Below are 144,179 nucleotides of genomic sequence, written 5' to 3' on the forward strand. Positions count from 1 at the left end.
GATTGGTGGCCAGAACCCCATTGATCAGATGGGTCTTATGTTCCCTGTCTGAATGGATCAATGGTTACACATTTGATGCATCTCAGGTCTAACTATATGAAAGTAACATAGAGAGTAAAGTGCTGTACTCGGTTATCTCTATTGTCCCAAAGACTTTAAACTGTACCTCCATTTATAAAACAATTAGTCATAGTTAGTAGAGATGAGTGAACACTGTTCGGATCAGCCAATTCGAACAGCACGTTCCCATAGAAATGAATGGAAGCACATGTGATGCTGACTTTGCCGGCGGCCGGCCGGCGTCACAGGTGCTTCCATTTATTTCTATGGGAGCATGCTGTTCGGATCGGCTGATCCGAACAGTGTTCGCTCATCTCTAATAGTTAGAGATGAGCGAGTAGTACTCGATCGAGTAGATATTCGATCGAATACTACGGTATTTGAAGTACTCGTACTCGATCGAGTACCACTCGCTATTCGAATGTAAAAGTTCGATGCAGAATCAGCAATGATTGGCCGAATACTATACAGTCGGCCAATCAACGCTGGTTCTTCTCCTACCTTTAGAAGTCTTCTCCGTGCAGCTTCCCCGCGGCGTCTTCCAGCTCTTCATTCACTCTGCCAGGCATCGGGCCTGGGCAGAGCCGTCTGCGCATGTCCGCTTGTAGTGCGGGCATGCGCAGTCGACTCTGCCCAGGCCCGATGCCTGGCAGAGTGAATGATGAGCCGGAAGACGCCACGGGGAAGCTGCAAGGAGAAGACTGCTCGGAGGATCCAGCCCGACCCTCACTCGTGGATTTGGTAAGTATAATTTGATCGAATGTTGCCTACTCCTGAAACGAGCATTTCCCCCCCATAGACTATAATAGGATTCGATATTCGATTTGAGTAGTCGAATATTGAGGGGCTACTCGAAACGAATATCGAACCTCGAACATTTTACTGTTCAGTCATCTCTCATCATAGTAAATTTGATTATAAGAACCTTTGGACAACCTGGGGCCCAATCAAGGTTCCCATGTCCAAAAATATAACATCCTGCAAAAAACAATCCGTTACAGCTACATTGTCATCAAAATAAAAAGCTATAGCTTTCTGAATTCTTCCAGGAAAAAAGTGGCAGTGTCCTTAAGCCATTGAAGTGTGACTAAAAATTTCAACAGCTTTTGATTTTGTGGCAACGTTTGTGACACTAATAAATGTTGTAATATACTCTACCAATGGATTTGGCTGTTTTTTTCCTGTGCTGAACTCTACTTTTGTCTCTTGCGTACTTTTTACCTTGTTTCTCTCACTGGTTTCTTTGTAGATGCCACTTCTGGGCAGTCCATGTGCAAAGCCATGTTTAACAGGATCACCGTCCCTGAGATATGGGGGCAGCGTCCTGTATCCATGACAGTCAGAAGCCTGTCAGAAACCTATTGAAGGCTCCTAGGCCTGTGTTTTCTATGGCAGCCTAAAATAGAAGCGTATAGAAGCCCTAGGGATATCTATAGGGACTGTCAGACTCGCTCCTGGTTCCTGAACATTGGCCCTGTCTGAAACATCTATCTCGTAAGATTGAACCATTATATTTGTTTATTGTGGTGGTATTATGTGTACGCTTTTGTGTATTGGGGTAATTAGTGGTTGATACTTACCCCTTGCATCCGTGCTCTTGGTGGCATATGCTGGTATGTACATTTTAATGTTTGTATTTTAGGGGCAAATTATTAAAAGCTATGTTTTATGGATTTTCATCAGTGCTTTGTTAACAAGAATTTTATTTATCGAAGTTTTGGATTTTTGTTAAGGTGTTAAAACATAAAACTATATACATTTGGTATTGTCATAATCGTAATAACCTGCAGAATATTGGAAACTTGTCATTTTTTTCTAAATCCTCCTATTCTGAATTATGTTGCCCAGCTTCCCAGTGCATCATATGACATATTACCACTATAGTACCACTGTGTACTCCATTATTGCAAATTTGGATTCTGCTTTTTGGCTATGTTTTTTTCCTTATATATCCCTACTTACAATCCCCTCACAGAAGTTTTGTATACTTACTTCGGTGACAGCAGTTTCTAAGTATCCTTGTAAGGTTAGAATCGTGTGTGATTTTCTAAAGCCATTAGGATTAGAGAGGTTTTTAAGGATGGAAAAAGCCTGTATCCATTAAAGGGTATAATATCACGCTATGTGTATTTTGGGATTAAAATCAGCCATGCTAACCTTGAGTCTCTGTGTTAAATGAAACACTGGCTAGTTAGTGTCGAAATACATTTTTGTATTTTTGTAACTTTTCTGTAAATTTGGGTGCTTTGCAAGGGGGCAGAGTAGAAAAACAGTCAAATGAACATATCATGGTTGTCAATGCCAGGAAAGGAGTAAGAGTTGAGCAGCAAAAGCAAAGAATAATTGGGTCAAAATGGGTCAAGATTAGAGATGAGCGAACAGTGAAATGTTCGCTATTCGATATTCGTTTCGGGTAGCCCCTAAATATTCGACTACTCGAATCGAAAATCGAATCCTATTATAGTCTATGGGGGAAAATGCTTGTTTCAGGGGTAGGCAACATTCGATCAAATTGTACTTACCAGGTCCACGAGTGAGGGTTGGGCTGGACTGTCCGAGAAGTCTTCTCCGCGCAGCGTCCCCGCGGCGTCTTCCGGCTCTTCATTCACTCTGCCAGGCATTGGGCCTGGGCAGAGCCAACTGCGCATGCCCGCACTACAAGAAAATGACCGCTTACAGTCAAAACGGCCATTTTCTTGTAGCGTGGGCATGCACAGTCAGCTCTGCCCAGGCCCGATGCCTGGCAGAGTGAATTCAGAGCCGGAAGATGCCGCGGGGAAGCTGCACGGAGAAGACTTCTAAAGGTAGGAGAAGAACCAGCGTTGATTGGCCGACTGTATAGCATTCGGCCAATCAATGCTGGTTCTGCATCGAATCTTTCCATTCAAATAGAGAGTGGTACTCGATCGAGTACGAGTATTTCGAATACCATAGTATTCGATCGAATACCTATTCGATCGACTACTACTCGTTCATCTCTAGTCAAGATCAGATAGCCTGCAAATAAAGCACCAATCCTAAGTATCATTGCAAGGGTCAAGGTTAGGTCAAGGTTAGGATGTAGTAAAATGCACTGGATTTTTTTCTGTTTTCCATAGTAATCAGGGAAAAACATATTTGGAATCTAATGTTTTTCTTTCTATTTTTATCTTCTGTACACCGGTCAGCAATTCTATGAAGAGTGGAGCACATGCTTAAATAACTAACCAAATATTCTGTAAACAATAATAAAATATGAATAATTTATAAAATGGAACAATTTAAGGTTTATTGTTAGTAGGTGGTCTATCTGTGACAGCAATAACCTTGTTCAATTCATACAAATAATTGTATGGGTAATAACTGTGTAAATGTAATACGCTTTATCATCTCACACTGATATAAACGCTACATTTTATTTAGCAATTGTTCACTACGCTTACAATAAAATCGGAAGCAAAACAGCTTCTGTAATAAAAACCAAGAGCGTGATACAAAAGGATGCATAGTAAACAGTTACGGTAGAGAGGATTGTAATTAATCCCTATACCCTTCTCTTTAATTTCCCTGTGCTTGACTATGAGAATGCTCATATTGGTATAATTTAACATAATACATGGTCTTTTAATATCCTGTTAAAGTAGGTTTCCAATTATGTAATCCAATCTCATTCTTAAAACTGTTATGAAAATTCATTCCAATTCCACTGTGGTTACCTGTTTTATCAATGGGATGATTATACATATGGTGATATTAAAGGCTCAATATAGACTAATTATAAAGCTACAAGTCCGGGACATATATTAACGGCTCATATAGACCTAACCGAGAGAACTGGACGTACATTTTTTCAGGACACCTCTTAGGATTGGTGGATGGCACAAAATTGTAATAAAAGCCCAAACCCAACTCCCTCTATGTCCCCCGATAGCACCACCAATTACATGGACCATACAAATGCAGCATCTAGTTGTAATACAAAGTACAACTGGAGACTTATACAACCTCATCCAAATAGCAATACCAATGGAGAGGACAGATACGGTAGATAGCACTGAGTGAACATCAATGCTCCATCCAAATTATATAACATAGAATAGCACTCAGTCAATTGGTTTGGGGCAGTAGTACTACTGCCCCAAACCACTTGACTGAGTGCTGCACTATGTTATATGTTGTAGCATCGAAAATCGGCTAAGAGGAAAACCCTGCAAAGTATAATATACTGAAACCAGTGGAAACCCAACACTCCCTGAACAGCAGAGAGCCTAGTGCTAGTGTGAACCTAGCCTTAGTGGCATTTCATTTTCAAGGTATCACCTTGTAGAACAGTACCCTTGAGGTGCAGCTGCCTATCAGATACTTGCAGTGCAGAATCCCTGGGTACAGGAATGTAACAATAACTTCCGAAGTGAATTCCAAGAAACAGAATAGAAAGACTTGCTTATGTACTGTATTCATTAATACTAGAGATGAGCGAACAGTGTTCTATCGAACTCATGTTCGATCGGATATTAGGCTGTTCGGCATGTTCGAATCGAATCGAACACCGCGTGGTAAAGTGCGCCATTACTCGATTCCCCTCCCACCTTCCCTGGCGCCTTTTTTGCTCCAATAACAGCGCAGGGTAGGTGGGACAGGAACTACGACACCGGTGACGTTGAAAAAAGTAGGCAAAACCCATTGGCTGCCGAAAACATGTGACCTCTAATTTAAAAGAACAGCGACGCCCAGCTTCGCGTCATTCTGAGCTTGCAATTCACCGAGGACGGAGGTTTCCGTCCAGCTAGCTAGGGCTTAGATTCTGGGTAGGCAGGGACAGGCTAGGATAGGAAGGAGAAGACAACCAACAGCTCTTGTAAGAGCTAAATTCCAGGGAGAAGCTTGTCAGTGTAACGTGGCACTGACGGGCTCAATCGCCGCAACCCAGCTTTCCCAGGATCCTGAATGGAATACACTGTCAGTGTATTCCCGTATACCCGATATATACCCTGATACCCGTTCCAACGGTGTGCCCCCCCACCTTCACCCCAGAAATACCCTGCAAGTCCCCTAGCAATAGAATTGGGGCTATATACACCCACAATTTTTACTACTGGTATACAGTGCCATTGTCTGACTGGGAATTCAAAGAATATATTGGGGTTACAAATACCCTCATTTCTTGCTACTGCCATATAGTGCCAGTGTCTGACTGGGAATTCAAAGAATATATTGGGGTTACGTGCACCCACAATTTTTACTACTGGTATACAGTGCCATTGTCTGACTGGGAATTCAAAGAATATATTGGGAATACAAATACCCTCATTTCTTGCTACTGCCATATAGTGCCAGTGTCTGACTGGGAATTCAAAGAATATATTGGGGTTACGTGCACCCACAATTTTTACTACTGGTATACAGTGCCATTGTCTGACTGGGAATTCAAAGAATATATTGGGAATACAAATACCCTCATTTCTTGCTACTGCCATATAGTGCCAGTGTCTGACTGGGAATTCAAAGAATATATTGGGGTTACGTGCACCCACAATTTTTACTACTGGTATACAGTGCCATTGTCTGACTGGGAATTCAAAGAATATATTGGGGTTATAAATACCCTCATTTCTTGCTACTGCCATATAGTGCCAGTTTCTGACTGGTAATTCAAAGAATATATTGGGGTTACGTGCACCCACAATTTTTACTACTGGTATACAGTGCCATTGTCTGACTGGGAATTCAAAGAATATATTGGGGTTATAAATACCCTCATTTCTTGCTACTGCCATATAGTGCCAGTTTCTGACTGGTAATTCAAAGAATATATTGGGGTTACGTGCACCCACAATTTTTACTACTGGTATACAGTGCCATTGTCTGACTGGGAATTCAAAGAATATATTGGGGTTATAAATACCCTCATTTCTTGCTACTGCCATATAGTGCCAGTTTCTGACTGGTAATTCAAAGAATATATTGGGGTTACGTGCACCCACAATTTTTACTACTGGTATACAGTGCCATTGTCTGACTGGGAATTCAAAGAGTATATTGGGAATACAAATACCCTCATTTCTTGCTACTGCCATATAGTGCCAGTTTCTGACTGGGAATTCAAAGAATATATTGGGGTTACGTGCACCCACAATTTTTACTACTGGTATACAGTGCCATTGTCTGACTGGGAATTCAAAGAATATATTGGGGTTATAAATACCCTCATTTCTTGCTACTGCCATATAGTGCCAGTTTCTGACTGGTAATTCAAAGAATATATTGGGGTTACGTGCACCCACAATTTTTACTACTGGTATACAGTGCCATTGTCTGACTGGGAATTCAAAGAGTATATTGGGAATACAAATACCCTCATTTCTTGCTACTGCCATATAGTGCCAGTTTCTGACTGGTAATTCAAAGAATATATTGGGGTTACGTGCACCCACAATTTTTACTACTGGTATACAGTGCCATTGTCTGACTGGGAATTCAAAGAATATATTGGGGTTATAAATACCCTCATTTCTTGCTACTGCCATATAGTGCCAGTTTCTGACTGGTAATTCAAAGAATATATTGGGGTTACGTGCACCCACAATTTTTACTACTGGTATACAGTGCCATTGTCTGACTGGGAATTCAAAGAGTATATTGGGAATACAAATACCCTCATTTCTTGCTACTGCCATATAGTGCCAGTTTCTGACTGGGAATTCAAAGAATATATTGGGGTTACGTGCACCCACAATTTTTACTACTGGTATACAGTGCCATTGTCTGACTGGGAATTCAAAGAGTATATTGGGAATACAAATACCCTCATTTCTTGCTACTGCCATATAGTGCCAGTTTCTGACTGGGAATTCAAAGAATATATTGGGGTTACGTGCACCCACAATTTTTACTACTGGTATACAGTGCCATTGTCTGACTGGGAATTCAAAGAATATATTGGGGTTACGTGCACCCACAATTTTTACTACTGGTATACAGTGCCATTGTCTGACTGGGAATTCAAAGAGTATATTGGGAATACAAATACCCTCATTTCTTGCTACTGCCATATAGTGCCAGTTTCTGACTGGTAATTCAAAGAATATATTGGGGTTACGTGCACCCACAATTTTTACTACTGGTATACAGTGCCATTGTCTGACTGGGAATTCAAAGAATATATTGGGGTTATAAATACCCTCATTTCTTGCTACTGCCATATAGTGCCAGTTTCTGACTGGTAATTCAAAGAATATATTGGGGTTACGTGCACCCACAATTTTTACTACTGGTATACAGTGCCATTGTCTGACTGGGAATTCAAAGAATATATTGGGGTTATAAATACCCTCATTTCTTGCTACTGCCATATAGTGCCAGTTTCTGACTGGTAATTCAAAGAATATATTGGGGTTACGTGCACCCACAATTTTTACTACTGGTATACAGTGCCATTGTCTGACTGGGAATTCAAAGAATATATTGGGGTTATAAATACCCTCATTTCTTGCTACTGCCATATAGTGCCAGTTTCTGACTGGTAATTCAAAGAATATATTGGGGTTACGTGCACCCACAATTTTTACTACTGGTATACAGTGCCATTGTCTGACTGGGAATTCAAAGAGTATATTGGGAATACAAATACCCTCATTTCTTGCTACTGCCATATAGTGCCAGTTTCTGACTGGGAATTCAAAGAATATATTGGGGTTACGTGCACCCACAATTTTTACTACTGGTATACAGTGCCATTGTCTGACTGGGAATTCAAAGAGTATATTGGGAATACAAATACCCTCATTTCTTGCTACTGCCATATAGTGCCAGTTTCTGACTGGTAATTCAAAGAATATATTGGGGTTACGTGCACCCACAATTTTTACTACTGGTATACAGTGCCATTGTCTGACTGGGAATTCAAAGAATATATTGGGGTTATAAATACCCTCATTTCTTGCTACTGCCATATAGTGCCAGTTTCTGACTGGTAATTCAAAGAATATATTGGGGTTACGTGCACCCACAATTTTTACTACTGGTATACAGTGCCATTGTCTGACTGGGAATTCAAAGAGTATATTGGGAATACAAATACCCTCATTTCTTGCTACTGCCATATAGTGCCAGTTTCTGACTGGTAATTCAAAGAATATATTGGGGTTACGTGCACCCACAATTTTTACTACTGGTATACAGTGCCATTGTCTGACTGGGAATTCAAAGAGTATATTGGGAATACAAATACCCTCATTTCTTGCTACTGCCATATAGTGCCAGTTTCTGACTGGTAATTCAAAGAATATATTGGGGTTACGTGCACCCACAATTTTTACTACTGGTATACAGTGCCATTGTCTGACTGGGAATTCAAAGAGTATATTGGGAATACAAATACCCTCATTTCTTGCTACTGCCATATAGTGCCAGTTTCTGACTGGGAATTCAAAGAATATATTGGGGTTACGTGCACCCACAATTTTTACTACTGGTATACAGTGCCATTGTCTGACTGGGAATTCAAAGAATATATTGGGGTTATAAATACCCTCATTTCTTGCTACTGACATATAGTGCCAGTTTCTGACTGGTAATTCAAAGAATATATTGGGGTTACGTGCACCCACAATTTTTACTACTGGTATACAGTGCCATTGTCTGACTGGGAATTCAAAGAATATATTGGGGTTATAAATACCCTCATTTCTTGCTACTGCCATATAGTGCCAGTTTCTGACTGGTAATTCAAAGAATATATTGGGGTTACGTGCACCCACAATTTTTACTACTGGTATACAGTGCCATTGTCTGACTGGGAATTCAAAGAGTATATTGGGAATACAAATACCCTCATTTCTTGCTACTGCCATATAGTGCCAGTTTCTGACTGGGAATTCAAAGAATATATTGGGGTTACGTGCACCCACAATTTTTACTACTGGTATACAGTGCCATTGTCTGACTGGGAATTCAAAGAGTATATTGGGAATACAAATACCCTCATTTCTTGCTACTGCCATATAGTGCCAGTGTCTGACTGGGAATTCAAAGAATATATTGGGGTTACGTGCACCCACAATTTTTACTACTGGTATACAGTGCCATTGTCTGACTGGGAATTCAAAGAGTATATTGGGAATACAAATACCCTCATTTCTTGCTACTGCCATATAGTGCCAGTGTCTGACTGGGAATTCAAAGAATATATTGGGGTTACGTGCACCCGCAATTTTTACTACTGGTATACAGTGCCAATTTTTAACTAGGAATTCAAAATGCGCAAGGCTCCCGGAAAGGGACGTGGACGAGGCCGTGGGCGAGGTCGGGGGAATGGTTCTGGGGAGCAAGGTAGCAGTGAAGCCACAGGGCGTCCCGTGCCTACTCCTGTGGGGCAGCAAGCATTGCGCCACTCCACAGTGCCAGGGTTGCTTGCCACATTAACTAAACTGCAGGGTACAAACCTTAGTAGGCCCGAGAACCAGGAACAGGTCTTGCAATGGCTGTCAGAGAACGCTTACAGCACATTGTCCAGCAGCCAGTCAGACTCTGCCTCCTCTCCTCCTATTACCCAACAGTCTTGTCTTCCTTCCTCCCAAAATTCCGAAGCTTTACAGAACAATAACCCAAACTGTCCCTGCTCCCCAGAGCTGTTCTCCGCTCCTTTCATTGTCCCTCAACCTGCCTCTCCACGTCACGATTCCACGAACCTAACAGAGGAGCATCTGTGTCCAGATGCTCAAACACTAGAGTCTCCTCCATCTCCGTTCGATTTGGTGGTGGATGACCAGCAACCCACCCTCATCGACGATGATGTGACGCAGTTGCCGTCAGGGCATCCAGTTGACCGGCGCATTGTGCGGGAGGAGGAGATGAGACAGGAGTTGGAAGAGGAAGTGGTGGATGATGAGGACACTGACCCGACCTGGACAGGGGGGATGTCAAGCGGGGAAAGCAGTGTGGATGTTGAGGCAGGTGCAGCACCAAAAAGGGTAGCTAGAGGCAGAGGCAGAGGTCAGCAGCTTAGGCGAAGCCAGGCCACACCCGGAATCTCCCAAGATGTTCCAGTTCGTACCCAGCCCCGAAAAACTCCCACCTCGAGGGCACGTTTCTCGAAGGTGTGGAGTTTTTTCAAGGAATGCGCCGAGGACAGATATAGTGTTGTCTGCACAATTTGCCTCTCGAAATTGATTAGGGGCTCTGAGAAGAGCAACCTGTCCACCACTTCAATGCGCCGTCATTTGGAATCCAAGCACTGGAATCAGTGGCAGGCAGCAACGGCAGGACAAAGGCCGCCTGCCGTTCACGCCACTGCCACTGCCTCTGCCACTGCCTCTGCCACTGCCACTGCTGACTGTGCTGGCAATGCACTCCAGAGGACGAGCCAGGACACCACTTCATCTGCCTCCGCCACTTTGTTGACTTCTACCTCATCCTCCCCTGGTCCTGTCTTATCTCCTTCTCCTGCACCATCAAAGGCACCATCAGGCGTTTCTTTACAACAACCCACCATCTCTCAGACATTGGAGCGGCGGCAGAAATACACTGCTAACCACCCACACGCGCAAGCCTTGAACGCCAACATCGCTAAACTGCTGGCCCAGGAGATGTTGGCGTTCCGGCTTGTTGAAACTCCCGCCTTCCTGGACCTGATGGCAACTGCGGCACCTCGCTATGCCGTCCCTAGCCGTCAGTACTTCTCCCGGTGTGCCGTCCCCGCCTTGCACCAGCACGTGTCACTCAACATCAGGCGGGCCCTTAGTTCCGCGCTTTGCACAAAGGTCCACTTGACCACCGACGCGTGGACAAGTGCATGCGGACAGGGACGCTACATTTCACTGACGGCACACTGGGTGAATGTAGTTGAGGCTGGGACTGCTTCCCAAACTGGCCCGGTGTACCTCGTCTCCCCGCCTAACATTCCTGGCAGGGACACGAGAAGAACACCCCCCTCCTCCTCCTCCTCTACCGCCTCCTCCTCCGCCACCGCCTCCTCCTCCGCCACCGCCTCCTCCTCCGCTGTTAGATTGACCCCAGCTACGAGTTGGAAACGTTGCAGCACTGGCGTTGGTAGACGTCAGCAGGCTGTGCTGAAGCTGATCAGCTTGGGGGACAGACAGCACACTGCCTCCGAGGTGAGGGATGCCCTCCTCGATGAGACGGCAATATGGTTTGAGCCGCTGCACCTGGGCCCAGGCATGGTCGTTTGTGATAACGGCCGGAACCTGGTAGCAGCTCTGGAGCTTGCCGGACTCCAACATGTTCCATGCCTGGCCCATGTCTTCAACCTAGTGGTGCAACGTTTCCTAAAGAGCTACCCCAATGTTCCAGAGCTACTGGTGAAAGTGCGGCGCATGTGCGCCCACTTTCGCAAGTCGACAGTAGCCGCTGCTAGCTTAAAATCTCTCCAGCAACGCCTGCATGTGCCACAACACCGGCTTTTGTGCGACGTCCCCACACGCTGGAACTCAACGTTTCAGATGTTGAATAGAGTGGTTGAGCAGCAGAGACCTTTGATGGAATACCAGCTACAAAACCCTAGGGTGCCACAAAGTCAGCTGCCTCAGTTTCACATCCATGAGTGGCCATGGATGAGAGACCTTTGTGACATCCTACGGGTCTTTGAGGAGTCCACAAGGAGGGTGAGCTCTGAGGATGCGATGGTGAGCCTTACAATCCCGCTCTTGTGTGTTCTGAGAGAATCCCTGATTGACATCAGGGATAACTCAGATCACACAGAGGAGTTAGGGATAGCATCCGATCCGTCACAGCTGGAGAGTAGGTCCACACATCTGTCCGCTTCACTGCGTTTAATGGAGGAGGAGGAGGAGGAGGAGGAGGAAGAAGAGTTGTCCGATGATGTGATGGTGATACAGGAGGCTTCCGGGCAACTTCGAATCGTCCCATTGTTGCAGCGCGGATGGGTAGACATGGAGGATGAGGAGGAAATGGAGATTGAACTTTCCGGTGGGGCCAGAGGAGTCATGCCAACTAACACTGTGGCAGACATGGCTGAGTTCATGTTGGGGTGCTTTACAACCGACAAGCGTATTGTCAAAATCATGGAGGACAACCAGTACTGGATCTTTGCTATCCTTGACCCCCGGTATAAAAACAACATCTCGTCTTTTATTCCGGTAGAGGGGAGGGCCAATCGCATCAATGCTTGCCACAGGCAATTGGTGCAGAATATGATGGAGATGTTTCCAGCATGTGACGTTGGCGGCAGGGAGGGCAGTTCCTCCAGTAGGCAACCAAGTTCTCACCGGTCCACACAAACGAGGGGCACACTGTCTAAGGTCTGGGACACCTTGATGGCACCCCCTCGCCAAAGTGCCGCCACGGAGGGTCCTAGTGTCACCAGGCGTGAGAAGTATAGGCGCATGTTGCGGGAATACCTTTCCGACCACAGCCCTGTCCTCTCCGACCCCTCTGCGCCCTACACGTATTGGGTGTCGAAGTTGGACCTGTGGCTTGAACTTGCCCTATATGCCTTGGAGGTGCTGTCCTGTCCTGCCGCCAGCGTCCTATCTGAGAGGGTGTTCAGTGCAGCCGGTGGCATCATCACTGACAAGCGCACCCGTCTGTCAGCTGAGAGTGCCGACCGGCTCACTTTGATAAAAATGAACCACCACTGGGTAGAGCCGTCATTTTTGTGCCCACCTGTGTAAAGCACCCCAACATGAAACTCCATGTCTGTACTCAACCTCTCCAATTCCTCCGCATCCTCATACTCATCCACCATAAGCGTTGCACAATTCTGCTAATACTAGGCTCCCTCCACCCTGATTTCCCCCAACTCTGCTGGTTAGAGGCTCCCTCCACCCTGATTTCCACCAACTCTGCTGGTTAGAGGCTCCCTCCACCATGAATTTGCCCAAACTGGGCTGTTTAGAGGCTCCCTCCACCATGAATTTGCCCAAACTGGGCTGTTTAGAGGCTCCCTCCACCATGAATTGGTCCAAACTGGGTTTTTTAGAGGCTCCCTCCACCATGAATTGGTCCAAACTGGGCTGGTTAGAGGCTCCCTCCACCATGAATTTGCCCAAACTGGGCTGTTTAGAGGCTCCCTCCACCATGAATTGGTCCAAACTGGGCTGGTTAGAGGCTCCCTCCACCATTAATTGGTCCAAACTGGGCTGGTTAGAGGCTCCCTCCACCATTAATTGGTCCAAACTGGGCTGGTTAGAGGCTCCCTCCACCATGAATTGGTCCAAACTGGGTTTTTTAGAGGCTCCCTCCACCATGAATTGGTCCAAACTTGGCTGTTTAGAGGCTCCCTCCACCATGAATTGGTCCAAACTGGGCTGGTTAGAGGCTCCCTCCACCATTAATTGGTCCAAACTGGGCTGGTTAGAGGCTCCCTCCACCATGAATTTGCCCAAACTGGGCTGTTTAGAGGCTCCCTCCACCATGAATTTGCCCAAACTGGGCTGTTTAGAGGCTCCCTCCACCATGAATTGGTCCAAACTGGGTTTTTTAGAGGCTCCCTCCACCATGAATTGGTCCAAACTGGGCTGGTTAGAGGCTCCCTCCACCATTAATTGGTCCAAACTGGGCTGGTTAGAGGCTCCCTCCACCATTAATTGGTCCAAACTGGGCTGGTTAGAGGCTCCCTCCACCATTAATTGGTCCAAACTGGGCTGGTTAGAGGCTCCCTCCACCATTAATTGGTCCAAACTGGGCTGTTTAGAGGCTCCCTCCACCATTAATTGGTCCAAACTGGGCTGGTTAGAGGCTCCCTCCACCATGAATTTGCCCAAACTGGGCTGTTTAGAGGCTCCCTCCACCATGAATTGGTCCAAACTGGGTTTTTTAGAGGCTCCCTCCACCATGAATTTGCCCAAACTGGGCTGGTTAGAGGCTCCCTCCACCATGAATTGGTCCAAGCTGGGTTTTTTAGAGGCTCCCTCCACCATGAATTGGTCCAAACTGGGCTGGTTAGAGGCTCCCTCCACCATTAATTGGTCCAAACTGGGCTGGTTAGAGGCTCCCTCCACCATGAATTTGCCCAAACTGGGCTGTTTAGAGGCTCCCTCCACCATGAATTTGCCCAAACTGGGCTGTTTAGAGGCTCCCTCCACCATGAATTGGTCCAAACTGGGTTTTTTAGAGGCTCCCTCCACCATGAATTGGTCCAAACTGGGCTGGTTAGAGGCTCCCTCCACCATTAATTGGTCCAAACTGGGGTGGTTAGAGGCTCCCTCCACCATTAATTGGTCCAAACTGGGCTGGTTAGAGGCTCCCTCCACCATTAATTGGTCCAAACTGGGCTGGTTAGAGGCTCCCTCCACCATTAATTGGTCCAAACTGGGCTGTTTAGAGGCTCCCTCCACCATTAATTGGTCCAAACTGGGCTGGTTAGAGGCTCCCTCCACCATGAATTTGCCCAAACTGGGCTGTTTAGAGGCTCCCTCCACCATGAATTGGTCCAAACTGGGTTTTTTAGAGGCTCCCTCCACCATGAATTTGCCCAAACTGGGCTGGTTAGAGGCTCCCTCCACCATGAATTGGTCCAAGCTGGGTTTTTTAGAGGCTCCCTCCACCATGAATTTGCCCAAACTGGGCTGGTTAGAGGCTCCCTCCACCATGAATTGGTCCAAACTGGGCTGGTTAGAGGCTCCCTCCACCATGAATTTGCCCAAACTGGGCTGTTTAGAGGCTCCCTCCACCATTAATTGGTCCAAACTGGGCTGGTTAGAGGCTTCCTCCACCATGAATTTGCCCAAACTGGGCTGTTTAGAGGCTCCCTCCACCATGAATTGGTCCAAACTGGGTTTTTTAGAGGCTCCCTCCACCATGAATTGGTCCAAACTGGGTTTTTTAGAGGCTCCCTCCACCATGAATTGGTCCAAACTGGGCTGGTTAGAGGCTCCCTCCACCATGAATTTCCCAAAACTTGGCTGTTTAGAGGCTCCCTCCACCATGAATTGGTCCAAACTGGGCTGGTTAGAGGCTCCCTCCACCATGAATTTCCCAAAACTTGGCTGTTTAGAGGCTCCCTCCACCATGAATTGGTCCAAACTGGGCTGGTTAGAGGCTCCCTCCACCATTAATTGGTCCAAACTGGGCTGGTTAGAGGCTCCCTCCACCATGAATTGGTCCAAACTGGGTTTTTTAGAGGCTCCCTCCACCATGAATTTGCCCAAACTGGGCTGTTTAGAGGCTCCCTCCACCATGAATTGGTCCAAACTGGGCTGGTTAGAGGCTCCCTCCACCATGAATTGGTCCAAACTGGGCTGGTTAGAGGCTCCCTCCACCATTAATTGGTCCAAACTGGGCTGGTTAGAGGCTCCCTCCACCATGAATTGGTCCAAACTGGGCTGGTTAGAGGCTCCCTCCACCATGAATTTGCCCAAACTGGGCTGTTTAGAGGCTCCCTCCACCATTAATTGGTCCAAACTGGGCTGGTTAGAGGCTCCCTCCACCATGAATTTGCCCAAACTGGGCTGTTTAGAGGCTCCCTCCACCATGAATTGGTCCAAACTGGGTTTTTTAGAGGCTCCCTCCACCATGAATTGGTCCAAACTGGGCTGGTTAGAGGCTCCCTCCACCATGAATTTCCCAAAACTTGGCTGTTTAGAGGCTCCCTCCACCATGAATTGGTCCAAACTGGGCTGGTTAGAGGCTCCCTCCACCATGAATTTCCCAAAACTTGGCTGTTTAGAGGCTCCCTCCACCATGAATTGGTCCAAACTGGGCTGGTTAGAGGCTCCCTCCACCATTAATTGGTCCAAACTGGGCTGGTTAGAGGCTCCCTCCACCATGAATTGGTCCAAACTGGGTTTTTTAGAGGCTCCCTCCACCATGAATTTGCCCAAACTGGGCTGTTTAGAGGCTCCCTCCACCATGAATTGGTCCAAACTGGGCTGGTTAGAGGCTCCCTCCACCATTAATTGGTCCAAACTGGGCTGGTTAGAGGCTCCCTCCACCATTAATTGGTCCAAACTGGGCTGGTTAGAGGCTCCCTCCACCATGAATTTCCCAAAACTTGGCTGTTTAGAGGCTCCCTCCACCATGAATTGGTCCAAACTGGGCTGGTTAGAGGCTCCCTCCACCATGAATTTCCCAAAACTTGGCTGTTTAGAGGCTCCCTCCACCATGAATTGGTCCAAACTGGGCTGGTTAGAGGCTCCCTCCACCATTAATTGGTCCAAACTGGGCTGGTTAGAGGCTCCCTCCACCATGAATTGGTCCAAACTGGGTTTTTTAGAGGCTCCCTCCACCATGAATTTGCCCAAACTGGGCTGTTTAGAGGCTCCCTCCACCATGAATTGGTCCAAACTGGGCTGGTTAGAGGCTCCCTCCACCATTAATTGGTCCAAACTGGGCTGGTTAGAGGCTCCCTCCACCATTAATTGGTCCAAACTGGGCTGGTTAGAGGCTCCCTCCACCATGAATTTGCCCAAACTGGGCTGGTTAGAGGCTCCCTCCACCATGAATTGGTCCAAACTGGGTTTTTTAGAGGCTCCCTCCACCATGAATTTGCCCAAACTGGGCTGGTTAGAGGCTCCCTCCACCATGAATTGGTCCAAACTGGGGTTTTTAGAGGCTCCCTCCACCATGAATTTGCCCAAACTGGGGTGTTTAGAGGCTCCCTCCACCATGAATTTGCCCAAACTCTGCTGGTTAGAGGCTCAATCCACCCTGATTTTCAAAACAAATGTTGGTGCCAACCTCAACTTACTACAAGGGCCAAATTCACTGCTGGTGACAAGCTCTCCTCACTGCAAGTGCCAAATACACATGTTTCAAGGTGTTTTCCTACTGTCAGAGAGGTGGTATTGAGTGTGTAAAGTGTGTAGTTGTTAGGCTGTGATGTTGGGGTAATAGAGGGTCTTTGGTGTGTTAGATGCCCCCAGACATGCTTCCCCTGCTGTCCCAGTGTCATTCCAGAGGTGTTGGCATCATTTCCTGGGGTGTCATAGTGGACTTGGTGACCCTCCAGACACGGATTTGGGTTTCCCCCTTAACGAGTATCTGTTCCCCATAGACTATAATGGGGTTCGAAACCCGTTCGAACACACGAACATTGAGCGGCTGTTCGAATCGAATTTCGAACCTCGAACATTTTAGTGTTCGCTCATCTCTAATTAATACTATTGACCTTCATGTCATTGGGGGAAGAATACTTTGTAACTGCTTCTCTTGGTCTTATTACGGAAGGTATTTTGTATTTTGTAGCTGTAGACTTTTGTTGGAAAGCTGAAAAAAAACTAAATTTATTCCTGATCAAAACTGTCATGATTATTTAGAATCCATGAAAACATTGGGTGATACTCAATTATTTATATATCACAAGCTGCAGTAATCTGATGAGATATCATACTTTTCATTCAATATGCACCATTATTATCCTGTAAATGTTTAATTTTGCGCAGAGATAAGTATCTGTCCCCTTTAAGAGAGAATACATTGTAGCCAGGATTGATTAATAGGCTGAGATTGCACTGATGGTATATACACTGCATGCATTCATTATACTGATTTCGGGTTTTGCAGAGATCATAGCACTAGTCATTATTAGTCCTTGTTCGTGCATAGAATATAATAACTCATATTTATAGATTCCATATATCTGGTAGAGAAACTATGTAACACTATATTTTATTCTTTTTAATGTACACTGTATGTCACGTAAAGCAACTAAATGTCATATCATCTTTTAACTGTTTAACTGCGGGTCATTTGCTTTGGAAAATGTCATGTAGCGGTGTTAGCGATGAGCCCGAATCTAATGGGTTAATTATCTGATAGCAAGATGACAATTTCATGTTTCATATGCAAACCTTTTTAAGCTAAGGTCCCACCCTGGGGGAATGCAGTGGAAAAAATGCTGTGTTATACAGAATCGGCAAAGTGAATGAGATTTTGATGAATTTCCTCTACACATTGCGGGAAAAAAAGAGCTGCAGAAAAGCTGTTGTGGAGTCTTTGAAATATGTAGCATGTTATTAACTGTAGAATTGCAAGCGTATTCCCTATAAGGGATTGAAAAAAAAACTGAGAAAAACACACCAAAAAAGAAATTAACCCTTTCCCTTGTCTCTGCCAATTTTCCTTTTTGCATTTCTGTTTCTCCTTCTCCCCATTGCAAGAGCCATACTTTTTTCATTATTCAGTTGACAGAGTCACATGATAGACAATTTGTGGGACAAGTTGTACTTTTCAATAGCACCATTCACTATCCTGTAATCCAATGTACCGCAAAGCTGGAAAAAATTCGGAATAAGGTGGAATTAGAAGACAATGCATTTGAGCCAATTTCTTATAAGTTTAATTTTTACAGCATTCACAATGTGGTAAAAGTGACATGTTACCTGTATTCTGTGTGTCAGTTCGATCACAGCGATACTAAATTTATATAGTATTTGTAATGATCTTATACCTTTAAAAAATTTTAAACTTTGGAAAATAGAAAAAAAAATTGTGTCGCCATGTTGTAACTTTTTTATAATTATATGTATGGAACTGGGTATGGCGTCTTTTTATGCGGGCCAATATGGCATTTTATTGGGGAAGTTCTGATGGTTTGATCTCTTTTTATTCCATTTTTATAGAAGGCAAAGTGTTGAAAAAACAGCTATTTGGCCATTTTGATTTTTTTTCCAGCCCTCTCCATACACCCCATTACGCAAAATCGGGAAGGGGTTAAAATTACTGAATAAAAAAAAACTGCATTCTTTTCTGTAGTGTTTTTTTAGCGTTTTGCTGGAAGCAGAATCAAATCTGGAGTCTAGCAGATGCTCGTTCATTATTATACAAATTCGATACATCCTTGTAAGCTATTAAGAGTCATTCGCAATGTTTCCATAAGCATTAGGCTGGAGCTAGAAGTCATCTGCAATGTGCTGCAAATCCACTGATATAACTTGACCCATTGAAATGTGTTGAGTCTACAGCAACTGAAGTGGATAAAGTCAGTAAATACATGAAGAGAACCACTTCTGGAATAGAGGTCAGCTTCTTCAATGCACAGTAATTGGTTGCTATTCTTGAGAAACCTCTGGACTGATATGTTTATTGCAGTGGCTGCTACTTGGGAAATGTAGCATTAATGGGTACACATCTAAATGAATTAGGTCCACCATTGGACCAGTGACGCAACTTTCCATTCTCACTCATAGAGGAGCCCTGAGCTAGAGAATTCCCTTTATGATGTAATGGATCACAATTGGCCTTTTGAGCAGTGGTTGCCTTTATGAGACAACCCCTTTAATAATCTATATTATAAAAATGAATTTCTGTCTGTCTGTCTGTCTGTCTGTCTGTGCTCTAATGCGAACCAAACAGCTGGACCGATCTTCACCAAATTTGGTACAGAGATACTTCAGGTATCCGGGAAGGTTTAAGACGAGACTCCAACTCACTCGGACGTACTGTTGCTGAGATACAGCATTCCAAACACAGTGCCCCCCCCCCCTTAGCCAATACAAACCTGCAAGTCTTTCACTCATATTCCAACTGCAATACACACGGTCACTCCACATGCACAATACAACACTGATATCCAAACTGAGATACACGCATCAGAGGATTAGATACACAGATCAGCACACAGTGTCACACTCCAGAAGATTAGATACACGCGTCTGCACACAGTCCCACAAACCAGAGGATTACATACGCGCTTCTGCACACAGTTCCACACACTGAAGGATTTGATACGTGCGTCTGCACACAGTTCCACATGCCGAAGGATTAGATACACGCGTCTGCACAAAGTACCACACCCCGGGGGATTGGATACATGCGTCTGCACACAGTACCACATGCCAAAGGATTGGATACACGCATCTGCACACAGTTCCACACACCAGAGCATAAGATATGCATGTCTGCACACAGTACCACATGTCGTCGGATTAGATACGCGCATCTACACACAGTTCCACACTCCAGAGGATTAGATACGCACGTCTGCAGACAGTTGTACATGTCATTGGATTAGATACATGTGTCTACACACAGTTCCACACACCAGAGCATAAGATATGCACATCTGCACACAGTACCACATGCCGCAGGATTAGATATGTGTGTCTACACACAGTTCCCCACACCGTAGGATTAGATACGCGCCTCTTCACACAATACCACACAGGGGAGGATTAGATACGTGTGTCTTCACACAGTACCACACTTTGGAGGATTAGATACATGCCTCTGCACACAGTACCACAATTCAGAGAATTAGATGTGCGTCTCAGCACACAGTACCACACGGGGGAGGATTAGATACGCTCATCTGCACATAGTACCACATGCCAGAGGATTAGATACGTGCATCTGCACACAGTACCACACAGGAGAGGATTAGATACGCACATCTGCACACAGTACCACATGCCAGAGGATTAGATATACACACATCTGCACACAGTACCACACGCCAGAGGATTAGATACGCGCGTCTGCACACAGTACCACATGCCGTAGGATTAGATACGCGCGTCTACACACAGTTCCACATGCAATAGGATTAGATACACGCCTCTTCACACAATACCACACAGGGAAGGATTAGATACGTGTGCCTGAATACAGTACCACACTTTGGAGGATTAGATACATGCCTCTGCACACAGTACCACAAGCCAGAGAATTATATACGCATCTCAGCACACAGTACCACACAGGGAGGATTAGATACGTGCGTCTGCACACAGTACCCCACGCCAGAGGATTAGATATACGCGTCTGCACACAGTAACACATGCCGTAGGATTAGATACACGCGTCTACACACAGTTCCACATGCCGCAGGATTAGATATGTGCCTCTTAACACAATACCACACAGGGGAGGATTAGATACGTGTGTCTGCACACAGTACCACAAGCCAGAGAATTAGATACGTGTCTAAGCACACAGTACAACATGGGGAGGATTAGATACGCACGTCTGCACAAAGTACCACATGCCTCAGGATTAGATATGTGCCTCTTAACACAATACCACACAGGGCAGGATTAGATATGTGTGTCTGCACACAGTACCACACTTTGGAGGATTAGATATATGCCTCTTCACACAGTACCACAAGCCAGAGAATTAGATACGCGTCTCAGCACTCAGTACCACACGCCAGAGGATTAGATACACGCATCTGCACACAGTACCACATGCCGTAGGATTAGATACACGCGTCTACACACAGTTGCACACGCCGTAGGATTAGATACGCGCCTTTTCACACAATACCACACAAGGGAGGATTAGATACGCACATCTGCACACAGTTCCACACACCAGAGGATTAGATAAGCACGTCTGCACACAGTACCACATGCCGTAGGATTAGATACACGCGTCTGCTTACAGTTCCACATGCCAGACGATGAGATACGCACGTCTTCAGACAGTTGTACACGCTATAGGATTAGATACATGCGTCTGCATACAGTACCACATGCTGTAGGATTAGATACGCGTGTCTACACACAGTTCCACACGCCGTAGGATTAGATACGCGCCTCTTCACACAGTACCACACTTTGGAGGATTAGATACATGCCTCTGCACACAGCACCACATGCCAGATAATTAGATACACGTCTCAGCACACAGTACCACACTGGGGAGGATTAGATACGCGCATCTGCACACAGTACCTCACGCCAGAGGATTAGATACACCTGTCTGCACACGGTACCACAACGCCAGAAGATTAGATACACGCATCTGCACATAGTACCACATGCCATAAGATTAGATATGCACGTCTGCACACAGTTTCACTTACCGGAGGATTAGATACGTGCCTCTTCACACAATGCCACACAGGAGAGGATTAGATACACACATCTGCACACAGTACCACACGCCGGAGGATTAGATATGTGCATCTGCAAACAGTACCACACCAACAAGGATTAGATACTTGAGTCTAAACACAGTACTACACGGGGAAGGATTAGATACAGCTTTACTCCAGGTATCCATAACAACTGATCATAGGTTTTTCACTGATATCCAAAATGAGATACACACAATCACATGACGCTTATGGACATACACACAAACAACATACAAAATACACCAGTGCAAAATTGGACATTTCTTATGGGGCTACTACACAAACATAAAATGTAATATACCCGTGCGAAGCCGGGTCCTCCCTCTAGTAGAATTATAAATTTGCTGAAATAAATGCAGAAAAAATTCAAGGTAGGCCTCCTGTGCAGTGTACTGGTCAGTAAAAACGTCATGGATGACACATGGATTGGTATTCAAGTGTTATCCATGCTTTTCACTGATCCATACATTGAATTGGATGGACTGTGCCACAAATACAGATAGGTTTAGGACCTGCTCCATATTTGTGGCTCTTCACTATGGCCTGGACATACAGCCGCATACACTACAGCTTTGTATATGGGCCCATAGAAAGTCATGGATCCACAATTGCAGATCAAATGTATTAATGTTTCCTTGAATGAGAAAGACATTGCTATCAATCCTTCAAATGTTCATGTGAGAATCTTTAGTAACCTAAGTAGAATAGGGTACTTTAGGACTTTGCATATTAGTAATATTGAAGAAATGTGTGCAGTTATACAGCATGAAACAAAACCCTCACCATACACATGTAAATTTGTGTATTCTTGGACAAACCTAGTCTATATTTTTTTAGTTTCTTGAATTTCTAATAAACTACGAGTATACTGTTGATTGTTCTTTACAGCAGTTAATATCAAGATGACATAAAAGTACAATACAACCAAATTTCTTTATCAGAGGATTTTAAAACTCCTAACACAACTTTTTGTGGTAAGTCCTTTAGCTTTCAAGGCCTAGAATCAGCATTTTACATCATGAATAGAGATGAGCGAACAGTGTTCTATCGAACTCATGTTCGATCGGATATTAGGCTGTTCGGCATGTTCGAATCGAATCGAACACCGCGTGGTAAAGTGCGCCATTACTCGATTCCCCTCCCACCTTCCCTGGCGCCTTTTTTGCTCCAATAACAGCGCAGGGTAGGTGGGACAGGAACTACGACACCGGTGACGTTGAAAAAAGTAGGCAAAACCCATTGGCTGCCGAAAACATGTGACCTCTAATTTAAAAGAACAGCGACGCCCAGCTTCGCGTCATTCTGAGCTTGCAATTCACCGAGGACGGAGGTTTCCGTCCAGCTAGCTAGGGCTTAGATTCTGGGTAGGCAGGGACAGGCTAGGATAGGAAGGAGAAGACAACCAACAGCTCTTGTAAGAGCTAAATTCCAGGGAGAAGCTTGTCAGTGTAACGTGGCACTGACGGGCTCAATCGCCGCAACCCAGCTTTCCCAGGATCCTGAATGGAATACACTGTCAGTGTATTCCCGTATACCCGATATATACCCCGATACCCGTTCCAACGGTGTGCCCCCCCACCTTCACCCCAGAAATACCCTGCAAGTCCCCTAGCAATAGAATTGGGGCTATATACACCCACAATTTTTACTACTGGTATACAGTGCCATTGTCTGACTGGGAATTCAAAGAATATATTGGGAATACAAATACCCTCATTTCTTGCTACTGCCATATAGTGCCAGTTTCTGACTGGTAATTCAAAGAATATATTGGGGTTACGTGCACCCACAATTTTTACTACTGGTATACAGTGCCATTGTCTGACTGGGAATTCAAAGAATATATTGGGAATACAAATACCCTCATTTCTTGCTACTGCCATATAGTGCCAGTGTCTGACTGGTAATTCAAAGAATATATTGGGGTTACGTGCACCCACAATTTTTACTACTGGTATACAGTGCCATTGTCTGACTGGGAATTCAAAGAATATATTGGGAATACAAATACCCTCATTTCTTGCTACTGCCATATAGTGCCAGTTTCTGACTTGGAATTCAAAGAATATATTGGGGTTACGTGCACCCACAATTTTTACTACTGGTATACAGTGCCATTGTCTGACTGGGAATTCAAAGAATATATTGGGGTTATAAATACCCTCATTTCTTGCTACTGCCATATAGTGCCAGTTTCTGACTGGTAATTCAAAGAATATATTGGGGTTACGTGCACCCACAATTTTTACTACTGGTATACAGTGCCATTGTCTGACTGGGAATTCAAAGAATATATTGGGAATACAAATACCCTCATTTCTTGCTACTGCCATATAGTGCCAGTGTCTGACTGGTAATTCAAAGAATATATTGGGGTTACGTGCACCCACAATTTTTACTACTGGTATACAGTGCCATTGTCTGACTGGGAATTCAAAGAATATATTGGGAATACAAATACCCTCATTTCTTGCTACTGCCATATAGTGCCAGTTTCTGACTTGGAATTCAAAGAATATATTGGGGTTACGTGCACCCACAATTTTTACTACTGGTATACAGTGCCATTGTCTGACTGGGAATTCAAAGAATATATTGGGGTTATAAATACCCTCATTTCTTGCTACTGCCATATAGTGCCAGTTTCTGACTGGTAATTCAAAGAATATATTGGGGTTACGTGCACCCACAATTTTTACTACTGGTATACAGTGCCATTGTCTGACTGGGAATTCAAAGAATATATTGGGAATACAAATACCCTCATTTCTTGCTACTGCCATATAGTGCCAGTTTCTGACTGGGAATTCAAAGAATATATTGGGGTTACGTGCACCCACAATTTTTACTACTGGTATACAGTGCCATTGTCTGACTGGGAATTCAAAGAATATATTGGGAATACAAATACCCTCATTTCTTGCTACTGCCATATAGTGCCAGTTTCTGACTGGGAATTCAAAGAATATATTGGGGTTACGTGCACCCACAATTTTTACTACTGGTATACAGTGCCATTGTCTGACTGGGAATTCAAAGAATATATTGGGAATACAAATACCCTCATTTCTTGCTACTGCCATATAGTGCCAGTGTCTGACTGGGAATTCAAAGAATATATTGGGGTTACGTGCACCCACAATTTTTACTACTGGTATACAGTGCCATTGTCTGACTGGGAATTCAAAGAATATATTGGGAATACAAATACCCTCATTTCTTGCTACTGCCATATAGTGCCAGTGTCTGACTGGGAATTCAAAGAATATATTGGGGTTACGTGCACCCACAATTTTTACTACTGGTATACAGTGCCATTGTCTGACTGGGAATTCAAAGAATATATTGGGAATACAAATACCCTCATTTCTTGCTACTGCCATATAGTGCCAGTTTCTGACTGGGAATTCAAAGAATATATTGGGGTTACGTGCACCCACAATTTTTACTACTGGTATACAGTGCCATTGTCTGACTGGGAATTCAAAGAGTATATTGGGAATACAAATACCCTCATTTCTTGCTACTGCCATATAGTGCCAGTTTCTGACTGGTAATTCAAAGAATATATTGGGGTTACGTGCACCCACAATTTTTACTACTGGTATACAGTGCCATTGTCTGACTGGGAATTCAAAGAATATATTGGGGTTATAAATACCCTCATTTCTTGCTACTGCCATATAGTGCCAGTTTCTGACTGGTAATTCAAAGAATATATTGGGGTTACGTGCACCCACAATTTTTACTACTGGTATACAGTGCCATTGTCTGACTGGGAATTCAAAGAATATATTGGGAATACAAATACCCTCATTTCTTGCTACTGCCATATAGTGCCAGTTTCTGACTGGGAATTCAAAGAATATATTGGGGTTACGTGCACCCACAATTTTTACTACTGGTATACAGTGCCATTGTCTGACTGGGAATTCAAAGAATATATTGGGAATACAAATACCCTCATTTCTTGCTACTGCCATATAGTGCCAGTGTCTGACTGGGAATTCAAAGAATATATTGGGGTTACGTGCACCCACAATTTTTACTACTGGTATACAGTGCCATTGTCTGACTGGGAATTCAAAGAATATATTGGGGTTATAAATACCCTCATTTCTTGCTACTGCCATATAGTGCCAGTTTCTGACTGGTAATTCAAAGAATATATTGGGGTTACGTGCACCCACAATTTTTACTACTGGTATACAGTGCCATTGTCTGACTGGGAATTCAAAGAATATATTGGGAATACAAATACCCTCATTTCTTGCTACTGCCATATAGTGCCAGTTTCTGACTGGGAATTCAAAGAATATATTGGGGTTACGTGCACCCACAATTTTTACTACTGGTATACAGTGCCATTGTCTGACTGGGAATTCAAAGAGTATATTGGGAATACAAATACCCTCATTTCTTGCTACTGCCATATAGTGCCAGTTTCTGACTGGTAATTCAAAGAATATATTGGGGTTACGTGCACCCACAATTTTTACTACTGGTATACAGTGCCATTGTCTGACTGGGAATTCAAAGAATATATTGGGGTTATAAATACCCTCATTTCTTGCTACTGCCATATAGTGCCAGTTTCTGACTGGTAATTCAAAGAATATATTGGGGTTACGTGCACCCACAATTTTTACTACTGGTATACAGTGCCATTGTCTGACTGGGAATTCAAAGAGTATATTGGGGTTATAAATACCCTCATTTCTTGCTACTGCCATATAGTGCCAGTTTCTGACTGGTAATTCAAAGAATATATTGGGGTTACGTGCACCCACAATTTTTACTACTGGTATACAGTGCCATTGTCTGACTGGGAATTCAAAGAATATATTGGGAATACAAATACCCTCATTTCTTGCTACTGCCATATAGTGCCAGTGTCTGACTGGGAATTCAAAGAATATATTGGGGTTATAAATACCCTCATTTCTTGCTACTGCCATATAGTGCCAGTTTCTGACTGGTAATTCAAAGAATATATTGGGGTTACGTGCACCCACAATTTTTACTACTGGTATACAGTGCCATTGTCTGACTGGGAATTCAAAGAGTATATTGGGAATACAAATACCCTCATTTCTTGCTACTGCCATATAGTGCCAGTGTCTGACTGGGAATTCAAAGAATATATTGGGGTTACGTGCACCCACAATTTTTACTACTGGTATACAGTGCCATTGTCTGACTGGGAATTCAAAGAATATATTGGGAATACAAATACCCTCATTTCTTGCTACTGCCATATAGTGCCAGTGTCTGACTGGTAATTCAAAGAATATATTGGGGTTACGTGCACCCACAATTTTTACTACTGGTATACAGTGCCATTGTCTGACTGGGAATTCAAAGAATATATTGGGGTTATAAATACCCTCATTTCTTGCTACTGCCATATAGTGCCAGTTTCTGACTGGTAATTCAAAGAATATATTGGGGTTACGTGCACCCACAATTTTTACTACTGGTATACAGTGCCATTGTCTGACTGGGAATTCAAAGAATATATTGGGAATACAAATACCCTCATTTCTTGCTACTGCCATATAGTGCCAGTTTCTGACTGGGAATTCAAAGAATATATTGGGGTTACGTGCACCCACAATTTTTACTACTGGTATACAGTGCCATTGTCTGACTGGGAATTCAAAGAATATATTGGGAATACAAATACCCTCATTTCTTGCTACTGCCATATAGTGCCAGTGTCTGACTGGGAATTCAAAGAATATATTGGGGTTACGTGCACCCACAATTTTTACTACTGGTATACAGTGCCATTGTCTGACTGGGAATTCAAAGAATATATTGGGAATACAAATACCCTCATTTCTTGCTACTGCCATATAGTGCCAGTGTCTGACTGGTAATTCAAAGAATATATTGGGGTTACGTGCACCCACAATTTTTACTACTGGTATACAGTGCCATTGTCTGACTGGGAATTCAAAGAATATATTGGGAATACAAATACCCTCATTTCTTGCTACTGCCATATAGTGCCAGTTTCTGACTGGGAATTCAAAGAATATATTGGGGTTACGTGCACCCACAATTTTTACTACTGGTATACAGTGCCATTGTCTGACTGGGAATTCAAAGAGTATATTGGGAATACAAATACCCTCATTTCTTGCTACTGCCATATAGTGCCAGTTTCTGACTGGTAATTCAAAGAATATATTGGGGTTACGTGCACCCACAATTTTTACTACTGGTATACAGTGCCATTGTCTGACTGGGAATTCAAAGAATATATTGGGGTTATAAATACCCTCATTTCTTGCTACTGCCATATAGTGCCAGTTTCTGACTGGTAATTCAAAGAATATATTGGGGTTACGTGCACCCACAATTTTTACTACTGGTATACAGTGCCATTGTCTGACTGGGAATTCAAAGAATATATTGGGAATACAAATACCCTCATTTCTTGCTACTGCCATATAGTGCCAGTGTCTGACTGGGAATTCAAAGAATATATTGGGGTTACGTGCACCCACAATTTTTACTACTGGTATACAGTGCCATTGTCTGACTGGGAATTCAAAGAATATATTGGGGTTATAAATACCCTCATTTCTTGCTACTGCCATATAGTGCCAGTTTCTGACTGGTAATTCAAAGAATATATTGGGGTTACGTGCACCCACAATTTTTACTACTGGTATACAGTGCCATTGTCTGACTGGGAATTCAAAGAGTATATTGGGAATACAAATACCCTCATTTCTTGCTACTGCCATATAGTGCCAGTGTCTGACTGGGAATTCAAAGAATATATTGGGGTTACGTGCACCCACAATTTTTACTACTGGTATACAGTGCCATTGTCTGACTGGGAATTCAAAGAATATATTGGGAATACAAATACCCTCATTTCTTGCTACTGCCATATAGTGCCAGTGTCTGACTGGTAATTCAAAGAATATATTGGGGTTACGTGCACCCACAATTTTTACTACTGGTATACAGTGCCATTGTCTGACTGGGAATTCAAAGAATATATTGGGAATACAAATACCCTCATTTCTTGCTACTGCCATATAGTGCCAGTTTCTGACTGGGAATTCAAAGAATATATTGGGGTTACGTGCACCCACAATTTTTACTACTGGTATACAGTGCCATTGTCTGACTGGGAATTCAAAGAATATATTGGGAATACAAATACCCTCATTTCTTGCTACTGCCATATAGTGCCAGTGTCTGACTGGGAATTCAAAGAATATATTGGGGTTACGTGCACCCACAATTTTTACTACTGGTATACAGTGCCATTGTCTGACTGGGAATTCAAAGAATATATTGGGGTTATAAATACCCTCATTTCTTGCTACTGCCATATAGTGCCAGTTTCTGACTGGTAATTCAAAGAATATATTGGGGTTACGTGCACCCACAATTTTTACTACTGGTATACAGTGCCATTGTCTGACTGGGAATTCAAAGAATATATTGGGAATACAAATACCCTCATTTCTTGCTACTGCCATATAGTGCCAGTTTCTGACTGGGAATTCAAAGAATATATTGGGGTTACGTGCACCCACAATTTTTACTACTGGTATACAGTGCCATTGTCTGACTGGGAATTCAAAGAGTATATTGGGAATACAAATACCCTCATTTCTTGCTACTGCCATATAGTGCCAGTTTCTGACTGGTAATTCAAAGAATATATTGGGGTTACGTGCACCCACAATTTTTACTACTGGTATACAGTGCCATTGTCTGACTGGGAATTCAAAGAATATATTGGGGTTATAAATACCCTCATTTCTTGCTACTGCCATATAGTGCCAGTTTCTGACTGGTAATTCAAAGAATATATTGGGGTTAATACGTGCACCCACAATTTTTACTACTGGTATACAGTGCCATTGTCTGACTGGGAATTCAAAGAATATATTGGGAATACAAATACCCTCATTTCTTGCTACTGCCATATAGTGCCAGTTTCTGACTGGGAATTCAAAGAATATATTGGGGTTACGTGCACCCACAATTTTTACTACTGGTATACAGTGCCATTGTCTGACTGGGAATTCAAAGAATATATTGGGAATACAAATACCCTCATTTCTTGCTACTGCCATATAGTGCCAGTGTCTGACTGGGAATTCAAAGAATATATTGGGGTTACGTGCACCCACAATTTTTACTACTGGTATACAGTGCCATTGTCTGACTGGGAATTCAAAGAATATATTGGGAATACAAATACCCTCATTTCTTGCTACTGCCATATAGTGCCAGTGTCTGACTGGGTAATTCAAAGAATATATTGGGGTTACGTGCACCCACAATTTTTTACTACTGGTATACAGTGCCATTGTCTGACTGGGAATTCAAAGAATATATTGGGAATACAAATACCCTCATTTCTTGCTACTGCCATATAGTGCCAGTTTTCTGACTGGGAATTCAAAGAATATATTGGGGGTTACGTGCACCCACAATTTTTACTACTGGTATACAGTGCCATTGTCTGACTGGGAATTCAAAGAGTATATTGGGAATACAAATACCCTCATTTCTTGCTACTGCCATATAGTGCCAGTTTCTGACTGGTAATTCAAAGAATATATTGGGGTTACGTGCACCCACAATTTTTACTACTGGTATACAGTGCCATTGTCTGACTGGGAATTCAAAGAATATATTGGGGTTATAAATACCCTCATTTCTTGCTACTGCCATATAGTGCCAGTTTCTGACTGGTAATTCAAAGAATATATTGGGGTTACGTGCACCCACAATTTTTACTACTGGTATACAGTGCCATTGTCTGACTGGGAATTCAAAGAATATATTGGGAATACAAATACCCTCATTTCTTGCTACTGCCATATAGTGCCAGTGTCTGACTGGGAATTCAAAGAATATATTGGGGTTACGTGCACCCACAATTTTTACTACTGGTATACAGTGCCATTGTCTGACTGGGAATTCAAAGAATATATTGGGGTTATAAATACCCTCATTTCTTGCTACTGCCATATAGTGCCAGTTTCTGACTGGTAATTCAAAGAATATATTGGGGTTACGTGCACCCACAATTTTTACTACTGGTATACAGTGCCATTGTCTGACTGGGAATTCAAAGAATATATTGGGAATACAAATACCCTCATTTCTTGCTACTGCCATATAGTGCCAGTTTCTGACTGGGAATTCAAAGAATATATTGGGGTTACGTGCACCCACAATTTTTACTACTGGTATACAGTGCCATTGTCTGACTGGGAATTCAAAGAGTATATTGGGAATACAAATACCCTCATTTCTTGCTACTGCCATATAGTGCCAGTTTCTGACTGGTAATTCAAAGAATATATTGGGGTTACGTGCACCCACAATTTTTACTACTGGTATACAGTGCCATTGTCTGACTGGGAATTCAAAGAATATATTGGGGTTATAAATACCCTCATTTCTTGCTACTGCCATATAGTGCCAGTTTCTGACTGGTAATTCAAAGAATATATTGGGGTTACGTGCACCCACAATTTTTACTACTGGTATACAGTGCCATTGTCTGACTGGGAATTCAAAGAATATATTGGGAATACAAATACCCTCATTTCTTGCTACTGCCATATAGTGCCAGTTTCTGACTGGGAATTCAAAGAATATATTGGGGTTACGTGCACCCACAATTTTTACTACTGGTATACAGTGCCATTGTCTGACTGGGAATTCAAAGAATATATTGGGAATACAAATACCCTCATTTCTTGCTACTGCCATATAGTGCCAGTGTCTGACTGGGAATTCAAAGAATATATTGGGGTTACGTGCACCCACAATTTTTACTACTGGTATACAGTGCCATTGTCTGACTGGGAATTCAAAGAATATATTGGGAATACAAATACCCTCATTTCTTGCTACTGCCATATAGTGCCAGTGTCTGACTGGTAATTCAAAGAATATATTGGGGTTACGTGCACCCACAATTTTTACTACTGTTATACAGTGCCATTGTCTGACTGGGAATTCAAAGAATATATTGGGAATACAAATACCCTCATTTCTTGCTACTGCCATATAGTGCCAGTTTCTGACTGGGAATTCAAAGAATATATTGGGGTTACGTGCACCCACAATTTTTACTACTGGTATACAGTGCCATTGTCTGACTGGGAATTCAAAGAGTATATTGGGAATACAAATACCCTCATTTCTTGCTACTGCCATATAGTGCCAGTTTCTGACTGGTAATTCAAAGAATATATTGGGGTTACGTGCACCCACAATTTTTACTACTGGTATACAGTGCCATTGTCTGACTGGGAATTCAAAGAATATATTGGGGTTATAAATACCCTCATTTCTTGCTACTGCCATATAGTGCCAGTTTCTGACTGGTAATTCAAAGAATATATTGGGGTTACGTGCACCCACAATTTTTACTACTGGTATACAGTGCCATTGTCTGACTGGGAATTCAAAGAATATATTGGGAATACAAATACCCTCATTTCTTGCTACTGCCATATAGTGCCAGTGTCTGACTGGGAATTCAAAGAATATATTGGGGTTACGTGCACCCACAATTTTTACTACTGGTATACAGTGCCATTGTCTGACTGGGAATTCAAAGAATATATTGGGGTTATAAATACCCTCATTTCTTGCTACTGCCATATAGTGCCAGTTTCTGACTGGTAATTCAAAGAATATATTGGGGTTACGTGCACCCACAATTTTTACTACTGGTATACAGTGCCATTGTCTGACTGGGAATTCAAAGAGTATATTGGGAATACAAATACCCTCATTTCTTGCTACTGCCATATAGTGCCAGTGTCTGACTGGGAATTCAAAGAATATATTGGGGTTACGTGCACCCACAATTTTTACTACTGGTATACAGTGCCATTGTCTGACTGGGAATTCAAAGAATATATTGGGAATACAAATACCCTCATTTCTTGCTACTGCCATATAGTGCCAGTGTCTGACTGGTAATTCAAAGAATATATTGGGGTTACGTGCACCCACAATTTTTACTACTGGTATACAGTGCCATTGTCTGACTGGGAATTCAAAGAATATATTGGGAATACAAATACCCTCATTTCTTGCTACTGCCATATAGTGCCAGTTTCTGACTGGGAATTCAAAGAATATATTGGGGTTACGTGCACCCACAATTTTTACTACTGGTATACAGTGCCATTGTCTGACTGGGAATTCAAAGAGTATATTGGGAATACAAATACCCTCATTTCTTGCTACTGCCATATAGTGCCAGTTTCTGACTGGTAATTCAAAGAATATATTGGGGTTACGTGCACCCACAATTTTTACTACTGGTATACAGTGCCATTGTCTGACTGGGAATTCAAAGAATATATTGGGGTTATAAATACCCTCATTTCTTGCTACTGCCATATAGTGCCAGTTTCTGACTGGTAATTCAAAGAATATATTGGGGTTACGTGCACCCACAATTTTTACTACTGGTATACAGTGCCATTGTCTGACTGGGAATTCAAAGAGTATATTGGGAATACAAATACCCTCATTTCTTGCTACTGCCATATAGTGCCAGTGTCTGACTGGGAATTCAAAGAATATATTGGGGTTACGTGCACCCACAATTTTTACTACTGGTATACAGTGCCAATTTCTAACTAGGAATTCAAAATGCGCAAGGCTCCCGGAAAGGGACGTGGACGAGGCCGTGGGCGAGGTCGGGGGAATGGTTCTGGGGAGCAAGGTAGCAGTGAAGCCACAGGGCGTCCCGTGCCTACTCCTGTGGGGCAGCAAGCATTGCGCCACTCCACAGTGCCAGGGTTGCTTGCCACATTAACTAAACTGCAGGGTACAAACCTTAGTAGGCCCGAGAACCAGGAACAGGTCTTGCAATGGCTGTCAGAGAACGCTTACAGCACATTGTCCAGCAGCCAGTCAGACTCTGCCTCCTCTCCTCCTATTACCCAACAGTCTTGTCTTCCTTCCTCCCAAAATTCCGAAGCTTTACAGAACAATAACCCAAACTGTCCCTGCTCCCCAGAGCTGTTCTCCGCTCCTTTCATTGTCCCTCAACCTGCCTCTCCACGTCACGATTCCACGAACCTAACAGAGGAGCATCTGTGTCCAGATGCTCAAACACTAGAGTCTCCTCCATCTCCGTTCGATTTGGTGGTGGATGACCAGCAACCCACCCTCATCGACGATGATGTGACGCAGTTGCCGTCAGGGCATCCAGTTGACTGGCGCATTGTGCGGGAGGAGGAGATGAGACAGGAGTTGGAAGAGGAAGTGGTGGATGATGAGGACACTGACCCGACCTGGACAGGGGGGATGTCAAGCGGGGAAAGTAGTGTGGATGTTGAGGCAGGTGCAGCACCAAAAAGGGTAGCTAGAGGCAGAGGCAGAGGTCAGCAGCTTAGGCGAAGCCAGGCCACACCCGGAATCTCCCAAGATGTTCCAGTTCGTACCCAGCCCCGAAAAACTCCCACCTCGAGGGCACGTTTCTCGAAGGTGTGGAGTTTTTTCAAGGAATGCACCGAGGACAGATATAGTGTTGTCTGCACAATTTGCCTCTCGAAATTGATTAGGGGCTCTGAGAAGAGCAACCTGTCCACCACTTCAATGCGCCGTCATTTGGAATCCAAGCACTGGAATCAGTGGCAGGCAGCAACGGCAGGACAAAGGCCGCCTGCCGTTCACGCCACTGCCACTGCCTCTGCCTCTGCCTCTGCCACTGCCACTGCTGACTGTGCTGGCGATGCACTCCAGAGGACGAGCCAGGACACCACTTCATCTGCCTCCGCCACTTTGTTGACTTCTACCTCATCCTCCCCTGGTCCTGTCTTATCTCCTTCTCCTGCACCATCAAAGGCACCATCAGGCGTTTCTTTACAACAACCCACCATCTCTCAGACATTGGAGCGGCGGCAGAAATACACTGCTAACCACCCACACGCGCAAGCCTTGAACGCCAACATCGCTAAACTGCTGGCCCAGGAGATGTTGGCGTTCCGGCTTGTTGAAACTCCCGCCTTCCTGGACCTGATGGCAACTGCGGCACCTCGCTATGCCGTCCCTAGCCGTCACTACTTCTCCCGGTGTGCCGTCCCCGCCTTGCACCAGCACGTGTCACTCAACATCAGGCGGGCCCTTAGTTCCGCGCTTTGCACAAAGGTCCACTTGACCACCGACGCGTGGACAAGTGCATGCGGACAGGGACGCTACATTTCACTGACGGCACACTGGGTGAATGTAGTTGAGGCTGGGACTGCTTCCCAAACTGGCCCGGTGTACCTCGTCTCCCCGCCTAACATTCCTGGCAGGGACACGAGAAGAACACCCCCCTCCTCCTCCTCCTCTACCGCCTCCTCCTCCGCCACCGCCTCCTCCTCCGCCACCGCCTCCTCCTCCGCTGTTAGATTGACCCCAGCTACGAGTTGGAAACGTTGCAGCACTGGCGTTGGTAGACGTCAGCAGGCTGTGCTGAAGCTGATCAGCTTGGGGGACAGACAGCACACTGCCTCCGAGGTGAGGGATGCCCTCCTCGATGAGACGGCAATATGGTTTGAGCCGCTGCACCTGGGCCCAGGCATGGTCGTTTGTGATAACGGCCGGAACCTGGTAGCAGCTCTGGAGCTTGCCGGACTCCAACATGTTCCATGCCTGGCCCACGTCTTCAACCTAGTGGTGCAACGTTTCCTAAAGAGCTACCCCAATGTTCCAGAGCTACTGGTGAAAGTGCGGCGCATGTGCGCCCACTTTCGCAAGTCGACAGTAGCCGCTGCTAGCTTAAAATCTCTCCAGCAACGCCTGCATGTGCCACAACACCGGCTTTTGTGCGACGTCCCCACACGCTGGAACTCAACGTTTCAGATGTTGAATAGAGTGGTTGAGCAGCAGAGACCTTTGATGGAATACCAGCTACAAAACCCTAGGGTGCCACAAAGTCAGCTGCCTCAGTTTCACATCCATGAGTGGCCATGGATGAGAGACCTTTGTGACATCCTACGGGTCTTTGAGGAGTCCACAAGGAGGGTGAGCTCTGAGGATGCGATGGTGAGCCTTACAATCCCGCTCTTGTGTGTTCTGAGAGAATCCCTGATTGACATCAGGGATAACTCAGATCACACAGAGGAGTTAGGGATAGCATCCGATCCGTCACAGCTGGAGAGTAGGTCCACACATCTGTCCGCTTCACTGCGTTTAATGGAGGAGGAGGAGGAGGAGGAGGAGGAAGAAGAGTTGTCCGATGATGTGATGGTGATACAGGAGGCTTCCGGGCAACTTCGAATCGTCCCATTGTTGCAGCGCGGATGGGTAGACATGGAGGATGAGGAGGAAATGGAGATTGAACTTTCCGGTGGGGCCAGAGGAGTCATGCCAACTAACACTGTGGCAGACATGGCTGAGTTCATGTTGGGGTGCTTTACAACCGACAAGCGTATTGTCAAAATCATGGAGGACAACCAGTACTGGATCTTTGCTATCCTTGACCCCCGGTATAAAAACAACATCTCGTCTTTTATTCCGGTAGAGGGGAGGGCCAATCGCATCAATGCTTGCCACAGGCAATTGGTGCAGAATATGATGGAGATGTTTCCAGCATGTGACAGTGGCGGCAGGGAGGGCAGTTCCTCCAGTAGGCAACCAAGTTCTCACCGGTCCACACAAACGAGGGGCACACTGTCTAAGGTCTGGGACACCTTGATGGCACCCCCTCGCCAAAGTGCCGCCACGGAGGGTCCTAGTGTCACCAGGCGTGAGAAGTATAGGCGCATGTTGCGGGAATACCTTTCCGACCACAGCCCTGTCCTCTCCGACCCCTCTGCGCCCTACACGTATTGGGTGTCGAAGTTGGACCTGTGGCTTGAACTTGCCCTATATGCCTTGGAGGTGCTGTCCTGTCCTGCCGCCAGCGTCCTATCTGAGAGGGTGTTCAGTGCAGCCGGTGGCATCATCACTGACAAGCGCACCCGTCTGTCAGCTGAGAGTGCCGACCGGCTCACTTTGATAAAAATGAACCACCACTGGATAGAGCCTTCATTTTTGTGCCCACCTGTGTAAAGCACCCCAACATGAAACTCCATGTCTGTACTCAACCTCTCCAATTCCTCCGCATCCTCATACTCATCCACCATAAGCGTTGCACAATTCTGCTAATACTAGGCTCCCTCCAACATGATTTCCCCCAACTCTGCTGGTTAGAGGCTCCCTCCACCCTGATTTCCACCAACTCTGCTGGTTAGAGGTTCCCTCCACCCTGCTTTCCCACAACTCTGCTGGTTAGAGGCTCCTTCCACCATGAATTTGCCCAAACTGGGCTGTTTAGAGGCTCCCTCCACCATGAATTGGTCCAAACTGGGCTGGTTAGAGGCTCCCTCCACCATTAATTGGTCCAAACTGGGCTGGTTAGAGGCTCCCTCCACCATGAATTTGCCCAAACTGGGCTGTTTAGAGGCTCCCTCCACCATGAATTTGCCCAAACTGGGCTGTTTAGAGGCTCCCTCCACCATGAATTGGTCCAAACTGGGTTTTTTAGAGGCTCCCTCCACCATGAATTTGTCCAAACTGGGGTGGTTAGAGGCTCCCTCCACCATTAATTGGTCCAAACTGGGCTGGTTAGAGGCTCCCTCCACCATTAATTGGTCCAAACTGGGCTGGTTAGAGGCTCCCTCCACCATTAATTGGTCCAAACTGGGCTGGTTAGAGGCTCCCTCCACCATGAATTTGCCCAAACTGGGCTGTTTAGAGGCTCCCTCCACCATGAATTTGCCCAAACTGGGCTGGTTAGAGGCTCCCTCCACCATGAATTGGTCCAAACTGGGGTTTTTAGAGGCTCCCTCCACCATGAATTGGTCCAAACTTGGCTGTTTAGAGGCTCCCTCCACCATGAATTGGTCCAAACTGGGGTGGTTAGAGGCTCCCTCCACCATTAATTGGTCCAAACTGGGCTGGTTAGAGGCTCCCTCCACCATTAATTGGTCCAAACTGGGCTGGTTAGAGGCTCCCTCCACCATGAATTTGCCCAAACTGGGCTGTTTAGAGGCTCCCTCCACCATGAATTTGCCCAAACTGGGCTGGTTAGAGGCTCCCTCCACCATGAATTGGTCCAAACTGGGGTTTTTAGAGGCTCCCTCCACCATGAATTGGTCCAAACTGGGGTGGTTAGAGGCTCCCTCCACCATTAATTGGTCCAAACTGGGCTGGTTAGAGGCTCCCTCCACCATGAATTGGTCCAAACTGGGGTTTTTAGAGGCTCCCTCCACCATGAATTGGTCCAAACTTGGCTGTTTAGAGGCTCCCTCCACCATTAATTGGTCCAAACTGGGCTGGTTAGAGGCTCCCTCCACCATGAATTGGTCCAAACTGGGTTTTTTAGAGGCTCCCTCCACCATGAATTGGTCCAAACTTGGCTGTTTAGAGGCTCCCTCCACCATTAATTGGTCCAAACTGGGCTGGTTAGAGGCTCCCTCCACCATGAATTGGTCCAAACTGGGTTTTTTAGAGGCTCCCTCCACCATGAATTTGCCCAAACTGGGCTGTTTAGAGGCTCCCTCCACCATGAATTGGTCCAAACTGGGTTTTTTAGAGGCTCCCTCCACCATGAATTGGTCCAAACTGGGCTGGTTAGAGGCTCCCTCCACCATGAATTGGTCCAAACTGGGGTGGTTAGAGGCTCCCTCCACCATTAATTGGTCCAAACTGGGCTGGTTAGAGGCTCCCTCCACCATTAATTGGTCCAAACTGGGCTGGTTAGAGGCTCCCTCCACCATGAATTTGCCCAAACTGGGCTGGTTAGAGGCTCCCTCCACCATGAATTGGTCCAAACTGGGTTTTTTAGAGGCTCCCTCCACCATGAATTTGCCCAAACTGGGCTGGTTAGAGGCTCCCTCCACCATGAATTGGTCCAAACTGGGGTTTTTAGAGGCTCCCTCCACCATGAATTTGCCCAAACTCTGCTGGTTAGAGGCTCAATCCACCCTGATTTTCAAAACAAATGTTGGTGCCAACCTCAACTTACTACAAGGGCCAAATTCACTGCTGGTGACAAGCTCTCCTCACTGCAAGTGCCAAATACACATGTTTCAAGGTGTTTTCCTACTGTCAGAGAGGTGGTATTGAGTGTGTAAAGTGTGTAGTTGTTAGGCTGTGATGTTGGGGTAATAGAGGGTCTTTGGTGTGTTAGATGCCCCCAGACATGCTTCCCCTGCTGTCCCAGTGTCATTCCAGAGGTGTTGGCATCATTTCCTGGGGTGTCATAGTGGACTTGGTGACCCTCCAGACACGGATTTGGGTTTCCCCCTTAACGAGTATCTGTTCCCCATAGACTATAATGGGGTTCGAAACCCGTTCGAACACACGAACATTGAGCGGCTGTTCGAATCGAATTTCGAACCTCGAACATTTTAGTGTTCGCTCATCTCTAATCATGAACACCTCACAAATGAATGTAACTAGATTTTTGTTTCCTATAGCACAAACTGAGCATATAACATTTAAGATAGTGCTATTTCTTCATGGTTTTGTCCATCATACAGTCATAGACTTAAATGAAAAAGCTATACCTACCTGCATCGCTAGCGTAACAATGATATATTCAATTCACACAACTCCGATTGAACTCACTGGGAGCTGTAGAAATCTATATGTAACAAGCTTCCCATAGATAAAAAGAATGTTGTCATAGATCTCTGATCTATACATCTATACGTGAAGCAGCAGGAGTAGCTTCTCTTCATGCTGGGCTTAATGGCAGTGGCATGGTCTGGCCCTTTGGTACAGATGTGTCTACGCTTACCATAGCTCTCTCAAAAAACCAATTCAATGTCACAGTATGCTAGAAAACTCTTGAATGACTTTAATTCACAAAACGATGACTGTATGGCCACAAATGAACATATATTAGATAGACATCTTGTGACAGAGTATCACAAAAACTGGTTGTCTCACGCTACTCGTATCTGCATATGTCCAGCCAAGAGGGAGGCTAAGAAAAGATATATCTGTGGGTAAACTACTGCCTACAGATACTCTAAATAGTTCTAAATTCACTAACTGGCTGTCACATCAGGTACAAGAAAAGCAAGAACAACTCTACATATGTTGATTCTACTATAACTCCCTGAATCCATAGGAATTGTTTCTTGGTTATAGAAAAATAGTTGCATTATCAAATGACCAACCGGTAGTTTTAATCTAAATTGTGTGAATTGGATTATTTTAACTTTTGCTGCCAACAAAAGGGACATAATATAACTAAGGCCCGGTTCACATCTGTGCATGGGTTTCTATTGGGGAGTCCGATTGGGGACCCCTGAATGGAAACTTAATCCGCATAAAAAAGCGGTTACTTTAGGAAACCCTTGGACCCCATAGACTATATTGGGGTCCGTATGGTTTTGCACAAAAAATGTGGAGGCAATAGTGCTGCTTGCAGGATTTTTCTCTTCGTATTTTTCATGTGAAGAGGGGAACAGGATGGCCTGAACGCAGATGTGAATCGGGCCTAACATAACTGAATAATCAGATTATTAATGTAATCATATAAGGGCTCAAATATAACACTGTAATGTATGCATGTAGCTAAGACACAGTAAATAAGTTCTGTTTTAAATAATTATTTTTAGATATTCCATTTAAAAGTATCCATCTAGAATAGAAACAATTTTCTTTTCTGTGCAACTCCTGGCAAATACCATATTACCAAGCTCCTAAGAGATATTATGTAGATAAATGACATCCTTACATATAAAGATGATCTCTTCTGCTTATCAAAAAAATCTCATTATTAAGTGCAGGACCCATATCTGTCTATGTAAGAAAGCAGAGGGATTTTAACCTCTAAACCGAGTGATCTGGAGAACATACTGTTCCTATTTAAAGTGCCTATGTACCTTCATACTATTCTGAATACTATGAATGTGACCTCTTCATTTAGAGACATTTTAACTCTTTTAACTCTGTATGTCTCATTTAATAAGGATATTATTTGTATCTTACATTATTCTAAAGAAATCAATGCTACATAAATGAAATATTATTCAATTTTCTTTTTGCATTGTGTTACAAGGTAAAGCTGACCACTCATGGTCACTCCTACAAATAGGCAAGTACTTTTTTCAATAAGATATCTATTAAACACATGTTCACCCTTTGCTTAGCTTGAATTTGGTCAAAGAAGCAGTCCAGCAAAAACACTTTTTTCCATCTCTGTCTCTTTACTTGATTGTCTTTTACAGTACAAGCTTCCGCCAGTCTACAAAAACCCCTTCCAAAAAAGTTAGGATGCTATGTAAAAACAACAAGAATGCAATGAATTGGAAATCTTATATAACCATATTTTACTTGCAATAGAACATGGAACACATATAACTTGGGTGTGGCTAACAACTGACGACATGTAAAAAATGAATGGCATATGGTCAGGACTAGAGATGAGTGAGTATTATTCGAAACTCCCATTTCGAATAGCACGTACCCATAGGAATGAATGGAAGCGGTCGGCACAAAGACTTTGCCGGCATCCAGCCACTTAACCCCCTCCGTGCCAGCTGCATCCATTTATTCCTATGGGAGAGTGCTATTCGAAACAGGAGTTTTGACTAGTACTCGCTCATCTCTAGTCAGGACCAGTAAGAAAGTGACTTTAAGACCAGTGCCCCACGTAAAGCATCATAAAAAAATGCTTTTACAGTCACTGCAAAGCAAATCTCATCAACATATTCGGAAAAAATATGCTGAGCGGAGAGGCGGCGACTTCCAAAACCATTGTGGTTTTGGAAATCATAGCTTTTCAAATTTACCAATGGAAACTCTGGCAGTTGCCCTATAGGCATAATGGAAGCAGAATGTCTGCAGAGGAAATGCCACCATGGTTTATCGCGCAACGCTTTTTTGCAGCGGCCCTTTACATGTGGCCGTATCCTAACATTTGCAAAACAGTAGGAAATTTTTATTTGGTTAGTAATATCGATTTTAGCACATTTTTTTCTACCTGTAAATATATAACGGAAAACTTCTTTAAACATAGTCAAAGAAATGGTTCTAATAATAAAAAATTTACTTTATTATTTACTAACATATTAAAAAAGAGCTATGTCATAGCAATATTTAGTAAATTATCCATTATTACTATTATTTTAGTAGTTTTTATATTAAACCAAAGTCGCATCCATTTCATGTGTTCTGACTTCAGTTACTAGCAACTATTTCACATATATCACCCATCCTGTTCTTGTTGGATGTAATGCTTTCCACAAAATGTATTCTCTATTCATAGAAAAATAATCTGGTCTTAAAGTTGAGCTTGCTTGACCACAGTGCAGACATAGAAGCTACGTGAGTTACAGCAACTTCTGTCACTGTGACATGTCATTTTCTAAAGCAATAGTGCCACTTATCTCTTATAAAAATGGAATGCTTACACAGGTACAGTCACAGAAAAATAACAAAAAAGTCGCTGTTAATCACCATTACATGCAGGCGCACTATTCATCCTCTAATTATTAAGATAAGACCTCTCTAATTATCTCTCTTAGAGAGAAAAAGTAGGCGCATAAGGGCCATTTCTATGGAATACACTTTTCTCCATCGCCATTGAAGTGCATAATATTGATTTAGGCCGGCTATATAAATAACCACAGCCAACAGAGTGTGAAAGTATAAGCTGCTCATTCTCAGGAGAATTACCAGAAGAAATATAGTGAGGCAAGATAGATAGATAGATAGATAGATAGATAGATAGATAGATAGATAGATGTTTTATTTAAATATTACAATTTTGCATGTGGCCCCTGACCCAATTTTAAGACTTATTTAAAAGGAGATATGAAAGATTTTTTTTGTTCACAGAAAGATAAAATGTGCTCAAATCAAAAATGTTCCATTCACTGCCTTTCTGTTCCTTACCATGTGACATTCATTGTACACATGACTTTAGTTGTTAGCCCTTCCCACCATGAACACGATGTCATTACTGATATGAAAGCAGCATTTGTCTAACTTTATTGCTTGCCAGAGCAGCCAGGAAGAGGTGGGGCCAGTCCTGATCACCAGACAAGCCAGGACTTGTTTCACACATCTAGATGATCACAGCAGTGATTAGAGAAAGCAACAACAACAAGCAGACAAATACATTTTATATTATGTTCTTAACTATTCAAACCTCTTCCCTCTCTCCATTGGGCAGACATTCATCTGTAAGTGGTTGGAGCACTGATGGGCAGGCAACATGGTAGATGTATAGGGGGAGTGAAGGGGATGAGCAACATGTGCAATATATGTAAATGCTTGATCATCAGTCCTTCTTAGGCTGTATTCACAATGTGCGTTTTTTCCCAAATATCAGAAAACTTGTGTTTTTGCAATGTATGCTGATTTTAAAAAGTCACGTGCAGGTTTGCAGTATGCAATTTTTTAAAAAATGTATGTGATTTTATGATAAAAACACATATTTTTTAGAACACAGCCTTACTGGGAAGTATTGTATTATGGAACCAGATTGTGTGATTGTGTGTTTTACAGATATTCTCAGTCAATATATACACAGATACATATAGATAGATATTCTTCTATAATATATAAATCCATACACTTGCATGTATATAGGTAAATATAGTTATGCGTATTTATATATACATGCATTTTTGCTCTACTCTCTTCTGCTCATTACACTACAATTCACACAAGGCACAAAAAGCAGCCTCATGTATAGTCTGAACCTGCCTTTAAAGCAGTTGTTGTGATATCACCCTCCATTATCTATACCTGTGACCTGAAACAGTGCAGCCCATGTGCTCACCTACAAAATAACAAATGTAATGTAATGAGGAATGAGTTGTTAATGCCACAAGCCTGGCACAGGAAAAGTGGTTAGAATCTGGAGTCTGTCTTTATCACACCAGTCCTAGTGCGTTGTAGGGGAAATTATTTTTAGAACCATCATATCATCCAATAGACCAAGCAAAAAAACAAGTTCTCACTGGTACCTCTAGGTTCAAGTGATCATATGGTAGCACTGAGTCAATATTTTAGAGATATTGGTGGTATACTACCATTACTTTTATAGTTTTCACAGTGATTTACTACCCACAATAACTGATTTAAATTTAGCTTGTCCTGATTTGAATTTCAATATTTTAATTCTTTTAATTTCTGCACAAATATAATTCATAGTGATGATATAGTATGCGCAGCATTTGTGGCTTTCCATGTCATTAATATTCTGATGCGTTTAACTTCTGTGCACAAGTGCCTCTTCAACTTGACCAATTTAAGATAATTATATCCAACTTTGTATTCCTTTTGTGATACTCTTTGCCCAGGAGAGTTGAGGCAAGGTGAGTATAAGTGTTTATCATTTTATTGCGCCTCCATTTATTATACTTTGGGGCCTGAAAAGACACCAGAATATAGTACTAGCATTTCTGGTTTGTGCTGAACAAGCTTGATCCAACATGAAATAGAGTAGACAAACCCACAAATATTAATCGAAACAAATCTTGTGATGTTTGATCATCTTTAAAAGGGATGTCCCATAACAAGGATCCTATCTATACTGCTAGTTTATGTGGATTTAAGACATTTACTAAATACATTGCTTTATCAATACTGCTTTGATTGGCTGCTATCTACTGCGTTTCTATGGCCACTGGGCTTATCTGCTCATTTCCCAAATGATGTAGCTGCCTGCTCTCAGGGGGGTGGGGGGGGAAGGGAGGGGCTGAGTGCTGCTTATGTCTGACAAGTAACGGAGTTCCTCAGATAGGGGAGGGGGGAGGTGAGAGTTCCAGGATTTCTGAATTCTATCTTCAGCTCTTCCACTTATCAGCTGGTTTAATTGAATTTGGCTGATAAGGGCTGAGATAGGGAGTGCCTCTGTATGCAATGCAAGTTGACTCAAATCCAGCACTACTACATCAGCCTCTATATCAGCTTCATACTGTGGTAATGCATTTACAACCAATCCCTCATTACTGACTGCAAACATAGCAGATATCAAAGCAAGTGAAACCCCGCCCACCAATGTGCCCAGAAAACCAGGAAGTGAACAGAGCACAGAGCCTGCAGGTTGGTGAACAAGGGTTATGTGAATACCTCTTTAAGCATGCTTTGAAATGTGTGCTCCCACCATGTCTTCTTGGGGGGGGGGGGGTAAACCATTTGAGGTGTATTTTCTCCTTTTACCCCTTGTACTGTATTTATGTAAATTTTAGAGCTAAAAATAGTCACAGCAGTGATGCTAGTAAGTATGGCTACTGAGCCCAAACCTGCCCAAAGGTTTACTTCATACTCTTGAATATCTTTTTTTTCCAATTCCAATTTTTATTGCAGTTTTATAATAATACAACAAGGTGTAATCAGACCAATAGTACAAAAAATACAAACGGTATTACAAACAAAATACAAAATACAAACGGTAATACAAACGGTAGCCACCCGAGGAGACCTCCATCTTGAATATATCTTTAATATACTGTATAAAATATTTTGTGGCTATTTTGAAGGTCATTTCACAATACAGATGTGTTCCTCTGGAGTGTTTAACTATTCTGAGATATCCTGAGTTATGTGTTGTGAGATGCCTAGCTTTAAAAAATGTTTCCTCTGGGAATTTCACACCACTTACTTCAGGGTATCTTGAAAAAGGCAAAAAGGTAAAAAGATGGCTCCTCTGCAACATCTGAGCTAGCCAGAAGTACAGTAGAAGTGAACAGAACTTGCCTCTAGGTTCATGTCTGCATTTGAGTTTTCGTTCTCCAGGTCCATTTGGGAACCAGAAAAATGTAAACCCAAACGGCTTAAAAAGCAGTTACCCAGGTGTAATGCAGTGGCTCAGTGGTTAGCCTTGCAGCGCTGGAGTCCTGGGTTCAAATCCCACCAGGAACAACATTGGCAATAAGTTTGTATGTTCTCCCAGTGTTTGCGTGGATTTCCTCCCATTCTACAAAGACATACTGATAGGCAAAAAAATGTACATTGTGATCCCTATATGGGGCTCACAATCTACATAAAAAAAATTATAAAAGAATAAAAAGCGGTTACCTGTGGAAACTAAACAATAATGGGGTCCACTTGAAAAAGGACTTTTTATCTCTGCATTTTTAAAGCGGAATGAGGAATTAAATCCCCGAGTGCTCACCCAGCGCAGATGTGAACCTAGCATTAATAAGTAGATAAATGGACAGGCAATTTCATATCAATATTAAGTGAATTAGTATTTTCTCTACTTCTGTTATCAGACATAAAACCGTATTATAGGTTTGTTAGGGGCTGGAAACACTTCTTATTGCCACTGACATTGCAGACATGGATATTACTGTAGTCTTACTATAGAAGGCACCACCATTGAACTACATTTTCCTGCACACCTTGGAATGTAGGTTCTCACCATTCATGAATACTGTATGATCTGTCTGTTTCTGCACAAGTTGTGCATGTCTTGTACCCAGCAGAAAGCAGAAAAGGTAAGACAGCAGGAGGGTATTCACACTGACTGACAGAGAGTTGAGGGAAGAGATGAGAAGAAAGAAAAGTCCAGTGAGTATATAGATATAATCCCATATGTCATGATCAAACTACAGCATTATCCCATATAAAATTACATACACAACTTCTGGTTTTGGACAAACAGTTACTGGTAAGTCTATAAAAAAATACTGCCAATTTCTGAAAAAAATTACTTTACTCACTTACAGTATTATGTATGTGGATTCTAAAGTAATCTGATTTTTTTTTTTCAACTGGAGATATGCTTTTCCATATTATTGATTAGAGCTGCTTACAACAAGTGTATATGCATAAAGTGTACCTTCAATTATATACCAACTTTCATAATTAAAGGGGCTCTATCAGCAAAATTATGCTAATAGAGTCCCACATATGCGTGAATAGCCTTTAAAAAGGCTATTCAGGCATCGTAAATGTTATATTAAATCCCGGTCCCATTTTTAAATAAAAGCATTAAAACATATATGCTAATCGTACCTGAACGTGCACCATGGGCGGGGATGCACGGTGTAACGTCTGCTTCGGGCATGCCTGCCTCTTTTGTCTTCTTGTAGTTACGCCCTCTGGTTCCGTGTCTTCTTCTGTCTTCTTGTCTTCAAATCCTGTGCCTGCGTAGTAGCGCTTCCCTCCTGGCTCACTTGCCAGTCCCAGTAGAACTACATGAGCATACTGCACGCTCGCAAACTGCCATTAAGTAAAACGGCAAGTGAGCCTGCGCAGTAGCACTCCGGAGGGAAGCGCTACTACGCAGGCGTGAGATTTGAAGACCTCAAGCCGGAAGAAGACTAATAGGAAGCCGGCAGAAGAGACGGAACCTGAGGGCGTCGCTCCAAGAAGAAAGAAGAGGTAGACGTGCCCAAAGATAACGCAGCATCATGTATCACCGCCCCCGGTGCACGTTCGGTAAGATTTGCATATGTGTTTTTATGCTTTTATTTAAAAACGGGACTGGGGGTTAATATAATATTTACAGTGCCTGAATAGCCTTTTTAAAAGCTATTCACGCATATGTGGGGCTCTATTAACATAATTTTGCTGATAGAGCCCCTTTAATAGTGCATGTGAATGTAAGAAACTTTGTAATATATCTTATTGAATAATAAGTTTAATTCTACAGTAATCAGACTGAGCTGCTTTTTATATAAAAGTCTATAGAGATAGGAGGTGGAGGAGGACCCGGCTTCTGGAAAAGACAGAACAATAACTACAGCTGCTAAATTCTGCTGCACTGTGAGTCGGCGAGCTCTTTTAACTCTTCCATGTTTCAGGAATAAAGTCTACCATAGCACAGAATGACACAATAAACCAATTAACAACCTCCTATGCACCACACACTCTCCATAGAGTTCTGTGAGTGAGTTATGTAGCAAATCTTCCATAGACTGCTCTACAACTAATAAAACAGGTGAAAAAGTTTTTAGGAATTAAAAACCCTAGAAGTTCAAATCACCCCCTTTCCCTAGAATTGAAATAAAATAAATAATACATTCGGTGAATGCTGTAGCATCAAAAAATCGAAAGCGGTAAATCACAGTTTCAGTTCCTATAAAAACTTGAATAAAAAGTGCTAAAAACATCAGACATTTCACAAAATTGTATAAATATAACGTAGAGATAGCTCCCAGACATGGTGTTATGGTCAGAATATAGTGATGTGAGGAAATCTTTTTTTCAAACCTTTTTGAAGGGCTTAAAACAGAGAAGTAAATATATCAATTTTGTATCCCTGTAATTGTACCAAGCCATAAAATACAGGTGATATGCCATTTTGACTGCACAGCAATAAAAAGTTGCTCAAAGGCTGGGGCCCCATGTTGCTGAAACACAGCATTTTTTTTTGTTTCAGATTTTTTTGCGGTTTTTTGAGCCAAAGCCAGGACTAGATTGAGTAGAAGTTAGAATTATAAGAGCTTCTATATATTTACAATTCCATTGGTAGCCACTCTTTGCTTTGGCTCAAAAAACCGCAACAAAATCTGCAACAAAACAGCTGCGTTTCTGCAAGGTGAAGCCTTAGCCAAGAGAAGTTTTTCTCTAATTCCACCCCATTCTGATTTTTTTTCCAGCTTACTAGTACATTGTATGGAATATTGAATGGTAGAAAAAGGAGAAAATAAGAAAAATCAAAATAAGGTTTCAGCGTGAAGGGGTTAAATAAAGTTTCTAACTAAGTAAATGTTTAAGTCGGTATAATGCCTGAAGCTACTTTTTTGACTTGTAGCAACCAAAATACTTTTATTAATTATTAGTTGGAATAACCACCTATGGTTGTATAGTTTCAGAATTTTACTTTATGTGACTCTGGAGGTCAAGTCTACAGTTATTTGGAGACAATAGAGAACCTGCTGGTGCGCCGCAGTAATCATTCCTTATTTCTGTAGCCGCTATATTTTAGCAAATCCTATTTTTATATATTGAAAAGTGACTGACAAGCAATTCATAAAGATTGAGTTTCCCAAATTAATATTCTTCAGTAAAAGCAAACATTGGGCGTATGCAAATGTAAATGTGAAGTATAAAATTGTGTTTCATTTTTCCCCATTTATCTGAAAACATCGAAGTTGAAGTGACCTTTTGTTCTTGAAGTCATTTTAGCCATTAATACATATCAAATGTAATTCCTTCACTCATTACTGAACACCTAAGAAATGCAAGGCTTTCATACATATAATTGATATGACACTGGCAAAGATATGGAATTGAACTAGCTTATAACATAGTGAGCCATCTTTAAAAATAATATTGTTATTTTTATCTTGAAAGCCTTGAAGGCTAGATAAACCAGACCTAATTTAAAATAAGACATAAATTGCCTTTCCTAAGTATGTTCCTTTGATATACTAAACCTATTTAAGAAACCTAAATTCACATATTCATATTCCATTTGTAATAATTAAACCAGAATGATAAAAGCATTAAATATGACATTCAATTTTGCAGTAACTTTCTAAAAGTTGGAAAAGAGTTATTAGAAGATCGTTGGAAACTGTGACTCTACTTGAACTTCATCTGTTTACCAAAATTGCTTTTAGATGTTGTGTATATAAAGCTGTTTAATCATGGCAACTTTGTAATATTATGTATTGTTCTCTACAAGGGGGGCAGTGAGTCCCTTGTTCAACAGACATCAATTACGTTAAGCAGAAAGAAGATATAAGTATCATCTCTCTGCAGAACATGATACATTTGTGTGTTATGTAAACAACCCAGGTTTTCAAAAAGATCTGCTTTATTCCACAACAAATAGCTATTTCTAGTTTTACAGTTCTTTCTAGTTAATTGGACTCAGTTGCAATTACAAGTAATGCATCTAATACTATGCTGTGTGGGAGCCACCGTGGAGCATATTATACTGTGTGAGGGCCAATGTGGAGCATATTATATTGTATGAGGGCCAATGTGGAGCATATTATATTGTTTGGGGGCCAATGTGGAGCATATTATACTGTGTGGGGGCCAATGTGGAGTATATTATACTGTGTGGGAGCTATTGTGGAACAGATTATACTGTGATGGGGCCACTATGGGACATATTGTACTGTTTGAGGACCACCATGTAGCATTTTGAATTTGTGGGGGTGTTAGGAACCTGATGCAACAAAAACGGTCAGTTAGTCTTGGGCAACCAGAATCCCCACACACCAAGGCCAAACAGCACCAAATGTACAACGCTCTCCTAACCAGAGCAGAACCAGGCCCCAGAGGTTTTCGCCAGAGCTCCTGATGGTGAAGTTGGACTTGGTAAATTCTGGGACCCAGAACCGCAACTGCCAAGACAGTGCCACACACTCAGCGCACCCCAAGCAGCAGAGGACTCAGAAAACCTGTTAACACCAACGTCAGTGGATGAAGAAACGGAAGGAGCTGGTCAGCAAGAAAAGTGATCAGAAGAATGCCAGGAAATAGTGGAAGCACTGCAAGTCGGTAAACAGGAGGTCTTGCAGGTTCTAGGTTCCAGCAAGACAAAGTCAACAAGTCAGGTCGGTACACAGGAGGTCACGAGGTTGCAGAAGGGCAAAGCAGAAGAGTAGTCAGGAGAGTCCGGTCATACACTAGGTCACGAAGTAGCCAAATCAGAAATCAAGTAGAGATAGTCTTGAAGCAAGTCAAGGTCATTCACAGGAAGTCATGAGGTATCCAAATCGAGGGGTCAAGAAGAGGTAGTCTGGAAGGTAAGCAGGATCATACACAGAAGGCCAAAAACAGGTACAAAGAAGGAGAGGCAGGTGAAGCAGGTCAGGAGGGAACAGAAGCGCAGGGTGAGCTGACAGCAGAAAAACTGAATAACCAGCAATGGGCCTGAGCCAGAATGAGGCTTAAATAGCCTTCAGCCTGCTGCTGCCCTCACTGAACCAGAAGTAAGGTTCCATTCCCAGGAGGAGACCGGAATCCCCCACAGGCTATTGTGGAGGTTCCACCCCCCTCCATTGGGGAAGTGATGACATAGCTCAGATGACAGAGCGGGCTGGCAGACTCCATTTGGTGCAGTGGAGGCTCCGGCCTGGAGCACTAATAGGGGTCCACTAGGGAGCTTAGTATACTGTGTGGGGGTCACTTTGCAGCATATTGGGCATATTGTATTGTGTGTGGGCCAGTGTGGAGCAGATTGTACTGTGTGGGAGCCCTTCACTATTTTTATCACAAAGTATCTGTTTTATAGCAGACATGCCATATTATTACAGGCTGTAATAACATTACATGGTCACTATAAAACAGATCCTGTGCAATGTAAATATAGTAAGCATTAATTGTTCAAAAGTATACCAAATGCAACCCTTTAGAAGTCTTCTCTGCACTGCCATTCATTAGATATTCCCAGTTTTCTTCAGTATGCAAATTATTTTTCTGGCAGCAGTGGGGGCGTTCCCCTGTGCTGCTTGAAAAATCTCCAGCACCACCTCATCTTCTTCTGGAACTCCTCTCTGCCGCATCCTCTTCCGCCGCTGGTTTTCTAAATCCTAGACAAGGGCAATCGGCTATGCCATCGGGCTTCGGGCACAGCCGACTGCGCATGTCTGCAGCCATTTTCTTATGGCCACTTGTACTGTCCATGCAGCTGCTAATTTTGCAGAAATGCAGGGATCATAAGGCATCAGTTTTTGCAGTCTGCAGGTCAGTAAAAATGGCTTCATTGGTTTTCACTGACCCATATATTCAAATGAATTGATTGAGCCAAAATTACAAACAGGCATAGGACCTGCTCCATAATTTGTGGTTCTTCAAGTTGGCCCGAACACCCAAAGCAAACACTACAGCTGTGTATGGGCCCTTAGAAATATATAGGTCTGTACTTTTATCCACAATTGCTGACCCGAATTTGCAGATAAAAATATGTTTACGTGCATGAGGCATAAAAGGTTTCTGTAACCATTAAATACTTTTGACATTTATACTTAAACGTTTTGCTCGTTCTTAGTGTATGTACAGATATTAATCATCAATATAAATAGCATTGATAAAATTATCAAGAAGATTCTAAAATAAATCTCTTCTATCTGGATTAAACAGTACTATATTGTATTATCATTTTTATAACTATTTTTACAAGCCTAATATTAAGTAATATAAGTACATTAAGCATATCAAAATTAATGAACCATTATATAAACTTTGCAAAGAAGATCTCAGAAGTTCTTGTCTACTTAACCTCATGTCTCTGCAGAGAGGGACCTTTGTGACCGATACATTTTCTCGTTAATTTTAATAGAATACTAAAAAAATTAGGCAATTTTATCTTATGAAAATGTTAGTCCGGCTGGGCTTTCACAGTATATTTTGTTACAAAGAATATCGGAATCTATTTTTGCTAGCCGAATGTTTCTTCTACGTTTTGGCAAAAAATATTGTTAATTTTGGGCTTTGCATTAAATCCTGCTTTTGCAGGGCTACTCCCTGCTAATGTGGCATACAGTACAGCTTAGACAAGCTCATGAGAGAATGCCAGCAGGGATTCTTTGGATTGTGAACAGATTTAAGCAGATTTCTGGTAAGAACAGATTTTTCGCTCTATATGCCATACAGTAGCAACTAATTGTCTTTATGGGATTTAAGTAAGTAGATATGGGAAAATACCAAAAACACTGCGAGCAGTAATGAAATGTGAGGCAGATTTACTAATGCTGAAACCTTAGACTAGACAGTTTTAATTTGCTGCCCACTTTACCAATGTTATAATTTGTCCTTTAAATGGATATCGGAGCCTTCTGTGGATGTGATTACAATAATTTTGTGTAAGCCACAGGTATTTTGCTTTACAAATTTGATTTGATATTTTTTTATAATAGATAAACCATTTACCTTTGCTTCCTGTTCTACTGCAATGAACATTTCTTTTTATAGATATTTAGCAATATTGCAAAACTTAAAGGGAGGGTCTATTCACACGGAGTGAACGCGCGCTCATTTTGGCAAAATACACTTGTAAAGAATACACATGTAAAAATAAGACTCCAATTGACTTCAATGACATTTTTTTACACGTGTAAAAAACGCGTCAAAAAACGCATGACAAAAAAAAATAGCATGACAATAGATTGTTTTATGTTGTAATCCCAGGTAAGCAAGGACAATGAATGGAAAATGCACAATATTATGTGTAAAAAGCCACTGGAATTTGTAAATTTGTTCTCCTTACAGTGATTTTTAGGGCTGTTTCTCCGCTTTCCAAAAATGCTCTTCTTATTCTGTATTGCAGCGCCAGTTTCATGGAAATCAGTGTTTTATTCACATGAAAATTAGATTAAACGTGCTTTAGGGGCTTGTCCTCTACCTCCAAAGCTTTGCTTCCCAATCTAGATAACCACCCATATATGCAGACAAAGAATGGAATATGCCACTTAAGCAATAGAGGGGGAAGCTGGGCGGCAGTTATGGGCGGTTATCTAAAGCAGAGAGTGGTGTCCCAACTATTCTAGGAAGGGTCCTTTAAAAGTCTTGAACAATTACAATCTGAATTCTCCCTGCAGCTCCTTTTACCAGTATCTCCAACTCCACAATGTCTACCATGTTCAATCGAAATTGGTTAACTTAGTAGTTGATGACCATGTTATCTTAGATTCCATTCTGACAGCTGACACCACTAAAAGGCTCATCACTATTACATACATTGACCTTCTGTCTTTGCTTTTAGACAAGTTCCCATTACGGATTAGGGAAGCATGGGAGGCATATGTTGGGTCTATTTCGGAGGAGCAATGGAAGATATTCTGGAGCTCACTCCGAAATTGTCCCTATATGAGCACAAAGATTGTCTCATTTGTATTCAAACTTCTAGTTTTGTCTTCCAAATTGAGTTGCGTCCAGATGCCCTGCGTCCCAGGTTTGATTATGAAGAAGCCCACATGCTTCATATGTTCTGGGAATGTGCCTCAACCTGTGTGTGGTATAATGTTGCTCAATAACTTACAGCCTCAGACTTGTATTATCAATCCCTACTATGTGAATGTATGATATTGCGAAAATATACCAGGAATAATGGTACCAGGTACTTAGGTTTCAGAGAGAAAGAATGGCGCCAACTACTATTCTAAATTATACACACATGCCGCAAATGTATACACAAAGTTTCGTGCCCATACACAGTGAAAGGTACATTGTTGTAATTCTTCTATGGTTAATTGTATAATTACAATGTATCAGTCAGAAATGCAAGACTGCCAAATATGGAAAAAGGAAGGTTCAGCTTCAGTCACTGTTTTACATTGTATTCATTGGCATAAATAAAGTTTATATTCATTCAGAGTGTTTTAATAAAATGTTTTGTACAGAATGTTACCATGGTGCAGGACTTGCAAAGATTAATGATTGCTGCACTTGCCAAAATTCTGAATTTTATTTTATGCTATTCTTTTATTTTAACTTTCAATTTGGGATTTTTTCTTATAGAGTCAATTATTTGAAAATGTCAGAGTTTCATTTGTATGATTATTATTATTATTATTATTATTATTATTATTAATAATAATAATAATAATAATAATAATAATAATAATAATAACAACATATCTGCAATATTATGTGTGAGTCTTAGGACTGGTTCAGATCTGTGTTTGGGCTAATCCATTCCCCTCTCCATATGAATGCAAGCAGCACTTTTCTCTCTGCATTTTTCGTGCAGAAACCGAGCAGAAACCATATGGACCCCATTATAGTCTATAGGGTCTGCAAGTTTCCTGAGGTAACCGCTTTTTGATACGGATTAGTTTTCTGTTGGGGGGTCCACAAGCAGACCCCAGAATGGAAACCCATGCGCAGACGTGAGCCTTAGGTTATGTTCCCATTTACAGATGAGTCTCTGCAGATTCCACCAAAAGTCCAAATCCAAATCATAGATTTGATGGAAACTATTGTGACTGCTGAATAATGTTGGTACAAAATAAGCCAGAATTTGATCTCCTACTAGAGCCATCCACAAGGTATATATACACAGGTTGTCAGGTTTCTTATTGAGTACTGTCTACAGTTTTGCAGGGTCATAAATGCTTTATTTTTAATAAGGAAACTTGGATTTTCAAGTAACTAGATACAGTATAATACTGTATTTGAACACATTTGCTGGTGATATACATCCAACAATACAATAAGTCTAGTAGGCTAAATCAAGAAATACAGTTTTATTACAAATGACATTTCTAATAAAGAAAAGCTGATATTAGAAATGTAATATTAATTCCAAAAGATAATAAACTGAAAATGTATAATTCAAAATCCAAGTCATATTTTGTCTCAAAGGACATATGTAGCAACAGATTGCTGGCTTAGAAAAAATGTAAAATTTAGCAATGAATATCAAAATATTTTCTGTGCGATTTATGTTATTGTGCTGCACAGAGTCATTAAATGGCAGATGTATCACAGACGGTTTAATATATCTGACAGTTGGGTAGATAAAACATTTCACTGGGCAAATATACTAAATTATAATAATGTAGCAAACATGACTCTTGCATCATTCATTTCTTGGGCCTCAACAATGAATATTATTTTTTTTTATCATTAAACAGGTAAAAACTCCGGGGCAGATTTACCAATTCTTTCTAATTTTTAGAAACTTAACTTTAACTTTCAAAATATAGGCCAGTGACATTGACTAGGAGTCATCGTCTACACCTACAGGAAAGAAATTTCACATCATAGACAGGGATACATTATTGTAAGCGCTGTGAGGCTATGGAACTCACTGTTACAGGATGTGGTGTTGATGGATTCATTGTATAAATTCTTCAGAAAGGGCTTACATGCCTTTATTGAACAGAAAAATATTACAGCTTGCAGATTTTAGATTTTTGGTAAATTTTTCCCCTGACATGGGGCAATTGGCAATTAGCCTCATGGTGTTTTTGTATTCTTCTAGAACAACTCTGTGTTTATAAGTTGGACTTGATGGACCTGTGTCTTCATCCAACCTCGCTTACTATGTTATTTAAAGGGATTCTAGCATTAGCTCTCTGTCTTCTTCTCCGATCCACCTTCTTTTCTTCGTCCAAAAGCGCAGACTGTGTGTGCCCATCAGCCATTTTCCTGTGGCTGAATGGGACATGCGCTTTTGGCCGAAAAGAAGAGGAGAGCAAGAGAAGAGATGGAGGCGGAGAAGAAGACAGAGGTGTCGCTGGAGAGTGGACTGTTTGAGTGCTGGCGACCGCCCCCATTGCTGTAAGAAAACTCATTTACATAAGGAAGAAAGAAGAGATTTCTCAGGAATGGAGGCGCGGATCAGCATAATAAAGGTAAGAGAAGAATAGCCTTTCTTAAAGCTATTCCTATGCGTATTTAGTTTAAAAAGGGTATCCTAGTGATAGAATCCCTTTAATTGCTCTCTTGACTAAGATTCCAGTTCTGGAAAATAAAGCCTAAGAACAGTAATACATTCATGTCTAAAATCTCATAAATCAAGCTTTGCTTTGTTTGTATAACAAAGGGCATATGGCTGAATTATTTTTAATAGTTGTAGAACAGTCTGGATCTTTACTATGAGAACGATGACACTGAATTGCTCCCAAGCGTGTGATATCATTGTGAACACACACGTGTCCCAGAATGGAAAGTCAAAATCCAATTTACAAGTAAAGTAAATAATTGTAGTTGGGACAAGTGAATGTGAATTCTTTCAGGTTTCCTCTGTTGCCAAAAATTCACTTGGCTGAAGAATAAGCAGATGTGTTTTCTGAGGGATCTTTCTCACATTAATTCCTTAAGTGCTGTGTTAAAACAATAACTTTTAACCCCTTCCCGACATGCGCCGTAATAGTACGGCGCATGTCGGGTCTGTAACTATGGCGACCGCCCGGGAGCCGGGCGGCCGCCATAGCCGCCGGGTGTCTACTGTTTTAAGCAGTAGACAACCGGCTCTAATGCCTCCGATCGGTCCCCGGACCGATCGGAGGCATTAACCCCTCTGGCGCCGCGGTCAAAGGCGCCAGAGGCGCCATTTTCTCGGCGGCGCATGGGCGCCGCCATTTTGGCCAGGATCGCCGGCTCCTGGAGCATGCTCCAGGACTGACGTCCCATTGCCATGACAGCCGGGAGCCTTGTACTGGCTCCCAGGCTTGTCTGCAAATCCTCTCTTTTGCAGGCTGGTCTATGCAGCCTGCAAAAGAAAGGATGCTTTTTTGCAATGCATTGCAATGCATTAGCATTGTAATGCATTGCATTAGTGATCAGACCCCCCTGGGGTTCAACACCCCTAGGGGGTCTAATAAATGCAAAAAAAAATAAAAAAAAAGTTAAAAAAAATATAAAAAAAGTAAAAAGAATTAAAAGTTCAAATCACCCCCCTTTCCCTAGAACACATATAAAAGTAGTTAAAAACTGTGAAACATATACATGTTAGGTATCCCCGCGTCCGAAATCGCCCGCTCTACAAATCTATAAAAATATTTTTCCTGTTCGGTAAACGCCGTAGCGGGAAAAATAGTTGAAAGTGCCAAACCGCCGTTTTTTCACTGTTTTGATTCTGATAAAAATTTGAATAAAAAGTGATCAAAGCAATAACATTTCCCGAAAATGGTAGAACTAAAAAGTACACCCAGCCCCGCAAAAAAAGACGCCCTATGCATCCCCGTACACTTACGTATAAAAAAGTTACGGCCGTCGGAATATGGCGACTTTTAGAAAAAAAAATGTTTTAACACAGTTTTGGAAATTTTTTTAGGGGTCAAAATGTAAATAAAACCATATAAATTTGATATCCCTGGAACCGTACCGAAACACAGAATATAGGGGACATGTCATTTTGGCTGCACAGTGAACGCCGTAAAACCAAAGCCCGTAAGAAAGTCGCAGAAATGCATTTTTTCTTCAAATCCACCCCATTCTGAATTTTTTTCCTGCTTCCCAGTACATTATATAGAATAATTAATGGTAGCATCATGAAGAAAAATTTGTCTCGCAAAAATTAAGACCTCATATGGCTCTGGGAGTGGAGAAATAAAAAAGTTATGGGGTTTAGAAGGAGGGGAGTCAAAAACGAAAAACGAAAATCAAAAAATGCCATCGGCGGGAAGGGGTTAACATTATGTAACGCTATAATGTCTATGTATTAAGAACTAAAATGCCAGTTGCTACACACAGATTTGTCCCATCAAAAAGGGCTAAATCTGTATGTGGACCTGCAGCATATCATACTTCACATCTACTACAGAAGTCCAATAGTAAGTTGTAAAAACTTGCCCCTATTACAGATCTAATCCTATGTAAAGTCATAATCTTAAAGGACTTATCTAAGATTTTATTTAAAAAAATGCAAGGAATATCAACAACTTTAAAAAAAAGATTCATCTTTTCAAGTAATTCCACAGGTCTATGTATACTGGCCGTAAGTGATGATGTGCTGTGCATGATAAAGTGGCTAAGCCAATCATTAGTCTCAGCAGTAATGTACATGAGCACTAGAGATGAGCGAGTAGTGTTCAATGGAGTAGGTGTTCAATCGAATACCACGGTATTCGAAATACTCGTACTCGATCGAACACTACCAGCTGTTCGAAGTTTAATGTTTGATGCAGAACCAGCATTGATTGGCAGAATGCTATACATTCTGCCAATCAACGCTGGTTCTTCTCTTACCTTTCCGAAGTCTTCTCCGCTCTGCGTCCCCGCGTCTTCTTCCGGGTGGAATTCACTCTGCCTAGGCATCTGGCCTAGGCAGAGCCGACTGCGCATGCGTGGGCATGCACGCGCATACACGCTCATGAGCAGTCGGCTCTGCCTAGGCCGGATGCCTAGGCAGAGTGAATTCCACCCGGAAGAGGACGCGGGGACCCTGCGCCGGGAGAAGACTTCAAGCAGAATCCAGCCCGACTGTCACTTGTGGACTTGGTAAGTATGATTTTATCGAATGTTGCCTACCCCTGAAACAATCATTTCCCCCCATAGACTATAATGGGGTTCGAAATCCGTTCGAACAGTCGAACAGTGTGCAGCTGTTCGAATCGGATTTCGAACCTCGGACACTTTAGTGTTCGCTCATCTCTAATGAGCACCAGTGAGCGGCTGCAGTGCTCATATGCATATGTATGGCTCACCAACACTAGGCCAGTATCAACAACCATGTTGTGTGTCTTGTATGCTGCACAACTAGAACGCCTGCAGAGCTGATTCTTTTTTATATGGGTGATACAATTTGTTATAGTAAACATGTAATCTTACTATATCAAGAGTTATCATTCTTGAGAAATATTTCCTGTGTTAAACATGGAACCTTGGTTTTATTTGCCTCTAGGGATATCATCCACATACTATTTGGCTAGCTCTTGGGATGAAAGGATCTCCTGAGATTTCATACACTGACCTTAAATATTTGACATAGAAAATTCAAATCATTTGTTGTTTTGGGCGCAGTTATCTGGTTTATCTTTTAATTAGCAAAATCTTCATAATTTTTTTTTAGCAAAATGACCTAAATTTGAAATAGTTTCCATTTATTCTATCCTTGTTAGGAGTAAAATATGAATTTTACAGTACTGCAGGGACACAGTTTCTTGAATAGAATATCAACTTGGATCAGAATATCTCAGAGACAGGATGATTAAGAAAGAGCCAAAGGTAAAGTCTGTTTCTTATTATTTAACAAGCACTTACACTGAACAAAAACATATAAAAAAACAAAAATGTAACCCTTTAAATCAAAGCTGATTTTGGGGGTGCAAAGGTAGAAGTGGCACTTGATCCTGGACTCTGAGTGGACCCCAAAGCTCCCTGTGCCACATAAAATATACTACTACTCTAAATGGCGTAACGTAGTAAGGGACCCTAATTTTGCAATGGGGCATAGATGCTTCCCATTACAATTTCTTTGTCTAAAACCATGTGATTTCTGAACTTTTTTTTTTCAATTAACATTGTATTCTATCCTGTTTCGCTTTTTGTTTAGATCCATATTCTGTATTTGTTAGGAAACTATTATTATACATTATTATTTGTGAAAAAAAGATTCTGTATTTGACTTTTTAACATGAATAGCCAACCATCATAAATAAATGGTAAGATTTAAGGGCTAGTTCACAGCCCCCGTGTGATCCGCAAGGAGGTGGATTTTGACAGTGGATTTTGCCTCAAAATCCGCCTCCATACAATGGTGGTCTATGGCGGCTTGTTGCCGCTAGCGGAAAAAAAGAAGCGAGCTGCCCTTTCTTCAGGTGGATTCCGAGGCTCGCTGAGCCGCGGCTTCCGCCTGGCGGCAGCAACCACCAGCATTGGCTCATTCATTTGAGCCAACTCCGGAGGGGGGATCCGCAACCGTGACAGTCGTGGCAGGCGGGTTTTGACCCGAGAGTGATGCGGCTCCCCGTGTCACTCTTGGTGCCAAATACTGCCCCACTGCCCCCCGTGTGAACCAGCTCTTACTGTATATTAAGTAGCGCCACTTGCAGCAGAGCCCAGTGAGAGCAGTCATTTTGCCATTGACCTTACTGGTGGCTGTCAATCAGCCTTATTACAGTCACCTGGCTCAGATTATGCTTATCTAGACAAGTCTAAAGAGGGAGAAGGTACAGAGATAGAACAGAAACACAAGCTTAGTCTGACGCTGGAGCTAATCAAGGGCTTTTTATCACAACCAAAGTACTTTATTCACATATAGGTCAGTACACTTCAGCACTTCTCTGTATATGTCATGCAGTGAGCATTTTATATGATTTTCACTTTTCAGCTATTTGTTTGCTCTTGTATAGTTACTCCTGGCAAAATTGCATGTGAACAAACCAAACGAGATATAATGGAGAGGTGAGGGGGCAGACTGCTACTTATTGTATAAAGTAAGTAAGTCTCAAAGTAAGAAGCAAAATGTGCTTCAGCCAAAATGGGGACATTAGCAGCAGAAAAGCTGATATGACATCATATATGAAGGCTTATACAGACTGCCCAGCAAGACCCTGTACATATTTCAACTTTTCATGAAAACCCAGATACACTTCAAATTAGTGTCTCTGTTAGGCTCGGTACACATCAGCGGGTTTTGGTTGGAGAGTCTGCTTGGGGACCCCTGAACGGAAACCTATATGCTTTAAAAAGTAGTTACCTAAGAAATGACATGGACCCCATAGACTACGTATAATGAGGTCTGTATGGTTTATGTATGGTGCTGCTTGCAGTACTTTTCTCTCCATATGTTTGGTGCGGAAGTCACACGGACCTCATTATAGTCTATGGGTCCGTGTGGTTTCTTAGGTAACCGCTTTTTAATGTGTATAGGTTTCCATTCGGGTGGTCCCCAATGGAAACCCGAATGCTGATGTGAACCAGGCCTTACAATTATACACTCCCCTCAATGAGTCCAGCCTAAGGATAAAGATGGGTTCTCATGAACTACTTTATAGAATATAAAAGTTATAGAACTCTCTATTATGCTGTGTGGTTTGAGTTCCGCACCATTTGAGATATTTTTTAGCCGTCAGTGACTCAGAACAACCCTGTTTAAATTCTGAGGCCCTGACTAGCCCTGCTCTCTGCTGACAAGTGGATACGAGCAAATCTAGTCTATAAACCTGTTTACACAGCACTGCATACATTAGATATAGTTCTTGAAATCTACTCACTTGTTGAATGAGTTACAATATTTTATTTTTCAAACTAGATGCTCCAAAAGCAGTTTCTGCAATGGTGGAATTTTATTTCCTTTGTATGCTATTGACAGTATGATCTTAGATTACCATGTGCAAATTCTGTTACTATAGGGCACATGAATAAAAAAAAAGTCAAATGAGACAGGAGCAATAGCAATTTTGTACAGTCAGGGTGATTTTATTGGTAATTGTTATTTGAAGAACATGTTCTTTATCAAGCTGTGCAGCCATTTGTGTTATATACAATGCAATTCATTGTACCATGATAAAGAACAAGCTGTATGTATAGACACTGGCACGGCTACATACGACATATTATATACGACATATAATATTAACGTCATATTAATATTATATCAGCTGTTGACAAACAAACGTCAAAAAGAAATACTTGGCAGTTGTTTTTCCTAATTAAGTTTAGATTTTTCTGTTCTTTATAGTTCATCAATATAATCGTATTTTTCACTTTTGCTATCAAAGCAACTGCAGCAATTACTATCGCCTGATGTAAAATCTATTATCGTATATAGCTCCGCACATAATAGCTGCAAAAGAACATACTGTAGAGTAATTTTGTCTGTCAATAAAATTGCATCTTTTTTCCCACGCAGCCAAAAAAAAAGAAAAAGAAAATGTAAATTTGAAAAATAACACAAATGTCACAAATTGTTTCCGTAAAAAAGATAATAAACAGTGGCACATACCAGCAAAATGGATATGTATTACTTGTGGACATATCTGCATTTTATCATACTAGATGACACTCCATGTCAGTTCTGTTTTTCAATACCAAGAGTTAAAGAAGCCGTTTTCAGATGATAAAAACATATTTTAGATTTGTAATGCAGTATATACTGTGGTCATGGTGGAATTATATATATTTACATATGTGCATCTATACAGGCTGCTCTGTTATCAGATGTGAGGGATCCATTAGTACAGGGCAATGGATGGATCTCCAACACAATGCTGCCAATGTAGAAGGGAGTATGGGAACAACGCTACTCTTTAATTCTACTATATCAATGACTGTTGACATTACATATACATTACATATACTCTTCTTTTTGGAAAAAGATACTGGCAAAGTATGGCACTCTAGCACTAGTTGGACACAGTATAGCTCAATTTGGACATTATCTGGATATACTTTCAGCGAGCATAATACTTCATTATAGAGATGGTAGAGATGGTAGAGGTTCTCTACAAGACTATACAGTTGAAAAAGGAGCGGCCGTTTAGCTCCAAAACGCGTTATGTTTATGGTATTAATAAAGGAATTTGATTGAAGATGTCCTGGTAAGAGCTGATACTTCGCTCTGGTCCTTCTGGAATATTCTGATGTCCCCCACTCCCCTGTGATGGTGATCCAGCAGCTGCTTTGAGTGAACACCTGATATTTATTCTGCAATCTGAGGTGTTGTGACCTGTTCACAACCATCAAAGGTGAGCGCAATCCTTTTCACATACTATAATACTTACCTCTGACTTGACATACTACACCAGATTTTGCTCAGTACTGTTGTTTTTTTGTATTTTTGTTAGTGTACTAGCTACATGAGGACATTGTATGCCATGCAAAATACGGCACCCTGACTAATGTATTATGCACAACATATCTAGGAATAAACTGTGCACTATATACAGTATATCTTTATTTGCAATACATGGGTGCAATTTGACGCTGTCCATGCCAGATGCTTAAAGGAGCTCTATCAGCAAAATCATGCTGATAGAGCCCCACATATGCGTGAATAGCCTTTAAAAAGGAAATTCAGTCACCGTAAAAGTTATATTAAACTACCCCCCCCCCCCCCCGTTTTAAAATAATAACCTAAAAAAGAATGTGATCAACTTACCGAACGTGCACACTGGGCGGGCATTCAGGGTGCGCCGTCTTCTTCTTCATCCCCGCCTCTTCTTCCTCTGATGTCCTCCAGTCCCGTCCTCCTCCGGCGCTCGCTCGCGGACACTGATATAAAAAACCAGCCTGGGCGCATGCGCAGTAGCATGCGGCTTCTACTACAGCTACTGCGCATGCGCCCAGGCTATCACTGTCCGTTCGCGAGCGCTGGAGGAAGACGGGACCGGAGGACATCGGAGGAAGAAGAGGCATGGAAGAAGATGAAGACACACCCTGAATGCCCGCCCACAGTGCACGATCCGTAAGTAGAGCACATTCTTTTTTAGGTTATTATTTTAAAACGGGGGGGGGGGGGGGGTAGTTTAATATAACTTTTACGGTAGCCTTTTTAAAGGCTATGCACGCATATGTGGGGCTCTATCAGCATGATTTTGCTGATAGAGCCCCTTTAACCAACAATCATAAAGTCCCATAGCAGAACTGAGTCCTGGGTTTAAATCTAGTCAAGGACAACATATGCCTGGAGTTTATATGTTCTCCCCGTGTTTGAGTGCCTTTCCTCCGGGTACTCTGGCTTTCTCCAACAGTCCAAATACATACTGATATGGAATTTAGATTGTAAGCCCTACTTGGGACAGTGAGGGTTGACAATATATGTATAACATTATGTAAGCAATAAGGAGGTAAAGTAAAATAAATAAATAAATAAATAAATAAAATTTCTTAAATTCCAAAAACGTGGAAAATTGTGCTGTACAGAATATACTGTATGTGGAATTGTTTCCATCCTAAGCCATACATTTGTTTGGACTACAGCAAAACGCCCATGCTTTTGTATGCAATGCTCACTTCGGTAACAAACAATATCATTGAACACCCAGTATGAAGAAAATTGCACCTTCCAGACATATTGCATATGGCACGTGAATTAATGTTTTCTACTTGACGCCAGTCTAGATGAGAAAGATCTTCGTCTACTTTACTTACGGAAATGGTTCTTCAATCCGTTAATGTAGATGATTGAAAACACCTGTTTATTTCCTTGAAATGACTTCCTTCTTACTGTGTGAGATTAGAGCTTGCCACTCTCTAGAGATAAGCTTTGTTAGTATTTTATCAACTCCTTTGGAATTGAAAGTACGCACTTTGTGCATGTGTTTCTAAGTGTCTGACCATTTCAAAGACTGCACAAATTTGTCACTTTTTATGAATGTCAAATCCTTCTTAGAAATAAAGATGTGCTACATAGTTGCAAAATTCTTAAAAATAACCCAGTGTACAAAGGATGAAAGAAGAAACAAACATTTGTATTGCGCTTGTACCCACTAGGGTCAGTTTTATAGTAATTGTACCCACTAGGGTCAGTTTTATAGTAATTGTACCCACTAGGGTCAGTGTTATAGTAATTGTACCCACTAGGGTCAGTGTTATAGTAATTGTACCCACTAGGGTCAGTTTTATAGTAATTGTATCCACTAGGGTCAGTTTTATAGTAATTGTATCCACTAGGGTCAGTGTTATAGTAATTGTACCCACTAGGGTCAGTTTTATAGTAATTGTACCCACTAGGGTCAGTTTTATAGTAATTGTACCCACTAGGGTCAGTTTTATAGTAATTCAATTTGCCTCTCTGTACATTTTCAAGTGTGTGAAGAAATCAGAGGACTTAGAAGAAATCCACACAAGAACAAGGAGAACACACAAACTCCATGCACATGTAGACTTTGGGGATATTCAATCCCAGGACACAGTGCTTCAAGGCACTAAACAATAATCTGCCATGATATGCTTACGGTTTCTTCACACATGAGAATAAAAATATCAGATTTAGGCAAAGTTCTGTAAACCAGTGTACACAGGATGATTGAAGAAACAACAGAAATTTGTAATGTGCTTTTCTCAGTTAAGATACTCAAAGGACAGAGTGAGTTTGTGCGGCAGGGCAGTCAGTAGCTGATATGTACATGCTCATCCTCAGTACCCACTATGTTCAATTTTATAGGAAGACAATTTACCTCTCAGTATACTGTATATTTTTCAAGTGTGGGAAGAAATCTGAGTACTCAGAAGAAACTCACAAGAACAAGAGCAAGAGCAAAAAGAACATACAAATGACACTCAGATCTAGACCTTGGGAATATTTAACACAGGATTCTGCACTGCAAGGTAACAATGCTAATCATTGAGCTTCCATGGTCGGCTTATGGTTTATTTCACTCAAAAAATGTGTGAAGGCAGCACACAGGTATAAGAAAAGTCTTGTGGGTGCCAGTTACCTGCGCCTGCTAGGAAGATCCTACAGCTTACCTTATTGAAGTTACATGCTCGCCGTTGCTTTTTGACTAAGTTGGTGTTTGGACCAATCCTGAAACTCTCCTTTTACACATACTCACATTGATCTGGTGACTGTGATTCATTTATATGGGCTTCAACTATCTATTGGGACTTCATTGCAAAAACTGTATTTCCTTCATTTCATGTGCCTGATGAAGGGATTCTCCCGAAATGTCACAGTATTAATAAAGGGATTTTTTTGAAGTATAACTATTTGAAGTGCCGTTCTATTCTATTTTTTTGGTATATGGTTTATTTCACACAGGGTTTTTTAGCTGCATTTTGCTTTAGGTGTAATCAGTTTTTATTGAGTTTTATAAGAAACAGGGTAAATGCACAGTACAGAATACAAGCAATTGTGCGAACACCATAAATGCAAGTTCAAAAACACGCGAGGAAGGAGAAGAACAGGGGTAAGAGAAAGAGAGAAAGGGGAGACCAAAAGGCATTGGGGACACACAGACATTGAAGGGGGAGACGGGATGAGGGGGCAGAGGTCACCAGGGCCTGAATTTCACTTTAGACTGGGTCATTACAATTTTATCCAAATCTCCTGTCCTCATTGCGGTTGCTTTTTTCTAGTATAGTGGCTTATTGGCACCTTGGTGTGATCTTGACTATGGTTTGCTTTATGTAGTGATGGGGTGTTCAGGGTGTTAATGTGTCATATTAAAAATGACTTATTAATATATATTAAAAAAAGATAAGTGTATATAGTTCTATCCACTCTCCAAAATTATCGATTCATAAGGCGGCCAAAACCTTTAAATTTACATCCTCATTTTAAGAGCCTTGAAATAATTTAACAAAAATGTATAAAGGTTCCTACAATGACGGATAATGTATTACTTGTATTCCATTACTGCTTTACCTAACAAAAGTGGACTTGCCCTGAAACATTTCATATTTGGCAAAGCACATTAAAAATTTACATTAATGTTCCTCATCCAATAGGTTGTAGTTGTAAACATACCTGTTAGAGAATTAATCCATGTTATGTGACATACAGTACTGATTTATTTCATTACCTGCAAAACAAATTTACGTACATTTTCTATATTTTTAAGTCATACATAAACTGAACAAGTCATCGAGGAAGCTTTAATGTCCGTTATTATGTTTATTTCTTTGTTTTATTACTTTAAGCAATCAGAAATAACCGAAATCCATTTCAGCCTGAAATGACTTTTTTTCTCCAGCTGCATGATGTACGCACATACCGAGGACAAGTAATAGTTCATTTAGGACTAAAAGCAAATCTTTGTTTGTAAATCATTTCAAGATAGATTGGATCAGTTATTTCAGTAGATCTTCTGGAAGATGTCAACTGGTGTCACAACAGTAAAGGATTGCCAAGGAGTCTTCTGCATTTGTTTTGTTGCTGCCTTTTAAGTAAATTAAGCATCTAAATGTTAAATACACACAAAGAAAAAGATAATTGTTTGCAAATATTGGCAACCTTAACTATCTCAATTCCCAACATCAAGCCTTGCTATTATTCTCAATGCTCTCAAATTCCTGTGTAAAATGACCTCTGTAGTGACAATCATTCACCACTATCTATGCCACCCAATGGCCTTTCTCTGCAAGATAAAAGTAGTAGTTTATTTGCATTTCTGAATGGATTACCGAGGTCTCAAGAAAGGGTTAATGATATAACCTCACAACCTCATCCTCTTGCAAAATAACCACTTTGGGTGAAAACCTGATAATATTATCAAGTTGACAGTTAAATTAGATGTGCACCACTAGATTGGATTGTTTTTATGAGTGTAAAGAAAACTTTAACTTTGACAATGATATTACAATATGATATTATTTAGCAAAAGTGTAATTAAGTGCCAAGTTGACATTTACTACATCTGTAGCTTAAAGGGATTTTTCTAGCTGGAGGGCATTTTAGGTACGGCAAATGCTCAGGATAGATGCCATAACCTGCTATTCAGTGGATGGAGCCTTCTTCAGGTAAGTTCACACAGATTTTTTTGGTTCTGGCTTTTGAGGCTGTTTCCGCCTCAAAATCCTGACCAAAAAGACGGCTCCCATTGAAATCAATGGGAACCGGTCAGGAGTTTTTTTCCAGGAGCCGTTTCTTCCGGCTCCTGGAAAAAAAGAAGCGAGATGTTCATTCTTCAGGCTGAGTCACCTTGCGATTCGGCCTGAAGACACTCTTTCCTCCGGACTAGGACCATTCATTGAGTGTAGTGCACGGCTGGATGCCGATGCATTGTACTGGTTTTCAGTCACGGCTACCCGGTTTTTGGACCGGAACCTGAGGCGGCCTCTGCCTCAAGTTCCAGTCCAGAAAACTTTGTGTGAATCTACCCTTCCTTTGGCTCAGTCACCTGTATAGTTTATGGTGCTAAAGGCTGCTTGAAACAGCTGACCTCTGTTAGTATTTTGATTATAGATTATCGCTATAAAAAATGCCCAGTCCAGAGAACCACTATAGGCTGAGGTCCTACACATGCATTATTTATTTCTGATTTTGCTGTTGTCCCATTACCATATTAGCCGGGAGCCTTGTGAAGGCTTCCAGGACTGTGTTTCATTATTTTCTATTGCAGACTACTCTATGTAGCTTACAATAGAACTTTTTTTTTTTTTTTTACAATGCATTGCAACACATTAGCATTGTAATGCATTGCATTAGTGATCAGAACCCCTGGAGTTCAGCACCCCTAGGGTGTCTAATAAATGCAAAAAAAAAAGAAAAAAAAAGAAAAAGAATTAAAAGAAAGTAAAAAAAAAATTGAAAATATTAAAAGTTCAAATCACCCCCCTTTCCCTAGAACACATATAAAAGTACTTAAATACTGTGAAACACCTACACATTACATATCCAAGTGTCCAAAAATGCTCGCTCTACAAATCTTTGCAAATATTTTTCCTCTATGGCAAACACCATAGCGGGAAAAAAAAAATCAAAAGTGCCAAACCGCCGTTTTTTCTCTGTTTTGCCTCTGATAAAAATTTGAATAAAAAGTGATCAAAGCAATACCAATTCCCCAAAATGGTATAACTGAAAAGTACACCTGATCCTGCAAAAAAAATACACCCTATACATCCCCGTACACAAAAGTATAAAAAAGTTACAGGTGTCTGAATGTGGCAACTTTTTAAAAAAAAAAATTTTGGCACAGTTTCAGATTTTTGTTAAGGGGTTAAAATGTAAATAAAACCATATAAATTTGGTATCCTCAGAATCAAACCAAAACAAAGAAAACAGATGACATGTAATTTTGGCTGCAAAGTGAACACTGTAAACATGAAGTTTTTTTTTTTTATTAAAAAGTGTCTGTTAGTGTTATTAATGGATTAATAAATATACCCATATACCTTTAGCTGTGTTTTGAGTGTTTTCTGGGTGTCTCTGGGGGCTCCTGTTATCTTCTGCATTTGTTTACTTGGTTCAGCTTCCTATTAAGTAAATTCCACAGTAATTCTCTCACCTCAGTCCACTGCCTTCTCTCTCCTTACGGCCTCTCTCTCCCTTCCTTTCTCCCATACACCCCCTCACTGTCTCTCTAGCTATTCCACCCACTACTAGCCCTTCCTTACCTACTCAGGCCAACCTCCGACACCATTATATACTTTCCTCTCTTCCTTCATTCCAAGCTTCTTCCTGTGGGATGGCTGCTTCTTTTTTTCTGATTCCAAGGCATGCGGCTCTTTGTGCTCTGTGTGATGATCCATCTCTTATTGCGCATGCATGGGAGCTTTGCAGTAGAGGTGGATTATTGGCAGCAGAGCAATGCTGGGAGAAGGGCGACAGTCAGAAAAGAAGGAGGAGCCGTCCCGCAGGAAGAAGCCTCGAAGGTGAGTATGATGGAGTGGATTGGGAGGGGGGTAGTAGTAGTGAAGATTATCTATTCTTTGAGAAAATCTCAGTTCATATATTATTAATAACACGAGGTAAATGGTTTGTGGTTCTTTTTTCAATGCACTGATTGACCTGCAATTTTTCCATGGTTCCATTATTCTCATAGCATGATACTTGACCTGATCTTACATTGTTAATGCTGGAGCTAATGCTAGCTAAAAGCTGAAAATTAAGCAAGTGATTTTTCTATATTACACAAAAGAATAGTATTTTTCACATAATCTTAGGTAGTTTTAGTATACTTAGTATAATTACAACTGAAAATGAGTGGAAGGAAGAAACTTTACAAAAAAAAAACCAAGATCACTGGATTAGAAACAGAAAAACATAGTAGATATACAGTATATTATCTCTACTAGTGATGTACAGATGGAGGAACTGAAGCATTAAAGTTGAAAAGCCCTTGCATAGGTCACTAGGTATTTGTCTCCAGAAATAATGTTACTATTCTGCGAGTAGTTATGTAGTTCTGTAATTAAAAAATAACAACACATTTAAAAGGTATTTAAAGTTTTAAATGATTGTAAGGGGGTCCAGCTCACACGGTTGAGAAATGGCAATGACTCAGTCCCGAAGGCAGTAGGATTAACAATCCGGAATGTTTTATTTTGTAACTTTAGCATAAAACGCTGTCAGCAACCAACAAAACAAAATCTAAGCCTGTCCGGCTCTAACTAAACATCAGCATGCCTGTATGTGCTCTAGCAGGTCAAGCATAACATTCAATGCAGGGACCCAAACGGTACATACTATCCCAGTAGTGCTCGGTCTCACTGTGGCTACAACACTGTCAGCCCTCCTTTTACCAGGCTTCCTTCTTCAGTAATGGCCATGAGGAAGCCTCACCTGTGAGCACCTGGGAAAAACCCATAGTGGACCAGAGGTGTGGACTGGAAGTCTCCTACTACCAACCTGCCCTCCAGTCCAAAAGAGCTCTAGCAGACAATGTTCTGCTAGAGCATAAATTACCACTCTGGGTTTCCTTTATTTCACCTGGCTGAGGAAACCAGGTGAAATATACACCCCGTCCATTACTTTTCCATACACTTTACCACATGATCTTCATTTTTGATATACTTCAGAATGCAAATATTCTCAGATGATCATATGGTGTTCATTTAGGATAAGTTCACACTACCATTATTAATGTACTCTACTCTCACCCGTCATGGTTTATTTCTTTTCTGCATATTCAACTTTTTCTTCTATTGCAAAAATAAACAAACAAGACGGAGGGCGCAACTAGCAAAAACTTCCATAATGGCCTCTATCCTGTATAATATCCCACTGTGGTCCCTTCATATAGTATAACGTCCCATATTAGCCCCTACAGTGTGCATTGCAAATATTGGGTGTTCAGCAGAACCGAACATTTTTGGGATTTTCTGCCCACGAACTATTGCTGTCTTCATATCCCACAGTATATTGATCAGAAGCACAGAGAAGATGATTAAATATCTCCTGGGACCGCTGGGGCCTGTAATTGAACCTCAGCAGTCACATGGATTACGCCTGGGTCATTATGCATCATGACATAGGCATGACCCATGTGAACGCTGAGGCTCTATTACAGGAGGTCTGAAATGTCATTTATGACAGATGAGAGCAATGGAAATTTATAATGTCCATATATATATAAAATTTACATCAATTGTATTATTACTAAATCATCCCAATCACTTCATTAATTATAGTATTAATTAAGGTGCCAAGTAAAACATTAAAAGTCCATATAAAGTTACATAAAAGTATAAAGAAAGTGCAAGTGCAAATTAAAGTGCATCAAATCATATAAATATATAAAAAATTCATATATAGTGCATTTAATTGCATTAAAAGTCAAACAATAAAGACGACAAAGTTCAGGTAATGGTTGTTAATGGTTGGTAAAAGCAAAAGAAGTCAACACACATATCATAGTTTACCTAATCCTACAGCAGTCTTGTAAGGAGTAAACTGTTCAAAATAACAAGGTCATTGGGTGAGAAACATAAATACTTAGCATTTTTTCACTAGAATTTTTGTTTTCAAGTATGCTGCATTCTTAAATGGACAAGTATAGTGAAAGGTATTTGGCTCCATCCACACTGCGTTCAGGGTGCTTGATTAAAGTTTGGGCTGCCTAACATATTCCCCAGTAACTGTATGTCTATGTAGTGACATAAATCTATTATAGAATCCCATGGTCTTTTTTGTTTTAAAAACAGTAGTTCATTCTGCTATTCAATTCAGTTAAACAAGATATATACTGATGTATACAAAATCCGCCAAATGTGTGTCATATATGGTAGCTATTAAAATGTGGGGTCTATTAGTACATATATATGCAGTATACATACCGTGTACATATTAGATAAAATGCCATTGCAGTGTGTATGCAGCCATCTGCTTCCAGATCCAGGCCCTTTACTGAAAACAGATGTTCAGTGTCAGGTCAAGTGTCAGATCTCCACCAATCCCAAAATCTATTCTAGGGATATGTCACTATTTTTAAGTCTTGGACAACCCCTTTAACTTTTACAGCAATTTACTTTACAGTTGTTCTTCTGTGGGATTCAACCAGACAGACCAACCTTTACTCACCATGTGATTGACTCCAAGAACTGACTTTTCACTTCCTGCCTAATATAATAATAATAATAATAATAATAATAATAATAATAATAATAATAATAATATAATATAATTTATTCTCTCTACTGCTCAGTGGCTTTAAAGTTATGGTTGATCTCCGTATGTCTCCTCATTTTATCAGTTGGTTCTTTGCCTTACACGTGTTAGACTGGTACTAGGCAGAGTACTCATTACTGGAAGATGTACAGATGCAAGGGCCCTTAGGGACTGATCACAATCCCTAGTTCATATCCAACACAGTATAAGGTAGAACAACACTTAAGAATTGTAAAAAAAAAAATGTTCTTTGGTTTGAGAGGGGAAATCATTAACATGCAGGTTGAGCAAAATTCCTTTCAAGATTTTTGTAATAACTTAAATACGGCTCAATTATTTTTTAGCTATAGACGGATTGGAGAATTTGAGCAATTTTAAACAGCAAGTACATGAAAAACAAAGTACAAACTGCACAAATCTGTTAGAAGTCTTTTTATCTTAAATCATTCTGATCTTAATGAGAACGGCACCCGGATACATGACAGATGGTGGCATGTAATGGCTCCAGTAGTTTCCTGTTGTTCCTCTAACGTAGTTGCCAGTTGACTGGTAATTGCTGGTCCAGAATGTACCTTTGTAACTTTGCTCCATTACAGCCAATGGGAAATGTCACAGATCAAGTCACAAAATTCTATTATACCCATGGTGTTATATAGCTGTTCAGTAACTCAACAAGGCATTTCTATTCCATTAGAACATGTGTTGTGGGCGATAGGCATTAACACCAGCCAAGAATTACATTACACATGTTGTTTGTAGGGTTCATTAGGACATACATTTGAACAGCTTTTGCTATAACTGCAATTTTGCTACTTATTTGGTTCTTAGAAAATATATAATGAAATGTACAATATATTTGATAGATGGTATATACGTCCAACAGTGTGATCTCTATAATGGTGTAGTAAGAAATAACCTTTGGTAATCACAGCATAATATGACCCTGGGTGAAGACGTGAAGGTCGGAGACAATTGTAAGAATGAAAGGGACCTGATTAGTGTTGGGAGCATTAAATGTTGCGATAGCAAAAAGTTCATTTCCAATCTCACATTTGAGAACGATATATCTCAAATTTGTATCAATTTTGGATTCACTGAATTTATGGGGAAGGTTTTTGTGAAAGAAAATTTCACTATTCCCTTTGTTTTCCCTGTTGGATTACTACTATGGTACCGCGAGGGACAGCATTGGTTTTTGTCAGTATGTGACCATTGTAAGAATGACTTTCCTGAATACATAGAATACAGGCTTTGCGCTTACAGGAAGTGTAGAAAAACAGTGAACGTTTTTCAGGGACATTGAGTCCTTTAACATTAAATGAGGAGATATTGATTTGAAACATTGACTTTGAGGAGGTGGGTGAGATAGAGACAAGGTATAGAGATAGAGGGAGGTAGAAGGCTATGGATCTGGAGAGATAGAAGAGTGATGGATAGTGGGTTGTCAAATGTAAGGAAAGAGAAAGCTAAAAGAAAAAGGCAAATTGAGTTGTCACTCTCAGTCTAAGGGCGTTGAAACTAATGCCCACGATTTAAAGCCATAGTTAAAACTATGAAGGGGGAGGGGTGGAAGACCTCTGTAAGCATCTAATTGTGCGTAACAAAGGGGTAGAGTAACCATACATGAACTACCATTAGGCTTATATGGAAGAATCAGTGATCACCATACACAACAGTAGTCAGGAAACAATATGCAGTCAACACAACCATTGAGGGGAGAACAGAATGGGAAGTAAGCGATTGATAAACCAGGATGTCTATTTCAGTGCAGTTTTCAGAAAAATCCTTGTTCTCCTCGATTTTCTCCCTGATTGGCATTAGTTTTGAGGATGGGGAAAGGTAGAGGTTCATCTCTCTCCCCAGCAAAAAACTGGTGGTTGGTCATGGCAGGGTCTCTCAACAGATGTTCCAGCTCTGTAGCTGCATTGGGCATAAGTTCAATTCCTGGGAAAATTATGGTAGATGTTCCAGGTTCAAGACACGGAACCCCCAGCTATATGGTATAGTATGGCTTTTAAGGGTAGACAAAAGTGATGTGTGAGAGGTCTGACCTTCAGCGTTATTTCTTATTTAAAAACATACTAATATATTCTGCAGATGGAATTTTGCCATTTATCTGGGCTCTGTGTGCTTTTTCTATTTCAATATGGGTATCAGCCTGGCATGCCAGAAAAGTATTAAAGATAGAGTGTAAGCTCTTGCTAGCAGGGCCCTCAGTCCCATTGTGTGAAATGACGTTCTTTGTTATGTATCTGTCTGTATTTGAACCCTACAACTTGTACAGCGCTGCGGAATATGTTGGCGCTATATAAATAAAATGTATTTGTAACATCTCTGCCTGTTTGGGCCTCTGCGCCACCCTCTGCTCACGTGCTGCGGCGCAGGAGGCGTGTGCAGTTTGATCTGCTTAAAGTTTTTAGTTGCACTGTGTGAACACGGCTCTAGTGTTGTAATTGGATTTGCACCACACCCGTCTTCTGCCCTTGTTCCCTCTGTCCATTCAGTGATTGACAGCTTTCCTTCCTATCAGGTTCAGGGCGGGTTCTTCCTCCCCTATTTAGTCTTGGCTCACAGTCACACTGGTGCCGGTTATTGCCTCTAGCTTTCTGGTTTTTCTTGCTGTTATTACTTGTACTCTAATCCTTCACCTCTGGCTTCCCTACTGACAATTCTTTTGGACTCCGTTTTGGCACTGCATCGCTCTCCTGTTACCGAACCCTGGCTAGCTGACCTCCCTTTGTTGTTGTTCGTCTTGTCTGCGTTCTGTGTTTCACGTATTCAGGGAGGGATTGTCTTCGTGGTTGTCACCTATTACCTAGAATAGGGTCTGGCAATAGGAAGGGAAAGCGGGGGGCTTCAGTTTAGGGCTCACTGTCCCTTGTGCCCCTCCCTCCAGGGTTCACCAGCAGCTTCTGGGGAATTATCGTCTGCCATTCCCTAACAGTATTATTATTATTATTATTATTATTATTATTATTATTATACCAGTGATAGTTAGGAGGAGGTCTGTGGGGTGGGTGGCTTCAGAAAGGCCTCTGATTCTTTTATTGTTCCTCCTATCTTTATTTTTGAGGTTGTCAATATGTGTCAATGATGAGCAATAAATATAAAACTTTCTATATCTCATATCATTTATCATATCATATATATCTATGAAATGCCCAACCACTGCTCCATTCAGAGCAGAGGAAGAAACTCTCCTGTTCTCCTGTTCAGTGAGGGTATGAATCTTTGGACCCCAAATGATCTACAAGTTATTCCCTATCCTAAGGACCTGCTGAATTGGAAAAAAAAACACTAAAATTTTATATATTAATTTGGGATAAATAGATAATGGGAGAATTTCTAATGATAGGATTTTAAAAGTCAGTTTTGCTGTAGTTCGCTTTGACATAATTCAAGCCAAAATTATGAAATACCACACAATGTTTGAGAAATTGGATGCATATATAACGCTAACATTTTGTTCTTCACTTTATATGCTGTCCCCTTACTGGAGTGAAATTGTTACAATTTTTGCAACATTTTAAAAAGTCTTGTTTGTCCGGTGTATAGCCAGTTAGATAGGCTAACCAGGTCCTCTTTTTCCACCCACCTTTGGATGTGGATGATGATAAAAATGCCAAAACCCCTTATATCCAAATCCCTATTCCATAACTTTTTTTTACACCAGAATTCTGAAAAAAAGGACTCCTAATATTTTTAGTAGCAAAAAGCAATAAAGAATATTAGCATAACTTCCATAATTTGTTATGTACAAATGTGACTTTGGTTCAAAGCATCATAGTACACAATGTCTAATGCAGTAAGCAGTAAATAAAAACCAATGTCCTAATTTTGTACTTTAAGCCTACAATGTGCACGCTAAATCTTTATTTGTAGAAATTATGGCTATTACCTTCACATACTTCTCCATTATCACAACAGGACTGTAGAGAAAAAAGAAAGTTTGTACTTTCCAGAAAAATGTGCAAGTTTTTATGATTGATATAACTTATGATGAGATTAAAAATACCTCTTTATACCAGATAATCCAATATTTTATTTGTCTTTAGTGCTCTTCTTGAGATATCTGATCACAAGAGATACTCTTCTCTCCAAATACCCTGTTAGCGCATAAATATACTTCTGCCTATGTATACATTATTGGTGTGCAAAAATAATCTAATGTAATCTGAGATATGATCCAAACATTCTACAGTATGATGAGCACATTGTAATGTCATAGAAGTGAATTGTATTGTTCTTATTATCAACACTATTATTTTATCTATATTTTTCTCTTTTTTGTCAATAGCCATGTCTACAATCTAGGTGACGTTATAATGTTGACCTTCACCAGAAAGCAATGACTGGAACAATTTCATGCTCAGGAGACTTCAGACTGTCAATTCTTTCTTCTTCCCCAACAATGTCAGTCTCCCAAAGGGGTAAGTTACCTCATTACAAAAGAAAGATATGTCTAACAAAAGATGATAGAAAGAGTGATGAAAAGTGACTCATATCAAATGTCTTGGTTTTTCCATCGGAATTCTTTGAATATCAGTGCAGTGAGACTTGGTTGATAAACACTTGTTGCACAGTGATACAAATGTAATATGTAAAAGTGAAGCAACGTAGCAGGAGGACAGTGTATTTCTCAAATATGCTATACTTTCATCCAGAAAATTCATAAGATATATACAGTGGCGGACATATAGCCTGTGCAGGGGCCCAAAAAAGACAGAGGCCCAACTGTACTATAACACTGCTTCAGCTAATAAGTCGTAGGGCCCTAACTAATGCACAAGGTTACAGTAGGGCCATAAAACTTTCTTCCCTCATATTTTTTTTTCCTTTTCTGGCAAAAAAGTATACAGGATTTTTTCTTCCTTTACAAAAGTATACATGACGGTAGAAAGCGTCCATCATGTTTTCCATTATAGTCCACTATAGTCTATAGTAGTGTGAACTGACACAGGCAAAGGGGGCTCTATCTGCGTTCATTACTATAATAATAATAATAATACATTTTATTTATATAGCGCCAACATATTCCGCAGCGCTGTACAATTTATAGGGTTCAGATACAGACATACATAACAAAGAACGTCATTTCACACAATGGGACTGAGGGCCCTGCTCAAAAGAGCTTACAATCTATGAGGTAGAGGGGGTGACACAAGAGGTAGCAGGGGCGGCATTGCTTATACAGTGTTCAGACAATTTTGTGCATTAGGAATTGTGATAGGCTTGTCTGAAAAGATGCGTCTTTAGTTTGCGTTTGAAACTGTAGAAGTTGGGAGTTAATCTTATTGTCCGGGGTAGAGCATTCCAGAGAAGTGGTGCAGCTCGGGAGAAGTCTTGTATACGAGCATGGGAGGTTCTGATAATAGAGGATGTAAATGTTAGGTCATTGAGTGAACGGAGAGCACGGGTTGGGCGGTAGACAGAGATGAGGGAAGAAATGTAGGGAGGTGCGGCATTATGGAGAGCCTTGTGGATGAGAGTAATAACTTTATATTTTATTCTATAATGAATAGGCAGCCAATGTAGTGACTGGCACAGACCGGAGGCATCGCTGTAGCGTCTAGCCTGATAGATGAGCCTGGCTGCTGCATTCAGAATAGATTGTAGAGGAGAGAGTTTAGTGAGGGGAAGACCGATTAGTAAGGAATTACAGTAGTCAAGGCGAGAATGAATCAGAGAGACAATAAGTGTCTTTAGTGTATCTCTGGTAAGGAAAGGGCGTATTCTGGAGATGTTTTTGAGGTGGAGGTGACATGAACGTGCGAGTGATTCAATATGAGGGGTGAAGGAAAGGTCTGCGTCAAATATGACCCCAAGGCAGCGGGCATGCTGCCTAGGAGTTATAGTAAGGCCTGAGACTGCAATGGATATATCAGGGACAGATCTGTTAGATGGTGGAAACAGTAGTAGTTCAGTCTTAGAGAGATTTAGTTTCAGATAGAGCGAGGACAGCTTTATTACATATATATGGCATATGTATGTATATATATATATATATATATATATATATATATATATATATATCTGACCTAAGCAGTAACCCTGTTCCCCTCCTCCTCAGCGAACGTTGTGGTGTGTGCCCCCCGGAGTGCCCCGCCTCCTGGTGGGCACGCGTTGGACTTGTTTCCGGTGGGGCACGTCGCTGGTACTCTTCATCGCTGAGAAAGGGGGCCAAGGTCCTGCTACTATGCCACCGGATCTCGGTGTAAGCCTACAACGAGGTCCGACCCCCCCCCTAGCAGGAACAGCACCCTTTCTATGCCACTTTGAATCCCCGAAAGAAAAAAGTCCAACCCAATATCATTTAGGTGTACACCATCCTTGGTAGTGCTGGTAGTGCCTGACCACTACTCTACCCAGTGTCTGTATGTGGTGTGACATTACTCTGTTGAGGGCTTTCCTTTGTTCTCTAAAGCGCGGGCGGAGTAATAGCGCCGTGCCACTGTGACCTCGGAATCATCTCAGACCATACCGGGACTAGGTATGGGAAAAGTGTTGGAAACCTGCGGAAATCCGCTCGCATCCTAGCAATTAGTTCTGGCCGCCGTATGGAGACCATGTCGTTGCCACCTGCATGGATTACTAACACCACCGGGACCTGGGTGGCTCTACTAGCGTTGAGGACCTCCGGGAAGACTTGTTCCCACTTCATGCCCCGTATGCCGAGCCACCGCACCTGGACATCTCTGAAACCCAGCTGGAGGCCCATCGGCCGGACTGCTGCTCGCTCTGCGGCCCAAAAGACATAGGAGTGTCCGATGATCCAAACCACGGTGGGGGTCCCTGTGAACAACAACATGGGTTTAAAACAACGAAGTGTCATGCGATTAACAACTTCAGGTGACCCCCCCCCCTTTTTCTCATATATATAAACTTTAGCCGTCGCGGCCCCGATGCGGAAGGAGTGGGTACCAAATTCTGCTAGCGATACCACAGTGGCTTCTAGACACTTCTTGAACACTGTTTCAAACTGGAACCTTGTTAAGGGGGAACCATCCTTGTGGACTAAAAACTGGGTAGCGGCTGGTCGGGATAACGCATAGGTCTTAACTGTTTTGACCGGGCACAATGGGCCGTTAAGCTTCGCTATTGATAACCATGCCCCCCTAGACCGTAAATGTCAGTTTTAGATCGGCGGACCCTAAGCCTGAGTGATTCCGGAAGGGTGACTATGTCCTCTGCTGCTAAAACCTGTTGCTGCCAGCTGTGGTCTCACTACTAGCTCCCCAATCCTCAGTGCTCCAAAAAAAAAAAAAGGCTAAGGATAACCACTCTCTCCACGATTTCTCGTGGCCTGCCCAGGTAGAAACTGTTATTGCGTCCTTCAGTAGCCGTGTCAATATTGGAGCCCCAAGTCCCATAGGAAGGGCGGGCACGAGGCGCCCTCCAAACTCCGCCTTCGGATGGTAATCCCTGCAGGGCTCCCACTGGAAAAGAGAAAGAGAGTCAGCAACGTTTAGGGAATGTAGATTGTGAGCCCTATATGGGACAGTAACTGACAATATCTATAAAGCGCTGCAGAATATGATGGCGCTATATAAGTAGCATAATAAATAATAAATAAATAGTAGTATCCTCCTGTTAACTATTCCTAGGACACGTGGCGCCTCCTCCCTAGTCGTGTTATCCCGTTCTGTTCTAGGCGCAGCTGTACTTGCATACGGTGTGCTGCCCACGTTTGGGTGTTAATTAGATCCCCGTATCTGCTGCCGGAATTTCTCACCATACTTCCCTCGAGTAACAAAACAGGCTCATACTTACTCGGCCTCTAGATATACCAACTGTTCATGTGACTTGCTCCTTTGCCGTGAATTGCCTTGTATTATTGATGACCGCGTGTCCGGACACACAACTCTTACCATATCCTTCCACATCTGTAGGCACTTTTTTTTTTTTTTTTTTTTTTTTTTATATCTGTTGGTAGATGACACCCGTGCCTCAGAATCTCGGGACTTGTACCCCCAGCTGTGCTTGCCCACATGATGTTACGCCACCACTGGCACCATTGACGGGGAGCTCTCCTTCCCCACATATATTACTCTACTATCCCCAATGTCCATTGCTTTCATCATATGCTGGTTGACAGCAATGGACTGTAATAACAGTAGTCTGAACATGCTTTTATAAGAAACTGATCCTGTGTTTTTATTTCTCTGTTTGAGGATAACCTGAGGTCATGACAAAGCCAGTGGGTATATACTGCATTATATCATCGGAAAAATAGCAAAATGCAATGCTAGTAAGAGTGTAACATCTTTGCCTGTCCGGGCTTTGGCGTCATCATCCGGTCACATGCTGCGGCGCAGGAGATGTGTTCGGCTGTGATTTCTTCTTTTGGGTTTGTTTTGCATTGTCTGAACACTGTCCTATTCCTTCACCTTGTTGATTGATTTCCCACCACACCCGTCTCCTTCATCTTCATTTCTCTCTGCTCCTCTATTAGTTAAACTTATTCTTGCTCTGTGATTGACAGCCTGCCTACCTGTCAGGTCCAGGATGGGGTCTTCCTCCCTATTTAGTCTTGGCTCACATTCACACTGGTGCTTGCTATTGCCTTGTGCGTACTTGCTTTTTCTCTCGCTGTTATTACTTATTTTCTGATTGATGACCTCTGGCTTTCCCTATTGACTATTCTTTTGGATTCCGATTTTGACACTTCATTGCTCGACTGTTACTGACCCCTGGCTAGCTGACCTCCCTTTGTTGTTATTGTCTTGTCTGCATTTTGTGTGCCACGTATATAGGAAGGGATTGTCTCCAAGTTGCCGCCTATCGAGTAGGATAGGGCCAGGCAAGAGGAAGGGACAGTGGGGGGGGGCTTCAGCTTAGGGATTACTGTCTCTTGTGCCCCCTTCTCCCCAGGGTTCATCTACGCACTGGGGAACTGCTGTCTGCACTTCCCTAACAAAGAGGGGAAATAAAAGTAATCGACGCCTATTTCCCCTGATCACATGTGCTCCAGCAGAACTAGCACAGCTATATGCTGACAGGTAAAGTACTGTAAACTCAATCCCATTCACTTACACGAAGCAGACATACATGTGATTCTATGTAAAAAATAAATGTGATGGCGTTTTTTTCTGCAAAAAGTGTTTATTCACAGTTTATTTTAATTTGCAACGTTAACGTTTCGGGAACTTGTCCCTTCATCAGACATTGGTCCAGAGACAAGTAAGCTAATCAGGCGATGTCATACGGTAGTTGCACCTTACAACGAATTGTGAATGAACACTATTTGCAGAACAAAAACTGAGTTCTGTCATTTTTTTTTACATATCTGCCACTTAGGAGTTGATCAGTTCCCCAGTGATCATGCACCCAAATTAATTTTGAGGCTTTTGGGATCAAGTGCCGCCTTATACCCCATTTTATACATGTGATTCTGTGAAGGTTTTATATGACATCTGTGCCTACTAATAATGCCAAATATCTTCTTTTCTTAGACTGGCACAAGACATACCTGTCTTGGTAAATGTGGTCCACTGTCTGGTAAGTGGTCTTTGCTGAGGGAAGCCCCTTCCAAGTTTCATTATGGGGCCATGCGGTTGTAATGTCTCTATAGTCTGTTTCCTGTTTTTATACATGACCCCCTGTCTCTCTTATGTTCGGTTGCTCAAGCAGTATGTTGTGAATAGATGTGAGAACTCAAGCAGTGTCATTGCCCCCATCAGAGAGACAATACTGATACCCTCCCCCCCAATACTTCTAATGTAACCAGGGCAGAAGCTGACAATATGGTGTCACAATGGCTTGAGTTGTACGTGATGTGCTGTCTATATATGCAGCCCCCTACAATCCCTTGTTCTGAAGCAGCTGCTGCCATATACTGTATATAGATGATGACACACTTACTACTCTATATGCAAATACTGGAATATACTGGAATATTGAGTGATAACCATTCTATCATCATGGTCACTATTAGAGATGAGCGAGTAGTGTTTGATCGAGTAGGTGTTCGATCGAATACTATGGTATTCGAAATACTCGTACTCGATCGAACACTACTAGCTGTTCGAATTTAATGTTCGATGCAGAACCAGCGTTGATTGGCAGAATGCTATACATTCTGCCAATCAACGCTGGTTCTTCTCTTAGCTTTCCGAAGTCTTCTCCGCGCTGCGTCCCCGCGTCTTCTTCCGGGTGGAATTCACTCTGCCTAGGTATCCGGCCTAGGCAGAGCCGACTGTGCATGCGCGGGCATGCATGCGCATACACGCGCATGCGCAGTCAGCTCTGCTCAGGGGTTGGGCCTGGGCAGAGCTGCATGCGCATGCGCAGTCGGCTCTGTATAGGCCGGATGCCTAGGCAGAGTGAATTCCATCCGGAAGAGGACACGGGGACCTTGCGCCGGGAGAAAACTTCAAGCAGAATCCAGCCCGACCGTCACTCGTGGACTTGGTAAGTATGATTTTATCGAATGTTGCCTACCCCTGAAACGCGCATTTCCCCCCGTAGACTATAATGGGGTTCAAAATCCGTTCGAACAGTTGAACAGTGTGCGGCTGTTCGAATCAGATTTCGAACCTCGGACACTTTAGTGTTCGCTCATCTCTAGTCACTAAGGACTAATTCAGACACAAAACAAAAATCACAAAATAGATATGTTTAAATGTTTTTATTGAATGCATAATTTGGTAATGAAAATATTAATGCTGCAATTTCCAAAACTGTTATGTTTCGAAAACACTGTTAGGACGGGTTCACACCTGCACCTGGTTTCCGCTTTGTGGGTTTCCATCTTCTGCCCGGAAATTGGACAGGAGACAGAAACCCGGCAGTCAGTGTCCGCCCATGAGCGCCCGTGAGCATCTTCTGGTCCCTGCGGCCAAACCATTTTTTTTTTTTAACCGGACACAAAGTCCTGCATGTCTGACTTTGTGTCCAGTTAAAAAAAATGGTTTCGCCGCGGAGAGGCAGAAGACGCTCACAGGTGGACACTTTGCAAACCCATTCAAATAAATGGGTTTGAAAACTGACTGCTGGTTTCCGTCTCCTGTCCAGTTTCTCGGGCAGAAGATGGAAACCTGCAAAGCGGAGACTGGGCGCAGGTGTGAACCCGCCCACAGTTTCCCTATAGGTGTAACTTAAGCAGAAAAAACTTAACAGAAATAACTTAAGCAGGAAAACTCTGTGGACTTTCTGTAAAAAGTGCTTTTTTTCCCACAGTGCTTTTTTCTGTGGTCCGCTACGTGGGACCTTAGCCTAAAATAAAAATGAAAGAAAACTGATCCTATGCATGAGATAGCTGATATCTATCTATCTTGGATCAGTGTGTGCATTGTGTGTTATTTCCAGTCATTGGCCTATTTTCAGATATAGGCCTATGACTACCCATCCCAGACCATTTCTGGTGTATGAATCACCCAAGGAATACTGCAATTATTTAACCTCACACCAGACAATGGTCTAAGATTCAAAGAACAAAGATCATTGTGTGTGTTTTGGTTTGGGGGAAGGGGACAAACATGCTATTTTTAATGTAATAGTATGCCTTCATACATGCTGGTGAAGATTACACCTGTATATTGCCCATACACTACACTATAATAGTATTAAAGAGGTTGTGCAGGATTCAAAAACATAGCTGCTTTCAAGTGACATCACGTCCATTGGTTACATGGCCATGCTGTAGCTCAGTCCCATTCATTTTTATTCTTTGTTCTTACATTAAGAGGAAATTATTAAGCGTGCCGATTCTTCCACCAATCTTACTTCATTCCCTGTCGAGTGCACGACTCGCTAGAATTACTAAAAGGATCCAATCTCCTAGTAATTCTAATGCCTGTAGGTTGCAGTTCTACGCCAGGTAGGGACTGACGTGGATTTTTGGTATAACACATTCCAGTTTTTTGGCCCCCAACCTACCTAGATTCTCTACAAAATCCTCCCACTTTCTAAAAAGTGGCGAACAGTGTACAGAGGCTAGATGTGCCACGGTGCCCCAATAATGTGTGAAGTTGAATTCATTATGTTGGAAACTCCTAAAAAAGAGCCTAATGTAAAGGGATTATATTAGGGATCACCTCCCTGCCAAATGTTAGACCATAAGGATATATATATTTTACATTATAAAGGGGCAAAAATACATTCACCAGGTTTGCACATCTGAAGAATTTCTTAGAAATGTCTTTCCTGTAAAGAATAATCCTGAAAATCACATCAAGAAATATATTGTACAGGGGCTTAGCTGAGATTTTAGGAGTTTTGATGGTGCAATCTTGAACGTCACCCCATCCCTCCCCCCAATTACAAGGAAGGAGTCTACAGTACTACCGTGTTTCCCCGAAAGTATGACGCCCCCTGAAAGTAAGGCATGCGGGGGTTTCTGTTGAATTGCCTAATATAAGGCATCCCACGAAAATAAGGCATGCCGGGCAGTGGTGTGCGGGGTTTCGGGGGGCGGGGCTTAGTGGAGGTTTTGGGGGGCGGGGCTTAGCGAGCTCCACTTCACTGACACAGCAGCCATGCTCTGTGCTCCGTGTGCACAGCAAAGCCGGCTGCTGCCTCTGCTGTTGTAGGATGAGCTCTCCCAGCTCATCCCAGAGGCAGAGACAGCAGCTGCCATACAGAAGAGGCAGCAGCCGGCTTTCCTGTGCACACAGAGCACGGCTGCTGTGTCAGTGAAGTGGAGCTTACAAAGCTCCGCTAAGCCCCACCCCCCGAAACATCGTTAAGCCCCGCCCCCCGAAGCCTAGCTAGGCCCCGCTCATCACTTCCGGGACGAACAGCAGCACCAGCGCTGCTAGGAAGAAGGGAAAGGTAAGTATGATAACTTCCCCCCTCCACTACACTACCTACAACCGGCAGTCATGCTGACGCTCCACTAAGGAAGTGCCGGCATGACTGCCGGTTGTAATAAGGCACCCCCTGAAAATAAGACAGGTCCTATATTTAGAGTGACAATTTAATATAAGACACTGTCTTATTTTCGTGGAAACACGGTAAGTAAAGAGCTACATTCCTGTACATCTCTCTTCTTCAAGCTGTTAAGCTCAAGTGACACAAGATGGCTCAAGTTAAGAACTTTACACAGTCTACCTCAATTCATTAATTGTGATGTCACGTGGTGTCTATGATGCCATGTGCCTTGTGATGTCACGTGGTGTCTATGGTGGCAAGGACTTTTATAATATAAATTTACCTTTAGATATGGTAGATGTTTTATCCAGTCTTGTCCTGTATACTCATGATCAGTATTTTGGGATATGGGGCTTGTACTTTGTTTGTAGACCTGAATCCTCTATTTCTATTCATTTGGGGGAGTGGTCTGATGGCTGTTTGGATCTTGGGGTGTGGTCTAGGGCTGTGTTCATATGTTATGATTAGAGATGAGCGAGTACTGTTCGGATCAGCCGATCCGAACAGCACGCTCCATAGAAATGAATGGATGCACCTGGTACTTCTGCTTTGACGGCGGCCGGCCGCTTAACCCCCCGCGTGCCGGCTACGTCCATTCATTTCTATGCGAGCGTGCTGTTCGGATCGGCTGATGTAAAATTGTGCAGTATTTTAGTATATTCTTCAAGTAAACAGAATTTTTACCTGCAAAACAGTATTCAAATAATGTTAATGTCTGGTTGGATCTGTATGTTCACCAGGAAAAACCTTCAGTGAATAACAATGAATATAAGCACTACATAGCCACACGGTTTCCTGCTGCACCAAACCTCAATGTAGTAAGTCAAGATCCATAGCAAGCCAATAAGGGTCAGTGCAAACGGAGTTTTTTGGCGTTGATTTTTTTTTTTTTTTGTAGATTGTGAGCCCCATATAGAGCTCACAATATACATTTTTCCCTATCAGTATGTCTTTGGAATATGGGATGGAAATTCATGCAAACATGGGGAGAACATACAAACTCCTTGCAGATGGTTTTTTGCCCTCGGTGGGACTTAAACACCAGAACCCCAGCGCTGCAAGGCTGCAGTGCTAACCACTGAACCACCATGTGGCCCCTTTTTGGCGTTGATTTTGACGCTTAATCCGCCTCAAGTATTGGTGTCGAACCTGTTTTGGTATAAGTTGGTTCATCCATCTCTACCTACAGCCCTCTAATCAGTTACCATACTCTTGAATAGGCTGTAGTGGCTGGGAGTGGTGGGTAAGATAAGGGGCTCTTGACCTTTAAAGCTCAGAGCTCCAGAAAATGGTTAATCTATCCCTGAGCAGCAGAACAAGATGTGATGCTTCATATTTATTTTAGTCTGTGTAGAGTTTAATGGGAAGAAGACATAATGTCTTAATGTCATAATGTGACCAAAAACAGGATATGCTTAAAAAAATTGTCATGTGTGTCCGACAGACAAAATGCTTATAAAGATAACCTGTCTGATACAAGGCATATATTATACTGTATTAAAAAAAACATCTACATGGTACTTTGTTTGCTAGCACAACTAAGGCTGCCAGGTGTTAGATAACATTTAAGAATAAAACTATAGACAAATGGATTTAATTGCATATTTTACAACATAGACAGACAGATTTACAGTCTTACAGTCTTTTACATGTCTTAATGGACATATTGGCACTAAAACTGTTGCTAGTTTATGGACATTTCCTTCAATTATTTCACCTGCACAATGTGGATTTGTTAGCCAGATATTTATTTTGTAGACTGACTGATTTTACTGACAATAAATGAGAAAGATGATAAGCAATATACGCTTCTAGCGGCATACAGTATGCTGTGAACTACAGAAACTCCTTTAACTTCAAAACATCAGCATTATGGAGCGAGAAATCATACAATTCCTTAAATGTATGCAAACTTCAAACAAACTACCTATAGTTTGTTACTACTCCAGGTAGCAGATCTAATGCAATCCCTGGGCATTCACCAGTGCCTGATGCAAAGCAGAATGAACATGGCTCATAGGGAACAACATTGTGTCTGCTGGATAATGTAGCAGAAAACATGTAATATAATATCATAGTTAGTATGGTGGAAAAAAGACTTATGTCCAACAACCAGGGGATGGTAAGTATAATGACTGAAGGAAATAAATATTCAATACTTTTCATAAGCATTATAGTTTATGGGGTCCATGTGCTTTCATTGCTCATCACTTTTTAATGTGTTTGGTATTCCATACTGGGGTCCCCAAGCGGACTCCCTGAACGGAATACCAAATGCAGATGTGAACCAGGCCTAAGAACCAACATGCCCTTTCTTGAGGCGGACTCCGTGGCTGTTTCAGCCACGGCGTCTGCCTCGCGGCTGCACCCTCCAGAGTAGGCCCATTCATTAGAGCCTATTCAAGAGGGGGAAGCCGTGACAGTCGTGGCAGGCGCATTTTGACCCTAGAGTGACGCGGCTCCCCAAAATCCGCCCATCCACTCCCCGTGTGAACGGGGCCATACAGTATCATGGATGGTACAGTAGTATACAGCAAGAGAGAAACACCTACAATCTCATGGCAGATAAAGAGATACTAGGAGTCATAGCAACTAAAAAGAAAAAGAGAAGACAAACTGAAGGATCATTTAGTTCTCTGTGTCAAGGGATGTTGGATAATGCAGCCCAACTGTGGTTGGAGGACACGAGGAGGGGTCACAGCATGTAGACATAACAGGCAGAAACAGCTTTGCAGAGGTGGGGGACATATGCAGCTATCACGATAACATGTGTAGGTAGTGAGATCTCATGTTCACAGCTGATAGCTCGACATCTTGCCTCAGCACTGTTGTTCTTAGCCACAAAAATGCCTCGAAAAGTGCACCATCTTTCATTGCAAGCTCCCAATTTATAGTATTATGTATAGTCTCCTGTATATAGTTGCTAAAGAGCCCCTCAAACAGTTTCCAGATAATGGATGTTAAGCTCTCCGGTTGGTAGTCACCTGGGGTAGCCAAAGAGATTCCTTGAACTTAATGAAGAAGAGCCATGTAAATGACTTGAGAAGGTTTCACCTGTGGAGCAGCTTGTTATGCTAAATGAGCAATGTCTAAGGCAGGGGTAGGGAACTTACGGCTCTCCAGCTGTTGCAAAACTACAACTCCCAGCATGCATACTTGCTCTGCTATTCTTGGATTCCCCTGGAAGTAAATTGAGCATGATGGGAGTTGTAGTTTCACAGCTGCTGGAGTGCCGAAGGTTCCCTACCCCTGCAAAGTATAAGGAAAATGTTTGCTCTCGTACCATTAGCTAGTGAGTAGGAAATATAAAAAAACAGAAAACTTGATAGTTTTCTGATAGTATTAACTACTGTTAATACCTTTTTAATGGCTAACTAATAATGATGACAGATTACAACGTTTCGGAACTCTAGGCTCCTTTCTCAAGTAAATTTAAAAACCATTTCTGAAGGATGCATATTTATGTACAAAAGGACACATAGGGATAGAATTCTAGAAGGATATTAGTAGAGATGAGCGAGTACTGTTCGGCTCAGCCGATCCGAACAGCACGCTCCATAGAAATGAATGGATGCACCTGGTACTTCCGCTTTGACGGTGGCCGGCCGCTTAACCCCCCGTGTGCCGGCTACGTCCATTCATTTCTATGCGAGCGTGCTGTTCGGATCGGCTGATCGGAACAGTACTCGCTCATTTCTAGTTATTAGTAATTGGTAGAAACAATGTAAGAACAATGTAAACAATTCCAGGTTCTTATCAGTTCTCAGAGTCTCAGGTCAGTGATTTCTGTAAGATGCCATAAAACCATGTGACAGATTTAACCCCTTCTCCAGTGTTTGAAGCAGGGTCATATTGTTATATTTCCTACCCCTGCCTAAGGCATAAACAGCATTTACTACAAGTTATTTCACACAAAAAAGGTGAAGTTATACTTGGTGAAGCAACGGCACACTGTATGGTGCACTCAGGCCCAAGTAGTATATGATGGAACTGACTTTATAAATTTATGGACAGTTGCAACATTTTCACTAAACTAGGTAGGTAAAAGTTATAGACAGGACAAAAAAGAAAAGGAAATTGAGTTAGATTTATTGTCATTTAACATGAACATCCTAATACTATGGATGACTCGGAATACCAGCACTGTCAGAGGCCCCCTTGGTTGGTCCAGAAGGTACAAAACCTACAACTGTGACAAAATGACTTTTATGCAAAGTTAAATTAGATTTTTATTACAGCCTTGGCAAATGATTCTGTATTAAAGTAATGAAGATAATAGAAATAAAATACAGTTTTATTTTTCTTTCTTGATTTCTGTACTTAACAGACAAGTGATTTGTGTACATGCAAAATCCTTGCTTTAGATGCCACCATGTCTTGCTTACATTGGATAGCCTCCAGGTTTCTTTTTCCTGATTTGTTCTAGTGATAAGGAGCATTAACACCATTAACTCATTAGTCTGTGCAAATAAAATTACATCTGGGCCATTTCTATTATTATCCTGTATAAATAATTTATAGAAAGACAAAACTCTAAAATGTGTGGTCAGATTACATATCCATGGCTGTGTAAGACTGTAAAACATGGATGTGGACCTTCCGGAATATTGTCCAATGGACATAAAAGAAGGATCATTTAAAGCTGTCTGGAGCTGTAGGCTACTGATGCGCCAGCTGTATACATGGTCCAGTAGAGTATGTTTGCCAAGCTAAATTAAGACTATGCTATTTGATACAAGGTTTTATACTGACCAAAGGCTATTTATCCCTTACCAGGGGTGTAACTACTGGGGTAGCAGCGGTGGCAGGTGACAGCCGCTACCGCTGTGTTTTATGTGTTTTTTTAATAGGACGTTACCGGCAGGGGCCCGGATCGGTGAGTGACGCCATGGGCCCCACAAATACTATTATTATACTCGGGAGTCTTTTCAGACTCCGAGTACAATGATCGGAGATACAGGAGAGGTAAGAGAACATAAAAAACACTGTTACCTCTCCAGGCTTCAGACAGGTTTCGGGCCTACTTGTGTAACGTCCCTGACGTCAAATTACCGGGGCCTGCGTCCTGGGTCATGTGATGTCCCAGACGTTAATGAAGATGGCCAACACCACCGAGGAGTGCAGTGGAGCCAGGGAGAGGTAAGTAACAGTGTTTTTTATGTTGGTATCCCACCCTCGGTCTCCAATTATTATACTCTGGCATCTGAAAATTGTTCATGGGTGTCCACAGTGGGGCATAATACTGTGTGCAGGGGCCACAATCAGGCATAATGCAGGGGGGAGGGGGATGTTCGGTTGGGGTCTTTGGCGTTGGAGGGGCCCCATGTCAAAATTTCGCCATGGGGCTCCGCCATTCCTAGTTACGTCATTGCCCCTTACCAATTCATAATGAAAGGCAGAGTATAAAATACAGATTTTCCCACCAGCTAAGAGACTCAGTCAGCATAAGCTACCATTAGTTAGCTAGCAGTTGTGGATGAGAGTAGCTCCAGCCATATAAATCTGCGACACTGCAAGGACTTAGGATACAGCAAAGCAAATCCACAGACTTGAGTGACTGCAGGTTTTTCCTGGATAACACACTGACCCATTCAATTCTGTGGGCCCGTGCACATAATGGGGAATAAAACGGTCCCGTGGTCAGCAGTCTGAGCCCAAGTAAAAGGTGATATAAACTTAAACTAGAGAGTCTACAGAGATGCCAGATTTATCATCCAGCAAGAACCACTGTGGCAAATCTGTTGAATTTTCAGACTGCCTCTGTAAATTTGCACTGTCTAACTATTAGTAATTCTGAACCACTGACGTGTTAATAAGGTCTAAAACGGTTGCATCTAAGGCTCAGGCCCCACGTAGTGCTGTGGTAAAAAATATGGTGGCAATGCATCACTGTTTTTCTTGCAGCGGTTTTAACAGAACTTTCTGCTTTCATTATTTCATTATACCTATAGGGAAAAAGCCAGCTATTTTGGAAAAAAAAGAACTGACCGTCTCCCATTGATTTCAATGGAATCCAAAATACCCCGTGTGAACTCAACCTTAGAAAGTTGCACAACTGCAGTTTTTTTTTTCCAGTTCCACCCCATTGTACAAAATATTAAATGGTACCATTACAAAGTAGAATTTGTCCTGCAGACATGAAGCCCTCATATGGCTCTGTTATTTGTTTAGGTAGTTGGGGAGTTAAAATCGAAAGTCAAAAAAAGTCTGCAGTGGGAAGGGGTTAAAATAGGTGAGGGTGGCTGTGCTGCGTCTGCGATCCCTTTATTATAGTAAATGACAGCATAGTATAGGTTACTGAAGTATGTTTTCTTCAGGTGATAGGTGAAAATATCTGCACTTTATACAGCATACCTGTATCGCCAACAGTGCATATAAACAGCATATAACAGAATTACATTTTCTTATAATCTGATTTTACAGTGAGAGCTAGTATACACTTATAATCTGTTACAAGAAAAAAATTCTATTGAATAGATTGAATAGCGCACAGTAATTGGTTGTCTATTGTTGGTTGTCTACTGCCCTCTGGTGGCGAAACTCATTTTATCCATTAAAGCTCAGGAAAAAAAGATAAATAAATAAAATTATATATACATATATATATATATATATATATATATATATATATATATATACATATAACTATGTCGTAATATTTTGTCTTCACACCACTAGATTTCCTGGTGACCTGATTGGTGAATAGGGGACCCTTTAGTCATCTCTGGTGACATAGCATGATGCAGTAACATGTATAGGAATGCAAATATTTGTGAGTTTAAAAAACATGTAAAATAATGTTGTTATTAATAATAGTAATATTTAAAAATGCTCAATTATTCTAAACAAAATAAATGTTATTGTGCTTACATTACATAAAAAACAAAGCTACACACGAAAAAAAAATATTTTTTTTTTATTTGCAACCCCATTCTTACTTTGCAGCATTATTTCCACATTTTCCCAAAACTTTTGCATCTTTATAATGGACATAGTAGAATGAATGAATATAGCAATGTATTCTAGGTTCACACCTACTTCAGTATTTCCATTCTTCTGGTCTGCAGGTTGCCAGAATTATTACCAGTGAAGCATTTATGGGAACAGCAAGGTCTCCTCCTTCAGAAACATATAAATGTGCAGGATCTACAGGCCCAGTTGAAATATCTCAATGTAAATAATCTTATATCACCAAATCAGCATGGGTTTATGAGGAATCGGTCCTGTCAGACTAATCTGATCAGCTTCTATGAGGAGGTAAGTTCAAGACTGGACATGGGTAATGCAGTAGACGTGGTGTACCTGGACTTTTCAAAGGCTTTTAATATTGTACCACTTTACAGGTTGGTGTGTAAAATGAGAATATTGGGACTGGGGGAAAACATATGCATTTGGGTTAGCAACTGGCTCACTGATAAGAAACAGAGGGTACTTGTTAATGGTAACTATTCAGACTGGGCCACAGGGGTCAGTATTAGGTCCTCTCTTGTTTAATATCTTTATTAATGACCTGGTAGAGGGTTTACAAAGCAGGCTGTCCATATTAGTAGATGATACTAAACTTTGTAAGGTAATCAATAATGAGGATAGTAGAATATAACAAGGGGATCTAAGGAAGCTGGAAGCATGGGCGGAGACTTGGCAAATGAAGTTTAATGTTGACAAATGTAAGGTCACTTTGGTCGACGTAATAACATGTATGACTATGTACTTAATAGTAAATTACTGGGTAAGACTGCCAATGAAAAAGACTTGGGGATTCTGGTGGACAGCAAGCTTACCTTTAATGACCAGTGTCAGGCAGCTGCTGCCAAGGCAAATAAAATTATGGGATGCATCAAAAGAGGTCTAGATTCTCATGACAAGGACATAGTTATGCCTCTATACAAATCACTGGTACTGCCACACTTAGAATATTGTGCACAATTTTGGGCCCCGATATACAAGAAAGACATAAGTGAACTTGAAAAAGTGCAAAGACGGGCAACCAAAATGATTTGGGGAATGGGTGGATTGGAGTACAACGAGAGATTAACAAACTTGAGGTTATTCAGTTTAGAGAAAAGACGTCTACGGGGAGATCTAATAACAATGTACAAATACATGAAGGGACAATACAAAGAACTTTCTAAGGATCTTTTTACTCCTAGGCCAGTGACAGTGACAAGAGGACATCCTCTACGTCTGGAGGAGAGAAGGTTTCACCAGAAACATAGAAGAGGATTCTTCACAGTAAGAACAACGAGTTCAAAGAGGGCCTGGATGCCTTTCTCGAACAGAACAATATTATGGGTTATGATTAGGGTTAGGATTATGGAGTAGCCCACATAAACTCTGTGTGACAGGTCAGATTGTCAGTCTGCAGTCACTATGTAGCCATCTTTATATAAAGATGGCTACATAGTGACTGCATAAAAATTCTATACAAATTTAAATTGGATAAAACATTTTTATCCAACCGCTGTACCTGTCTATAAATGTTTATCAATGAGCAATTTATAGCCTATATATAAGGTTTTATCTATCTATCCATTATATTAGATAGGTAGATTATAAAAATATAATTTTCATATAGTATTTTCATATTAATATAGAAAATTCTAAGCTAAAAAAATTGAGACGCAATATTCCCTTCTGTCTCTAGATGGTGCTGTGGCAGTGATCTCAGACATAGGAAGAAAAAAAACAACAATAGGAGTAAAAATAGCCAAGGTATAATCCACAATAATACACACAGGCCTATACACCTTTATTAAGGTATTATTTGGGGTTAGCTCATTCTTTTAGTCTTTGCTAGAAATGTATTATACCTAAGCTCTTAGTGTTTATTTTGTTGGTTTTGTCCATTTTAACCCATTCAGTGATTTATTCATGCTTGGGCTTTTATTTTGTAAAAAAAATTTACTAATAAATTGTGATAAAAATTTTAATTATTTAGTTTTATGTTTTCTACCTTTCAGTTGATTTCACCTGCACCTTGGTAAATAAAAAAAAAAATGCTTTTCTACTTGGATTAAATCTATAAAATAGGATGTTAGAAAGTATTGTGGGGAACCGCTCAGGTAGATGCTTGTAGCAGTGCAGGAAACAGGGACACAGACACTGGATTGCACACAAGTTCAGGCTTTATTCACTTGTAGTGCATTAACTGCCTATGCAAAGGCACAGAAGAAACAAAACAAAAAAACTTTCTCGGCTGAGAAAACTAACTTAAACTTAAGGAAACTTTTCCCTGACTATACAGGAGACTGGCTACCAGTCTTCCACCTTGGCAACAACAACGGGTGGCACAGTACCTGCTCTGTAGGTTAGGTATAGAGAGATCAGGTCTGTCTGTGTGGTGCCACCCTGCTAGTCTTCACACTCAGACTGTTATTAGGGCTTGATGGGTCAGCTGACCTCCCTGGTGTGAATCTTTACCATACACCCTTTAGGTGCCTGGCTGGGACATACCTGTCTTCCCAGACCACACCCTTCACTCTCTCACAGTATGAAGAGAAGAATGAAAAAAGTTGGCAGACAATATTATATGTGTAGTCTTAAATCTGTGACCTCATCTACTTGAGTTCTGGAGTTATTGTAATAGAACTCCATGACGTCACATCAACATCAGATACAAAAATGCTAGCCTTGATCTGTAGATGAAGAAGGGGGGGGGGGATCCAGGAATTAGGTAATGTAGAAGTCAACATTAACAACATCAGATTCAAAGCCCCTAGCCTTGTGCTAGAAAGGAGAATAGAAAGGTGGGATATGGACATACACTCACCGGCCACTTTATTAGGTACACCATGCTAGTAACGGGTTGGACCCCTTTTGCCTTCAGAACTGCCTCAATTCTTCGTGGCATAGATTCAACAAGGTGCTGGAAGAATTCCTCAGAGATTTTGGTCCATATTGACATGATGGCATCACACAGTTGCCGCAGATTTGTCGGCTGCACATCCATGATGCGAATCTCCCGTTCCACCACATCCCAAAGATGCTCTATTGGATTGAGATCTGGTGACTGTGGAGGCCATTGGAGTACAGTGAACTCATTGTCATGTTCAAGAAACCAGTCTGAGATGATTCCAGCTTTATGACATGGCGCATTATTCTGCTGAAAGTAGCCATCAGATGTTGGGTACATTGTGGTCATAAAGGGATGGACATGGTCAGCAACAATACTCAGGTAGGCTTTGGCATTGCAACGATGCTCAATTGGTACCAAGGGGCCCAAAGAGTGCCAAGAAAATATTCCCCACACGATGACACCACCACCAGCCTGAACCGTTGATACAAGGCAGGATGGATCCATGCTTTCATGTTGTTGACGCCAAATTCTGACCCTACCATCCGAATGTCGCAGCAGAAATCGAGACTCATCAGACCAGGCAACGTTTTTCCAATCTTCAATTGTCCAATTTCGATGAGCTTGTGCAAATTGTAGCCTCAGTTTCCTGTTCTTAGCTGAAAGGAGTGGCAACCGGTGTGGTCTTCTGCTGCTGTAGCCCATCTGCCTCAAAGTTCGACGTACTGTGCGTTCAGAGATGCTCTTCTGGCTACCTTGGTTGTAACGGGTGGCTATTTGAGTCACTGTTGCCTTTCTATCAGCTCGAACCAGTCTGGCCATTCTCCTCTGACCTCTGGCATCAACAACGCATTTCCGCCCACAGAACTGCCGCTCACTGGATGTTTTTTCTTTTTCGGACCATTCTCTGTAAACCCTAGAGATGGTTGTGCGTGAAAATCCCAGATCAGCCGTTTCTGAAATACTCAGACCAGCCCTTCTGGCACCAACAACCATGCCACGTTCAAAGGCACTCAAATCACCTTTCTTCCCCATACTGATGCTCGGTTTGAACTGCAGGAGATTGTCTTGACCATGTCTACATGCCTAAATGCACTGAGTTGCCGCCATGTGATTGGCTGATTAGAAATTAAGTGTTAACGAGCAGTTGGACAGGTGTACCTAATAAAGTGGCCGGTGAGTGTATGTAATAATTGTAGCTAAGTTTAACATGAGCATATAATAGGCACATGGTAATATAAAGTAGTTTACACAAAATGCTGTTTCTGGACATAAATATGTCCTAATGTCCTACTAACATCTACCCGCAACTGGCGCTGAGCTGCTTATATTTAGCCATTTGCTGTTGCCTATGATTCGCGGTGCGCACCCTCACCTACCCCTGCATGCCCCCGCCCCCTTGCCCCTCGCCTGACCCTGTGGGCTCTCTACCTACCACCTTCCCCTGGCTCTCCCCTCTCCCCCGTGCACCTGTCCACTTTGACCCCCGCACTCATGCCCCACCCCGGCGCCCCTCTCACTCGCATGGCCCCGGCCCCCTCTGCGGCACCCCCGTGGCCACCCCAACCCTGCAGCCCCTCACAGGGAGCCGCGGCCCCCCCAGATCTCCCTCCCCAGCCCCCCTCTCCAGTGGCACCCCCCGGCATCCCCCCCTCTGGTGGCCCCCACCTGGCTGGCACCCCCAAACCCCCAGTAACCCCCCCCACAAACTCCCCTGCTGTGACAACCCCTCTCTTGTGGCTTAATGATGCAGTGTACTCAACAAAGCTTGGGACGCGACACCGTGTGAGATTGCAGACAGAGGCTGCATGGTTTTTACATCCTGGAGTGTCTGGCAGACTCCATAGGCCACAGCCGCTGCAGCACAGCAGGCCGAACCATCGGAGCACAGCCGATGGTCTTCTTGCAGCCCCACACTATGGCTGCTTGTTCGGGACGCTCCGGAGCTTTGAGAGTCGCCATCTTCTTTTTTTTTTTTTTTTTTAATGTAGCTTGTGAGCCCCATATAGGGATCACAATGTACATTTTTTTTTTCCTATCAGTATGTCTTTGTAGAATGGGAGGAAATCCACACAAACACGGGGAGAACATACAAACTCCTTGCAATTGTTGTTCCTGGCGGGATTCAAACCTAGGACTCCAGCACTGCAAGGCTGCAGTGCTAACTACTGAGCCACCGTGTTGCCCCTGAGAGTCTCCATCTTCTTGTGCCGGCCTATAGCTCCACCCACACAGTCATTCCAGCCAACCGGGGAGCGACTCAAGGGCCTGGGATGACGTCATCTTAGGTCCTTGAGTGAATTTCAAAGTGAAAATCGCTGTTAGCGCTTGTGAACTCCGGTGGTCTACGACAATATTAAGTAGCCTATGTTTCAATCTGGGACCCAAGGTATGTATGTGTGAAATTTGAGGCAAATCTTTTCGGGTTGTTTAGGCGTGATTGAGGAAGAAACATCCAAACATTCAAACGTATAAACTTTCACAATTATCATAGTAGGATATCTAATAGTAGCCTCAGATGTTAAAATTGTAGTATATATGTAAGTACTACCTGCAGGATTTATTAGGGCCTTCATATTCCAGTTTAGAATTAATGTATAATGTATATCTGTCCAAAACCTTCTCTTTGAGATTGGTATATGGCAGAAAAATTTTACTGATATATTTCATTAATTCCTTTTGGACGGAATGGAATGAGCTTCTGATTTTGCCCTTCTTTTTTTACATTACTATCTTTTTCCTGGGCACTATAAACGTTCCCTTTATTAAGTGGGTCGGTACAATTACAGCAATACCAGATTTCGTCAAACCAATCCTGAACTTTTACATAGTGGCAAGGTACAATATACTTCTGGAAGAGGCCGATGCTATTGGAAGAGGCCACTGCTGATGTTTTAAAAGGAGTGTTCTTGGTAGGTGGATTGTGTCAAAGTGCCATAACTGAAGGTTCAAGCAGACATTGCACTTCTCCATAGCTTGCCTTTTTCCCATATTGCATCTAGACAGTAGGTGTATTTTCCTTACCATCACCCCTAACTAATTTGGCCACATTTTAAATTGGCCGATATAGAAAAAAACTTTGATCTATATTTGTGCATTTAAACAAATGTCATGTGCCCAAGTGCCCTGGCCTATAAAAACACTATATGAAAAACATTATTCAGTTTTATTTCACTCTGATTATATCTCTATATTCCAAGAAAGAAATCCAAACAGCAGAAGCTGTCTATGGTCCATTGTACATGGCACACCAGGACATGCCTTTTTGGCCAGAAAGAAGTCAGATTTCAAACCCAACTAGAGGAAAGTTAATATTCAGTGTTCTGTAACTTAAAACAACTACCTACAGTGTTTGGCTTCTTACATTTTAAGGCTATATTCTTAAGCAGCATTATTTTTAGAATGTGCGTGACTATTGCCAAACATATTAAAAGCTGCTTCATGTCTGCCAGCACTCTGTCATTGTAGAATGCCAGCAGTACTAATGGTTATGGCTGGACTATGTGGACATCCGGATGGAAATCAGTTGTATGCTGTATCTGTACTAATATAAAATACACACATAAGAAGGTACTGTCTGTAAAATGTATTCACTGCCCACAAATGGCCACGGTACATGCAAGACAGTAAGTAAAGCTTACGAAGAGAAGAAAAAGTGCTTTACAAATTTTCTTTTGTGTGGTTATATGGCATTTGTATGGAAAGTAGCAATGTTTGAATATATTCTAAGTAGAAATTATATAAATATCATATACATTTGACAAGTGAAGTGAAGAATTTTTGAAGTTTCCTTTTCTTTTAGGTTCAGTAGATATGGTCTCTTGAATCATTTTGATCCAAATAAGTTCACACTGAATTGGAGTTTCATTTGGTTTTAAACATTGTGTATAACACTGCCAGGGCTCCTATGACCCTGTCCTATCAATTTTTTAGCTTTCCAAGGCAAACACAGACAAAATAATGATAAAGTGACAGTAACATGTATGTCTATAAGAAAGTGCATGGAAGACAGTGGATACTGCTAGTTTAACTGCACTGTGACATTTAACAGCATTTGTTCTTTTAGGGTGCGTTCACACAATGTAAAATGGAGTGCAAGCTGGCACGTATACGCGTGTCAGTATTTTGAGCGTTCAAAAAGATCCCATTGATTTCAATGGGAGTTACGAGCGTATACGCTGCGTTATTTTGCGCCTGTAATTTTGCGGCCGCAAATATATGGGCGCAAAATAACGTGGCGTATACGCTCGTAACTCCCATTGAAATTAATGGGATCTTTTTGAGCGCTCTAAATGCTGACACGCGTATACATGCTAGCTTGCACTCCACTTTACATCGTGTGAACACACCCTTACGGTAACAGATACCACACCGAGTATTTGTAGGGGTGGAACTGACATACGACTGGCGCTGACAGTCATCTTCCTAAAAGGTGCGATAACCTGAGTATATAGCCTATTCTGATAATACACCAGTTTTGCCTTGTTTTGGGAGGCAGGAAAAATTTTTCCCATCCAGTAGACATCCCTCTGCTTCATGCCAACAATATGCTTGTCACTATGTAACCAATAAAGCATGCAGCTTGCCATGCTTTCTAAAGTGTATTCAGACCCAGGGACCTGTCACAGTTTGTCTAGGTCCCAGCATGGTCATGGTCATCATTATCATCTCAGTGCAAATAAGGGATAGCCACATCTCATAGCGGTGAAATATCAATGCCCCCTCTACATTCACAACAAAGGCCTCCTTTACCTCCACCTACTTCACCTCAGTCTAGGAGTCAAAGATAGAGCAAATCCCAACAGACACCTTTTTTTGGTCATAAGCAGCACCTCCTTTAAGCAATTATATGGGTAAATAAAGCAGCACAAATTTAGCACACTCGCCATTCAGTAACAATATGTTATTTTACTCAGTTCACAATTTTAATGCCACTGTTGCTGGTAACACTCCCCAGGGATAGGATGTGGTCCAGTGAAGAAATACTGGACGGAGATGGTAGGTGGTGATCAGTGTTGGAACTGGGCCTGTATAACCTGGGGGCAGGGGTGAGCCTGCTCCTTTCGCCGCCCGAGGCTAACTGCAGAAAGCCGCCCCCCCCCCCGCCGGGCGGATCGGGGGCGTGGCCGGGTGAAGGGGGCGGGGCTTAACCCAGTTCGCCGGCAGAGAGTAGGCCCGGAGACTGCCTGCTCTCTGCCTGAGCGTGGGGGGAGGCTGCTGGAGCAGCGCTGCTCCAGTGGCCTCCCCAAACCACTGGCTTAAGTTAGCAAAAATGCCGCCCTCCCTGAGGCCCTGGCATAGCGCTGCCTGAAGCGCTCGCTTCAGGTGGCCTCATGAGAGGTGCGGCACTGCCTGGGGGGTGACATCACAGAAGAGTACTAGATACCGGATCTGGCGCTCTTCTAAGATGTCATGCACACGAAGGAGGAAGAAACAGGTCGCCGTACACTGCAAGAGACCCCAAAGTATTATTATTTAATGTCCGGTTCTATTAGAACAAGTTCAGACTGAACCAGAGGATTTCTTCCTCCGAACACTGACAAAACAAATCTTCAGAGGTTCTACTTGTGCATCGTCCTTACAAGACAAGGTGGGGGAGTTATATTTTAGGCTGCAGTCATGGATAAAGAGGTAAAAGACCCCTTTAGGATACCTGAAGGTATGACCTCTGTAAAGTATATAGAGTTTCTCACTAACCATGTATTCCATAGCAAAATCATCCTCATTCATGACAATGCACCATCTCATGCAGTGAAGGATACCTCTAAGTCATTGGCTGCTATGGGCATAAAAGGAAAGAAACTCCTGGTGTGGCCACCATCCTCCCCTGGCCTCAACCCTATTGAGAACCTTTATAGTATCCTCAAGCAAAACATCTATGAGGGTGGGAGGAAGTTCACATCAAAACAGCAGTTCTGGGAGATTATTCTGACTTCCTGCAAAGAAATTCGCACAGAAACTATCCAAAAACTCAGAAGGTCAATGTTTGCAAGAATTGTGAAGGTGATACCAAAGAAGGGATCCTGTATTAATATGTAACTTGGCTTGTTATGATGTTTTTGATTGAAATACCCTTTGATTTCAGTAAATGTGACCTCTTTATACTGCAAATTCAAGAAAGAACCACTTTCAGTTTTTTACAACCTATAAAATGTTTTGAAACACTGTTATACATAATAATTTGGAACAGTTGATTTAGATTTTTTTTAAAATTCATTAAAAAATGTTATCATGGAGAGGTTTGTCCAATAAAATGTGATTGACACTCTAATGGTTTTGGACATTCGAACATTATTCTGTCGTTTGCATCGATGATTTAGGAAAAATCTAATTTGCGTAATAGTTTGGAACATGTTGTATATGTGTGTAACTTAACTAGCTCAATCTAATCTATCCAATTCTCATACATCTATTTGTATTTTTCTTTTTGTAAAGCAATTATTTGTTGTCTTTTTCATCTGACTGCGATCTGTCCCTACTTTTTATCAGCTTTCTTCTCCATGAAATGACCCTTTTCTGTCTATATAGTGTCCATGACATAATGACTGTGACCTCATCACCCACAGCCCCCGATGACTAGTTGAGAGGCTTAGGCAAGGGATTAAGAGAAATCCTATCTAGGACACAGATCATTAAATGCTGTGAAACATTTTTATTTTTTATATAAAAGGTCAAGTACAACTCTTTTTTAAAGAAAATGTTACTATAGCGCTACAATAGATGTCAAGTCATGGTTATAACAGAAGAAAAGCAATTGTTAGAAGATCGGTAGTGACTTTGTAGCATTGCTCAAGTCAGGTTATAAGAAGGGATGATTTTTATATTGAAATTTTTATATGCCTTTCAATGAAATATTTGATTAACATATATTATACAACATACTGCACATTCCAAATTTGGATGATTATGCCCAATGTAAAATATGTACATTGACATACAACTATTATTGCCACATACAGTGACAATTATATACAAAGCTATAATACGTCTCCAGTTCAAGTGGCCTCTACTATCATTTTATATGTCTGTGGTTTCATGCAGAGAGGATTTTTCATGTCAGATTACAAACAAATCCGAAATATAAAAAAAATAAACTGTTGCTTGCTACATCAATTGCCATAGCTTCTAAAGGAGAGTTTTTTTTTTTTTTTATGTAGATTGTGAGCCCCATATAAGGATTAGAGATGAGCGAACACTAAAATGTTCGAGGTTCGAAATTCGATTCGAACAGCCGCTCACTGTTCGAGTGTTCGAATGGGTTTCGAACCCCATTATAGTCTATGGGGAACATAAACTCGTTAAGGGGGAAACCCAAATTCGTGTCTGGAGGGTCACCAAGTCCACTATGACACCCCAGGAAATGATACCAACACCCTGGAATGACACTGGGACAGCAGGGGAAGCATGTCTGGGGGCATAAAAGTCACTTTATTTCATGGAAATCCCTGTCAGTTTGCGATTTTCGCAAGCTAACTTTTCCCCATAGAAATGCATTGGCCAGTGCTGATTGGCCAGAGTACGGAACTCGACCAATCAGCGCTGGCTCTGCTGGAGGAGGCGGAGTCTAAGATCGCTCCACACCAGTCTCCATTCAGGTCCGACCTTAGACTCCGCCTCCTCCGGCAGAGCCAGCGTTGATTGGCCGAAGGCTGGCCAATGCATTCCTATGCGAATGCAGAGACTTAGCAGTGCTGAGTCAGTTTTGCTCAACTACACATCTGATGCACACTCGGCACTGCTACATCAGATGTAGCAATCTGATGTAGCAGAGCCGAGGGTGCACTAGAACCCCTGTGCAAACTCAGTTCACGCTAATAGAATGCATTGGCCAGCGCTGATTGGCCAATGCATTCTATTAGCCCGATGAAGTAGAGCTGAATGTGTGTGCTAAGCACACACATTCAGCTCTACTTCATCGGGCTAATAGAATGCATTGGCCAGCGCTGATTGGCCAGAGTACGGAACTCGACCAATCAGCACTGGCTCTGCTGGAGGAGGCGGAGTCTAAGATCGCTCCACACCAGTCTCCATTCAGGTCCGACCTTAGACTCCGCCTCCTCCAGCAGAGCCAGCGCTGATTGGCCGAATTCCATACTCTGGCCAATCAGCACTGGCTAATGCATTGTATTGGCGTGATGAAGCAGTGCTGAATGTGTGTGCTTAGCACACACATTCAGCTCTACTTCATCGGGCTAATAGAATGCATTGGCCAATCAGCGCTGGCCAATGCATTCTATTAGCTTGATGAAGCAGAGTGTGCACAAGGGTTCAAGCGCACCCTCGGCTCTGATGTAGCAGAGCCGAGGGTGCGCTTGAACCCTTGTGCACACTCTGCTTCATCAAGCTAATAGAATGCATTGGCCAGCGCTGATTGAAGCAGAGCTGAATCTGTGTGCTTAGCCAACTACTCCACCGGTGTAGTTGAGCTAAACACACACATTCAGCACTGCTTCATCACGCCAATAGAATGCATTGGCCAGCACTGATTGGCCAGAGTATGGAATTCGGCCAATCAGCGCTGGCCAATGCATCCCTATGGGAAAAAGTTTATCTCACAAAAATCACAATTACACACCCGATAGAGCCCCAAAAAGTTATTTTTAATAACATTCCCCCCTAAATAAAGGTTATCCCTAGCTATCCCTGCCTGTACAGCTATCCCTGTCTCATAGTCACAAAGTTCACATTCTCATATGACCCGGATTTGAAATCCACTATTCGTCTAAAATGGAGGTCACCTGATTTCGGCAGCCAATGACTTTTTCCAATTTTTTTCAATGCCCCCGGTGTCGTAGTTCCTGTCCCACCTCCCCTGCGCTGTTATTGGTGCAAAAAAGGCGCCAGGGAAGGTGGGAGGGGAATCGAATTTTGGCGCACTTTACCACGCGGTGTTCGATTCGATTCGAACATGGCGAACACCCTGATATCCGATCGAACATGTGTTCGATAGAACACTGTTCGCTCATCTCTAATAAGGATCACAATGTACTTTTTTTTTTTTTCCTATCAGTATGTCTTTGTAGAATGGGAGGAAATCCATGTAAACATGGGGAGAACATACAAACTCCTTGCAGATGTCATTCCTGGAAGGATTACGAAGCCAGGACTCCAGCGCTGAAAGGCTGCAGTGCTAACCACTGAGCCACTATGTAGCCCCAAGGAGAGTAAATCTTTATATACAATACATGATGGAGTCAGATGTGCAACTGTGCAGGCTCTGTACTTATATCTCTGCTGTATGCATTGTGCCTTAAAGGGGTTGTTCCATAACAAGGATCCTATCTATACTGCTAGTTTATGTGGATATAAGACTTTTTCTAAATACATTGCTTTATCAAAATTGCTTTGTTTGGCCGCTATCTTAATTTATTCACTTCATTGTTTAAATGTGTTTCTATGACCACGGGCCCTGGACCACAGGCTTATCTGTTCAGTCCCCAAGTGACGTAGCTGCCTGCTCTCAGGGGGAGAGGGAGGGGCTAAGTGCTGGGAGCAGCTCTGAGCTGTGTATGTCTCTGCCACAGACCAGCAATGGAGCTCCTCAGATAGAGGAAGGGGGAGGTGAGAGCTCCAGGATTTCTGAGCTCTTATCTCCTGTTCTTCCACTTATCAGTCGGTTTAATTGAATTTGGATGATAAAGGCTGAGATAGGATGTCCGTTACCTCTGTATGTGTTACAAATTGACTCAAATCCAGCTCTGCTACATCAGCCTCTACATCAGCTTCATATTGTGGTAATTCATTTACAACCAATCCCTCATTACTGACTGCAAACATAGCAGATAGCAGAGCAAGTGAAACCCCACCCCCAATGTGCCGAGAAAACCAGGAAGTGGAGAGAGCACACAGCCTGCAGGTTGGTGAACAAGCATGATGGGAATACCCCTTTAAGGCTGAGGCTCCACATTGCAGAAATGCAACTTTTTTGTTGCAGATTTTGCTGCGCTTTTTGGTCAAAAGCTAATAATAGTTACAAAAGGAATGGGAAATATATAGGAGGTAGACGAAGGCAAAAACAGAAAGCAGTGCGCTCCTGGTTGGAACCGTAGAATAGTAAATTAGTTTAATGTGGTCCCAAATTTCCTCAAAAACTGGGGAACACTTCACATTTACCAGTAAGGATTAAATCTTTGTAGCAATGGCAAAGATATCCTGAAATGGGGGTCGCATCCAGATGGATAACCAGTTGTCCTGAGAACTGTGGGCGCTGTAGTAGTATATGGTTAGAGGCTATGCCTCCAGGTAGCCAAAACCAGAGATTGTGTTCCTCCAAACTCAAATAACCATATGTCCAATTAGAAAAAAATGATTGCGAAGAGGAAATGGTTCAACGTTTATTGAGATTAGGCGTTTTGGAGTATCGCGATGTTTAACAAAAACTTGCAAGTACTTATATTAGGTTTTATTTACTTTGGTAAAAAAAAATGCAGCAAAATCTGCAACCAGCATTTCCATAGGTATAAGTGTCATGCTGCAATTCATAGAGCATCTGCTGCACATCTTATTTTGCAATGCGTGGATGGGATTCATTAGAATCCCATCTATTTTGTAGGCAAATCAAAGGACCAAAGTTTAAGAATCCGAGCTTCACCCGGTAGATGAATTTCAAACCTCTTTATTAGTTGGGAACAACACAACACGTTTCGGGCAGGAATTGCCCTTTTTCAAGTGTATATGAACTGCTATGGATGGCTGGAGCCAGATGGTGAAGCGCAGATTCTTAAACTTTGGTCCTTTGATTTGCCTATTCTCACCACCGGTGACAAGGAATTTGTGGCTGCTATCCATCCAGGGAGGAACCCCTGTAATCAGTTCCCAGGTGCAATTGGTAGTTATGAACCCTTCACAACTACATCAGGTGAGAGTTTACTTGACACACATTGTGGTTTTCCCTCACCCAAAATACTACACCAGATACGGCTCGGTGCTGTCTCCTTTTTGTTTTCACATCTACTTTGCAGGGACTGTAAAATGCAATTGTTTTTGCAATGCTGTGTATGCCATGTGGCACCTCGGCCTAAAGGGGTTTTCTGGTCAATTGTACCAACCCAACCCAATCCCAACTGAAGCTCCTAATTCCCTAATAGCAGTCTGTTTTGACACTTTAAGCAGAATGTGTCACCCTTTTCTCCATGTGGTCACTGCAACTTATCACTTGCCTAAGCAGTCACGTGTGGGTGGTTGGATATGTCATCACTTAGAGGCACTGGAACCTCTGCAGTGATGATGGTCATATAACCACTTGTATGTTACCCCTGAGGTCAGTGACTGGTTTCAAGGGCCATGTGTGGGGTGAGACATTTCACTTTACATCACCTGAACAACAGAACAGAAGATCAATACAGGAACGCGGAACTGCAGCTAGTGCGGCTGTAAAACAAATTTGACTATTTTTTATTTTAGCCGCTATTTTAGCTTTTCCAATTTTTGTCTGGGAGGCAGCAAAGCCCTTTAAAGTTTAACTCCATACAGAGTGATCTATTTCTTGGCCAGGCCAATACATTATGTGATTACGGACACAAATGCTAAGTGTATCTTTGGTTTGACTAATGTCTGTACCTTTCCCATCACACCTTAGTCAGCTTTAGCACTAACAGCTTCATTTTTCATTCTGACTACTATGATGTCCTCTTTTATTATCAATAGCACATAGTTGTGATGAGATAGGAAAACAACTAACCAGCATATTTCACATCCATATGTCATAATGAAGAATACCAGGATATTTCACTAATTCTGTAGCACAAACGGAATCTCTTAACTTATGTCTTATGGCCACCCGGGAACCCTGCGTGTATCAAAGTTACAAAATATTTGACTAAATATAATAACTGAGACATAAAATTATAGTTTCACATGTCAACTTGCTCCTACTTTTGCTATGGGTTGTTTTACCCCCTCTAGTTTAAGGCAGTTAAAATAAGTGTTGCAATGATGTCATCATATGAAGATGTATTATTTAGGAACTTTTGACCTAACAGAGTTTAGTTAAAGAAGATATATTTGCTAATTGATGATGAAGAAAACCAGATCTTTCTCCAATTTGTAAGGCATTGTGAGATTACAGAATGTTATTTGGCTTCGGAAGTGTCTGAGTGTGTATGAAATGAGGCTAAACCACTAAAGACTTCTCACCCCCTTTCTGAACAGCTTCTGTCCTCTTATAATATCCCTCTGTCTGATAGGAAACAGCACGCTGTCACCACATGCAAATCTAGCGATATCTGAGTATATCCAGATGCCTCGGGAAAAGCAAAGAATAATTCTAGAACTTACCTAGATGAAATGACATTACATGGGTGGGATTTCTATGCATTTTACCCCTAGACATAGAACCTTTGTCCTACATATGCTTACAGGGACCCCTCTTAAATTATAGGATTTCTTTTATTTATTAGGGTCTAACTAACAATTGAATTGCATGTTCATAGACAACTTTTATAATCAAACAAAAGACACAACAGGCTTCAAAAAACTAAACTAACATTCCAAAAATATAAAAAAACAAAAAAACGTGCAAGTCTTCAGTAGGTGATACCTTTTTTAATGGCTAACTCATAATGATGACAGAATATGACGTTTCGAAGCTTACTCTGGGCTTCTTCTTCAGATAAACATTGATCTATAATAGAGTAATATCTATACAAATACTGTAATTGATATTCTATATGCGTTGTACCAACATTGTTGTCAGCATCTCTATAGCCCTGGCGTTGGCTCACTTGTAGTCTAGTCCATCGTCCTCTCTGCCGTTGCCACTACCTGCTTCTCCCTGCTCTGTTCTAACTTCCCAATGGGCATGTGCGCAACTCTTCTTAAAGGACCCTAGTGTGCATCCGATTCTTGTCCCCATCCAGTCTTCTGTATCAGATGGGGTTATAAAAGTCAGCCTTAACAACAAGAAGTCACCTTATAAATCTAGTTTTCCAAAATACACATGTTGGACAGCAGGGGGACCAAAGGTCCAAAACAGGGAATCTGCACTCTCTGGTAAGTAGACATGACACAATCCAAAGGTTTTGGAGAAAACCTTTTTATTGGGGTAAGTATTACAGTTGTTTTGGGCTGCTAACAAGTCCTTTATCAAGTGCAAGATAGCTGTAAAATACACATAATATAGAGTAAGAATATTTAGATGGTAAGTAATGATTCATCAAGCCCATAATTTATGGGAAAAAATACACAATATTAAAATAGGCATAAAAATACTGTAAATAAAATCCAAGGAAAAATTCCTTTAAAAAGAACAATAGTGTTCAATACCAATGGAAAGATTTGAAATTGGCCCATGTGAAAGATGTTGAGATGGGAATATCCCTTTAAAGGCATAAATATGTATTTCTGAAAATGTGTACCAATAGAGCCACATGATTTACTAGAAACATAGGGGAAAGTAGATATGGAAATGAAGATGGGGGAGGGAATTGCCATACTCTATATTATTTCTTAAAAATTCCATTTCTATTTGAGTAAATGTGTGTGGTCTTTTAACTTTCTGTATGTGTGAGTGAGTCCAGTCATAGACTAACCAATTCTCTTTCACCTCTATGACAGCTACACAGTGACAGCCATAGGGAATTCTTTGTTCATTCACTTCTGTTTCCCACACTAGGTTCATTTATATTTCACGAACCAAGAAATATAGACCATAACAACCTCATTTTGAATAGTGATGGAACACAATGTCACCACATTATAAATCAGTTTACCACTGGGAAAAAATCAGACAAGGATTAACGGAGACGTTTGTAATGCTATATAAACCAGACAAGCAGATTTCTTTAAGATGTAAGGCGTGTTTACTTATTCCATATGTGTTTGAATATATGCCTACTGTTAGAACAGGTCAGTTTGTAGATCAATGTATTTATGCAATACGTGTTACATGTGCTGATTTTTATTAGTAGACTTTAGTAGTCGCAGCTGTTAAGAACTTTGTTTTTGACTATGAACTTATGCAATACTTTCCTTGAGACAATATGGAAAAATTTACTAAGCTGGTCATGATAATTTTCTGGTGCAAGTTGTGCATTTTTGGAGCATGGCCACTAGTCCCAAAAATGTGCTGCTTTGTCCATTTTCAACTGACACTTCAACACCTGCTTGGTGGAGAATGGCGGAGTTTGGGGTTGTAAAGTATATGCTCATAAGAAGAATAACTCTCCATTAAACCAGACGGCCAAGGAACCTGACTATGGCCACTTTTCTAGACTACTACATTGCCCTAGTCCTCTAGGAAATTGTCCAGTAAGAATTCTACTACCATAGAGGCTAAGGTATTGGACTCACTGGATTTTGCCTTTCCATTCATTACGAAGGAGATAGATGGAGTGTTGGTTGTTAGAGTTGAGCGAGTAGTATTCGATCAAATACTCGTATCAGTCGAATACCACGCAGGGAAATTCCATTGAATTCAGTGCAAAAACCTCCATATGCTCCTTGTCCTGCTACTTCCGGAACTTCCATGGAAACCGGAACAACATTCCTGTTTTTTCCCATAGACTATAATGTTATTCAATGTTCGATCGAATACTACTCGCTCATCTCTATTGGTTGTCATTGGATATCTATGTCAATCCCATAGAAAATGAAGCTACCACAGTAACCATTGTACCATGTAAACAAAGGTGACATACATAATAAAGGTATGTTGTTTATCACTAATGTGTTCTTTAACATGTTGTTGAAAGTTGAGTATTTGTGGAATGCACACCTTAAGGCTCTGTTTTGTTTCCATTTTTACTTAGCAGAATTCATAAAGCCATATTTTGACTAAATGAAATAAATCCTTTCTGAGATGGGTAAAAAAAACTCCAATGTTGACAATGTTTTTTTAACATCTTAATTTTGCGTCATTAATTGTTAAGCATAAATAACACATTATTAGTTTCTATAGGGCATTATGATCAAGCATTTGTTGTAGATAGGTGAGAAGTTGTTGTGATGTAACAATGCCTTAAACACACTAAAGGAGTTTTCCAGTCCCATATTGATTTTTCATACTAATACCTAGAGATGAGCGAGTACTATTCAAAACTCCCGTTTCGAATAGCATGCACCCATAGGAATGAATGGATGCAGCCGGCACACAGGGGGTTAAGCGGCTGGCCGCCAGTAAAGTCTGCGTGCCAACCGCTTCCATTCATTCTTATGGGTGCGTGCTATTTGAAACGGCCATTTCGAATAGTACTCGCTCATCTCTACTAATAACCAATCCACTGATATAATACAGTTCAGTAATAATGGTAATAATGTACTGCAGTGTTTTCTTGCTGTCAGCACATGACCTAATACGACGGTAAAGATAGAGGATCTAAGAGTCTTGATAAGTCCTCTTGTTTCCATATCAACATATGGGCTCCCATGATCATGTCACAGAGGAGATGGGAGGGGGCACAACACTAAACAATCATTTAGATGGTTGCTATTGATCGCAGCATCTATAACGTTAAACGCCCAATGAAATGGATGTGGTAAATCCTCTGACAGCCAGAACAGTCTTTTCTCATGTTCAGTGGGAGAATTTTTTCTTTTGCAACTGGATCAAAAGATGAGAGTTGGCAGGATGAAGTGTGGTAGGTGAGGGGATCAATGCTGCCTGGGGGGGTACTTATCGCCTGATGAATCTTATCAATTTTGACATGGAAATGAGTGGCCTGGTCCTCAGTGCTGAGGTCTGTGACTGGCGCTTGTACCTTTGGAGTAAGTAAAGAGTAAAAAGTTTCAAATAGACTTTTAGGGTTATAGAAGAGAGAGGAGATGCAAGTGATGAAATAGGGTTGTTCGGAAAGGTGAAGGGCAGAGCTTAGTGATTTGAGTTTGATCTTGGAGTGGAGGAAGTCTGCAGTTGTACGTCATTTTCTCCACAGATGTTCAGCATACCTAGAGCACTAAGGAGGAAAGCCAGTATGTGGTGTGTGGTAGGGCTCCTGCCATGTGTGTCAAAGGGAGGGATGAGCTGCTTCATCCAGTGCACTTTTAGGAGTCTCATTATAATGACTGGTGGCCACGTTGGGACAAGAGAGTGAAGAGATGACAGTGATAATTGTAGACTGTCTGAGAGGAGCTGAGTGTTAATGGTGCAAAGATAAAAAATGGTAAAATTCAAAAGCTTATGGTCAGAAAGTGGGAGAGAAGAGTTAGTAGGTTTTGAAAATGAAAGGAGTTGGAGGAAGACCTAAATCAAGGGTCTCAATATACTGTAAATTTAGAGGACAGTTGTGAAAGATCAAAAGAAGTGGATAGTGAAACTGGGAGGCTGCTGGGGAATAAGGGGTGTTAATGGCGATGATAGTTCACAGCTTCTTGAAGGGAGATTAAAAAGTCTGGTAGCTGGATCTTAAATGAGGTGAAAGTGAGTGATGGTACTGGAAGAATGACCTGAAAAGTCATAAAGGGTGCGGCTTGAAAGTGTAGATTGCAAGCATAAATCAGCAAAGAGTAGAAACAGTCTGGGAAAGACAGTTCTGAGGAACAGGAGACTGGAACAAGTCACAATACTCGAGCAATGATTAAATTGCTTCATGGGTATAAGTAAGCACAAACAGGAAACAAGATGGCTTCATATCATCACACATTGGCCATCTTTGTTAACGACAGATCCTAAGATAAACACAGCAGCCTCCAGTGGTGAGGAGTGGAAGTGCAATAGTTCAGAGTTAGTGAAACAGTGGCCACTGGTGACAGATTATAAAAATACATCAGGATTCTGACATGCAGTTTAATGGGAATGTATCATTAGAAAAGTATATATATTATTAAAATTAGAATTTATTTTATGGAATTTTTACCCATATAAAAAAATTCCCAATTACTCCAGTTTTTACCTCCACTAGAGCACATGCAATAGGCTGATATTTCCAGTTTTCTGCAACTCACTTTTCAATGAAGTGTTGGCTTAAATAGAGATTACATTTTCTTTAAAGGGTAGAGCAGAGGTGCTCACACTTTTTCCGCATGCGAGCTACTTATAAAATGACCAAGTCAGAAGATCTACTACCCACTTCTTGTGGGTGAGGCTTGTGGGCGGGGCCTGGGCCACAGCATTGTCAGATTGACATCGGATCCCGGAGAGGTAAGTAATAGAGTTGAGCGAGTACTGTTCGGATCAGCCAATCCAAACAGCACGCACGCATTGAAATCAATGCACGCAGCTGGCACGTGGCGGGTTAAGTGGCCGGCTGCTGTCAAACCGGAAGCACCAGGTGCTTCCATTCATTTCAATGCGTGCGTGCTGTTCGGATCGGCTGATCCGAACAGTACTCGCTCAACTCTAGTAAGTAACATTGTTTATTATGTTCTCTCACCTCCCCTGGGGCTCCGATTATTATACTCGGGGGTCTGAAAAGACCCCCGAATATAATAATAGCGGTAGTGGCATCGCGGCCTGGGCCGGGCCTATTCACTAAGGCACGCCGCGGCCTATAGTACAAGGGGAAGTGGGGGCGGCAGTGAACAGGTCCGGTGAGGTTGGTAAATAGGCCGCTACCTGCTGGGAATACTCCAGCAAGTAGCAGCCTATTATAAAATAAACAAACATAAAGTTTTCATACTTACCGACCTTGATGCTGCTGCTTCTGCTCCCACTGCCGCCACCGCATCCTTTTCTCCTGGCAGACGTCTGCGTATCAGCGTAGGCGGCGTGATGATGCCACCTACGCTGAAATGTAGACATTTGAACCAGCACAAGGAGAGCGGCTGCTCTCCTGCGCTGGTTCAAACAAAAAAAAGTTTTAAAAAATTTAAAATAAAAAGTCACATGATCCACCCATACTTCCTTTGCGATCGACTGGTAGATCGCGATCGACGTATTGGGCACCACTGGGATAGAGATTTAATGAAAGATGATAATTCTACTTTACTGTTGAAGGTCATCATATAATTTCTACATAACAGAGCCTCATCTTTGTATGCTGCTCCCATGTCATTGTGTAATATCTTGAGAGAGTAGTAGCTTCATTTTGAGTCTGTAGCTGTGTCCTGGCTAAAATTGCAGCACTTCAAGGAGTATTCCCACAACAACAATCATATTTCATATAATAGTATGGGGATACATGACCATACATACCAGGAGCATGTGCATTGCATGAATGATCTCTGTTAGGAGTAATGACCAATTCAGCAGTTAGAGAGCACACAGACCAAGGTATACCTGGGAATTGTAGTCTTTACTAGTAAGCAGTCACGTGTTACATGGTAAGGACTGACTACTCTGGCCATTGCAAGCTGAAAATGTAATGGTGCTATTGGGGTACAGATCTTGAAAGGGAGGGCACATAGGGAGGTGGGTGAAGTCATATTTACAGTGCAGATGGTTTACTTAAAAAAAAAATTGTATGTTGGGAAAACCCCTTTAAATATACTTTACTAGAGATGAGCGAGTAGTACTCGATCGAGTAGGTATTCGATCGAATACTACGGTATTCGAAATACTCGTACTCGATCGAGTACCACTCGCTATTCGAATGTAAAAGTTTGATGCAGAACCAGCATTGATTGGCCGAATGCTATACAGTCGTCCAATCAACGCTGGTTCTTCTCCTGCCTTTAGAAGTCTTCTCCGTGCATCTTCCATGTGGCATCTTCCGGCTCTTCATTCACGCTGCCAGGCATCGGGCCTAGGCAGAGCCGACTGCGCATGTCCGCTTGTAGTGCGGGCATGCGCAGTCGGCTCTGCCCAGGCCAGATGCCTGGCAGAGTGAATTCAGAGTCGGAAGATGCCGCGGAGATGCTGTACGGAGAAGACTTCTCGGAGGATCCAACCCAACCCTCACTCGTGGACTTGGTAAGTATAATTTGATTGAACGTTGCCTACCCCTGAAACGAGCATTTTCCCCCCATAGACTATAATAGGGTTTGATATTCGATTTGAGTAGTCGAATATTGAGGGGCTACTTGAAACGAATATCGAACCTCGAACATTTTACTGTTCGCTCATCTCTATACTTTACTTACTAAGAATTAATGTTTCTTATTATTCACTAATATGATGTAATAAAATGACATTTCACAAGCTTTATAATATTTAGAAATGTCTTCTATATTTTCTTTATAAAATGCTATACAAAAGTTTCCAGTTTTACACTGTTTAACATAATATAACGTAATGATGGCAATATTACGAATAATATATAGAATTGAACCATGAGGTAAACTCTAATACATTATGATACTCATTAATTATTAATAGAAGGCCAATCTTCTAAATCATTTGGAATACAATCCAGCCATTTTGGCTCATAAAACAATAATTTAAAGGGTCAGTTATCTTGGTGTATTTGGTGGAAAAACAAGATTTGTCTGGGCAGAGAGTCAAAATCAGCATTTTATTGGCAATATTTTGCTCAGTCTAATACTCTGGAGCCATGAGTCTAAGCATTGAATTAAAAGATATATTATGGCTTTCCATACCATATGACAAGGTGCAGATGTATGTAGGCTTTTCCAGGGTTGAGTCCAGAGTTTTTTATAATTATTCATTTTTAGACTTTAAATATTTTCATAAATTATATAAACCACTTAAATAGAAAGAACTCATTAACACTCTTCATTAAATTGTGCAACGAAAATTCACCCCGAATTCTACTCAGGTTAGAGCAGTGCTTGATATTGTCATTACACTATGTGAGTTACATTAAGTATTAAGTATCCACTCGAAGCTGAGTGAACTTTCTATGAACACACATTAAGACCGAATAACCTTTATTGCTAACTTTACATAGTTAAACTTCTTTAATGAGAACACCACAAGTAAAGGAAAGACTGGCCAGTTCCTCACTATGTTTTACTAGTTGTAGAGGTTTCACACACCAAATCCAAAGCAAAATGAGAATGTTAATTTGGTCTCAAGTTTGTTGTTCGGGCTGTGTACATTCATAACCTGATGTGCCTCAGGTTGGAGCAGTGAATGAAAAAACTGTTTAGCAAACTATGCCCATTGCTGTAGGTGCTGCTGCTTCCAATACTTGTGGTAGTGGAGTAATAACTCACAATGGAGTGAGAAAGTACTCCTGGCTAGACATATAGCCTTCAGGTTCCTGCTCGGTGAAAGCCAAGGCAAGCTGGGTACACAGCTAATATGGTAATATGGCACATTTTCCTCTTTTTCGGAAACTGGAAAACATTCCCCCATTTTGCTCTTATAGCATTGGTCTAAAGGTACAATTTTGCAAATGTTACTTCTTTGCTTAATGCTATCATACAATCAGCCAAGCCTGCAGCTTTCCAAGTTTACCTCATCAACATCATCATGTCTTCCACAATCCCCAAGCTGTCCCTTTGAAAACTCCATGCCCCCTCCACCATTAACTCCTCTTTATCCTTGACACTCCTGCAAGCTGTATCATCTGTGTGGGTCCAACAGCCACAGGTCAGCAAGTAAAATGGGAAACTGTTCTTTCTTCATCCATTGTTGTATCAGTGTTGGTATTTACTCCATTAGTGGTTGACATTGTTTAAAATTGTAGCACCACCATATTGATGATGTGCACCATGTGGGGACCATATGTAATATTACACAAGAGCACTGCAGGTACAATATTCCAACCATTGTCACTCAGTTGAAATTGGTGAGGGAGACTTTCAGAAGAAAATTTGCTGTTGCATGTAGAAAAGCAACTAACCTAACATGTTGTTTCCCTTCCCCAGGTATAGGATAACATGGCAACACTTCAGCTTACACATATGAAGGACGAATAGGAAATGTAAGCTCTGATGCTGCTGGGGCCAGATAAAAGTCCAGGATATGGAAAAAGTAGAGAAGAGTCTGGTGTCTGAACCAAACCAGCACAATTGTGGAGACGTCACTAGCACCTGGCATCTTTGTTGTGATGCATCATGGTCACTGTCATGCAAAACATTGATTCTATTGGCTATGAAAGACATGCATTGTTCCTGGTCAGCTACTTCATCTGTCAATGGTGGCATGAATCGGCAGCTTTCTTCAAGAAATAATGGTAGTTATTATCATCCATTGAGGGAAATTGCACACCATGGGTTGCCTTAAGACAAGGGGATTTGCTAAATGGTATCACAATGCAATAACGTTAGGTGAGACTTCAGTTGGACAGCCCACACAATCTATATTATAGATGACTGTTAATGAAACGAGAGAAGAGGAGGAGTAGAAGAATGAGTTGATCATCATGTTGTCAGTGACAATGACAACAACAACAACCATGTACTACTTGTGGATGTGCCCTAGCTACTTAGAATGATGAAGATGAGGATGATAATGATGGCCTTGCTTCCATTGATTGCCAGTTCAATTGTGAGCAGGTGGGATGTTGCTTCATGTGCAGAAAGAGAGCTGTTGTTCCTACATTTTGCCTAAATGACCCTGGCTTGTTCTCTGCCTACAGAGCTTGTACATGGATATGGTTTTATGGCTGGAAATGTGGAAAGAAATTTCCTCACAGGAGATGCCTTCAAAAGCCACCACTTGCAATGCTCACAGACACAACATTTCTCCCAACACCTCTAACAACCAAGCTTTCCATAGATCAGAAATAGAGATGAGCGAACAGTGTTCTATCGAACACATGTTCGATCGGATATCAGGGTGTTCGCCATGTTCAAATCGAATCGAACACCGCGTGGTAAAGTGCGCCAAAATTCGATTCCCCTCCCACCTTCCCTGGCGCCTTTTTTGCACCAATAACAGCGCAGGGGAGGTGGGACAGGAACTACGACACCGGGGGCATTGAAAAAAATTGGAAAAAGTCATTGGCTGCCGAAATCAAGTGACCTCCATTTTAGACGAATAGTGGATTTCAAATCCGGGTCATATGAGAATGTGAACTTTGTGACTATGAGACAGGGATAGCTGTACAGGCAGGGATAGCTAGGGATAACCTTTATTTAGGGGGGAATGTTATTAAAAATAACTTTTTGGGGCTCTATCGGGTGTGTAATTGTGATTTTTGTGAGATAAACTTTTTCCCATAGGGATGCATTGGCCAGCGCTGATTGGCCGAATTCCGTACTCTGGCCAATCAGTGCTGGCCAATGCATTCTATTGGCGTGATGAAGCAGTGCTGAATGTGTGTGTTTAGCTCAACTACACCGGTGGAGTAGTTGAGCTAAGCACACAGATTCAGCTCTGCTTCAATCAGCGCTGGCCAATGCATTCTATTAGCTTGATGAAGCAGAGTGTGCACAAGGGTTCAAGCACACCCTCGGCTCTGATGTAGCAGAGCCGAGGCTGCACAAGGGTTCAAGCGCACCCTCGGCTCTGATGTAGCAGAGCCGAGGGTGCGCTTGAACCCTTGTGCACACTCTGCTTCATCAAGCTAATAGAATGCATTGGCCAGCGCTGATTGGCCAATGCATTCTATTAGCCCGATGAAGTAGAGCTGAATGTGTGTGCTAAGCACACACATTCAGCACTGCTTCATCACGCCAATACAATGCATTAGCCAGTGCTGATTGGCCAGAGTACGGAATTCGGCCAATCAGCGCTGGCTCTGCTGGAGGAGGCGGAGTCTAAGATCGCTCCACACCAGTCTCCATTCAGGTCCGACCTTAGACTCCGCCTCCTCCAGCAGAGCCAGCGCTGATTGGCCGAATACTCTGGCCAATCAGTGCTGGCCAATGCATTCTGTTGGCGTGATGAAGCAGTGCTGAATGTGTGTGTTTAGCTCAACTACACCGGTGGAGTAGTTGAGCTAAGCACACAGATTCAGCTCTGCTTCAATCAGCGCTGGCCAATGCATTCTATTAGCTTGATGAAGCAGAGTGTGCACAAGGGTTCAAGCGCACCCTCGGCTCTGATGTAGCAGAGCCGAGGCTGCACAAGGGTTCAAGCGCACCCTCGGCTCTGATGTAGCAGAGCCGAGGGTGCGCTTGAACCCTTGTGCAGCCTCGGCTCTGCTACATCAGAGCCGAGGGTGCACTTGAACCCTTGTGCACCCTCGGCTCTGCTACATCAGAGCCGAGGGTGCGCTTGAACCCTTGCGCAGCCTCAGCTCTACTACATCAGAGCCGAGGGTGCGCTTGAAACCTTGTGCACCCTCGGCTCTGCTACATCAGAGCCGAGGGTGCGCTTGAACCCTTGTGCACACTCTGCTTCATCAAGCTAATAGAATGCATTGGCCAGCGCTGATTGAAGCAGAGCTGAATCTGTGTGCTTAGCTCAACTACTCCACCGGTGTAGTTGAGCTAAACATACACATTCAGCACTGCTTCATCACGCCAATAGAATGCATTGGCCAGCACTGATTGGCCAGAGTATTCGGCCAATCAGCGCTGGCTCTGCTGGAGGAGGCGGAGTCTAAGGTCGGACCTGAATGGAGACTGGTGTGGAGCGATCTTAGACACACATTCAGCTCTACTTCATCGGGCTAATAGAATGCATTGGCCAATCAGCGCTGGCCAATGCATTCTATTAGCGTGAACTGAGTTTGCACAGGGGTTCTAGTGCACCCTCGGCTCTGCTACATCAGATTGCTACATCTGATGTAGCAGTGCCGAGTGTGCATCAGATGTGTAGTTGAGCAAAACTGGCTCAGCACTGCTAAGTCTCTGCATTCGCATAGGAATGCATTGGCCAGCCTTCGGCCAATCAGCACTGGCTCTGCCGGAGGAGGTGGAGTCTAAGGTCGGACCTGAATGGTGTGGAGCGATCTTAGACTCCGCCTCCTCCAGCAGAGCCAGCGCTGATTGGTCGAGTTCCGTACTCTGGCCAATCAGCACTGGCCAATGCATTTCTATGGGGAAAAGTTAGCTTGCGAAAATCGCAAACTGACAGGGATTTCCATGAAATAAAGTGACTTTTATGCCCCCAGACATGCTTCCCCTGCTGTCCCAGTGTCATTCCAGGGTGTTGGTATCATTTCCTGGGGTGTCATAGTGGACTTGGTGACCCTCCAGACACGAATTTGGGTTTCCCCCTTAACGAGTTTATGTTCCCCATAGACTATAATGGGGTTCGAAACCCATTCGAACACTCGAACAGTGAGCGGCTGTTCGAATCGAATTTCGAACCTCGAACATTTTAGTGTTCGCTTATCTCTAATCAGAAACTTTTTACAGCTGTTATCTTGCAACCTTTCCTGCTCCTGAAATGATCACATTAGAGGCAGATCTTTAGAAGTGTATTGGCATATTGTGTCCAAATGACAAAGTTGTTTTACAAATACATTTGGCCAATATATCATCAAAACGTCGTGTCACGGGCAGATTTGCTTCTACGGAGGTTGGTTCGAAGAGGGGAACCCAGCCAGCAACTATTTTGCAGGTTGGACATGAATGACATACGAGTATAATGGCCCACCACCACCAGGAGTTACAGTTTGTGAGCAACAATGTCACTTGAACTGACAGACTGAACTGAAGTAGAATACCTGTGTTGTAATATAAGCATGGCAAAAAAAACAGACCAATTTTGGGTGCCGCACTATATGCAAAAAATAAGTGGCATGACTTGCATCACAAATCTGTCACTTACACACAGACTAATTTGAAGTATAATGGTACTATATAAATGCAGTGTGACAGAAAATGACAATTTTGGTTCCACTAACACTTTGTGCTAAGAAATGCGTGGTGTGACGTGTGCCACAAAGCTGTCACTTGGAAATATAATGAATTGTATTGTAGCAAAAACATTGCAGTACCACATACAAAAATGGCTGTCTGACTACCTACCTAATACTCTGACACTCACTGGTATGACTAGTATCTCTATCTAAAATGACTCCACCAATTTCGTCAAATCCACTATCTACCTGTATTTTGCATTTTACGCTATTTTGTTATCTCAGACAATCTCACAGTTCTCTGTATGAGATCTTTGGCTGGTCTTACATGGCCGTAATGTAAGTCTGCAAATGGTCCACAATTGAGGGTTTTCAATTGCGGACCATTTGCAGACACATTATATTCAATGCTGCCTCTTACACCACAGGATATTTTATCCGTGGTGTGGCCGGGCCTTAACCGTGGTCCACAATTTATAGAACATGTCCGTAATGGCTGTGAATTGCGGCACTGCACAGACTCGCTCATAGAACTCTATGGGCGAGTGCAGCAGGACACGGGTGTCTGCGATGTCTATGTTGCTGATCAGCAACTAGTGTTGCTGATCAGCAACTTGCGGACCGTAAAATCAATATGGTCGTGTAAGACCAGCCTTTCTCCTGTGTTGGCAGCATTAGTGACCTTTCATCTATGATCCTCATGATTGCCTTAGGGATACCTACAAGGCATTATGAGGAAGCTTATCTGGGCTGAGGTCATGTGATCCTCCTTTATCCTTTTTTTCGGTCGTGTAAAATGGCAGCTGACATTTTGAATGATTTGTCCAAATTCTAAATTGTTCAGAATTGCTAGAAAAGGACACTTGGGAATAAATGTGGACAGATTTTACTGAATTTATGTGCTCATCTCTATTTAAGGACTTAATGAATAAAATATATATATATATATATCTCCCTATATTATAAAAATGAATTTCTGTCTGTCTGTCTGTCTGTCTGTGCTCTAATGCGAACCAAACGGCTGGACCGATCTTCACCAAATTTGGTACAGAGATACTTCAGGTATCCGGGAAGGTTTAAGACAAGACTCCAACTCGCTCGGACATACCGTTGCTGAGATACAGCATTCCAAACACAGTGCCCCCCCCCCTTAGCCAATACAAACCTGCAAGACTTTCACTCATATTCCAACTGCAATACACACGGTCACTCCACATGCACAATACAACACTGATATCCAAGCTGAGATACACGCATCAGAGGATTAGATCAGATCAGCAAACAGTATCACACTCCAGAAGATTAGATACACGCGTCTGCACACAGTCCCACAAACCAGAGGATTAAATACGCACTTCTGCACACAGTTCCACACACTGAAGGATTTGATACGTGCGTCTGCACACAGTTCCACATGTCGAAGGATTAGATACACGCGTCTGCACAAAGTACCACACCCCGGGGGATTGGATACATGCGTCTGCACACAGTCCCACAAACCAGAGGATTACATACGCGCTTCTGCACACAGTTCCACACACTGAAGGATTTGATACGTGCGTCTGCACACAGTTCCACATGCCGAAGGATTAGATACACGCGTCTGCACAAAGTACCACACCCCGGGGGATTGGATACATGCATCTGCACACAGTACCACATGCCAAAGGATTGGATACACGCATCTGCACACAGTTCCACGCACCAGAGCATAAGATTTGCACATCTGCACACAGTACCACATGTCGTCGGATTAGATACGCGCGTCTGCACACAGTTCCACACTCCAGAGGATTAGATACGCGCGTCTGCAGACAGTTGTACACGCCATAGGATTAGATACACGTGTCTACACACAGTTCCACACACCAGAGCATAAGATATGCACATCTGCACACAGTACCACATGCCGCAGGATTAGATATGTGTGTCTACACACAGTTCCCCACGCCGTAGGATTAGATACGCGCCTCTTCACACAATACCACACAGGGGAGGATTAGATATGTGTGTCTGCACACAGTACCACACTTTGGAGGATTAGATACATGCCTCTGCACACAGTACCACAAGTCAGAGAATTAGATGTGCGTCTCAGGACACAGTACCACACGGGGGAGGATTAGATACGCTCATCTGCACATAGTACCACATGCCAGAGGATTAGATACACGCATCTGCACACAGTACCACACAGGAGAGGATTAGATACGCACATCTGCACACAGTACCACATGCCAGAGGATTAGATACACACATCTGCACACAGTACCCCACGCCAGAGGATTAGATATACGCGTCTGCACACAGTTCCACATGCCGCAGGATTAGATACGTGCCTCTTAACACAATACCACACAGGTGAGGATTAGATACGTGTGTCTGCACACAGTACCACAAGCCAGAGAATTAGATACGTGTCTAAGCACACAGTACAACACGGGGAGGATTAGATACGCGCGTCTGCACAAAGTACCACATGCCTCAGGATTAGATATGTGCCTCTTCACACAATACCACACAGGGGAGGATTAGATACGTGTGTCTGCACACAGTACCACACTTTGGAGGATTAGATATATGCCTCTGCACACAGTACCACAAGCCAGAGAATTAGATACGTGTCTCAGCACTCAGTACCACACGCCAGAGGATTAGATACGCACATCTGCACACAGTACCACATGCCGTAGGATTAGATACATGCATCTACACACAGTTACACACGCCGTAGGGTTAGATACGCGCCTTTTCACACAATACCACACAAGGGAGGATTAGATACGCACATCTGCACACAGTTCAACACACCAGAGGATTAGATAAGCACGTCTGCACACAGTACTACATGCCATAGGATTAGATACGCGCGTCTGCTTACAGTTTCACATGCCAGACGATGAGATACGCACGTCTTCACACAGTTGTTCACGCTATAGGATTAGATACATGCGTCTGCATACAGTACCACATGCTGTAGGATTAGATACGCGTGTCTACACACAGTTCCACATGCCATAGGATTAGATACGCGCCTCTTCACACAGTACCACACTTTGGAGGATTAGATACATGCCTCTGCACACAGTACCACATGCCAGATAATTAGATACGCGTCTCAGCACACAGTACCACACTGGGGAGGATTAGATACGCGCATCTGCACAAAGTACCTCACGCCAGAGGATTAGATACACCTGTCTGCACACGGTATCACAACGCCAGAAGATTAGATACGCGCATCAGCACATAGTACCACATGCCGTAAGATTAGATATGCACGTCTGCACACAGTTTCACTTACCGGAGGATTAGATACGTGACTCTTCACACAATGCCACACAGGGGAGGATTAGATACACACATCTGCACACAGTACCACACGCCGGAGGATTAGATATGTGCATCTGCAAACAGTACCACACCAACAAGGATTAGATACTTGAGTCTAAACACAGTACTACACGGGGAAGGATTAGATACAGCTTTACTCCAGGTATCCATAACAACTGATCATAGGTTTTTCACTGATATCCAAAATGAGATACACACAATCACATGACGCTTATGGACATACACACAAACCACATACAAAATACACCAGTGCAAAATTGGACATTTCTTATGGGGCCACTACACAAACATAAAATGTAATATACCCGTGCGAAGCCGGGTCCTCCCTCTAGTATATATATATATATATATATATATATATATATATATATATATATATATATATCCCTATATTATAAAAATGAATTTCTGTCTGTCTGTCTGTTCTCTAATGCGAACCAAACGACTGGACCAATCTTCACCAAATTTGGTACAGAGACATTTCAGGTATCCGGGAAGGTTTAAGACGAGACTCCAACTCGTTCGGACGTACTGTTGCTGAGATACAGCATTCCAAACACAGTGCCCCCCCTTAGCCAATACAAACCTGCAAGACTTTCACTCATATTCCAACTGCAATACACACGGTCACTCCACATGCACAATACAACACTGATATCCAAACTGAGATACACGCATCAGAGGATTAGATACACAGATCAGCACACAGTATCACACGCCAGAGGATTAGATACACGGGTCTGCACACAGTCCCACACACCAGAGGATTAAATACGCACTTCTGCACACAGTTCCACACACTGAAGGATTAGATAAGTGCGTCTGCACACGGTTCCACATGCCGAAGGATTAGATACAGGCGTCTACACACAGTTCCACACACCGAAGGATTAGATACGTGCGTCTGCACAGAGTACCACATGCCGTAGGATTAGCTACACATGTCTACACACAGTTCCACACTTCAGAGGATTACATACGCGCGTCTGCACACAGTACCACATGCCGGGAGATTGGATACACGCGTCTACACACAATACCACACAGGGGAGGATTAGATACACGTGTCTTCACACAGTTGTACACGCCATAGGATTAGATACATGCATCTGCACACAGTACAATATGCCGTAGGATTAGATACGCACCTCTTCACACTACCACACGGGAGGATTACATACACGTGTCTTCACACAGTTGTACACGCCATAGGATTAGATACGCGCGTCTACAAACAGTACCACATGCCGTAGAATTAGATACATGGGTCTGCACACAGTCCCACACACCAGAGGATTAAATACGCACTTCTGCACACAGTTCCACACACTGAAGGATTTGATACGTGCGTCTGCACACGGTTCCACATGCCGAAGGATTAGATACAGGCCTCTACACACAGTTCCACACTCCAGAGGAGTAGATACGCGCATCTGCACATATTTGTACACGCCATAGGATTAGATACACACGTCTGCACAGAGTACCATAGGCCTTAGGATTAGATACACGCGTCTACACACAGTTCCACACGCCGAAGGATTAGATACGCGCCTCTTCACACAATACCACACAGGGGAGGATTAGATACATGCTTCTGCACACAGTACCACATGCCATAGGATTAGATACGCGCGTCTGCACACAGTACCACATGCCGGGGGATTGGATACGCGCGTCTACACACAGTTCCACACGCCGTAGGATTAGATACGCGCGTCTGCACACAGTACCACATGTCGGGGGATTGGATACACGCGTCTACACACAGTTCCACACGCCGTAGGATTAGATACGCGCCTCTTCACACAATACCACACAGGGGAGGATTAGATACATGTGTCTTCACACAGTTGTACACGCCATAGGATTAGATACACGCTTATGCACACAGTACCACATGCCGTAGGATTAGATACGCACCTCTTCACACAATACCACACAGGGGAGGATTAGATACATGTGTCTTCACACAGTTGTACACGCCATAGGATTAGATACACGCGTCTGCACACAGTACCACATGCCGTAGGATTAGATACATGCCTTTTCACACAATACCATAAAGGGGAGGATTAGATACACGTGTCTTCACACGGTTGTACACACCATAGGATTAGATACACGGGTCTGCACACAGTCCCACACACCAGAGGATTAAATACGCACTTCTGCACACAGTTCCACACACTGAAGGATTTGATACGTGCGTCTTCGCACGTTGCACATGCCGAAGGATTAGATACGCGCATCTTCACACAATACCACACAGGGGAGGATTAGATACGTGTGTGTGCACAGAGTACCACACTTTGGAGGATTAGATACATGCCTCTGCAAACATTAGATACACACGTCTGCACACAGTACCACATGTCGTAGGATTAGATACTTGCATCTAAACACAGTACTACACGGGGAAGGATTAGATACAGCTTTACTCCAGGTATCCATAACAACTGATCACAGGTTTTTCACTGACATTCAAAATGAGATACACATAATCACATGACGCTTATGGACATACACACAAACCACATACAAAATACACCAATGCAAAATTGGACAATTCTTATGGGGCCACTACACAAACATAAAATGTAATATACCCGTGCGAAGCCGGGTCCTCCCTCTAGTATATATATATATATATATATATAATAAATATATATATATATATATATATATATATATATATATATATAATATATATATATATATATATATATATATATATATATATATATATAAAATTCTCATTGATTTGGGCACCTTCTAATATTTTGTTTCCCCTGTTCAATAATCCAGAACACATGTAAGCACAGAATTAGGCAGAAAATGCCTTGTAGATTGTAAATAAAATTCACTTATAATACTTTATTGCATGTTTTTATGGCAACCCTTGAAAATGCTCTTTTGGGATGTTCCTTCAAAATTTCACATTTAGGTCTGAAAATGTTATTTCTTTTTCTGAAGGAACTGTTTAATGTGAACAAAGTGGAGTGGATTATACTATAAATTATGGGTCACATATTTGTGTTCCATACACTAATTTTATGATGTTGCTTCCTGTCTAGACAATGCCTCTAACATGAAAAATAAACAGAAAGGAAAGGAATGCATGAAATTTAGGTTTCACGTCTATGAATTTCTTTACTATATATATGATCCATTTGTACTAATGTAACAAAACTATAGTTTCATGAGTTTAGTTTATGTATAACTTTAAGTACACTTAAAATAAATTCAGCAAATTATTTATTAAAAAAATATGTTTATTATGTTATGACTTTGTTCCAAAAGTCTGAATATTTAGGACAGTGCTTTGGGAGAACCCATTGCTGACCTGCAGGATCTGAACATCTGCTCCTTGTGGGAGTTTCAGTGGGCTGGAGGCTGGAATAAGGGATAATTCTGCTGTGGTGTGGGGGTCTCTTGAACATGAGACAGAGAATCAGAGGATCTTAGGTGCTGGAGTGGTGCTACATAGTGAGACAGAGCTGTAATGGGAGTGCAGATGGAGAACTGACTGTGATACAGGGTCTAAAGGACTTTTAGATTTAAATAAATTTCAGCCCAGGGGCAACTAGTTTGGTAAGGTCTGTGTGGAGTGTTGGTAACATCAGTCTTGAGAGAGGCTAAAGCAGAGGTGACATGCTGCTGTTATAAGCTAGTAATGTTTGGGTTGTATGGACTTTGTGAGAGACTTAAGATAAATAGCAATTGGTGGATAACAAGAGATTAGCAGCTCTGTGACCTATGAAGTTCCCTGAAAGATCCAGAATGGCAATGTTGCAAAGTGGAATGTTGGAAGATAAAGTGAGAGTTTGGCAAAAGAAGCTCTCAAAAGTGTACAAACATGCTGTTAGAGTGTGTCCGTATGATACCTTCTCTAGGTTTGGTGTAGTCCTATCTGACCCCTGATGAAACCTCCACACATTTCTATCTTTCCCAAATTCCTCTGTAAAATTACACTATCCTCCTCTGTGTTATCTACTTTACAACACTTACTATTATCTGCAAGTGTTGAGATTCTACTCTGTAAAACCTCTACCAGTTCATAGATAAAGCTATTACTGATAAGTAAACCCTATAGTGACCCCTGTGGCACCCCACTAGTAACTGTGGTCCAAACTGAGCTTGTGTCATTGACACTCCTGTTACACATATTTCCCCCTATCTGCAAAAATCCCTCTTTGTCATACAGTATCTAACATCTTTATAAAATCGAGATGCACTACTTTCACAGCGTCACCAAGTTTGGCCTGGAACATGCCTCCTCAGAGGCGCAGATCACATTAGTCCATCACAAACCCAGGCTAATGCTGCGTTACAAGTTATCAATGAACTACTCCAGGGTGTTTTCTCCTAGTGTCAGGATCTGAACTGGGGTCTTGTGGCTTTTCCTGGTTGGTTCTCTGCCTCATGACTAGTTGCCTGGCTTTGTTTGGTCTCTATCTTTCTGGTGCATGTGCTTCTTGATTGTCTGCTGGAGTTTGAAGCCACAGGTGTGATTATTTGCATGATCCTATCAGGTATTGCCAGGCTCTATTTAGGCTGGCTGTCTGTTCATTCCTGGCTGTTTTTCATTGTTACCAACCAGGATTCTTGGTCCAGTTCAGGAGGAGTGTTCTGTGAAAGTTGTACAGTCTCCGGAACTGATCTGGAAGTGGTGTAAGTTTGTTCTGTGTGAGAGTCTGTTTAACCCTCAACATTTCCCCTGGCCTGCATTTTCTGGTTGCCTTACATGGTTTTGGTGTTAGTGAGTTTTTGTTTAAGGGCTTCAAGTTTATTTTACCCCTGTCCTGTGATACCCTTTCCTCACTACACCACTGTTCCTCTCCTCAATCTCCTGTTGTGTGTTTATGGTTGTGCTGCATGTTTGTTTTGCAGCATGTCCCTTCCTAGCTGTTACTGTTTGCAGCTGCACCTATTCTTTGTTAGGGGTGACCACATTTAGTATACCAGTCTCTTGCCTCTTTCAGCTTTCACCCCACCTGTCTCTTAGTTCTCCGCATTTAGAGAGCCAGAAGTTGTCGGAGCTAAGCTTAGCTTGGGTACAGCTGACCAACACCCTCAGGCAGGGCCTAGTCAGCCGACGTAGCACCAGGGAAAGTTTTCCTACCCCAGTTCCATAGAGGTGTAAGCAGCATTCAGCATACGGTTGCTCGGGCATTGGCGCAACCGTGACACCTAGAAACAAATATTTTCCCAAAATAATTTTGGCTTACTTCTATTAATTTTAGGTACTTTTTTTTAAAGAGTATTTAGCAATGAATGTTCACTCTGTGTGTTTGCGACCATGAATAATTTTCATGGATGTGTGAAAAAGAAAAGTCTTCTGTTTAACCATTACTGTTGGAAATCTTTTCTTTACAAAGGACTGTATCATCAGCCATCTTTCCAGAAGACCAAGCTGAAGATGGGCTACAACAGAAGATAATTCTATGTTTCTTACGTAAAACACTATTATATTTTTTTTTTCCAAATTTTTAATTACGTTTTTTCTTAAATTCATGGGTCATCAGTCCAAATCTAGTTGAAGAGTGTGGTATTGTGTGCAGTGGCACATATTTAATCCTGTGGCGTGTGGAACTGTGTGCAGATGTGCATATCTAATCCTTCTGCATGTCGTATTGTGTGCAGTGATGCGTATCTAATCCTCTGATGTGTGGTATTGTTTGAAGATGTGCATATCTAATCCTCCAGCATGTGGTACTGTGTGCAGACTTACATATCTAATCCTCAGGCCGGCGTGTGGTACTTTGTGAAGACACGTGTATCTAATCCTTTGGCGTGTGATACTGTGTGCTGACTTGTGTATTTAATCCTCTGGCATGTGGTACTTTGTGCAGACGCACATATATAATCCTCTGGCATGTGGAACTGTGTGCAGAAGCGTGTATCTAATCCTACAGCATGTGGTACTGTGTGTAGACGCATGTATCTAATCCTCTTGCGTATGGAACTATGTGCAGACGCACATATCTAATCTTCCGGCATGTGGTACTGTGTGCTGACTTGTGTATCTAATCCTCCAGAGTATGGTACGGTGTACAGATGCATGTATCTAATCCTTCCACATGTGGTACTGTGTGCTGACATGCGTATCTAATCCTCTTGTGTGTCATGCTGTGTGCTGACTTGTGTATCTAATCCTGTGGCGTGTGGAACTGTGTGCAGACGCGCTTATCTAATCTTTTGGTGTGTGTAACTGTGTGCAGATGTGCATATTTAGTCCTCTATCGTGTGGAACTGTGTGCAAACATTCATATCTAATTTTCTGGCATATGATACTATGTGGTGACCTGTTTATCTAATCCTCCGGCGTGTGGTACTGTGTGCAGACGTGCGTATCTAATCCTTTGGCTTGTGGTACTGTGTGCAGACATGCATATTTAATCCTCTGGTGTGTGGAACTGTGTGCAGACGCGTGTATCTAATTCTCTGGTGTGTGATACTGGGTGCTGACCTGTGTATCTAATACTCTGATGGGTGTATCTCAGTTTGGATATCAGTGTTGGATTGTTCATGTGCACTGACAGTGTGTATGGCAGTTGGAATATGAGTGAAAGAGTTGCAGCTTTGTATTGGCTAATGAGGGGGTCAGGGTATTGGGAAAGCTATATCTCTGGAATGGTACGTCCGAGCGAGTTGAATCTTCACCTTAAACCTTCCCGGAAGTATCTGTGTGCCAAATTTGGTGAAGATAGATCCAGTCATTTGGTTGCGCATAAAGAACAGACAGACAGACAGACAAGAATTCATTTTTATAATATAGAGAGATTTATAACAATAAATGAAGAAAAATAACAATTGCAGGTTATGTCGCTTATTTATTTCCAAATTAATACATTATTATTATTATTATTATTATTATTATTATTATTATTATTATTATTATTTTATTAATTAAATTAATATTGCTATTTGCAGTATTTAGCCATGATGTTCTTTGTTTCTATATGTAAAATACTACTATGTGGTACCAATGTTCTTGAAAATACAAAGAAAGTGAGTAAAGGAAAGCAGCCATAACATGTTGACTCCAAATATTTTAAGTAATAACATTCAGAAAATTGCCTGTGGGATTATTTAATTAGAGAGTGAGTGACAGTGAAATATCTATCTTCTGACCCAACATAGATTTAGATTGTATTCAGTGCAGAAATTCTACCCAGAAACATATTTATAGAGAAGCAAATCACATGCTTGGGCTCCTAAGGTGTCTCTTAAGTACAAAAAGGCAGCAAGCTTTGGCATGCCTCAAGGCAATTCCACAATTCCTGCATAATGCATTTCTTTTTGACATCTAAAGGCATTCAAGGACACTGAAGAACTCAGCTTTACTTTGCCAAGCCAGGTTTAAAGTATTTAAAGTTACATATAATCAGTCAGATTTACTGAAAAATAAAGTTATCCTATTTTTGGAGACTTGTCAAGCAATTGTACTATATTTGAAGAAAGGAAACATCAAAAGCAATGTCAAAGCAGATCCCTTGTGATATATATGTATTGTGTTCATAATATATCCATGAAAAAGGATTAGTTATCACAAATGTTAAGAGAACAAATAGTGTAAGGAAAAATAATGGAGGCAATCTGAAGGCAGTCCAGAAGAATGGAAAGACATTTGACATCTATAACTTAATTTGTAGGTCTTGGCGGTTTAAGGGAAACAAAAGGCAGCCTGTACTTGTATGTTTTATGTTTGGACTTTTTAATACATTATAGGTACATTTTTAAGTCACATTTTGAATAATGTCTTAAGGCAGTTTAATTACATAAAATTTTCCTTTACAATATGCATATTTCTCAGATTAATAGGCACGATATCTAATACAATAATACCTCCTCACCCCATGCTGTACATTTATGCTGCAGTTGCCTAGCAGTCCCCTCAACCCAAAGTAAATATATGGTCAGTTGAGTGTGTAGACAAAGAAGCTCTGCCCATATAATGTCCATTTCTGTGGCAAGAGATCTATATACATAATTATTTTGAGGAAAAAAAAAAAACACAAACAGAAGCAAATTTTGCATATTATCTGATATGCTCCAGGCAGTGCTGACACACTGGATGGGAAAACACCTTTCATCCAAATCGGCAGTTTGCACAGAAAAAGACTATCAAATTTGTCACAAAATTCTAAAACAACAAGAGCTATAAAGGTATCCAGAAGTCACAGACTTCTCCTCAAGCAGAGCTGAGTGGGATCATCAATGCCAACAACACACTCATTATATGGCGTCCCAGCAATCTGTCATATTGTGCTAACACTCCCTGGTAAAAACTCTGCGGACACCATTATAGTCAATGTGGTTTATTAGGTCTTGCTTTTGTCCTTCATAAGGTGGTCATGGTCCTAATTTTATTTTTGTTGTTCTACTCCTATAACACAGAAAACGAAAATATGTGGCTCAGATATGAGCATAGTCTAACAGTTAGCCTAACTGGAACACATGAAGTAGTAAATTGCGAGAGTACAGTGCAAAATGTTTCAGGAAAAGCTTACAAGGAATTCTTTAACAGTTAATAAAGCATAGAATTATGTTGAAACCTTTCCTACATATTAATAAAATGTATATGCATTAAAAAAAGCGCAACATATTACCATAACAAGAATTGGATTTCTTTAAATATTGAAGCCTTAAGTATGCTTCACATTATAGATAAAAAAATAGTCACAAATGTTTTTAAGAATCTTTTTATTTCAGTGGAACAGTGGGTCGTCCAGAGACATGGACCCTGGTGCCAGTGGTAGGCTTTCTTTCCTCTTTATATAGACACCCATTGATGAACTTCTCAGATATAGACAAACATTTGGGATATTCTACGTAACTAATTATTTACCACTACTTCTGAGATCTAACCACTGTTGTTACTTTAATAATGAACTGTATATTTCACCACAAGGCGGACTGAGTGGTGTAAAGATCTATACTATTGTAATTGGCCATGACATGCATTTTTCAATATAGTGTGCTACCCTATTCTCTCTACACTATAATACAAACATAAAAAATTGCTTTATTTGGGCCACATTTCTACTTCTTGGGAAGAGCTATGGCCACAACATTTGTCAGTTTTTGCACATTCAAAAGCTATAATGATTATGATTTGTTTTGATGAGTTATATCATAAAAGTTTATTGAAATTTATTGAAAGCTGTTTTGTTTTCTCACTATTATAAAGTAAATGTCTACATTGAACAGATGATGGGATCATGAAAAATTATTCCTTGCATTATAAAACAAATGTATTTTTAGAGTTGTTTATTGAGATGAACTATGCAATGTCTTGATCACATAAAGTGAAGTTTATCCTTCAACTTTTTCTACCTTGAAAATATTACTGTCTTTTTTAAAAATGTAATTGTTATGGTCATCATTATTATTATTATTGTGCTGCCATAAAGTTAACATTTTTGCATCAACTGTGTTAACGCTTCTTTTTTGAAATAGCAATTGCTACTGGACCTCGAGCTTGAGGGGACCCAAAAGCCTCCCTACACCATACACAATGACACCATTATTACAGATAGCATATGGTGGGTGGGATTGAGACCAAGGAGTTTCAGGTTATGCCTCTGTGTGGTAAGGGGTTTAAGTTAAAGGGTTTTGTAATTTCATAAACTGATTTTCTATGTACAGAATAGGGTATATGTTCTCCAAACCTCTGACCCCTGTAGACATATTTTTGAATTGGTGGCCCATCTTCCCTCTCTAAGTCCCACAAACGACTCTGGCTTCAACTTTTGTTTATCTCCAAGTCTTTGATCCACTTATACTGGGCATTTGAGTTCCCTCCTACAGTATATCACTTTTTATGGAAAGTCTCTCAAGTAGCTGGTATGGAGGAACTTTCCAACTTGTAACTTCACACTCACCAGAAGTTCAGCTTTGTGTGGGCACCATGGTATACTTTCTCTAGTAATCCTACCTGAGCAGACCTGTGAGATTCCCCTGGTTAATTATGATATTCTTTGAGATCCTTAGACTCTTATTCCCAGCATTCATTATCCCCCCCCCCACTATGCATGTCACAACTCTCGTTGTGTCGTTCATTGCTCACTCTGTGGTTATATACCATACCATACCATACTGATTTCAATGATGTATGTTCAATGGTGTTATTTTGAAAATCCAATAAAATGTTATTTATAAAAAAAAGAGTAGGGTACAAGTGTCAAATAGATGGGGTCTGACCACATGTGACCGTGTAATTCATGGTCATGTGTACGGCCCATAGAAATGAATGTTTCAGTGGGCTATCCGGGAAAAATCCAGATAGCGCAAGGGGACTAAACCAGATAAATTTTAATGCTGAGAACTACTGACAAATGATTTGGTACAGAATTAAGACTAGGATTATTATGAATTATTACATATTCTGTGATTATGTTTATCAGAAAGTTTTCTTTGTGTCATAGCAAACAATATCACACAGATCTATATTGCTGTCTTTTTCTCAACTGAAAAATCTGCCATCAATAATTTCAATAACTTCTTACAAGTCCCATCAATACTAAATCTTCTTGTCTAGACAAAGTGACTTGCTATAGCCACAAATTCCATGGATTCTTGGAGAATGACCAGTATCAAACAAGTATTAAGACACACAATTAACAAAAGACCGCGGCGATGACATCAAACGCTGCACCTGGCCGGGATCTTCTCTGCCTGAACTAATTGCACATTGCTCTTTTAAGGCAAAACGTAAGACCGAAAAGGCAGAAAGGCGCTCCTCTAACAAATATAGCACAAGACCACAAAAAGGACTCTGTAAAATTGCTGGTTCTCCTATTGAAGAAGTTGACATCTTAAATTAATTTTCAACTGCTGTATATCATAAAGACTTTCTGTCATTCTCAAAAACTTCAAAGAAACCACAGCCTTAACAAGGTGCAGTGCTGGAATCGATGTTAAACTTTTCATAGCATACACCCATATTATTTTCAGCAAGCATACATGAAATTCACAAACCGTACACGTTACCCAAATATTATCCTTCTTACAGCTGATTAACATGGCTAAGTCAGGTCTTATTAAGAAGCTAATTTATTAAGGAGACAGCTCCGAACTTATGCTAACTGGTCTATAAAAATCCCCTTTAAAATGAAAGGAACCACATTGTGTGCGGGTTCCGAAATTAAGAAGCAGTAGTACTGCTTATCCTATCCCCTATTGCATAATTTGATGAATGAACACTTATCCCTAAAACAAGTTCTATGAGCTTTATTTGTTATGTTACCGTTTACTGGTATCCCTCCGGATCAATTTATGTAAGTGGAGGGGATTTTTTAGGTGACAAGGATTCCCTGTAACCTGTGGCATAGCCAGCAGGGCGCAGAGGGGGTGACAGACCCAGGCCCACTGACTCTGCGGGGCCACCATTAATACAAGCTTGACTTTTAACTAGATTGGCATCATTTATAGTGACCATGTGATATAATTACAGCCTTGTCACATAAATGTGTATAAGATGAGGCTGTAGTTACATTATACTCTAAAAGAATGAATAGTTCAATGTAAACAGAGAAGGGGGTCACAGCAGTTATACAAGTGTACACATGTACATTACATTAGTACCACATTTCATTCAAACGTCTGATCAGCTGCAGCTCCCGGATGATGGAACCCAACTGATTTTTTTATTGATGTCCTAGAAAACCTTTTAATTAGTTAGGAAACACATGGGACATAATTAATGGCTTTTTGATGGCTTGTACTAGTTTTTCAAAAAGGCTTTCACCTACATGTTTTTCTCAACATGGCATGTTTATGAGCAGATGTTTCTAAAGTAAATAGGTCAATGGGTTTATCTTTATAGTGCTTTGTTCACACTACCGTCCATTGAAGCTGCCTGCTTATCTGTTTCCATAACTCCCATAAAAGTGAATAGAGAGATATCCACTTAAGCAATCCTTTCTTTTAGGAATAGACAGGACCCTATTCTTGAGATATGTATAGTTCCTATATTCTATGGATATAGGCATAAATATTGATATGGGAATACCCCTTTTTAAAGTTTCCCTGATTTACAGATATTAAAGGACATTTTTTCCACTCATTCACTGTTAAGATTTTCAGATGGAGAAATTAATTCATCATGTAGAACATCAGCAACGTAGAACATCTTATGAAATGATGGCATTCTGATGTGGAACTCTTTTATGTTTAATGTTTAGCAAAAAGGGGAAAATCCTTGTTTTATTTGATTCCGCAAATAAAAGAAATATGTTTTTAGAAAAGATGCCAACTATCTTCTTCATTAATATTTATTTTAATAAAACATGATCTTTAATAATCTGTGTTTTGCTTACAGTAAAACGCCAATATGTAAAGAAATATTTATACATGTTTTGTTATAGTGTATACATTATCCTATAATTTTAGTTAGAAATGATGAAAGTTAAAGCATAAATTTAATTGAAAGTGTTATTCTCATTTCACAGCATGAAGGCATCACACTAGGATATGAAATCACTGTATAATCTGTAAAGGTCTTACCTGTAACCCTACCGATCCTAAATAAAGGAGCCACAGTGCAATACTCCTTTCTGACGCTGGGTTCACACCAGCGTCTGGACTCCGTTATCAGGTTTCCGTCTTCTACATGCAGAAGACGGAAACCTGTCGTGCCGAGTCCGGCCATGAGCGCCGGTGAGTGTTTTATGCTCTCCGCAGCGAAACCAGACACAGAGTACTGCATGTCCGACTCTGTGTCCAGTTTAAAAAAAACGGTTTCGCCACGGAGAGCATAAAACGCTCACCGGCGCTCATGACCGGACACTTTTCAAACCCATTCAAATGAATGGGTTTGAAAGATGCCGGCAGGTTTCCGTCTCCTGCCCTGTATTGTGCAGGAAACAGAAACCTGCAGAACGGAGTCTCGGGCGCAGATGTGAACGAGCCCTGAGTTTTTCCTGCACGGTGGTGTTTCTGGTCAAAAGTGTTGCAAAGAATTGAAGAAAGGTTCATATACTGAAGAAAGTCTATATTCACTTGAAGTGGAATAATATGCCATCATAATAATATGCCATCATGGGTTCGATAGGTGGTACCTCTATGGATGGTCATACTAGTTATTAGTTACTTTCTAGTATCCTGGGTTGGCATGGACTCTAGAGCTGTGGGGATGGTTTTACTGCAAAGAGCCCAGGTCACATCCAATTCTACTCTATGCAACTACACCATCCACATTGGTCTAATTGATATATCACACATCAAAAGTTTAGATTCCCTTAATAAGACACTGAATGCAAATTATTATTACAGTAATATTTTTTTACAGTTTAACATATATGTTTATGTTTTATTTTATCTGTGTTACTTTCAAGGAACCATCCTATATGGAGGTAAAGACATCTAAACAGTTTTTAAAAAGATCTATATACTTATTACAAATGTTCCAAAGCACATTGGCAATAATGCGAATTCTAGAATTGACAATGCTCCTGCTCAAAGATGTGTATGTACTTTCCTCAAGAGACATAAAACCTGAAGCAAAAAGCATTATTTAGTCAATGTACCTTGCTAAATGTTAACATTTTTTTCTAGGGGCGCACCCAGTGAGGGCGCCTGCCTGACACCCGCCCATCTGTAGAAAGTTGACCATGACCAAAGTGACCAACACTGCCATTCCATCATCCCTCTACCATCTACAGAATATTGTCCATAACCAACACCACCTTCCCTAATAGTTGCTGGATTTCCCCCGTGATGTCTACAGTTTCTATCTAAAAGTCCTGCACTAGGAATTCAGGAGGGTATGGCCAGAGAACTCTATGCAGAGGCAGTGGAAGGGATTATAAGAGGAAACATGCCACCACTTTCCGGAAGTCCCAGTGCATATGAGTGGTGGCACCTATCTACTACAAGCACTGTTGCTCTGTATCATTATTTAAGAAAGCATTGGCTGGCCAGGGTCAGCAAGGGGCCAGTTTTACAAATAAACTCATCCCCTTGCGTATGCCTCTAATGTTCATAGGTCATGATATAATTGTTAGCTCAGAATGTTTACTAATTCCAAGATTATAATGAGAATATTAAAAAGATATTGTACCAGGCATTAATGTTTATTAACATACGGAAATTGTGAATCATATAGTAGTGTAAATACAGGCATGATAAAGATAAAGTACACCCGCCTTGGATTTATGTATCAGGACATAATTTTAAAAACCTGATCCTTCAATGGTCTTAAAATTAGGTATAAACAACCTCAGATGAACAACACAATATGATAAACTGCACTGTACCCTTATCTATTTAGCAAAACCTAGTACAAAATGCAAATGCAGTGTGTGAAAAATGTAGCACACCCTTACTGCTTCCATAGGCACGCCAACTAAGAGGGTCAGGAGAATGTGGGCCCAACTCTACAAAAGTATATGTTTTAGCAGTTTGCCTGTTTGGAACATTCAGGCAAATGTTAACACAATGTCAAGAAGAAAAGAAATGATGGCAGAAAATAAACTGATGCAGCCCAACAATCTGAGAAGATTTACAATACAATGTCAAAACAATTTGAAGTCATCATTCTACAGTGGAAGTGGAAGACAATCTTCCTATGAATGGAGCTGCTCTAAGGCCATGGAAGTACAATTAGACTGAACAAATATGGCTTTTTGGTTCCCAAGCTCCCAGGAGCCGTTTAAAAAATATATATATATCGTACCAACCCATAGAATAGAAGTGACATGTTATTTTGACTGCTTAGTGAATGCCATAAAAAAAAGCCCCTGACAATGTTTAACAAAGCACTTTTTCATCAACCCCATTCTGATTTTTTTTCCAGGTACACAGCTTGTCCTGGCCCGCTTAGGCCAGCAAAAATGCCGCGGTCGCTTCATGGGAGGTGCGGCGCTGGTTTGACCCCTCAGCTATGTGTTCTCCCCCCGCTAGCCAGTGCCCTGCTATGCACTAATAAGAGGTACCAACCTAGGAACAGCTATCTATGGATGGGATCCTCTACCTTTTCCAGGAGCTATTCTGTTTTGGCTGTATTCAAAGATTATGCCAGTAGGTTGCAGGAAAACCATGCACTGATATATAAGGAGCTACCTTTCTATCAAGGAGAATTTTTTTGCATATTTTTTTCTATTCTTAATATAAATCTGTGAATGACCATCATAAGTGGAGCAGTATACTAAGGCACATAAAAGAGACAGACAGACATAAATAAAGAGATACTTAGGGAAGCATGTAGACACATATGTCATACTAAAATATCTCAAGGAATAGTATTGTAACAGTTTTGAGGAATTTCCAAGCATTGGAATATCTAATATAAACAAAACTCGACACATCCTGCTTTATGCACAGACCAACCACAAAATCTTGTGTATACAGGGTGGTCATATTTTCAAGTGAGTCTAGTTTTAACATCAAAGACATGTATCAACATCAACCATACTCTTCTTTTTATGTCAAGTACTTTTTTATACTTGAGTCAGTGATTCATGTAGGAGAATGATCTGATTCTTTAATAAGACTTCTTTGGTTAGAGGTCATCTGATGGTAAATTTAGAGAAAGATAGCATCAACATTTCATGGTACAGTGCAAAGAAAGTCAACCTGTGAGAACTCAAGGGCTGATGAAAGAGAATGATCTGGCATTTAGTGCATTCTCAGGTTCCCTTTGATGAAATGTATTGCTGCTCTTTAGTACATTTCTTTGCTGCGCAGTTCAAAACCTAATAATAATAATGTAATGGCCATTTCACATGACTTGTATTGAGACAAAAAAATATGGTCTGCCTGTTAATGTATCTCTACTACAATAACAGTACCAGGCCAATGTAAGACTATAGAGCTGCAGTAATTCTGAAGAGCATACTGAATAAGGTTGATGCCCCACATTGCGGAAACGCAGCTTATTTTGTTGTAGATTTTGCTGCGGTTTTTTGATCCAAAGCCAAGAATGGCTACAACAACAATGAGCACTATATAGGAAGCTCTTAGGGTAAGTTCATACAGAGATTTTTGGACCGGAACCTGAGACGGAGGCTACCTCAGGTTCCAGTCCAAAAGCCGGGTAGCCACCACTGAAAGTCAGTGAACTGCACCGGCATCCAGCCGCACACTCCGCTCCAGATTAGGCCCAATGAATAGGCCTAGCCCAGAGGAGTGAGTGTCTTCAGGCCGAATCACGAGGCAACTCAGCCTGAACAATGAGCACCTTGCTTCTTTTTCCGGGAGCCAGAAGAAACGGCTCCTGGAAAAAACTGAGCGGCTCCCATTTATTTCAATGGGAGCTGTCTTTTTGGTCAGGATTTTGAGGCAGGTACAGCCTCAAAATCCTGACCAAAAAACTCAGGGTGAACTTACCCTTATACTTCTACCTTCTGTTCAATCCACTTTTGGCTTTGGCTCAAAAAACTGCAGCAAAATCTGCAACAAAATAAGCTGCGTTTCCGCAGTGTGGGGCCTTAGCTTTAGGGTCCCTTTACATGGCCAACAATGGCCAAAAATGAGTGCTGATCAACAATAAGACAATCACAAACTGAGCTTATATACAGTCCTATTAAAAAGTTTGGGCACCCCTATTAATTTTAATCATTTTTGGTTCTAAATATTTTGGTGTTTGCAGCAGCCATTTCAGTTTGATATATCTAATAACTGATGGACACAGTAATATTTCAGGATTGAAATGAGGTTTATTGTACTAACAGAAAATGTGTAATATGCATTAAACCAAAATTTGACAGGTGCAAAAGTATGGGCACCTCAACAGAAAAGTGACATTAATATTTAGTAGATCCTCCTTTTGCAGAGATAACAGCCTCTAGTCGCTTCCTGTAGCTTTTAATCAGTTCCTGGATCCTGGATGAAGGGATTTTGGACCATTCCTCTTTACAAAACAATTCAAGTTCAGTTAAGTTTGATGGTCACCGAGCATGGGCAGCCCGCTCTCAAATGATCTGAAAACAAAGATTGTTCAACATAGTTGTTCATGGGAAGAATACAAAAAGTTGTCTCAGAGATTTAACCTGTCAGTTTCAACTGTGAGGAACATACTAAGGAAATGGAAGACCACAGGGACAGTTCTTGTTAAGCCCAGAAGTGGCAGGCCAAGAAAAATATCAGAAAGGCAGAGAAGAAGAATAGTGAGAACAGTCAAGGACAATCCACAGACCACCTCCAAAGAGCTGCAGCATCATCTTGCTGCAGATGGTGTCACTGTGCATCGGTCAACAATACAGCACACTTTGCACAAGGAGAAGCTGTATGGGAGATTGATGAGAAAGAAGCTGTTTCTGCAACCACGCCACAAACAGAGCCCCCTTAGGTATGTAAAAGCACATTTGGACAAGCCTGTGGACTGTTGAAACAAAGATTGAATTGTTTGATCATACAAAAAGGCGTTATGCATGGCGTCCAAAAAAAAAACAGCATTCCAAGAAAAACACTTGCTACCCACTGTAAAATTTGGTGGAGGTTCCATCATGCTTTGGGGCTGTGTGGCCAATGCCGGCACCGGGAATCTTGTTAAAGTTGAGGGCCGCATGGATTCCACTCAGTATCAGAAGATTCTTGAGAATAATGTTCAAGAATCAGTGACGAAGTTGAAGTTACGCTGGGGATAGATATTTCAGCAAGACAATGATCCAAAACACCGCTCCAAATCCTTAGGCATTCATGCAGAGGAACAAGTACAATGTTCTGGAATGGCCATCCCAGTCCCCAGACCTGAATATCATTGAACATCTGTGGGATGATTTGAAGCGGGCTGTCCATGCTCGGCGACCATCAAACTTAACTGAACTTGAATTGTTTTGTAAAGAGGAATGGTCCAAAATCCCTTCATCCAGGATCCAGGAACTGATTAACCCCTTAAGGACCAGGCCATTTTTTGGTTTCGCATTTTCGTTTTTCTCTCCTCACATTTCAAGAGCCATAACTTTTTCATTTTTCAGTTCACAGAGTCACATGATAGCTTATTGTTTGCGGGACAAATTGTACTTTGTAATGGCATCATTCAATATGCTGTGCAATGTACTGGGAAGCTGGAAAAAAATTCAGAATGAGGCGCAATTGGAGAAAAAATGCATTTGCGCCATTTTCTTATGGGTTTAATTTTTACAGCATTCACTGTTTGGTACAAATGACATGTTACCTGTGTTCTACGTGTCAGTACAAACGCGGTGATACCAAATTTATATAGTATTTGAAATTTTTTGATACTTTTAAAAAAATGATAAACTTTGCAAAATAGAAAAAAAAATTTGTGTCATCATGTTCTAACACCTGTAACTTTTTCATATTTCCATGTATGGAGCTGGTTGTGGTGTCTTTTTATGCGGGACAAGATGACGTTTCTATTGATACCATTTGGAGAAAGATCCGATGGTTTGATCACTTTTTATTCAATTTTTTATAGGAGGCAAAGTGTTGAAAAAAACGCTTTTTGGCTGTTTTTATTTTTTTTGCCGCTACGCCGTTCGCAGTACGGGATAAATGTTTTAATATTCTAATAGTTCAGGCATTTTGGAGCGCAGGGATACCTAATATGTTTATGTTTAATGTTCTTTAATTACTTTTATAGCTGATCTAGGGAAAGGGGAGTGATTTGAACTTTTATATTTTTTTTATTTTTTTAATACTTTTAAAAACTTTTTTTTTTCTTCTGTTACATTTATGATCAGACCCCTTAGGTACCTTGAAACCTAGGGAGTCTGATCGCTCATACTATTCACTGCAATACTAGAGTATTGCAGTGAATAGGAAAATCGCAGCACTTCTATTAGACGATGCCTCTGGCATCGTCTAATAGATCTAGTGCAGAGACAAGCCTGGAAGCCTTCAATAGGCTTCTGGCTGTCATAGCAACCGATCACCGCCCTCATGTGACGTTCAGGAGGGCGGCGATCGGCAAAACATGGCGGCGCCCATGCCGCCGGCGCCGTTTACACACTGCGGTCACGTTTGACCGCAGTGTGTAAAGGGTTAACAGCAGCGATCGGCTCGGGCACCGACCGCTGCTGTTAGTGGCAGGTCCTGGCTGTATTATACAGCCGGCATCTGCCGTGTATGGAGCGAGCTCAGCGTGTGAGCTCGCTCCATACATCCCCATGCGACCCATGACGTACAGTTACGTCAAGGGTCGCTAAGGGGTTAAAAGCTACAGGAAGCGACTAGAGGCTGTTATCTTTGCAAAAGGAGGATCTACTAAATATTAATGTCACTTTTCTGTTGAGGTGCCCATACTTTTGCACTGGTCAAATTTTGGTTTAATGCATATTGCACATTTTCTGTTAGTACAATAAACCTCATTCCAATCCTGAAATATTACTGTGTCCAGCAGTTATTAGATATATCAGACTGAAATGGCTGCTGCAAACACCAAAATATTTAGAACTAAAAATGATTAAGATTAATAGGGGTGCCCAAAGTTTTTCATAGGACTGTACTAGGCAATTGCAAGGGCTGAACAACCACATGAACGATACTTTCCATAATTGTGTGGCTATTCATTTCCATTACTGTCACCAGCCCATCTTCCCATCCAAAAGACCAAAAAAATATTTGCTTATTTGTTGGCTGACTGCTGCTCTGTTTGCACCCAACATACACAAAGGCCAACTTTTACGTTTTTTATATAATACATTAGATTACTGCAGTAGTTTCTATATACTTGGCTGAAATAACTACCCTTACTCACTCCACTAATATATGATTTTGAGATTATATCAACTCAGCTATTCCAAATTACCAAATCCCATCACACGTCACGTAACCTATAATTGAGAACCTACAATTTAGAACATATTCTGCAATTTTTCTCAATCTTACTAAATTACAATCAATGAAAGATGAAAACATTTACTTTTTAAGGGAATGTATTATGAGAAAGTGACCTGTTGCTTAAGCCCTTAAGGACGGTCTATTTTTACCTTAACAAAGCATTACTTTTCATTTTTTCATCATCCTATTGCAAGAGCCAGAACATTTTTATTTTTATGTTGACATAGTCATATATGGGCTTGTTATTTGCAGGACTAGTTGATTTTTTTTTAACTGCCTCATTTTATAATATAAATTATTTACCTGAGTAATTATTTGTTTAACTTTTTTAACTCTTTCTAGGAGAGAATGAGAAAAACCAGCAATTTTGCCTTTGATTTTTGCACTATAAATTTTGCGCTGTTCATTGTATGGTAAAAATATAATTCCTAATTTATTCTGTGGGTCACTACGGTTATGTCGATACCAAATAACAGGTTTTTTTGTATCTTATTACTTTGACGCTAAGGTTAATCCCCACATTGTGAAATGCAGCAAATAAAAAAAGACGCTGCGGGAAAAAAATGGGGCTTAACCATGTTTAAAAGTGCAAGTCTTTTAATTTAGTCTTTGTATTTCAAATCTTAAAATTGAATAAGATTGTACTTGGCTTTATATGTCCCCAGAATCCTGAAGAGGGTAAATACCACTTAAGGCAGGGGGCCCCATGCGACGTAAACGCTGCAATTTGCCCGCAGCAGAGACACTGCGGGAAAAATCGTTGGGTTTTACAGTGCAAGCAAAGGGGATGGGACTCATGTGAATCCTATGCCCACTTGGGATTCGTTGCGGCTTTGCAAATTGCAGCATGTCAATTATATCTGCAGAAACACCGACGGCTTTCCCGTAGATATAATGTTAAGAGAAAGTCCGCCTTAGCCTCACTGTTACTTTTGTTATATCAGTGTCCTATAGGTGCACTGTGTGGTGCTGGAGGCTGCAGGTAAGAGTATTCTGGGTATAGTGGTATTTCCTTTACCACAAATGGCACATGGTGTGCGGGTACAGATTTTATGAGTTGCTTCACTCTTTTTTAGTCTAGCATTATAAGTGAGTGTGAAAGTGAGTGTTGTAGCAGCTCTCCCATTTAGATGTCAGATCCAGGGTCACATGTGTGGTTGAGTGGGTGCCCCAAATCCTGACAAGCATCTACTTGTATTTTCTACATCAGTTTACAGCCTGGAGTAAGAATATCCATACAAAAATGATAAGCCTTATTAATTAAATTGACTCCTACAGCCACATAGTATAATTGCTGATTTGGAAGGGATTGTCAATGAAAGGTAATCTAAGTGTCATCTCCATTATCTCACATTTAGTGCTATGAATGTGGTTTATGGGCAGACAGATGTCTAGGTAGGTAAGCTTCATAAAGACTTATGTGTTAATTTATTTCTTCTTTTGCTTACCTCTCACCAACATATCCTGCTGCGTTCAACAAACATGTGAGAAAATGTAAGTAAATAAGAGGGGATGTAAGTAAAATACTCACTGAACTTTCTCTAGGAACATGACCAGTAGACAGATAAATTTAATAGGTATGCACTGAGACAGATCAACTTATCTGTGGATCATAGAAACTGAAGTTTAGAAGCAAAGGGGTGATTAAGACCTGATGATAGTTATCAGGGCAGCATAGGGGCTTCAGGATTGGAATATTTAGGGCAATTTAAAGAAGGAGATGAGACATTCCAGATGAAAGCAAGGCTGAAGACCACAGACAGAATGAGAAATCTCAGTTGATGAGAAAGCATATATTTG

This window comes from Leptodactylus fuscus, chromosome 5 (assembly GCF_031893055.1).
Source record: "Leptodactylus fuscus isolate aLepFus1 chromosome 5, aLepFus1.hap2, whole genome shotgun sequence".
Taxonomy (NCBI): domain Eukaryota; kingdom Metazoa; phylum Chordata; class Amphibia; order Anura; family Leptodactylidae; genus Leptodactylus; species Leptodactylus fuscus.